At 61.7% G+C, this 127,752-nt stretch overlaps 7 protein-coding genes, 3 long non-coding RNA genes and 1 pseudogene across 25 annotated transcripts; 5 read left to right on the top strand and 6 right to left on the bottom strand.

The window, feature by feature from the left end:
* The first annotated feature begins 7,274 nt into the window (after nt 1-7,274).
* LOC139604821 (forkhead box protein J1-like) lies at nt 7,275-19,041 on the top strand. The gene is made up of 4 exons (XM_071456117.1): nt 7,275-7,778; nt 12,117-12,615; nt 15,799-15,941; nt 18,444-19,041. The coding sequence occupies exons 2-4, from the start codon at nt 12,139-12,141 to the stop codon at nt 19,006-19,008; spliced, it is 1,185 nt and encodes a 394-aa protein (XP_071312218.1). The 5' UTR covers nt 7,275-7,778; nt 12,117-12,138; the 3' UTR covers nt 19,009-19,041.
* Nucleotides 19,042-21,184: 2,143 nt separating this feature from the next.
* On the bottom strand, nt 21,185-44,240 carry LETMD1 (LETM1 domain containing 1). 9 transcript variants are annotated; one of them, XM_071456125.1, is made up of 11 exons: nt 43,904-44,240; nt 42,739-42,902; nt 41,449-41,564; nt 39,461-39,543; nt 34,958-35,144; nt 33,873-33,974; nt 30,020-30,172; nt 27,135-27,231; nt 24,417-24,953; nt 23,954-24,372; nt 21,185-23,886 (listed from the first exon to the last, which is right to left on the bottom strand). In XM_071456125.1, exons 1-9 carry the CDS (start codon nt 44,011-44,013, stop codon nt 24,856-24,858), a joined length of 1,110 nt encoding a protein of 369 aa, XP_071312226.1. In that variant the 5' UTR covers nt 44,014-44,240; the 3' UTR covers nt 21,185-23,886; nt 23,954-24,372; nt 24,417-24,855. The 9 variants fall into 9 exon arrangements, with proteins under 9 accessions (XP_071312226.1, XP_071312229.1, XP_071312228.1 ...); XM_071456128.1 differs by having other exon boundaries at nt 21,185-23,776; XM_071456127.1 differs by having other exon boundaries at nt 23,976-24,372.
* On the top strand, nt 28,799-29,445 carry LOC139604853 (uncharacterized). The gene is made up of 3 exons (XR_011684121.1): nt 28,799-28,909; nt 28,955-29,087; nt 29,163-29,445. It is a non-coding gene; the product is annotated as an uncharacterized lncRNA (long non-coding RNA).
* Nucleotides 44,241-44,915: 675 nt separating the features above from the next.
* B4GALNT1 (beta-1,4-N-acetyl-galactosaminyltransferase 1) lies at nt 44,916-63,578 on the bottom strand. 4 transcript variants are annotated; one of them, XR_011684092.1, is made up of 13 exons: nt 62,942-63,578; nt 62,434-62,498; nt 59,354-59,561; nt 58,395-58,577; nt 57,131-57,237; nt 56,318-56,355; nt 55,906-56,086; nt 53,651-53,788; nt 51,581-51,768; nt 50,567-50,707; nt 48,687-48,924; nt 46,766-47,158; nt 44,916-46,734 (listed from the first exon to the last, which is right to left on the bottom strand). XR_011684092.1 is itself a non-coding variant. In XM_071456066.1 (13 exons), exons 3-12 carry the CDS (start codon nt 59,554-59,556, stop codon nt 46,944-46,946), a joined length of 1,632 nt encoding a protein of 543 aa, XP_071312167.1. In that variant the 5' UTR covers nt 59,557-59,561; nt 62,434-62,498; nt 62,942-63,578; the 3' UTR covers nt 44,916-46,552; nt 46,915-46,943. The 4 variants fall into 4 exon arrangements, 2 of the variants coding, with proteins under 2 accessions (XP_071312167.1, XP_071312166.1); XR_011684093.1 differs by having other exon boundaries at nt 44,916-46,552; XM_071456066.1 differs by having other exon boundaries at nt 44,916-46,552; nt 46,915-47,158.
* On the bottom strand, nt 50,769-51,092 carry LOC139604845 (uncharacterized). Its single transcript, XR_011684110.1, has 3 exons — nt 51,000-51,092; nt 50,883-50,951; nt 50,769-50,847 (listed from the first exon to the last, which is right to left on the bottom strand). It is a non-coding gene; the product is annotated as an uncharacterized lncRNA (long non-coding RNA).
* Nucleotides 63,579-64,029: 451 nt separating the features above from the next.
* OS9 (OS9 endoplasmic reticulum lectin) lies at nt 64,030-78,018 on the top strand. 4 transcript variants are annotated; one of them, XM_071456050.1, is made up of 14 exons: nt 64,030-64,225; nt 67,673-67,843; nt 69,262-69,325; nt 69,416-69,492; nt 69,595-69,693; nt 70,395-70,596; nt 72,480-72,599; nt 72,716-72,801; nt 72,887-72,923; nt 74,038-74,123; nt 74,200-74,487; nt 75,754-76,183; nt 76,262-76,377; nt 77,867-78,018. In XM_071456050.1, the coding sequence occupies exons 1-14, from the start codon at nt 64,061-64,063 to the stop codon at nt 77,993-77,995; spliced, it is 2,070 nt and encodes a 689-aa protein (XP_071312151.1). In that variant the 5' UTR covers nt 64,030-64,060; the 3' UTR covers nt 77,996-78,018. The 4 variants fall into 4 exon arrangements, with proteins under 4 accessions (XP_071312151.1, XP_071312152.1, XP_071312154.1 ...); XM_071456051.1 differs by lacking the exon at nt 67,673-67,843; XM_071456053.1 differs by lacking the exons at nt 64,030-64,225; nt 67,673-67,843 and adding an exon at nt 68,621-68,639.
* Nucleotides 78,019-78,519: 501 nt separating this feature from the next.
* LOC139604730 (glycoprotein-N-acetylgalactosamine 3-beta-galactosyltransferase 1-B-like) lies at nt 78,520-82,325 on the top strand (annotated as a pseudogene).
* A 3,753-nt stretch (nt 82,326-86,078) lies between these two features.
* On the bottom strand, nt 86,079-105,185 carry AGAP2 (ArfGAP with GTPase domain, ankyrin repeat and PH domain 2). The gene is given in 20 exon segments (XM_071456027.1): nt 86,079-87,335; nt 88,867-89,122; nt 91,840-92,062; nt 94,217-94,307; nt 94,384-94,535; nt 94,738-94,797; nt 95,070-95,216; nt 96,555-96,665; nt 96,737-96,881; nt 96,952-97,056; nt 97,134-97,220; nt 97,988-98,140; nt 98,214-98,335; nt 99,143-99,277; nt 99,358-99,499; nt 99,573-99,658; nt 100,249-100,336; nt 100,872-100,930; nt 103,677-103,870; nt 103,872-105,185. Coding segments are annotated over 20 exon segments (3,576 nt in total). The 5' UTR covers nt 104,834-105,185; the 3' UTR covers nt 86,079-87,077.
* Nucleotides 98,491-99,133, bottom strand: LOC139604852 (uncharacterized). Its single transcript, XR_011684120.1, has 3 exons — nt 98,810-99,133; nt 98,727-98,760; nt 98,491-98,610 (listed from the first exon to the last, which is right to left on the bottom strand). It is a non-coding gene; the product is annotated as an uncharacterized lncRNA (long non-coding RNA).
* A 7,090-nt stretch (nt 105,186-112,275) lies between the features above and the next one.
* Nucleotides 112,276-119,115, bottom strand: LOC139604729 (uridylate-specific endoribonuclease C-like). The gene is made up of 6 exons (XM_071455949.1): nt 118,862-119,115; nt 117,733-117,932; nt 116,623-116,739; nt 116,271-116,377; nt 113,581-113,723; nt 112,276-112,414 (listed from the first exon to the last, which is right to left on the bottom strand). Exons 1-6 carry the CDS (start codon nt 119,113-119,115, stop codon nt 112,315-112,317), a joined length of 921 nt encoding a protein of 306 aa, XP_071312050.1. The 3' UTR covers nt 112,276-112,314.
* TSPAN31 (tetraspanin 31) lies at nt 117,824-126,650 on the top strand. Of its 2 annotated transcripts, XM_071456056.1 has the most exons (7): nt 117,824-117,956; nt 120,610-120,680; nt 121,634-121,801; nt 123,068-123,148; nt 124,336-124,485; nt 125,787-125,909; nt 126,020-126,650. In XM_071456056.1, the coding sequence occupies exons 2-7, from the start codon at nt 120,618-120,620 to the stop codon at nt 126,092-126,094; spliced, it is 660 nt and encodes a 219-aa protein (XP_071312157.1). In that variant the 5' UTR covers nt 117,824-117,956; nt 120,610-120,617; the 3' UTR covers nt 126,095-126,650. The 2 variants fall into 2 exon arrangements, with proteins under 2 accessions (XP_071312157.1, XP_071312158.1); XM_071456057.1 differs by lacking the exon at nt 117,824-117,956 and having other exon boundaries at nt 120,193-120,680.
* Nucleotides 126,651-127,752: the final 1,102 nt, after the last annotated feature.

Here is a 127,752-nt window from a genome sequence, read left to right as displayed (position 1 = left end):
TGCACCTGACTTTCTAGCCAGGTGAATTGGCTGAGCAGGTAATTCTGGGAATTCCGGGAATTGGCTGAGCAGGTAATTCTGGGAATTCCGGGAATTGGCTGAGCAGATCATTCTGCTTGTGAAATACAAAGCTGTGTTTCGTGTCAGGTACACACAGACAACGTGTGGATTTGTGATTGTGATATACCTGGACAACAACAATGGGACAGTTGTGAATTCTAATAATTCCTGAGGAAAGTAAAGCATGGAAGAAACCCTTTGAGCCTATCTTTGTTTGCAATTGGTTGATTTAGGAACATTTGAATTAAAGGATGTTGCTCTTTGCTTATAGTTAATCCTTAAAGAGCTCTGCAATAATGACCTTTTGAAGTGTAATTTTAGAATATTGCTTGTATCCTTGAAACTACAGCTTTGGAATATATATAAAGGAAACTTGCTTATCTCAGGCCTTAACAAAAGCAGCTTGAGAAAGGAAGATGAACATCAACTCAAGGATTTATAGTTTCAACCAACATCACTGTTATGAGATTTATAGTCCTTGCAATTAAAAGGTGGACCCACATCTGGGGAGCTGGACCTCACCAGATGGGATTTGTCTTTCTTCTTTTGGAAACTGGACCATCACCATCTGGGGATGCTCCTTTTGGGATACATCCTGAGAAAAACTAAATCACAATAGTGTATAGAATTGTGAAGTAAAAATTGGGAACAGAAACTGCTGAGAAAGCTGATGAGTGCCCCTATAAATACCTGTAAACCTCAATTATCGGTGTGCAGTTGGAGGGAAAACTTCCCCCACTTTACACAGAGTGTATTGCTCACACTCTACCATGTTAATTAATAAATTGATTGCTGCTTGAATATTGGCCTGGTCAAGCTTCTTATTTATAACAAACTGGACTTCACCAGTTGGGATTCATCTTTCCTCTTTTGGAAACTGGACCATCACCATCTGGGGATGCTCCTTTTGGGATACATCCTGAGAAAAACTAAATTACAATAGTGTATAGAATTGTGATGTAAAAATTGGGAATATAAACTGCTGATGAGTAAAAATTGGGAACAGAAACTGCTGAGAAAGCTGATGAGCACCCCTATAAATACCTGTAACCCTCAATTATCGGTGTGCAGTTGGAGGGAAAACTTCCCCCACTGTACCCAGCGTGTATTGCTCACACTTTACCATGTTAATTAATAAATTGATTGCTGCTTGAATATTGGCCTGGTCATTTCTAACATGCTCCAGTCAAGGGCTTGGACATCTGAAATGTACTCGTGCATTCAACAAACTCTGTGATTTCCCCTTGAAGCTGCCTTGGAGTTTCCATCCCTCCTGCCCCCCTGGGAATGAATTCCAAAGCTCTCAGCCCAAGACTGGCAAAAATTGTTTTTCCTAAATTCCACATGAAGCCTGACTGTTCTCTTCAGCTTTAAAGGGGTTTTTTTTGTTGTTGTTTTGTGTTGAGGGAGGTTTTTATGTGTTTCCTGAAGTTCAAGGGCCAGCTGGACTCTGAGAGGGCATTCCCAGTCCCTGGATCTGCTGTTTTCTTGCCAAAAAGGCAGGAATTTGGTGCCAAGGCAAATCGTGGGAGAGGGCAGAGGGCACTTTGCTACACACATGAAAATATGTGAAATATATGAAAAATATGGATCAGAGGAAGGATTCCAGCTGTTCCCTCCATGCTGGGAAGCACAAGCTGGGAATCCTGGGGCTGAATATAAAGATTCTGGTGCTCAATATGAAGACCCTGGTGCTGAATATAAAGACCCTGGTGCTGAATATAAAAATGCTGGTGCTGAATATAAAAATGCTGGTGTGCTCAGTATAAATATTCTGGTGCTGAATATGAATATTCTGGCACTGAATATGAAGATTCTGGTGCTGAATATGAAGATTCTAGTGCTGAATATGAATATTCTGGTGCTGAATATAAAAATTCTGGTGCTCAATATGAATATTCTGGAACTGAATATGAAGATTCTGGTGCTGAATATAAAAATGCTGGTGCTGAATATGAAGATCCTGATGCTGAATATAAATATATTAGTGCTGAATATAAAGATACTGGGGCTGAATAAGAATATTCTGGCAGTGAATATGAAGATCCTGGTGCTGAATATGAATGTTCTGGCACTGAATATAAAGGCCCTGGTGCTAAATATAAAGACACTGGTGCTGAATATAAAGATTCTAGTGCTGAATATGAATATTCTGATGCTGAATATAAAAATGCTGGTGCTGAATATGAAGATCTTGGTGCTGAATATAAAGATTTTGGTGCTGAATATAAATACCCTGATGCTGAATATAAATATACTAGTGCTGAATATAAAGATTCTGGTGCTGAATATGAATATTCTGGCACTGAATTTGAGGACCCTGGTGCTGAATATAAAAATGCTGGTGCTGAATATGAATATTCTGGTACTGAATATAAATATACTAGTGCTGAATTTAAAGACACTGGCACTGAATATGAAGGTCCTGGTGCTGAATATGAAGATTCTGGTGCTGAATATAAAAATGCTGGTGCTGAATATAAAGATTCTGGTGCTAAATATGAAGATCTTGGTGCTGAATATAAAGATACTGGGGCTGAATAAGAATATTCTGGTACTGAATATGAATATTCTGGCGCTGAATGTAAATATACTAGTGCTGAATATAAAAATGCTGGTGCTAAATATGAATATTCTGGCACTGAATATGAAGATACTGGTGTTGAATATGAAGATCCTGGTGCTGTATATAAAAATGCTGGTGCTGTATATAAAAATGTTGGTGCTGAATATAAAAATGCTGGTGCTGAATATGAAGATTCTGGCACTGAATATGAATATTCTGGTGCTGAATATAAATATACTAATGTTGAATATAAAGACCCTGGTGCTGAATATGAATATTCTGGCATTGAATATGAAGGTCCTGGTGCTGAATATGAAGATACTGGTGATGAAAATAAAAATGCTGGTGCTGAATATAAATATTATGGTGCTGAATATAAAAACTCTGGTGCTGAATATAAATATACTAGTGCTGAATATAAAAATGCTGGTGCTGAATATGAATATTCTGGCACTGAATATGAAGATACTGGTGTTGAACATGAAGATCCTGGTGCTGTATATAAAAATGCTGGTGCTGAATATGAAAATGCTGGTGCTAAATATGAATATTCTGGCGCTGAATATGAATATTCTGGTGCTGAATATAAATATACTAATGCTCAATATAAAGACCCTGGTGCTGAAGATGAATATTCTGGCACTGAATATGAAGGTCCTGGTACTGAATATGAAGATACTGGTGATGAAAATAAAAATGCTGGTGCTGAATATAAATATACTAGTGCTGAATATAAAGATTCTGGTGCTGAATATGAATATTCTGGCACTGAATATGAACATACTGGTGTTGAACATGAAGATCCTGGTGCTGAATATGAAAACTCTGGTGCTGAATATAAATATACTAGTGCTGAATATAAAAATGCTGGTGCTAAATATAAATATTCTGGCACTGAATATGAAGATACTGGTGTTGAACATGAAGACCCTGGTGCTGTATATAAAAATGCTGGTGCTGAATATAAATATACTAAGGCTGAATACAAAGACCCTGGTGCTGAATATGAATATTCTGGCACTGAATATGAAGATACTGGTGTTGAACATGAAGATCCTGGTGCTGTATATAAAAATGCTGGTGCTGTATATAAAAATGTTGGTGCTGAATATGAAAATGCTGGTGCTAAATATGAAGATTCTGGCACTGAATATGAATATTCTGGTGCTGAATATAAATATACTAATGCTGAATATAAAGACCCTGGTGCTGAAGATGAATATTCAGGCACTGAATATGAAGGTCCTGGTGCTGGAGGTGCAGATCTTGGTGCTGAAGGTGCAGATCCTGATGAGGATGCCAATGCTGAAGAGCAGAGTCCTGATGCTGAATGTGCAGATGCCAGGCACAGCGCGGTCACCGCGGCCTCACCCTGCTGTGACACCTCCTGGCAGCCTCATGCTCTGCCTTACCTCAGGGAGCAGCTTTAGGGCTTAAGGAGTCACCCTGGCAGCCATGTGCCGTAATCTGCAGCTTGGAAAAGTCAGGAGGCTCTGAGGCCCTTATGTAAAGACAGGGCTGGGTGCTGGCGTGGGTGCCCAGGTGCTGGTGGCAGCACAGAAGGGTTTTGCTGGTTGTTACACACAACAGGCAGCCCCAAATCTGCACCTGAAACACTGGGGCTAAATGATTTCATTATGTGGAAAGGATCAGTAATTCTTCTGCAGGAGCTCGTGGCAGAAATTTAAATGTCGGCTCCAAAATTCAATAGCTCAAGGATTGCTGCAAGAAAAAGCTGCCAGGACAAACAGGACCCAAATCCCCTAAAAATAATACCTTAGCCCTAAAGCCCTAACCTTGACCTAACCCAACACTAACCTATAAGCAGAAACTAAACGAAAACCATAATTATAAAGCTAAAAAAACCCCTAATGCAAAAAACCACTTAATCTAAAAAAACTGTCTTACCCAAAATCTAACCCTAAAGACAATGGTAACAATAATCCTAAAAAATTACTAAACCTGAATCCTAACCCAAACCCAAAGCAATAACACTAAAGGTAAAACAAAAGCCCAAATCAAGAGCAAACCCAGTCTCAAACCATGACCATGACCAAACATTGAACCCTAACTTTGACCCTAACTCTAACCCTAACCCAACAATAACCTATAAACAGAAACCAAACAAAAAGCATGACTCTAAAGCTAAAAAATCCCCTCATTTAAAAACCCCTAAGTCTCCCCCAAAATCTAACCCCAAACACAATGCTAACAATAATCCTAACAAAATCCCTAAACCTGAATCCTATTCCAAACCCAAATAACACTTAAGCAAAAACAAAAGCCCAGATCAAAAGCAAACCCAATCCCTCACCATAACCCTGACCAAACACTGAACCTGACCCCAACCCCAACCCCAACCCCTAATCCTAACCCAAACCCTAACTCAACACTAACCCATAAGCAGAAACCAAACCAAAAAACATAACTCTAAAGCTAAAAAATTATAATAAAAAAACCCTCCCAAGTCTGATCCAAAATCTAACCCTAAAGACAATGCTAACAATAACCCTAACAAAATCCCTAAACCTGAATACGAAACCAAACACAAATAACCAAACACAATAAAGGTAAAAGAAAAACCAAAAGCAAACCCAATCCCTAAACCCTAACCCTGACCTAACCCTAATCATAACACCAACCCCAACCCCTGATCCTAGCCCAACACTCACCTATAAGCAAAAACCAAACCCAAAACAGAACTCTAAAGCTAAAAAAAACCCTAATCCAAAAATCCTTAAGTTTTACCTAAAATCAAACCCTAAATACAATGCTAACAATAATGCTAACAAAATCCCTAAACGTGAATCCTATTCCAAACCCAAATAACACTAAAGCAAAAACAAAAGCCCAAATCAAAAGCGAACCCCATCCCTCACCATAACCCTGACCAAACAATCAACCCTGATCCTAACTGTGACCCTAACCCCAACCCAACACTAACCTAGAAGCAAAAACCAAACCCAAACCATAACCCTAAAGCTAAAAAAAACGTAATCCAAAAAACCCCCAAGTCTTACCCAAAATCTAACCCTAAGTACAATGCTAACAATAACCCCAACAAAATCCCTAAACCTGAATACTGAGCCAAACCCAAATAACACTAAAACAAAAACAAAAGCTCAAATCAAAAGCAAAACCAATCCCTCACCATAACCTTGACCAATCAACCCTGATCCTAACTGTGACCCTAACCCCAACCCAACACTAACCTATAAGCAGAAACCAAATCCAAAAAACATAACTCTAAAGCTAAAAAAAACCTAATTCGAAAAAGACCCCAAGTCTTACCCAAAATCTAACCCTAAAGACAATGCTAACAATAATGCTGACAAAATCCCTAAACCTGAATACTGAGCCAAACCCAAATAACACTTAAGCAAAAACAAAAGCTCAAATCAAAAGCAAAACCAATCCCTCAGCATAACCCTGACCAAACACTGAACCCAACCCCAACCCCTAATCCTAACCCAAACCCTAACCCAACACTAACCCATAAGCAGAAACCAATGCCAAACCATACCTTTAAAGCTAAAAAACCCTAATCCAAGAAATCCCTATGTTTTACCCAAATTTTAATCCTAAAGACAATGCTAACAATAATCCCAACAAAATCCCTAAACCTGAATAACAACCCAAATAACCCTAAAGGTAAAACAAAAGCCCAAACCAAGAGCAAACCCAATCCCTCACCATAACCTAACCCTGACCAAACATCGAACCCCAACCCCAACCCCAACCCTAACCCGACACCTTGGCCGCACTCTTTGGGTGATTCAGAGACGAGCGAGGGGCGTTCGCCTCCTCTGCAAAGGCGCAGCGGCCCCGTGTGGCTGCTCCTTTCCTTTCCTTTCCTTTCCTTTCCTTTCCTTTCCTTTCCTTTCCTTTCCTTTCCTTTCCTTTCCTTTCCTTTCCTTTCCTTTCCTTTCCTTTCCTTTCCTTTCCTTTCCTTTCCTTCCCTTCCCTTCCCTTCCCTTCCCTTCCCTTCCCTTCCCTTCCCTTCCCTTCCCTTCCCTTCCCTTCCCTTCCCTTCCCTTCCCTTCCCTTCCCTTCCCTTTCTTTTTGTGCTTTTTTACATCAGGTGTTTTCCTATTCTGTTTTTCTACTCTTCTCAAGGACTGTTTGTGAAAAGATGTTTTTGTTAGTCAGCCAATCAAGTAGAATGTGTCGAATCTGTCCATAAACGAGAGGATTTTTAGTATTAAACATTTCTCCTGCAAACCTTCGAGTGAATTCCAGACTCGCAGGTGACCCAGGGGTCAGCGGGGGATTTCTCTTACAAACCCCTGGCTGTGATATCCCCCCAGCTTTACCCTCAGGCCTGTGGGTGGTGCTTGAGGAGCCAGAATCGGGGTGGGGGCACGGGGAGCAGCCAAAGGGCTGAGGGTGCTCCTGGGGGGCAGGACAGGGGGCAGGACAGAGGGCAGAACAGACACAGGGCAGGACACAGGGCAGGACAGAGGGCAGGACACAGGGCAGGACAGAGGGCAGGACAGAGGGCAGGACACAGGGCAGGACAGAGGGCAGGACAGAGGGCAGGACACAGGGCTGGACATCGCCTTCGGGGCCGCTGCCGCTGCCCCGCTCTGGGCACCGCGGGTCCCCCGGCACCCCCGGGCACCATTCCCGGTCTCGCTGCTCTTTCTCCTCCTCCTTTCCCCGCACCGGTTTCCGTCTCTCCTGCGCTCCTGCCCTTCCACGCTCCGCGCTCTCCCTCCCGGCCGGGCTCGCTCGCCTCTCCCGGGGCTGCAGGAACGGGCGAGGAGGGAGCGCTCCGGGGATGCCGCGGCTCCCCCGCTACCGGGGCTCGGTGCCGCCGCTCCGCTGAGCCTGGCAAGTATCCAAAGAGCCCGTTTGGCCACGGGGCGAGTGAATGCCCGTTCCCGGGAGCCGCCCGCGAGCCGCCCGCCCCAAACGGCGGCGTCCCCCGCGCGCCCCGGGTTCCGCCCCGGTTCCGCCGGGCCAGCGGCCGCTGCTGCCCTCCGGCCGCTCCCTCTCCCTCCCTCCCCGTCTCTCTGCTGGCCCAAAGGCCACGGCAACATCCCGGATTTGCAGCCCGGAGCCGGAACCAGCGCAGCATCCCCGCTCCCCGCAGGCTGAAGCTGCCGCTCGCTCGGAGGGACGCTGGGCTTGGGGTCGCTCCCTGCTACGGGTTGGTTTTGGGGACCAGGGGATGGGAGAGATGGCAAACAAATGGCAGCAAAGGGGAGGAAATTGGTGGCAGGGACGGGATAGGGGGATGGATGAGGTTTTTAGGTTGGAGGTGTTGGACCCTGCGATGTGTTGGGGTGTTGGAGCTTTCTGCTACCTGTGAGGAACAGCCTCGCTTGGTGGGATGCAGGACTGGGTTTGTGTTGTTTAAGGGCGGGGAGGGGATGCTGGTTTCTTTCCTGCCAAAACCTCGCTGGGCAGTGCCAGCCTGGTGGGTTTAGGGGGCTTAGAGGGAATTTCCCGAGGCTCGGGGCTGTGAAACCCCCCAGGGCAGGCAGCTCCGTGTCCAACACCCAGAGGTGTCACCCAGCCAGGCCCCAGGTGTTCCAGGAACTCCTGTTTGGGTGTCAGGCAGCGGCTGCAGCTCGCAGAACCTCAACCCTCTTGAAGCGATATACAGAATAAATAGACTCCACTGATTTATTAAAAAATATGGATATTGATCTAGTGCCGATATCCAACTGTGACAGACGAAAACTCTCTAACAGTTCAGAGTTAGAAAGTGGATGTTTATTGTGGGATAACTCCCAAATACACACTGCAATTTACAGGTGATTGCAGAATCCTTTTATCTATACAAATATTGAACACCCAAAATAAAAATGTATATTCATAACTTTGGTACATCCCATTCCCAATATGGATATTGATCTATGGATTTTGATATCCAAAATCTATGGATTTTGAGATCCATTGATATCAATTCAATACAAGTATTGAATACCCAAAATACAAACACTTATTAATAACTTTGGTACATCCCATTCCCAATATCGATATTGATCTAGTACCAATATCCAAAAACTCTCTAACAGTTTAGAGTGAGAAAGTGGATGTTTATTGCAGGATAATTCCCAAATACCACTGCAATTTACAGGTGATCACAGAGTCCTTTTAACTATACAAATATTGAATACCCAAAATACAAATCCATATTCATAACTTTGGTACATCCCATTCCCCGCCCCATATGGTAATTAGTTCAAAAGCCATTAAGCATGGTAATTAGTTCAAAAGCCATTAAGCATGTGCAGTTTGTTCCTTGAAATGGGGTCCCTTTCATGGGGAGGGGTCCCAAAATGAGGAAGTAAATGAAGTCTTCCTCATTCTGACCTTTCTACCCTTTCAGTGCAAATCTGACAAATGAACCCTTGGTAGAACTCCCATTCCCCGTCTTCAATTGGTTTCAGAACAGAGGAGCCCTACAATTGTCTGATGTTCCTAAAAGCCATTTATCAGTTTCTATATTCTCCATTAGAAACCCAGCTAACCAAACATTGTGCTGACAAGCAATCAATTATTAATTAACTACTAACTCTTAACTTCATCAAGGCCTACCCATTTATTTCAATTAACTCAAACAAAGTTTATCTCTAACTAAAAGCTTAGCTTCTGTAAAATCTCCAAATTCCTTAAAGTTTATGTCTCAGCTGCCCCAGCCACCCCCAGCTGGTGCTGGAGTTTTGGCACCACAGCTCCAAAGCCAGGAGGGGCTTGGACCCAGCCGTGTCAGCCAAAACCCAGCAGCAACCCAGTCTTGGTTTGAAAATCAGGTGTGTGCTGAGGAAGGCAGGAACCTCCCCTGAAATGGAAAATGGAAACCTCCTCCTCCTGAATTATTTTGATTTTGAAATTAAGGGGCTCTCAGGCAAAGATATGGGAGCAGGAATAACAGTTCTTTATTGGGGAAGAAAATAAAAATAAAATAAACAATGCAGTAATAGAAAATAACCCTGCCAGAGTCAGAGCAGGCCCTGCCCCCCTGTGTGTCAGGGGGTGGCACAGCCCCATCCCATGGGGGCTCAGCCCTCCTGCAGTGCCAGCTGTGGTTCTGCTGGAGCAGGGATCCTGCACAAGGGGGGAGTTTTCCTCTGCAGCTCCAGGGCTGCTGGAGATGGGCCTGGGCTCCCTCTGGCAATGCAGGGCAGCAGAAGCTGCTCCTCTGGGAATGCAGTGGGCAAAGTTTGTTGGGGGTGTCCCAAACCTCAGATTGTATCTGGGTAGGAATGTTTGAAACCTCAGATTGTATCCAGGTAGGAATGTTTGAAACCTCAGATTGTATCCAGGTGGGAATGTTTGAAATCTCAGATTCTATCCAGGCAGAAATGTTTGAAATCTCTGAGGCTGGAGATTGTGGTCTTCCTCATGATTGAACTTCTGAACTTTTCTCCTTTGTGTTTTTGGTCCCTTGGTGCTGATCTGGGTACGTCTGTTGGTCTTGATGAGCCCGGAGACAGAGGCACCCCTTTATCAGCCCCTTTATCTGGGTTCCTTGCATCCCTTGGTTGTGGTGGTGTTTGCAGGTCCCCAGGACGAGGGAAGAGATGAGAATCTTGACTCCATGTTTCAGAAGGCTGATTTATTATTTTATTATATATATTATATTAAAAATGCTATTATTATATATTATAATATTATATTTAAAATGCTATAGAATGCTATTAAAACTATACTAAAGAAAGACAAAGGAGACATCAGAAGGCTAGAAAGGAATGAATAATAAAATCTTGTGACTGACCAGAGTCTGATACAGCTGGACCTGTGATTGGTCATTAATTAAAAACAATCACATGAGACCAATCAAAGATGGTAAACCATCTCCAGACCACATTCCACAGCCATCAGATAATTATTGTTTACATTTCATTTCTGAGGCTTCCCAGCTTCTCAGGAGAAAAATCCTAGCAAAAGGATTTTCATAAAATATGTCAGTGACACTTGGTCTTCTCCCCGTGTTGCTCTTTATGCAAGAAGCTTCAGAAATTTGCATTTTCCTATGCCCTTAGTACTTAAGCAAAACGGTTAAAACTCAACACATAATTCTACAAGCTAAAAATTAAAACACTTAATTCACATTGCTAACTCAAGTGTGTCAAAAGCATCTTTTATGAAAAATCCTTTCCTTAGGATTTTTCCTCCTGAGAAGCTGAGAAGCCTCAGGAACAAAATGTAAACAATGATTATCTGCTGCTGTGGAATGCAACAGGTGCATCTGTGATTGGTCCATGTTGGATGTTTGTAATTAATGGCCAATCACAGCCCAGCTGGCTCGGACAGAGTCTGAGACAGAGCCTTTGTTATAATTTCTTTATTATTCTATTCTTAGCTGGCCTTCTGATGAAATCCTTTCTTCTATTCTTTTAGTATGGTTTTAATGTAACATATATCATAAAATAATAAATCAAGCCTTCTGAAACATGGAGTCAGATCCTCATCTCTTCCCTCATCCTAAGACTCCTGTGAACACAGTCACACAAGTGAACTCCAAAAATCTCTTATTCCACTGTGCCCCTTCCTCCTGCAGCATCCACCCAGCAGTGTGAGCCATGAAAAATTGTGACCGTGTTCACAGGGGTTCTTGGATTGGGGAAGAGATGAGGATCTGACTCCATGTTTCAGAAAATTTGATTTATTATTTTATGATATATATTACATTAAAACCATACTAAATGAATAGAAGAAAAGGTTTGATCAGAAGGCTGGCTAAGAATAGAATAGCAAAGAATGAATAACAAGGGCTTGTGGTTTGGCTCTCTGTCCGAGCCAGCTGGGCTGTGATTGGCCATTAATTACAAACATCTAAGATGGGCCAATCAAAGATCAACCTGTTGCATTCCACAACAGCAGATAATTATTGTTTTCATTTTGTTCCTGAGGCTTCTCAGCTTCTCAGGAGGAAAAATCCTAAAGAAAGGATTTTTCATAAAAGATGTCTGCGACAAAAAATCTCTTAATCCACTGTGCCCTTTACCTCCTGCAGCATCCACCCAGTGGTGTGAGCCATGAAAAATCTCTTATTTCACTGTGCCCTGTCGCAGATAACTTTTATAAAAAAATCCTTTCCTTAGGATTTTTTCTTCCTGAGAAGCTGAGAGGCCTCAGGAACAAAATGTAAACATTGATTATCTGCTGCTGTGGAATGCAACAGGTGCATCTATGATTGGTCTCATGTGCTTGTTTGTAATTAATGGCCAATCACAGCCCAGCTGGCTCGGAGAGAGTCCAAGACAGAGCCTTTGTTATCATTCTTTGCTATTCTATTCTTAGCCAGCCTTCTGATGAGATCCTTTCTTCTATTCTTTTAGTATAGTTTTAATGTAATATGCATCATAAAATAATAAATCAAGCCTTCTGTAATATGAAGTCAGATCCTCATCTCTTCCCTCACCATAAGACCCCTGTGAACACGGTCACAGTGCCCCTTCCCCCTGCAGCATCCACCCAGCACTGTGAGCCATGAAAAAATCTCTTATTTCACTCTGCCCTTTGTCTCCTGCAGCATCCACCCAGCGCTGTGAGCCATGGTGTGCTCCAGCCCCGTGCCCAGAGCTCAGGGCTCCGGCCAGGAGGAGCGGCGCGGTGCCCAGCCCGACCTGCTGTGGCTGGCCGACCTCACGGGCGCCCACCTCGGCTTGGCCCCCATCTCCCAGGACCCCGAGGACCGCTGCAGCATCTGGGAGAACCTGGTGAGCCTGGTGGACTTCCAGAGCCCGGGTTTTCCCCTGACCTCCGAGGAGCTCTGCCACTACATCGACATCCCGCGCTCGCCTGCGTCCTCCCTGGTCACCACGAGCCTGCCCCGGGCTGTGACCCCGCCTGGACCCCCAGGGGACATCGACTACAGGACAAACAGCCACGTCAAGCCACCCTACTCCTATGCCACCCTGATCTGCATGGCCATGGAAGCCAGCCAGCAGCCCAAGCTCACCCTGGCTGCCATCTGCAAGTGGATCAGCGATAATTTCTGCTATTTCCGCCGTGCCCACCCCAGCTGGCAGGTAGGAGGAGGTGTCTGGGTTTGGAAATGCCTGCTGAGGAAGGCAGGAGCCTCCCCTGAAATGGAGAATGTAAACCCTCCCCTCAGCCGAATTGCTATAAATTTTTTATTAAAAATATGGGAGCAGGAATAACAGTTTGTCTTGGTTTGGAAAGCCAAGTGTGTGCTAAGGAAGGAAGGCAGGACCCTCGCCTGAAATGGAGAATTTAAATCTCCCCCCCTCCAAATTACTATAAATTTTAAGTTAAGGGCTCTCAGGCAAAAAATATGTGAGTAGGAAATAACAGTTTCTCTTGGTTTAGAAAGACAGGTTTCTGCTAAGGAAGGCAGGACCCACCCCTGAAATGGAAAATGTGAACCCCCCCTACTCCTCTGAATTGTTATAAAATTTAAATTAAGGGTCTTTCAGGCAAAAATATGGGAGCAGGAAATAACAGTTCTTTAATAGGGAAGAAAATAAAAGGATAAAATAAACAATGCAGTGAACTAAAACAACACTGCCAGAGTCAGAACCCAGCCTGACACCCTGTGGGTCAGGGTGTTGGTGTCAGTCCCGTTGGAATTGTGGCTCAGCCCTCCTGCAGTGTCAGGGGTGGTTCTGCTGGAGCAGGGATCCTGTAGGAAAGGGTGGAATCTTCCTCTGAGGATCCAGTGGAAGAGGCAGCTGCTGCTCCTCTGGGAATCCAGTGGAGAAGCTGTGCTGGTGTTCCAGAATCTCCAGATTATATCTGGGTAGGAATGTTTGAAATCTCAGATTGTATCCAGGTAGGAATGTTTGAAACCTCAGATTGTATCCAGGCAGGAATGTTTGAAATCTCAGATTGTATCCAGGTAGGAATTCTTGGCTCCTCCCTCTGGGTGGAGCATCTCCCAATGGGATGCTGTAGTTTGTGGTGTTTGTGAGGTCCCCAGGACAAGGTGAGAGATGAGGATCTGACTCCTTGTTCTCAGAAGGCTGATTTATAATGATAATATATTATGATATTATATTGTTATATTTCATAATATCATGGTATTTTATTATATAGAATTTATGCTATTATATTATATAAATTATATTTATGATATCATTGATAATATATTATATTATATTATATTATATTATATTATATTACATTACATTACATTACATTACATTACACAATGCTATATTAAAACTATACTAAAGAAATAGAGAAAGGATACATCAGAAGGCTTAACAAGAATGAATAATAAAAACTCCTGACTCAGAGAGTCTGACACAGCTGGCTGTGATTGGTCATTAAATTAAAACAATTCACATGGAACCAATCAAACATGCACCTGTTGGTAAACGATCTCCAGATCTCCAAAGCAATCAGATAATTGTTGTTTTCATTATTTTCTGAGGCTTCTCAGCTTTTCAGGAGAAAAATCCTGGGCAAAGAGGATTTTTCAGAAAATATCATAATAAACAATAATTCTTATCAGACACGCAGTGACATTCAATGGCCCCTTATCAGCAGATGTCCCCCCTGGAGGGAGGAGTGGGTGTGAAAGAGATAAGGAAATCTGCCCATTGAGGAGGAGACAACTGCCATACAGATGAAAAACAGAATCCAATTTGCTTTATAACCTGGGACAGGATGTTGGAGCCCTCGATGGCCACCCAGGGCTCTGCACAGCCCCCGGTCCTGGATGCTGCTTGTGAAAAATGTGCATTTTATGACTGGCTTTCCACAGATATTGAAATTAATATTTTATGTGTTATGTTAGAAAGTTGTGTTGTATTAATTTTCTTAAGTAGTGTGTTAAGTATTGTGAAAAATGCGTATTTTGTAATTGGCTTTCCACAAATATTAAAATGAATATTGTATGTGTTGTGTTAGAAAGTTGTGCTGTAATAATTTTCTTAAGTGGTGGGTTAAATATTGTGGAAAATGTGCATTTTATGATTGGCTTGTTCCAAATATTCAAATGAATATTATATGTGTTATGTTAGAAAGTTGATGTTGTTGTTTTCTTAAGTAGTGTGTTAAATGTAGTTTTATGTTATAGCATAATATTAAAATAGAAACGATGCTATGTAGGATTCTTTTTTTGGGAAGGACTCCCACCGAGATAGCAGCCACAGGACACCTGAATCTTTCAGAGAAAGAGAATTTATTGCTTTTCTATCGAGTTCTTCCCACCTTGGCCATCAGGATTAAGAGGAAGACGCTGACACTGCCCAGCCAGAATCCTGTGTTTGAATGGAATTTATGAATCATTCATGAGGTGTATGAATATGCAACAGGCTGTTGCTTTTAAGGGTTAATCCTCTATTAATGTGTGTCATTTTACAGGCTTATTTTGCCCAGAAAAAGGTACCTGAACCATCCATTTTATTGTCTCATATTGTCCTAAATCCTAATTGTCCAAATTTTTATTACTTTGATTATATTACTATTTTTACAACCATTTCATTACTATGAAACTTTTAAGATTTTAATAAGAATTGATTGGCATTTTTCACATTCCTGCCTTGCTCAGCGCTGAAGACACCTCAGGATTCAGAGGAAGAAGCTGACACTGCCCAGCCAGAATCCTGTGTTTGAATGGAATTTATGCATCATGCATGAGGTGTATGAATATGCAACAGGCTGTTGCTTTTAAGGGTTAATCCTCTGTTAACGTGGGTCCTTTTTCGGGATTATTTTGCCCAGAAAAAGGTCCCCAGACCATCTGTAACTCTTTGTTTTTATTGTCTCATATTGTCCTAATCATAATTTTCCAAATTTTTATGACTCTAATTATATTGCTATTTTTATAACTATCTTATTACTATTAAACTTCTAAAATTTTAAAAACAAGTGATTGGTATTTTTCACATTCCCGCCTTGCTCAGCCCTGAAGATACCTCAGGATTCAGAGGAAGAAGCTGACACTGCCCAATCCTGAGTTTGAATGGAATTTATGCATCATTCATGAGGTGTATGAATATGCAACAGGCTGTTGCTTTTAAGGGTTAATCCTCTGTTTTCTGGGCTTATTTTGCCCAGCAAAAGGTACTGAGACCATCCATAACTCTTTGTTTTTATTGTCTCATCTTGTCCTAAATCCTAATTGTCCAAGTTTTTCTTACTCTAATTATATTACTATTTTATATACAACCATTATACAACCATTTTATTACTATTAAAATGTTGAAATTTGAAAAGTTTGTTCCTTTTTTTTTTGCCTCCAGAGCTCCATCAGGCACAACCTGTGCATCAACAAGCGCTTTGTCAAGGTGCCCCGTGAGAAGGGGGAGCCGGGCAGAGGAGCCTTCTGGAAGCTTCACCCCCAATATGCCCAGTGGCTCAAGAGCAGCACCCTCAAAGGACACAGGTGATTTGCAGAAAAAAAAACCAAATCCACTGATATATGGGTTTCTTCGAGCTGGATTTTATAAGATTTTGGTGATTTGTATCATGTTTGAGATAGCTTAGCTATTTCAGATGGATAAAATCAGCAGGATGGCTTTTGTGGTGGTGTTGGAAACAGAAAAATTTTAATGAAAGCAAAATAACAAAACTCTATAGAGTACACCAAACTAGGTGCAAGAGGGAGAAATACCAAATCCAGTGATATATGGGTTTCTTTGAGCTGGATTTTATAAGATTTTGGTGATTTGTATCATGTTTGAGATAGCTCAGCTACTTCAGATGGATAAAATCAGCAGGATGGCTTCTGTGGAAGTGTTGGAAACAGAAAAGTTGTAATAAAATTTTTAATAAAAGACAAAATAACAGAACTCTATAGAGTAAACCAAGCTAGGTGCAAGAGGGAGAAATACCAAATCCAGTGATATATGGGTTTCTTTGAGCTGGATTTCATAAGATTTTGGTGATTTGTATCATGTTTGAGATAGCTTAGCTATTTCAGATGGATAAAATCAGCAAGATGGCTTCTGTGGTGGTGTTGGAAACAAAAAAGTTTTAATAAAGAGCAAAATAACAAAACTCTATGGAGTAAACTGAGCTAGATGCAAGAGGGGAAAAAAACCAAACTCCACTGATGTATGGGTTTCTTTGAGCCAGGCCATATAAGATTTTGGTGATTTATATCATGTTCAAGATAGCTCAGCTATTTCAGATGGATAAAATCAGCAGGATGGCTTTTGTGGCAGTGTTGGAAACAGAAAATTTTAATAAAGAGCAAAATAACAAAATTCTTTATAGACTATACTGAGCTAGGTGCAAGAGGGAAAAAACCAAACTCCACTGATATTTGGGTCTCTTCAAGCTGGATTTTATAAGATTTTGGTGATGTTTGAGATAGCTCAGCTACTTCAGATGGATAAAATCAGCAGGATGGCTTCTGTGGTGGTGTTGGAAACAGAAAAGTTGTAATAAAAAGTTTTAATAAAAGACAAAATAACAAAACTCTATAGAGTACACCAAACTAGGTGCAAGAGGGAGAAATACCAAATCCAGTGATATATGGGTTTCTTTGAGCTGGATTTTATAAGATTTTGGTGATTTGTATCATGTTCAAGGTAGCTTAGCTATTTCAGATGGTTAAAATCAGCAGGATGGCTTTTGTGACAGTGTTGGAAACAGAAAAGTTTTAATAAAAGCAAAATAAGAAAACTCTATAGAGTAAACTGAGCTAGGTGCAAGAGGGAAAAAACCCAAATCCACTGATATATGGGTCTCTTCGAGCTAGATTTTATAAGATTTTGGTGATGTTTGAGATAGCTTAGCTATTTCAGATGGAAAAAATCAGCAGGATGGCTTTTGTGGCAGTGTTGGAAACAGAAAAGTTTTAATAAAGGGCAAAATAACAAAACTCTTTACAGAGAAAAAAATTAGTTAGGGCAAGAGGTCCTTGCTCCTGGTAAAACACCCCTCAGTGGGGCTCTGGAGCTGAGCCAAGGAAAGAAAACAACGTCATTATTAGGAATGAAAGTCATTATTAGGAATGAAAGTCATTAATAGGTGTGGTATTTTCTGGGGTCCCCCATGGCAGGAAGGAATGAATCTGACTCCATGTACTTAGAAGGCTCATTGTTATGTTGTTATATATAATTTTATATTATATATATTATAATATATATATTTTTTTTTTATCCCCCCTTGGTTGTACATATGCATAAGGTCTCATAATAGGTTCATGCATATTCATTTTACTGGTTTAACAACTTGCAGCTAATCCTTGTACAGAGACAACTCTCAGGTCACCCTCTAAGTTTCTAAGTTCAAGGGAAATTTTGGAGTGTAGGAATGTGCCCTGCTGTTGACAGAGTGACAAAATTATCCTTTGTCTTCTAAAAAAGGGAAAAAAGCCCAGAAGTTTCTCTCCTCAATTATATATATATGTAATTTTATGTTATATAGAATTTTATGTTTTATATAATTTTATGTTATATGTAATTTTATGTTATATACAATTTTATGTTATATATAATTTTATATTATATATAATTTCATATTATATAAAGGAATGCTATATTAAACTCCACTAAATAACAGAGAAAGGATACAGACAGAAGGTTTAACAAGATAATAATGAAATCTCGTGACTCCTTCCAGAGTCCGACACATCTTGGCCCCAGTTGGCGCCATTAATTCATTAATTCCAAACAATTCACAGCAGAAACCAATGAAACAATCACCTGCAAACAGTGTCCAATGTCCGCAGCAGAAACCAATGAAACAATCACCTGTTTGCAGATGTAGTTGGAGGAACAATCTCCAACCACATTCCAAAGCAGCAAAACACAGGAGAAGCAAATGAGACCCGAATTGTTTTCCTTTTTCCCTGAGCCTTCCTGGCTTCCCAGGAGAAGCACCCTGGGCAAAGAGGATTTTTCACCAAACACGACGGTGACACAGCTCTGTCCCACAGGGCCCTTCCAGATCCTGTCCCAGCCTCCAGGAGAGCCCAGCAGGGCCCCCGGCGTGTCCCCAGCCCCGCCGGCACCGCCACCGCCTCCGTCCCCCGCGGCGGCCTCGAGGTGGGCGCGGAGCTGCAGCGGCTGCTGTGCGAGTTCGAGGAGTTTGAGAGCTGCCAGCGAGGGGCCCAGCAGAGCCAGCAGCCCTGGGCAGAGGCACCCTGGGCGCCCAGCGGTGCCCAGGGGTGCCAGGAGGGGCCGGGCGAGCTGACGGAGCTGAAGAGCAGCACGGAGTGGGAAGCGCTGCTGGATGCCCCCGCGGAGCAGGGGGAATTCTGTGCTCTGGGGCAGCCTGGAACCTTCCCCCTGCACCCCAGCAGGGCACGGGGCTGGCCCCAGGCCCTCGCTGAGCCCAGCCCTGCTAAACCAGGCCTGGATGAAACCCTGATGGCCACGGCGTTCCTGGAGGCTGCGTGGCACGAGGAGATGAGAGGGAACCTGCCCAGCTGCATCCCCGGCGAGCAGGAGGCCGGAAACTTCATGGATTGGGACTCTCTGGCCCCTTTACGGCTCTATTAGAGATGGGAGATTAAATTAGATTAGATTAGATTAGATTAAATTAGATTAGAATAAATTAGATTAGATTAAATTAGATTAGATTTGATTAATTATACTAGAAACAGTCTAGATTAGATTGCTTAGATAGATTAGACTAGGCTAGACTAGATTAGATTATATTTGTTAGATTAGATTAGACTAGACTAGACTAGGTTAGATTAGATTTTAGATTAGATTCCATTCCATTCCATTCATTAGATTAGATTAATATTAGATTACATTAGATTATATTAGATTAGATTAATATTAGATTAGATTAGATTAATATTAGATTAAATTACATTAGATTACATTAGATTCAATTCAATTCAATTCATTTCAATTCAATTCAATTCAATTCAATTCAATTCAATTCAATCCAATTCAATTTGATTGATTTAGGAGGGGCTTTAGGGGTGGGTGTAGATGGTTTTGTGGATGAGGGAATTTTTTTGTATCTGTTCGTTTTTTTTCTTTTTATTCTGGTTTTTACTTTTTTGCTTGGGGAATGATGCTGAAGATGTTTGGGGGCTTTAATTTTTAAAATTTTATTGTCAGTTTTTAAGAGATAGAATAAAGAAAGCAAAGCAGAGAAAGAAAAGAATTCCGGTTTTACTTTCTGGTTTCCCTCCAGCAGCTTTGGCTCTGCCCTGGAGGCCGGGGACTGTCCCTGTGCCACCACCCAGAGCTGGCACTGTCCCTGTGCCACCCCCCAGAGCTGGCACTGTCCCTGTGCCACCACCCAGGGCTGGCACTGTCCCTGTGCCACCACCCAAGGCTGGCACTGTCCCTGTGCCATCCCTCAGAGTTGGCACTGTCCCTGTGCCACCACTCAGGGCTGGCACTGTCCCTGTGCCACCACCCATGGCTGGCACTGTCCCTGTGCCACCACCCAGGGCTGGCACTGTCCCTGTGCCACCACCCAGAGTTGGCACTGTCCCTTTGTCACCCCCGATGGCTGGCACTGTCCCTGTGCCATCACCCAGAGCTGGCACTGTCCCTGTGCCACCACCCAGGATGTGGTGACAGGGCTGAGGTGACACAGGGGTGCCACGGGGGTGAAGGGTGACAGAACTGAGACAGGTGACGCAGGGCACAGAGGTGACAAACAGGTGATACAGAACTGAGGGGTGACACAGGGCTGGGAAGTGACATGGGGTGACAAATGGGTGACACAGAACGGAGGGGTGACAAAGAGCTGGGGCTCAGGGGTGACAAAGCGGTGACACAGGACTGAGGGGTGACCAGGACTGAGAGGTGAAAGGGCTGGGAGGTGACACAGGGCACAGAGGTGACACAGGGCTGAGGGGTGACAAAGAGCTCAGAGGTGACACAGGGGTGACACAAGGCTGGGAGGTGACAGAAGTGAGAGTGACACAGGGCACAGAGGTGACACAGAACTGAGAGGTGACACAGGGCTGAGGGGTGACAGAACTGAGGGGTGACACGGGGCTGAGAGGTGACAAACAGGTGACACAGGGCACAGAGGTGGCACAGAACTGAGAGGTGACACAGGGCACAGAGGTGACAAACAGCTCAGAGGTGACACAGGACTGAGGGGTGACACAACTGAGGGGTGACACAGGTGACACGGGGTGAGGGGTGACAGGACTGAGAGGGGACACGGGGCTGAGAGGTGACACAGAACTGAGGGGTGACAAAGAGCTGAGGGGTGACACAGGGCTGGGAGGTGACACAGGGCACAGAGGTGGCACAGAACTGAAGGGTGACACAGGGCACGGAGGTGACACAGAACTGAAGGGTGACACGGGGCTGGGAGGTGACACAGGGCACGGAGGTGACAGAGGGCACAGACGTGACACAGAACTGAGGGGTGACAAAGAGCTCACAGGTGACACAGGGGTGACACAAGGCTGGGAGGTGACAGAAGTGAGAGTGACACAGGGCACAGAGGTGACACAGGGCACAGAGGTGACAAACAGCTCAGAGGTGACAGGACTGAGGGGTGACAGGACTGAGGGTCACAATCCCCATTTTCCGTATTTTTGATCCCCACAGATCCCCTGCTCCCCCACCCTGGCCTGGGGGTGACCCCAGATGTGACCCCAGATGTGACCCCAGATGTGACCCCAGCTGTGACCCCCCAGAACTCCCAGATTTTATTCACTTTTACCAAATCTCAGTCATTTCAAGGGCGTTTTCCCATTTTTTAAGTAATTTTTATTTGACTTCATCCACCAGATCCTGGTCCTTGAGTCCCCCTAAATCCAGAGGTCCCCTCAAATTCCTCCAAGCCCCCCCAATGGATTTTTCATTTCTATTTTCCCAAATTTTGTGAATACAAAGCTTCTCTTCAATATTGCAATTTTATTTTTTTCCCAACCATGCCCCAAAATAATGGGCAATTTAACAATGGGCTCATTTTTCCTAAAAAAATGCTGAATTTAAGGGGAATATTTAAGTGGAAAAAGAAAAAAAATTGGTAAAATTAGATGTGAATTGTGGCTGAAGAGTGAATTCCTCGAGGGAGGGGCTCGGAAATTCACAAAATTGTGGAATTTAAGGGGAATATTTAAGTGGAAAAATTTTTTTTAAAAGGTAAAATTAGATGTGAATTGTGGCTGAAAAGTGAATTTCTCAATTCACAAAAATGCAGAATTTAAGGAGAATATTGAGGCGGAAATATAAAAATAAAAGATTCAATTTGATTGAATTGTGGCTGAAAAGTGAATTCCTCGAGGGAGGGGCTCTGAAATTCACAAAAATGTGGAATTTAAGGGGAATATTTAAGTGGAAAAATTTAAAAAAAGGTAAAATGAGACGTGAATTGTGGCTGAAAAGTGAATTTCTCAAAGGGGCTTTGAAATTCACAAAAAATGCAGAATTTAAGGAGAATATTGAGGTGGAAAAATAAAAATAAAAGATTAAATTCGATTGAATTGTGGCTGAAAAGTGAATTCCTCGAGGAGGGGCTCTGAAATTCACAAAAATGTGGAATTTAAGGGGAATATTTAAGTGGAAAATTTTAAAAAAAGGTAAAATGAGATGTGAATTGTGGGTGAAAATGGGGCTTTGAAATTCACAAAAATGCAGAATTTAAGGAGAATATTGAGGTGGAAAAATAAAAATAAAAGATTCAATTCGATTGAATTGTGGCTGAAAAGTGAATTTCTCAAGGGGGGGCTCTGAAAATCCCAAAACCCAGCAGGAGGGTGAGGAAGGGGGTGGCTCCCACCCCTTTAAATCCCAAAAATGCTTTAAAAAGGGAATTTTTGGGGTGTCCCCATGGCCGTGTCCTCTTGGGGGGGGGTCACCCCCAAAGCCATTGGAGCCCCCAGTTCCCCCAGTTTGGGGTCAATTCCCAGGAATTCTCAGGCCCCAAAGCTGAACCCTAAAGTTGCTGGAGTGGGAAATGAAGGGGGGAAAGGACAAAGGGGCTTCAAGGGGGATGAATTTGGGGGCGCAGTCCTGGGAACCCCAAAAAGGCCCTGCCCAGCCCTGGGGGGAGCAGAGGCAGCTCCAGCCACCCCAGAACCCCAAAAGGATCCCAGGAAACCCCAAAAGGATCCCAGGAAACACCAAAAAGTTCTCAGGAGACCTCAAAAGGATCTCAGGAAACACCAAAAGGATCCCAGGAAACCTCAAAGTGCTCTTAGGGAACCCTAAAAGGTTCTCAGGAAAGCCCAAAAAGTTCTCAGGAGACCCCAAAAGGATCTCAGGAGACCCAAAAGGTTCTAAAGAAACCCCAAAAGGTTCTCAGGAAATCCCAAAAGGCTCTCGGGAAACCCCAAATTCTCTCAGGATACCCCAAAAGGCTCCCAGGAGACCCCAAAAGGTTCTCAAGAGATCCCAAAAGGCTCTCAGGAGATTCCAAAAGGTTCTCAGGAGACCTCAAAAAGTTCTCAGGAAACCCCAAAAGGACCTCAGGAAACCCAAATTCTCCCAGGAAACCCCAAAAGGTTCTCAGGAAATGGCAAAAGGTTCTCAGGGAACCCAAAAAGGATCTCAGGAAACCCCAAATTCTCTCAGGATACCCCAAAAGGCTCTCAAGAGATCCCAAAAGGCTCTCGGGAGACCTCAAAAAGTTCTCAAGAAACCCCAAAAGGTTCTCAGGAAACCCCAAAAGGATCTCAGGAAAGCCCAAAAGGCTCTCAGGAGATCCCAAAGGGCTCCCAGGAGATCCCACAGGGGCCTGGGAGGTCGGTGGGAATTCCAGGGTGCTGCTCAACCCCCAAGGGAGGGCGGGGACATTTAAGACAGTTCAGTGGAGAAAAGAAACGGGAAAAGTGTCCAGGAGGGAGCCAGGGCCAGCAGATCCCACAGGAACATCCAGGAGATCCCACAGGAACATCCTAAAGATCCCACAGGAAGCATCCACCGAATTCCACGGGAACATCCAGCAGATCCCACAGGAACCTCCAGCAGATCCCACAAGAACATCCCAAAGATCTCATGGGAACATCCCAAAGATCTCATGGGAATCATCCACAAAATTCCACGGAAACATCCAGAAGATCTCACAGGAACACCCACCAGATCCCACAGGAGCATCCAGCAGATGCCACAGGAGCATCCAGCAGATCCCATGGGAATCCACCAAATTGCACGGGAACATCCAGAAGATCCCACAGGAACATCCTAAGATCCCAAAGGAAGCATCCACCAAATCCCACAGGAACACCCAGAAGATCCCATGGGAACATCCCGAAGATCTCAGAGGAACATCCAAGAGATCCCACAGGAACCTCCAGCAGATCCAACAAGAACATCCAGCAGATCCCACAGGAACCTCCAGCAGATCCCACAGGAACATCCCAAAGATCCCACAGGAACATCCAGAAGATCCCATGGGAACATCCCGAAGATCTCAGAGGAATATCCAACATATCCCACAGGCATCTCCAGCAGATCCCACAGGAACGTCCAGGAGATCCCATGAGAAGCATCCACCAGATTCCATGGGAACATCCAGGAGATCCCACAGGAACCTCCAGGAGATCCCACAGGAACATCCAGGAGATCCCATGAGAACATTCACCAGATCCCACAGGAACCTCCAGCAGATCCCACACAAACATCCAGGAGATTCCACACAAACATCCAGGAGATCCCATGAGAACATTCACCAGATCCCACACAAACATCCAGGAGATCCCACAGGAACATCCAGGAGATCCCATGAGAATGTTCACCAGATCCCACAGGAACCTCCAGGAGATTCCACACAAACATCCAGGAGATCCCATGAGAACATTCACCAGATCCCACACAAACATCCAGGAGATCCCACAGGAACATTCAGAAGGTCCCACAGGAACCTCCCAAAAACCCCATGGGAAGCATCCACAAAATCCCATGGGAACACCCAAAAGGTCCCACAGGAACCTCCAGAAGACCCAACAAGAACCTCCAGCAGATCCCACAGGAACCTCCAGCAGATCCCACAGGAACAGCCCCAGCTCCGGGAGCCGCTCTCTCCCCCCACAATTAACAAGACACAGTTAATTACTGACCAGCAAAGCCACCACCTCTGCCAGCTGTGCCAGGGGCTGCACAAGGGGGCACAGCCCGAGCTGGGGGGGGACACACGCAGGTGCCACCTGTCACCCCCTGAGAGTCACTGAGTCACTGTGGCAGTGCCAGCTGGGGGGGACACACAGGTGCCACCCTGTCACATCCTGGGTCACTCAGGGCACTGTCACTGCACCAGCTGGGGTGGGACACACGCAGGTGCCACCTGTCACCCCCAGGGTCACTGTGGCAGTACCAGCTGGGGTGGGGGGACACACAGGTGCCACCTGTCACCCCCCCGGTCACTGAGTCACTGTGGCAGTACCAGCTGAGGGGGGGACACACAGGTGCCACCTGTCACCCCCCGGGGTGTCCCTCGGGGATGTCCCTCGGGGGCTGGCGGGGGTCCAGGGCCAGCAGGACCATGCTGTGCGCCAGCAGAGAGGCTTCCGAGGCTGCGGGGACACAGGGACACCGTCAGAGACTGGCACTGGGGACACTGGGGCACCGTCAGAGACTGGCACTGGGGACACTGTGAGAGACTGGCACTGGGGACACAGGGGCACCGTGAGAGACTGGCACTGGGGACACTGGGACACTGGGGGCACAGGGGCACCATCAGAGACTGGCACTGGGGGCACTGGGGACACCGTGAGAGACTGGCACTGGGGGCACTGGGGACACTGGGGACACCCTGAGAGACTGGCACTGGGGACACTGTGAGAGACTGGCACTGGGGACACTGGGGGCACTGGGGGCACAGGGACACTGTCAGAGACTGGCACTGGGGACACAGGGGCACCGTGAGAGACTGGCACTGGGGACACTGGGACACCGTCAGAGACTGGCACTGGGGGCACTGGGGACACCGTGAGAGACTGGCACGGGGGGCACTGGGGACACTGGGGACACCCTGAGAGACTGGCACTGGGGACACAGTGAGAGACTGGCACTGGGGACACTGGGGGCACTGGGGACACAGGGACACTGTGAGAGACTGCTACTGGGGGCACTGGGGGCACTGGGACACCGTGAGAGACTGGCACTGGGGACACTGGGACACCGTCAGAGACTGGCACTGGGGGCACTGGGGACACCGTGAGAGACTGGCACGGGGGGCACTGGGGACACTGGGGACACCCTGAGAGACTGGCACTGGGGACACAGTGAGAGACTGGCACTGGGGACACTGGGGGCACTGGGGACACAGGGACACTGTGAGAGACTGCTACTGGGGGCACTGGGGGCACTGGGACACCCTGAGAGACTGGCACTGGGGGCACTGGGGACACTGGGGACACCCTGAGAGACTGGCACTGGGGGCACCGGGGGCACTGGGGACACTGGGGACACTGGGACACCGTCAGAGACTGGCACTGGGGGCACTGGGGGAGCTGGGATTAGGAGGGGAGTGGCACTGGGGGGCACCATGAGAGACTGGCACAGGCACTGGGGGCACTGGAGGGGCCGGGGTGGGCATGGATGGGGTTCTGGGTGGACTGGGCAGCACTGGGGGCACTGGGAGAGCTGGGACTGGCAGGGGAGTGGCACTGGGGGACACTGGGGTGGGCACAGGTTGTTCTGGGTGGACTGGGAGCCCTGTGGGGGGCACTGGGGGGTTCTGGGGGGACTGGGCAGCACTGAAATAGGAACCTGGCAGACTGGGAGCACTGGGATGGGCACTGGGGCAGCACTGGGATGGGCACTGGGATGGGATAGGAATGGGGAGCACTAGGATGGGTACTGGGGCAGGACTGGGATGGGCACAGGGGGAATACTGGGATGGGAATGGGGAGCACTGGGATGGAAATGGGGGAGAACTGGGATGGGCACTGGGGGAGCACTCAGAGGGGCACTGAGATGGGCACTGGGGGCACTGGGCTGGGCATGGAAGGAGCAATGGGATGGGCATGGCCAGCACTGGGATAGGCACAAGGGGGAGCACTGGGATGGGCACTGGGAGCACTGGGATGGGCATGGGGGGAGAACTGGGCACAGGGGGAGCACTGGGATGGGGACTGGGATGGGCACAGGGGGTCACTGGGGAGCACTGGGATGGGCACTGGGATGGGCACAGAGGGGGCACTGGGATGGGCACAGGGGGTCACTGGGGAGCACTGGGATGGGCACTGGGAGCACTGGGATGGGCATTGGGGGGCACTGGGATGGGCACAAAGGGAGCACTGGAATGGGGACTGGGATGGGCACTGGGGGTCACTGGGGAGCACTGGGATGGGCACTGGGATGGGCACTGGGATGGGCACAGGGGATCACTGGGGAGCACTGGGATGAGCACAGAGGGGGCACTGGGATAGGCACAGGGGGTCACTGGGGAGCACTGGGATGGGCACTGGGATGGGCACTGGGATGGGCACTGGGGAGCACTGGGATGGGCACTGGGAGCACTGGGATGGGCACTGGGATGGGCACTGGGATGGGCACTGGGGAGCACTGGGATGGGCACTGGGAGCACTGGGATGGGCACTGGGGTGGGCACTGGGATGGGCACTGGGATGGGCACGGGCACAGACTCTGCACAGGTGAGGGAGGTGAGCCCAGATGGTGAGGAATCAGCCCAGCAGTGCCACTCCTGTGCCCAGGGAAGGTTTTTGGGGTGCTCCCCCTCCCAGAGGTACCTTGGAGCTCACAGGAGAGCCTGAGCCACTGCTCCAGCCACGCCTGGCACTCGGCCCTGCCCAGGTGAGTGGAGTTCAGCCCACGCAGGTAACAGGCCTGGGGACACACAGACACGGTCAGGGACGGACACACAGACACCAGCACCCCCTGAGGGAGGGGGAGATGTGGAAACAGGCCTGGGGACACACAGACATGGTCAGGGACGGACACACAGACACCAGCACCCCCTCAGGGAGGGGGAGATGTGGAAACAGGCCTGGGGACACACAGACACGGTCAGGGACGGACACACAGACACCAGCACCCCTGAGGGAGGGGGAGATGTGGAAACAGGCCTGGGGACACACAGACACGGTCAGGGACGGACACACAGACACCAGCACCCCCTCAGGGAGGGGGAGACATGGAAACAGGCCTGGGGACACACAGACACGGTCAGGGACGGACACACAGACACCAGGTACCCACCAGGACCCCCTGAGGGAGGGGGAGATGTGGAAACAGGCCTGGGGACACACAGACACAGTCAGGGACGGACACACAGACACCAGCACCCCTGAGGGAGGGGGAGATGTGGAAACAGGCCTGGGGACACACAGACACGGTCAGGGACAGACACACAGACACCAGCACCCACCAGCACCCCCTCAGGGAGGGGGAGATGTGGAAACAGGCCTGGGGACACACAGACACGGTCAGGGACGGACACACAGACACCAGCATCCCTGAGGGAGGGGGAGATGTGGAAACATGGAAACAGGCCTGGGGACACACAGACACGGTCAGGGACGGACACACAGACACCAGGTACCCACCAGGACCCCCTGAGGGAGGGGGAGATGTGGAAACAGGCCTGGGGACACACAGACACGGTCAGGGACGGACACACAGACACCAGCACCCCCTCAGGGAGGGGGAGATGTGGAAACCCTCTGGGAATATTCCTCTGTCTGCTCTGGGCTGCCCTGACTTTGACCCTCACTCATGGAGAGTTTCCTAAACTTCAAGCTAGACTGGAACCCATAAAAATGTGAAATAAATTCTAGAGAGCGGTGTAGGTGAGAAATTGAGGTTTGGGGGTTTTTAGTGGGCAAGATGGAGGGCACAGGGTGGCATCCTGGGCTGCTTCTTCATGGGTTTGGGTGGGATTTTGTAATTGGGCAGAAAAATCTGCATTGGGGGCTCTTTGGGATCAGTTATTGGGTTAAAAATGAAAATAATCCAGGTGCCAAAAGGGGATCAGTTATTGAATTAAAAGGGAAAATAATCCGGGTGTCAAAAGGGAATCAGTTCTTGGGTTAAAAGGGGAAATAATCTGGGTATCAAAAGTGGATCAGTTCTTTGGGATGAGTTCTTGGCTTAAAAGGGAAAATAATCCAGGTGTCAGCTCTTAATTGGATCATTTAGCCTTAAAAGACCTTGTAACAAAATATTGTTGGCCATTTTGTGCCTTGCTGCTGAACTCACAGTAGTGAGGCTGTTTTACTGAAAAAATAAAGAAATAATAATTTAAGAAATAATAAAGAAGAAATAAGAAAGAAATATTAATTTAAGGAATAATAAAGAAGAAATAATAGAGAAATAATAATTTAAGAAATAATAAAGAAGAAATAATAAATAAATCATAATTTAAGAAATAATAAAGAAGAAATTATAAAGAAATAATAATTTAAGGAATAATAAAGAAGAAATAATAAAGAAATAATAATTTAAGAAAAAATAAAAAAGAAATAATTAAGAAATAATTTAAGAAATAATAAACAATAAGTAATACGTAAATAAACAATAAATAATACGTAAATAAACAATAAATAATAAGTATAATAAATAATAACCTGAGCCCAAACATGAACTACCATGTCAAGTGCACAGGAAGAGAAGTGAGGAACCCTTCCCCACCCCAGGTGTGACCCCAGCACCAAAAACCCTTCCCCAGACTGGATCAACTTTGTGTCCCAAGGATCAGTTCTTTGGGATCAGTTATTGGGTAAAAAAGGGAAATAATCAAGGTATCAAAAGGGGATCAGTTCTTTGGGATCAGTTCTTGGGTTAAAAGGGAAAATAATCCAGGAGTCAGCTCTTAATTGGATCATTTAGTCTTAAAAGACCTTGTAACAAAACATTGGTGGCCATTTTGTGCCTTTCTGCTGAACTCACAGTAGTGAGACTGTTTTACTGAAATAATAAAGAAGAAATCATAGAGAAATAATAATTTAAGAAATAATAAAGAAATAATTAAAAAATTAAGAAATAATAAAGAAATAATAATTTAAGAAATAATAAAGAATAATAATAAATATAACAAATAATAACTTGAGCCCAAACATGAACTACCATGTCAAGTGCACAGGAAGAGAAGTGAGGAACCCTTCCCCACCCCAGGTGTGAACTGGATCAACCTTGTGGCCTGAGGATCAGTTCTTTGGGATCAGTTCTTGGGTAAAAAAGGGAAATAATTAAGGTATCAAAAGGGGATCAGTTCTTGGGTTAAAAGGGAAAATAATCCAGGAGTCAGCTCTTAATTGGATCATTTAGCCTTAAAACACCTTGCAACAAAACATTGTTGGCAATTTTGTGCCTTGCTGCTGAACTCACGGTAGTGAGGCTGTTTTACTGAAATAATAAAGAAGAAATCATAGAGAAATAATAATTTAAGAAATAATAAAGAAGAATAATAAATATAATAAATAATAACTTGAGCCCAAACATGAACTACCATGTCAAGGGGCCAGAGAAACCAACAGGAAGAGAAGTGAGGACCCTTCCCCACCCCAGGTGTGCACCAAAAACCCTTGCCCAGACTGGATCAGCCTCGTGCCCCAGGCCCTGCAGGTGCCACCTGGGGTGCCCCAAGGCTGGCACGGGTGTGCTGAGGCGCGCTCACCGCTCGGAGCTCCTCCTCAGAGAGCTGTGCCAGCCCCAGGTGCAGCAGGGCGTGGTCCAGGTGCTGGATCTCCAGGACGTGGCTGCGCAGGCGGCGCCGCAGGAGGAAGGCGGGCAGGTGAGGGGTCAGGAACAGCACCTGGCTCAGGGCTCTCTGTGCACGACAAGGAGGGCACCTGTGGGTGCCTGCAGCTCTCCTCACTCACCTTCCCACCCAGCACGGTGTCCTTCCCCAGGTGGATGGGGGAATTTGAAATAAAATCAATGCCCAAGGTCTCTGCCACCCTCCCTTTAAAGGATGGACAGCACAGGGCTACAGCAAGCTCAGATCTGAAATTTTAGAAACTTGAGTGCCACAATGGTGGCTCAGCCCTGCTGCAGGGCCAGCTGTGGTTCTGCTGGAGCAGGGATCCTGCACAAGGGAGGAGTTTCCCTCTGCAGCTCCAGGGGTCCTGGAGATGGATGCTCCAGGTAATACCTGGCTCTGTGCAGGACAAGGAGGGCACCTGTGGGTGCCTGCAGCTCTCCTCACTCACCTTCCCACCCAGCACGGTGTCCTTCCCCAGGTGGATGGGGGAATTTGAAATAAAATTTCTGCCACCCTCCCTTTAAAGGATGGACAGCACAGGGATTGCTTTTGATACAGCAAGCTCAGATGCGAAATTTTAGAAACTTGAGTGCCACAGTGGTGGCTCAGCCCTGCTGCAGTGCCAGCTGTGGTTCTGCTGAGGCAGGGATCCTGCTCTGAAGCTCTGAAGCTCCAGGGCTGCTGGAGATGGATGCTCCAGGTAGTACCTGGCTCTGTGCAGGACAAGGAGGGCACCTGTGGGTGCCTGCAGCTCTCCTCACTCACCTTCCCACCCAGCACGGTGTCCTTCCCCAGGTGCAGGAGTGAATTTGAAATAAAATCAATGCCCAAGGTCTCTGCCATCCTCCCTTTAAAGGATGGACAGCACAGGGATTGCTTTTGATACAGCAAGCTCAGATCTGAAATTTTAGAAACTTGAGTGTCAGCAAGGTGTCCTTCCCCAGGTGGATGGGGGAATTTGAAATAAAATTTCTGCCACCCTCCCTTTAAAGGATGGACAGCACAGGGATTGTTTTTGATACAGCAAGCTCAGATCTGAAATTTTAGAAACTTGAGTGCCACAATGGTGGCTCAGCCCTGCTGCAGTGCCAGCTGTGGTTCTGCTGGAGCAGGGATCCTGCACAAGGCTCTGAAGCGCCAGGGCTGCTGGAGATGGATGCTCTAGGTAATACCAACCTCAGCCCTTCAGGTGTTTCAGGCAAAAAAAAAAAACAAACCAGGAAAAAAGACAATAAAAGCCAAGGATTTGATTTAAATAACACCAGGGTGGGATCCAGGTGTGGCAGGTCCTGGCTCAGGTGACACCTGTGACAGTCTGGCCAGTGCAGGGGGGCAGCACCACCCCAGAACTTCCCAGAACATTCTGGGAATGCAATGGAGGAGAAAGCTGCTCCTCTGGGAATGCAGGGGGAAAGGCTGCTGGGGTGTCCCAAACCTCAGATTGTATCCAGGCAGGAATGTTTGAAACCTCAGATTGTATCCAGGCAGGAATGTTTGAAATCTCAGATTCTGTCTAGGTAGGAATGTTTGGCTCCTCCCCTGGGTGGAGCATCTCCCAATGGGATGCTGTAATTCTTATCAGCCATGCAGGGACCCTCCCTGGCCCATGAACAGAAGGTAATTAATAATTAATGGCCCATGAACAGAAGATATCTGTTAGAGCTAGGAGACTTCTCTTCTGTTCATTGGGCAGTTTTCTTTATGTCTTCCACAACCAATCCTCCCTCCGGGGAGATATCTCCTGTTCACGGGCCATTAATTATTAATTACCTTCTGTTCATGGGCCAGGGAGGGTCCCTGCATGGCTGATAAAATTCCATCATCCCACTGGGAGATGCTCCACCCAGGGGAGGAGCCAAACATCCCTACCTGGATACAATCTGAGGTTTCAAACATTCCTACCTGGACAGAATCTGAGATTTCAAACATTCCCGCCTGGATCTAATCTGAGATTTCAAACATTCCTACCTGGATACAATCTGATATTTCAAACATTCCTACCTGGATACAATCTGAGATTTCAAACATTCCTACCTGGATACAATCTGAGGTTTGGGACACCCCAGCAGCCTTTTCCCCCTGCATTCCCAGAGGAGCAGATTTCTCCTCCACTGCATTCCCAGAATGTTCTGGGAAGTTCTGGGGTGGTGCTGCCCCCCTGCATTGGCCAGACTGTCCCAGGTGTCACCTGAGCCAGGACCTGCCACACCTGGATCCCACCCTGGTGTTATTTAAATCAAATTTTTTTTGTCTTTTCTCCTGTTTTTTTTGCCTGAAACACCTGAAGGGCTGAGGTTGGTATTACCTGGAGCATCCATCTCCAGCAGCCCTGGAGCTGCAGAGGAAAACTCCCCCCTTGTGCAGGATCCCTGCTCCAGCAGAACCACAGCTGGCACTGCAGGAGGGCTGAGCCCCCATGGGATGGGGCTGTGCCACCACCCTGACACACAGGGGGACAGGGCCTGCTCTCACTCTGGCAGGGTTGGTTTCTATCACTGCACTGTTTATTTTATTTTATTTTATTTTATTTTATTTTATTTTATTTTATTTTTTTTTTTTTTTTTTTTTATTTTTATTTTATTTTTATTTTAATTTTGGTTTTATTTTATTTTTATTTCATTTTTAATTGTTTTTTTTAATTTTAATTTTCTTCCCTAATAAAGAACTGTTATTCCTGCTCCCCTCTCTTTGCCTGGGAGCCCCTTAATTTCAAAATTATAACAATTCAGAGTGAGAGGGTTTCCATTTTCCATTCCAGGAGAGGTTCCTGCCTTCCTCAGCAGACACCTGGCTTTTCAAACCACGACAACTGCCATGAAGTTGTGAGCTTCTGATATCACTCAATTTTTTGCTGGTTTTTGGTACCTTTACCACACTGCAGTGAATCTCTGCAGAAAGTGTGAAATATTCTTTTTAAACCTGCTGCTTGCAGCACGTCTTTCAAAAAACCCAAACAAAGCACCCTGTGCTTTTCTGACCATTTTGGTTCATCTTGGGTTCATTTTGTGACCATTTTGGGTTCATTTTGTGACCATTTTAGCTCATCTTGGGTTCATTTTTTGAGCATTTCAGCTCATCTTGGGTTCACTTTGTGACCATTTTGGTTCATCTCGAGTTCATTTTGTGACCATTTTGGTTCATCTTGGGCTCATTTTGTGACCATTTTGGCTCATCTCAGGTTCATTTTGTGACCATTTTGGTTCATTTTGGGTTCACTTTGTGACCATTTTGGGTTCATCTCGGGTTCATTTTGTGACCATTTTTGCTCATCTCATGTTCATTTTTTGATCATTTTAGTTCATCTCGGGTTCATTTTGTGACCATTTTTTGGACCATGCTGTTCTATTGTTAGATGGAAGCTTCTGGAAGCTGACTGACCACCAGAAGCCCATTCAGATGATCCCATTACCCCCTGAATGCCCATTCAGCCTCTTCCACCTGCCCACCTGGCTCCAACCCATCCCAGAACACTTCCATGGGTGGGGAAATCCCTCCCAGTGCCTTCCCACCTCCACAGGGAGAAATTCCTTCCCCAAATCCCCCTCTGGATTCATTCCCAGCAGCTCCACATCCTCCTAATGCCGGGGGCACCCCCAGCTGCAGGTGGGGTCTCACCTGAGCCCCCCTCACCTGCTGCCACAGTGCCCAGGACCCCAGATACCCCCAGGCATGGAGATCCCACCCAGCCCAGGGCACCTCTGCAGCTTTCCCTCTGCCCCTGGGCTGGTTTTGGGGCACACCTGAGCAGGTGAACACCTGAACTCACCACGTGATCCACCTGGAGCCTGTTGAGCACCAGCAGAGAGCCCGAGAACAAACTCCTCACAGCCAGGAGCTGGGCCAGGTGGGGCCGGGCACCTCCCTGCACCTGAAAGAGCCCCAGGAGAGCACAGGTGACACTCAGACAGGTCAAAGCCTCAGGTTTGAGGCATTTTTCACATTCTGTGCTGCTTTAGTGGATGGGTCTGAGCTTCATATTATGGGATGGGGAGCTCTGTTCGCCAGAGCAGGGAGACAAAACTGCTCTAGCTGGGGACCAAGGACAAATAATCCAAATCTCAGGCCCAAGAGCATAAATAAAGGTGAATTGAGGAGAAAAAACCAAGAAGAATGGGAATATAAATTTATGGGAGCATAAATAAAGGTGAATTGAGGAGAAAAAACCAAGAAGAATAGGACCTCATAAGCTAAAGCTGTAATTGAACAATTAACTCCAATATGCAAACAGAGCAAAACTTATAAAAGTGAGAGACCCCGTGACTGGGCATTCACTTTGTGACCATTTTGGTTCATCTTGGGTTCATTTTTGACCATTTTGGTTCATTTTGTGACCATTTTGGGTTCATTTTGTGACCATTTTGGTTCATCTTGGGTTTAAGTAACTCTGTCAATGGTTTTTCTTTTGTGACCATTTTGGGCTCATTTTGTGACCATTTTGGGTTAATTTTTTGACCATTTTTGGGTTCATCTTGGGCTCATTTTTTGACCATTTTGGGTTCATCTTGGGTTCATTTTGTGACCATTTTGGGTTCATCCTGGGTGTAACTAACTCTGTCAGCAGTTTTTCTTTTGTGACCATTTTGGGCTCATTTTGTGACCATTTTGGGTTAATTTTTTGACCATTTTTGGGTTCATCTTGGGCTCATTTTTTGACCATTTTGGGTTCATCTTGTGACCATTTTGGGTTCATCCTGGGTGTAACTAACCCTGTCAGCGGTTCTTCTTTTGCATTATCGCACCTACTTTGTGTTTTTTCCCCTTTTCCTAATAAATCCTATTTCTGACCAGGAGTCTCTCCGTGGTTTTCCTTTAAACCAGAACACGCAGTGTGGCAGTGGTGGGGGCACAGACCTGGTCACAGAGCTGCAGGAGGAGCTGCTGGGGCTGTGCCTGGGGCAGGGAGCGCGCTGCCCGCGCCAGCGCCCGCAGCACGGCCGGGTGCGAGGCCCTGCGGCGGCAGTCGTAGGCATCCAGGAACTCCAGCTGCTGCCTGGGCGTCCAGAAGTGCCTGATCAGGAGCTGCCGAGGGAAGAAATACCTGGGGAGAGGCAGGAGAGGAGATTCAGGGAGGAAAAGGCAGAGCAGGGGGTTCCAGGGGGCTCCAGGGGGTTCACTCTTTCTAATCTGGAGATATTTCTGCCCTCCTCGAATTTGCATTAATCCAGGAGAAGTTTCCCTCATGAAATGAGGCTGGATGTGAGCTGGGAGTGGCAGTGAGTGGAGCTGCCACAGGAATTTGAGTGTCCTTGATTTTCTTGGAGTTTTTAGATCCTCCTGAATCTCCTCCTCAGGCACCCAGGAACTCCACCTGGGCATCCAGAAGTGCCTGATCAGGAGCTGCTGAGGGAAGAAAATATCTGGGAAAAGGCAGGAGAGGGGATTCAGGGAGGAAAAGGCAGAGCAGGGGGTTCCAGGGAGCTCCAGAGGCTTCCAGGGGGTTCGCTCTTTCTTTTCTGGAGATATTTCTGCCCTCCTCAAATTTGCATTAATCCAGAAATTTTCTTCATGAAATGAATCTGGATGTGAGCTGGGAGTGGCAGTGAGTGGAGCTGCCACAGGAATTTGAGTGTCCTTGATTTTCTTGGAGTTCCTAAACCCTCCTGAATCTCCTCCTCAGGCATCCAGAAGTGCCTGATCAGGAGCTGCTGAGGGAAGAAAATATCTGGGAAAAGGCAGGAGAGGGGATTCAGGGAGGAAAAGGCAGAGCAGGGGGTTCCAAGGGATTCTGGGGGGTTCGCTCTTTCTAATCTGGAGATATTTCTGCCCTCCCTGAATTTGCATTAATCCAGAAATTTTCCTCATGAAATGAGGCTGGATGTGAGCTGGGAGTGGCAGTGAGTGGAGCTGCCACAGGAATTTGAGTGTCCTTGATTTCCTTGGAGTTTTTAGACCCCCCTGAATCTCCTCCTCAGGCACCCAGGAACTCCACCTGGGCATCCAGAAGTGCCTGATCAGGAGCTGCTGAGGGAAGAAATACCTGGGAGAGGAGAGGAGAGGGGATTCAGTGAGGAAAAGGCAGAGCAGGGGGTTCCAGGGGATTCTGGGGGATTCACTCTTTCTAATCTGGAGATATTTCTGCCCTCCCTGAATTTGCATTAATCCAGAAATTTTCCTCATGAAATGAGGCTGGATGTGAGCTGGGAGTGGCAGTGAGTGGAGCTGCCACAGGAATTGGAGTGTCCTTGATTTTCTTGGAGTTCCTAGACCCTCCTGAATCTCCTCCTCAGGCATCCAGAAGTGCCTGATCAGGAGCTGCCGAGGGAAGAAATACCTGGGGAGAGGCAGGAGAGGGGATTCAGGGAGGAAAAGGCAGAGCAGGGGGTTCCAGGGGATTCTGGGGGATTCACTCTTTCTAATCTGGAGATATTTCTGCCCTCCTCGAATTTGCATTAATCCAGGAGAAGTTTCCCTCATGAAATGAGGCTGGATGTGGGCTGGGAGTGGCAGTGAGTGGAGCTGCCACAGGAATTCGAGTGTCCTTGATTTCCTTGGAGTTTTTAGACCCTCCTGAATCTCCTCCTCAGGCACCCAGGAACTCCACCTGGGCATCCAGAAGTGCCTGATCAGGAGCTGCTGAGGGAAGAAAATATCTGGGAAAAGGCAGGAGAGGGGATTCAGGGAGGAAAAGGCAGAGCAGGGGGTTCCAGGGGGGCTCCAGGGACTTCCAGGGGGTTCGCTCTTTCTTTTCTGGAGATATTTCTGCCCTCCTCGAATTTGCATTAATCCAGAAATTTTCCTCATGAAATGAGGCTGGATGTGGGCTGGGAGTGGCAGTGAGTGGAGCTGCCACAGGAATTAGAGTGTCCTTGATTTTCTTGGAGTTTTTAGACCCTCCTGAATCTCCTCCTCAGGCATCCAGAAGTGCCTGATCAGGAGCTGCTGAGGGAAGAAAATATCTGGGAAAAGGCAGAAGAGGAGATTCAGGGAGGAAAAGGCAGAGCAGGGGGTTCCAGGGGATTCTGGGGGATTCACTCTTTCTAATCTGGAGATATTTCTGCCCTCCTCGAATTTGCATTAATCCAGGAGAAGTTTCCCTCATGAAATGAGGCTGGATGTGGGCTGGGAGTGGCAGTGAGTGGAGCTGCCACAGGAATTCGAGTGTCCTTGATTTCCTTGGAGTTTTTAGACCCTCCTGAATCTCCTCCTCAGGCACCCAGGAGCTCCTCCTGGGCATCCAGAAGTGCCTGATCAGGAGCTGCTGAGGGAAGAAAATATCTGGGAAAAGGCAGGAGAGGGGATTCAGGGAGAGAAAGGCAGAGCAGGGGGTTCCAAGGGATTCTGGGGGGTTCGCTCTTTCTAATCTGGAAATATTTCTGCCCTCCCTGAATTTGCATTAATCCAGAAATTTTCCTCATGAAATGAGGCTGGATGTGGGCTGGGAGTGGCAGTGAGTGGAGCTGCCACAGGAATTCGAGTGTCCTTGATTTTCTTGGTGTTCTTACACCCTCCTGAATCCAGCACTCAGCTCCCAGAGCTGGCATTGCCAATCCAGCACTCAGCTCATCAAGGCCATTGGAACATAATTTGTGTTTTAATTTTTTTAATTTGTGCTAAATTATGAAAGAAGAGGCTGAGAAACTGAATACCAGGACAGCAAGAACTGGATAGCAGAGATATTAAGATATTAAGAACATTGATTATGCTAAATTAAAAAGAAGAGGCTGAGAAACTGAATACCAGGACAGCAAGAACTGGATAACAGAAATATTAAAATATTAAGATATTAAAATATTAAGAACATAAATTATGGTAAATCAAGAAAGAAGAGCCTGAGAAACTGAATACCAAGTCTGCAAGGACTGGATAATGGAGATATTAAATATTAAGAACACAAATGGTGCTACATTAAAAAGAAGAGGCTGAGAAACTGAATACCAGGACAGCAAGAACTGGATAACAGAGATTGTAAGATCTGTGTCTCTAGATATTAAGATATTAAGAACATAAATTGTGCTAAATCATGAAAGAAGATGCTGAGAAACAGAATCCCAGGACCACAAGAACTGGATAACAGAGGGCTGTGAAACACTTGGACTGTAACCAATCACTTCAATCTGAGAAATGCAGGCAGAAAATGAGGGAACAAGACAAAGGCAGCAATCCAGAAGTGTAATTGTGTGTAATGTAAGCAATAAATGGTTTCTGCTTGATCATATTGGTTACTTGCTAAGGAGTCCTGGATTTCCCACAATATTTGTTCTTACAGTGAGAGATTCCTGCCTCTAAAAACCCCAACTGCAGGGAATTTGGGGCTCAGTGAGCCCAGGGAAGGTTGGGTATTCACATCAGGACAATTCCTGCACCTAAAAACCCCAACTGCAGGGAATTTGGGATTTGTTCTTACAGTGAGAGATTCCTGCCTTTAAAAACCCCAGCTTTGGGGTTTGGGACACAAAATCTGGGAGTCATGGAGCCCAGGGCTGGGTACTCACACCAAGACAATTCCTGCACCTAAAAACCCCAACTGCAGGGAATGTGGAGCTCAGGGCACCCTGGTGTTCACATCAGGACAATTCCTGCCTCTAAAAACCCTAACTGCACAAAATTTGGGGCTCAGCAAGCCCAGGAAGGGCTGGGTACTCACATCAGGACAATTCTTGCCCCTAAAAACCCCAAACTGCAGGGAATTTGGGGCTCAGGGAGCCCAAGAAACACCCCAATACTCACACCAAGACAATTCCTGCCCCTAAAATCCCCAACTGCAGGGAATTTGGGATTTGTTCTTACAGTGAGAGATTCCTGCCTTTAAAAACACCAGCTTTGGGGTTTGGGACACAAAATCTGGGAGTCATGGAGCCCAGGGCTGGGTACTCACACCAAGACAATTCCTGCACCTAAAAACCCCAACTGCAGGGAATTTGGGATTTGTTCTTACAGTGAGAGATTCCTGCCTTTAAAAACCCCAACTGCACAAAATTTGGGGCTCAGGGAGCCCAGGGAAGGTTGGGTATTCACATCAGGACAATTTCTGCCCCTAAAAACCCCAACTGCAGGGAATTTGGGATTTGTTCTTACAGTGAGAGATTCCTGCCCCTAAAAACCCCAACTGCAGGGAATTTGGGATTTGTTCTTACAGTGAGAGATTCCTGCCTTTCAAAACGCCAGCTTTGGGGATTGGGACACAAAATTTGGGGTTCGGGGAGCCCAGGGCTGGGTACTCATATCAGGACAATTTCTGCCCCTAAAAACCCCAACTGCAGGGAATTTGGGATTTGTTCTTACAGTGAGAGATTCCTGCCCCTAAAAACCCCAACTGCAGGGAATTTGGGATTTGTTCTTACAGTGAGAGATTCCTGCCTTTCAAAACGCCAGCTTTGGGGTTTGGGACACAAAATTTGGGGCTCGGGTACTCACATGAGCAGCAGCACCAGGAAGTTGGCGAAGGGGGGGATGGCGATGATCCCGATGGGAATGGCCTTGAGCACGTCCCTGCGGAACTGCCCCGGGGGCAGGGGGACAGCGTCAGCACCCGCCTCCAAAAAACCCCAAAAAAACCAAATTCCCCCTCCCCGGGGGCTGGGTGCAGCTCCCAGTGCCTGGGTTTGGGCAGGGAAGGGGACCCAGAGGGGCTGGAGCCGCTGCCTGCAGGCAGAGGGGGCAGGGATGGGGCAGAGATGGGGCAGGGATGGGGCAGAAAGGGGGGGCAGAAAGATGGGGGGCAGAAAGATGGGGGGCAGAAAGATGGGGCTGAGGGGAAGCTGAGATGAGGCTGAGGGGAGATGGGGCAGACATGGGACAGAGAGGAGGCAAAAAGGGAGGCAAAAAGGGAGGCAGAGATGACGCTGAGGGGAGGGCTGAGGGGAGCGAGGCTGACATGAGGCAGAGATGAGGCTGAGATGGGGCAGGGATGGGGCAGGGATGGGGCTGAGGGGTGAGAGAGGGGAGCCAGAGGTGAGGGGAGGCAGAAGTGAGGCAGAGATGAGGCCGAGGGGAGATGAGGCAGAGATGAGGCAGAAAGGGGGCAGATATGGGGCAGAGAGAGATGGGGCAGAGGGAAGGCTGAGGTGAGATGAGGCAAAGATGGGGCACAGGGGAGGCAGAGATGAAGCAGAGATGGGGCACAGGGGAGGCAGGGATGAGGCTGAGGGGAGATAAGGCAGAGATGGGGCTGAGATGGGGCTGAGGTGACACTGAGATGGGGCAGGGATGGGGCAGGAGGGAGGGCTGAGGGCTGAGACAGGGGAGCCAGAGGTGAGGGGAGATGAGGCAGAGGTGAGGCAGGGATGGGGCTGAGGGGAGGGCAGAGGGAAGATGGGGCAGAGATGAAGCAGAGAGGAGGCAAAAAGAGGGCAGAGATGGGCAGAGGGGAGCCAGAGATAAAGCAGAAATGAGGCTGAGGTGGAGCAGAGGGAAGATGGGGCAGAGATGAAGCAGAGATGAGGCAGAGGGGAGGCAGAAAGGGGGCAGAGGGGAGGCTGAGGTGACACAGAGATGAGGCAGAGGGGAGGCAGGGGTGAGGCAGAGATGGGGCAGAGGGGAGGGCTGAGACAGAGGAGCCAAAGGTGAGGGGAGGCTGAGGGGAGGCTGATGAGGCTGAGGTGGGGCAGAGAGAAGGCAGAGGGGAGGTGAGGCTGAGGAGGCAGAAGGGAGATGAGGGAGAGATGAGGCAGAAGGGAAGCAGAGGGGAGGTGAGGCAGAGATGGGGCAGAGGGGATGCAGGGATGGGGCAGGGATGGGGCAGGGATGGGGCAGGGATGGGGCAGGGATGGGGCAGGGATGGGGCAGGGATGGGGCAGGGATGGGGCAGGGATGGGGCAGGGATGGGGCAGGGATGGGGCAGAAGGGAGAGGAGGCAGAGGTGAGGCAGAAAGGGGGCAGAGATGAGGCTGAGGGGAGGCAGAGATGAGACAGAGGAGAGGCAAGAGGAAGCTGAGGCAGGGATGAGGCTGAGGGGAGATGAGGCAGAGATGAAGCAGGGATGAGGCTGAGGGGAGGCAGAGATGAAGCAGGGATGAGGCTGAGGGGAGATGAGGCTGAGATGATGCAGAGATGAGGCTGAGGGGAGGCAGAGATGAGGCTGAGGGGAGGCAGGGATGAGGCAGGGATGAGGCTGAGGGGAGATGAGGCAGAGATGAAGCAGAGATGAAGCAGAGATGAGGCTGAGATGAGGCTGAGCTGAGGCTGAGATGAGGCAGGGATGAGGCAGGGATGAGGCAGAGGGCAGATGAAGCAGAGATGAAGCAGGGATGAAGCAGGGATGAAGCAGAGATGAAGCAGAGATGAAGCAGAGATGAAGCAGAGATGAAGCAGAGATGAAGCAGAGATGAAGCAGGGATGAAGCAGGGATGAAGCAGGGATGAAGCAGAGATGAAGCAGAGATGGTGCAGGGGGTCCCAGCTGACCTGGCGCAGGCGCTCCATGTCCCTGTACGGGAGCTGCTGCGGGCTCAGCTGCAGCTGGGCCATCCTAGCCCTGATCCTCCTGATCTCCTGCACCTCCAGGAACAGCGCCTGCACCCCTGCAGGGACAGGGCTCCCTCAGGAGCACAGCCCCCAGGCAGGGATGGCTGCTGCAGCCACTGCCCCACTCCAAAACTCCTCCTTCTGACAGCTGGGACCTCTTTGGGGACCCAGACATTCACACTCCCCCACCAGCAACCCTTTTCCTTGGGACACCTCTTTTTGGAGCTTTCAAACCCCCTTTTTTGGACCCACATGTTTGAACTCCCCACCTCTTGGGACACCTCTTTTTAGAACACCCCCAAAATAGTGGGTTTTTCACACCCCCTTTTCCTGACCCACTCCCTGGGACCCCTTTTTGGAAAAGATACCCCTTTTTGGAACATCCCACCCCCTTTCAGACCCATTCATTGTTTTGGACCCATCCCCTAGGACCCCATTTGGGACCCAGATGTTTGTGCTCCCCTTTTTCAGCACTCATCCCTTGGGACACCCCTTTTTAGAACACCCCAAAAAAAAAGTGGTGTTTTCACACCCCCTTTTCTTGACCCACCCCCTCGGACCCCCCATTTGGGACCCAAAAATCAGCACCCCTCTTTCTTGGGATACCCCTTTTTGGAACACCCCACCCTCTTTCAGCCCCGCCCCCCCCCCATTTTTGGGACCCCCCTTTCAGTTCCTCCTTTTTTAGACCCCCCCCTTTTTCAGCCCCCCTCTTTCAGGACCCTCATTTCTGGGACTCCCCTTTGAGCCCCTCTCCTTTTTAGGACCCCCTTTTGGGACCCTGCCTTTTTGGGACCACCCCCTTTTTTGGGGGGGCCTTCCTTTGAGCACCCCCTTTTCAGATCCCCTTTTTTGGGGCCCCTCTTTCTGCTCCCCCTTTTCAGACTCCCTTTTGAGCCCTCCATTTTTGGGACTCCCCCTTTCAGTCCCCCCTTTTCGGGACCCCCTTTGAGTCCCCTATTTTTAGGACCCCAATTTGAGCACTCCCTTTTTGGGACCCCCTTTTTTTGGACCCCTCCTTTGAGCCCCCCCTTTTTTGGACCCCCATTTTCGGTCCCCTCCTTTTTGAAACCTCCCCTTTCAGGACCCCCTTTGAGCCCCCCATTTTTGGGACCCCCCTTTCAGTTCCCCAATTTTTTAGACCCCCTTTGAGCCTCCCCTTTTTTAGACCCCCCCCTTTCTGCCCCCTCTTTTTGGGTCCCCATTTTGGGTCCCCCTTTGGGCACTGACCGTTTTTGAAGGTGCTGTGCAGGAGGTAGAAGCGGGGCCAGCTCCTCTCCAGGTACCGCTCGTAGCGGGCGCTCACCCGCCGGGCAGCGGCGGCCACGGCGGCCACGAGGGCGCGGGAGGCGGCGCGGGAGGAGAGCGAGCGCACCGGGGAACGCAGCGGGGACCTGCGGCGGCAGCGCCGGGTCAGCGCCGGGCACACCGGGCACCGGCAGCACCGAACACACCGGGAACCGGCAGCGCCGGACACACCGGGGACCTGCGGCGGCAGCCCCGGGTCAGCGCCGGGCACACCGGGCACCGGCAGCGCCGGACACACCGGGAACCGGCAACGCCGGACACACGGGGAACCAGGAGCCCCGCACGCACCGGGAACCGGCAGCGCCGGACACACCGGGAACCGGCAGCCCCAGCTCCGAACGCACCGGGCACCGGCAGCCCCGCGTCACCTCCGCACACACCGGGGACCGGCGGCTGCAGCTCCGAACACACCAGGGACCGGCGGCCCCGAGTCAGCCCCAGGTCAGCACCGGACACACCGGGCACCGACAGCCCCGAACACACCGGGGACCTGCGGCGGCAGCCCCGGGTCAGCACCGGACACACCGGGCACCGTCAGCCCCACGTCAGCACTGAACCCACCGAGAACCGGTGCCCGCAGCTCTGAACCCACTGGGCACCGGCAGCCTCGCGTCAGCCCGGAACTCACCGGGCACCGTCAGCCCCGCGTCAACCCCGAACTCACCGGCTCCCCCAGCCCCGCGTCAGCCCCGGCCGCGTTCGGGGCTCCCGGAGAGGGGAACGGGCAGCTGGGAGCGCCCCGGGGCAGGGCTGGGGTGGGAATCGCGGCCCAGGGGGATTGAGGAGCCCCGGGTGGTTCCGGGATTCCCGGGCCGTGCTCGGCAGAGCGGTACCGGGCGGTACCGGCAGGGAACAGCGGCGCGGTAACGGAGAGGGGGTGCGGTAACGGGGGGCACAGAGGGCTCGGAAACAGCGCGGGGGAACACGGGGGGAACCGGAGAGGACGAGGGGGGTGAAGGGGAGCGGTGTTTGGCGGGGGATCAGGACAGCGCTCGGTTTCGGTCGGTGTTTAACGGGGGGGCCGCGGGTGTTTGGGGCTCCCTGAGGGCAGCGGGTCCCGGCCGGCCCCGCGGGGGTCCCCGCTCACCTGGGCACGGCCGGAGCGAGCGGCGGCGGAATCCGGCCCCGAGGGGGGCTCAGGGCAGCGGGGCCGAGGCGCCAGAGCGGCCCCCGGGCCGCGGCCACGGGCAGCGCCATCTTGGGCCGGCGGTCACGTGAGGCGCTGAGCGCTGATTGGCTGCCGCGCCGGAAGTGCCGCGGACCGCACCCATTGACCTCAGCCCACCGCACCCACTGACCACGCCCACTGACCACACCCAGACCACACCCATTCGTCACTCCCACTGATCACGCCAACTGACCACACCCAGACAACACCCATTGATCACTCCCGCTGACCACGCCCACTGACCACACCCAGACCACACCCATTTGACCACTCCCGCCGACCACGCCCACTAACCACACCCACTTCTCCCTGTAGACCCATAGCCCCGCCCATCCCCAAAGCCCCTCCTACCCCATAATCCCACCCACATCATAACCCTGCCCACCCCAAAGCCCCTCCCATCCAAAAGCCACTCCCACTCCCATAACTCCTCCCACCCCAAGCCCCTCCCACCTCTGTAGTCCCTCCCACCCCCACAGCCCCTCCCAACCCAGGACCCTTCCATTCCCAAAGCCCCTCCCACCCTCACGGCCCCTCCCATTGTCATAGCCCCTCCTACCCCCATAGCTCCTCCCACACCATACTCCTCCTACCTTCAAAGTCCCTCCCATCCCCAAAGCTCCTCCCATTCTCAAAGCCCCTCCCACCCCCGAAGTCCCTCCCACTTCTATAGCCCCTCCCATCCCTAAGGCCCCTCCCATCCCCAGTGCCCCACCCACCCCATAATCCCACCCATCCCATAACCCCACACACCCCTCAAGCCCCTCCCAACCCAATGCCCCTCCCACCTCCATAGCCCCTCCCACCTCCATAGCTCCTCCTATCCCCATAGCCCCTCCCACCTCCATAGCCCCTCCCATCCTCAAAGCCCCTCCCACCCCCATAGCCCCTCCCCGAAGCCCCTCCCCCCGCTCCGGAAGCACGAGGCCGATTTCGGGCTGGTTAAAATCTCACCATCCATTGGGTAGAAAAGGGCGGGGGGGGGCAGCCCCTCCCCCAGCCCCTCCCCCACCCACCCCGGGGGGGTCCCGAGGGGTGGGGGGAGGGGCCGAGACTTGGCACAAAAATCCTGGCGGCAGCGGGGGGAGGGGCGGGCGGTAGAAAACGGAGTGGGGACAACGGGGGGGGGAGGGAGAGGGGAGGGGACCCGGTGCGACCCCGCCACCACCACCCCCCCCCCCCCCCCCAAAGTACAAAAGAGCTAAAAACACCGCGGGGGGGGCGGGGGGACAATGGGGACCCGGTCTGGTGGCACTGGGTGGTGGCCCATGGCAGTGGCCCTGGGGGTGGCCCTGGGGGGTGGCACTCAGTGGTGGCCCTGGGGGTGACCCCGGGGGTGGCCTTGGGGGTGACTTTGGGGGTGACCCTGGGGATGACCCCGGGCGTGGCCACAGGGCGGGGGGAGGTCCTGGGGGTGTCCCACAGATGGTGGCGCATGGGGGCGGTGACTCTTGAGGTGGCCCATGGTGGCAGTGGCCCTGGAGCTGCCACCCCTGTGTCACCCAGAGGCCCTGTGGCCACCCCGGGGGTGGGGGTTGCCCGTGGGGTGGCCCAAAGGGGGCAGAGCCACCCCAGGGTTGCCCCGGGGTTGGTGCCCTGGAATGGTGGCCCTGGGGGTGGCCCATGGAGTAGCCACGGTTGTGGCTCTGGGGACATCACAGGGTGGCCCACAGGAGGTGGCCCATCAGGGTTGGTGGCCCTGGGGGTGACCCAAATGTGGCCAGTGGCCCCTGGTTGTGGTCTGGGGACACTGCAGGGCTGGCCCATTGGGCTCAGTGGCCCTGGGGGTGGCCCCTTGGGACACCGCAGGGGTGGCCCATAGGGGTCGGTGGCCCTGGGGGTGGCTCTGGGGACACCGCAGGGGTGGCCCATAGGGGTCGGTGACCCTGGGGGTGGCTCTGGGGACACCGCAGGGGTGGCCCATAGGGGTCGGTGACCCTGGGTGTGGCTCTGGGGACACCGCAGGGGTGGCCCATTGGGCTTGGTGGCCCTGGGGGTGGCTCTGGGGACACCGCAGGGGTGGCCATCAGCAGTGACCCTTGATGTGGCCGGGGGGATCAGCAGCCCCGGGCTCAGCGATGTCCTTGGCGCGTCCTGTGACCTCCCTGTGGGTGGTGACCCGGTGCCACCTCTGTGTCACCCCCCTGGGGGTGGCACCACCGCAGCTCCAGCAGCCCGGTGGCACCCAGGGCTGGCCAGCAGTGGCCGGGGCTCAGCGATGTCCTTGGCGTGTCCCACATGGGGGTGGTGGCCTGGTGTCACCAGGCATGGTCACCACCGCTGGGGGTGGCAGCGCCGGTGGCCCCGCGGTGCCCAGGGCTGGCCAGGACTGGTGACCACGCCCGGTGGCCCTGGGGTGTCCCGGCGTGGTGTCCCCAGTGGCCCTGCCTGGTGTCCCCAGTGTCCTTGGGGTGTCTCCGCTCGGTGTCCCTGGGGTGACGCCACCCGGTGGCCCCGATGGCTCCGGTGTCCCTGCCTGGCGACCATGCCCAGTGTCCCCGAGGTATCTTCGCTCGATGGCTCCAGGGTGACGCCGCCTGGTGGCCCCGGTAGCTCCGGTGTCCCTGCCTGGCGACCATGCCCGGTGTCCCCAAAGTGTCTTCACTTGATGGCTCCAGGGTGACCCTGCCCGGTGACCGTGGTGGCTCTGGTGTCCCTGCCTGGTGACCATGCCCGGTGTCCCCGGGGTGTCCCCAATGGCTCCGGTGTCCCCGAGGTGTCCCCGCTCGGTGGCTCCAGGGTGACCCCGCCTGGTGACCGTGGCGTCTCCGATGTCCCTGCCTGGTGGCCCCAGTAGCTCCGGTGTCCCTGCCTGGTGACCATGCCCGGTGTCCCCGGGGTGTCTGCGCCTGCTGGCCCGGCCCAGGGTAGCCCCGGTGTCCCCGCCTGGAGTTCCCGGTGTCGCCGGTGTCCCCGCCCGGTGTCCCCACCCGGTGTCCCCGGTGTCCCGGTGTCCCCGCTAGTCGCCGGCCATGCACTTGAAGCGGTTCTTGTAGAAGAAGAGGCGCTGCTTGAGGCGCACGCTGTCGTCGCGGGCGGCCGGGTACCGGTAGCGGTTGTACTGGCGCTCCCCCTCCGAGCGCCGCCACGGCAGCGCCAGCTTGGACGCGTGGTCCACGACCACGTCCTCGCACGAGCCCACGTGCAGCACCCCCAGGCCGTCGATGAAGAATTCTGGGGGAGGGAGGCACAGGGGGTACCCCCAAAAATGGGCTCAGAGGTGGCCTGGGGTGCCTGGGCCTGACCCTGATCCCGTGGGGCCATGGGGGGGGGGATCCCAGTGTCCCCCCTTAGCTCTGACCCCCTGATCCCATTGTGGGGGACCCCAGCACCCCCTAATCCCTGATCCCATTGTGGGGGACCCCAGCACCCCCTAATCCCTGATCCCATTGTGGGGGACCCCAGCACCCCCCTAATCCCTGATCCCATTGTGGGAGACCCCAGCACCCTCCTAATCCCTGATCCCATTGTGGGGGACCCCAGTACCCCCCTAATCCCTGATCCCATTGTGGGGGACCCCAGCACCCCCCTAATCCCTGATCCCATTGTGGGGGACCCCAGCACCCCCCTTATCTCTGACCCCCCAAATTGTGGGGGTCTATGACCTTATCTATGACCCCCTGAATTGGGGGGTACCCCAGGATCCTCCCTCATCTCTGACGTTTTGAATTATGGGGGACCCCAGCACCCCCCTTATCTCTGGCACCCCTCAGACTGAGCCCCCAGACCCCTCGGGACCCCCAGACCCCTCAGGCACCCCCAGGACCCCTCTGGCACCCCTTAGACTGACCCCAGACCCCCTGAGCACCCCCAGGACTGACCCCAGACCCCACAGACCTCTCCGGGACCCCTCAGACTGATCCCCCAGACCCCTCGGGCATCCCCAGGACCCCTCTGGGATCCCTCTGGGACCCCCTTAGACTGACCCCCAAACCCCTCGGGACCACCTTACACTGATCCCCCAAGGCCACATCAAACCCTCGGGCACCCCCAGCCCCCCCCAGGCACCCCCTGGGACCCCCTTAGAGTGACCCCCAGCCCCCCCAAACCCCTCACGCACCCCCAGCCTCTCCATACCCCCCAGCTCCCTCAGACACCCACAGACCCCTTGGGGACCCCTCTGGGACCCCCTTAGACTGACCCCCAGACCCCCCAAACCCCCCAGACCCCCCAAACCTCTCAGGCACCCCCAGCCCCCTCAGGCACCCCCAGCTCCCCCAGATCCCCCAAACCCCTCAGGCGCCCCCAGACCCCTCGGGCACCCCTCTGGGACCCCCTTAGACCGACCCCCAGCCCCCTCAGGCACCCCCAGATCCCCCAAACCCCTTAGGCACCCCCAGCCCCCTCAGGCCCCCCCAGCTCCCTCGGGCACCCCCAGACCCCTCAGCCCCCCCAAACCCCCCAGACCACCCAAACCCCCCAGACCCCTCAGCCCCCCCAAACCCCCCAGACGCCCCAGACCCCCCAAACCCCCCAGACCCCCCAGACCCCTCAGGCACCCCCAGCCCCCTCGGGCACCCCCAAACCCCTCAGGCCCCCCCAGCCCCCTCAGACGCCCCCAGCCCCCTCGGGCACCCCCAAACCCCCCAGACCCCCCAAACCCCTCAGGCCCCCCCAGCCCCCTCAGGCGCCCTCAGCCCCCTCAGACGCCCCCAGCCCCCTCGGGCCCCCCCAGCCCCGTTCCCGTTTCCCCGGCGCTCACCGAGGTGCGCCACGCGGCGCAGGCGGGGGTCGAAGCCCACCTGGCGCACTTTGTCGGTGCGGGCCAGGAAGAAGTTGACGACGCCGTCGGTGACCACGCAGGCGGGGAATCCGGCGAGGCGGTGGTGGAAGCCGGGCCGGGTCCGCAGGCAATCCCCGCCCGCGCCGCCCCCGCGCACGCTCAGCCGCTGCCGGTACGTGGTGGTGTAACCGGTGATCTCCCGCACCGCGCCGCCCACCTGCGGGCACAGCGCCGCCGTGGGGAGGGGGCACCGGCACCGCCGGGACTGCCCGGGACTGCCCGGGACACACGGGACCGCCGGGAGCGGCCGGGACTGCCCGGGATAGCCCGGGACCCACGGGAGCACCGGGAGCGGCCGGGACCACCGGGAGCACTGGGATAGGCCGGGACAGCCCGGAACCACCAGGGGCTATGGGGTCGACCGGGGACAGGTCGGGATCCATGGGAGCACCGGGGACCGCCCGGAATCGGCCGGGACTGCACGGGACCACCGGGATCGACCGGGATCGGCTGGGACCGCCTGGATCGCCCAGGACAGCCCAGGACAGCCCGGGACCCCCAGGGACGCCCGGGACCCACGGGAGCACTGAGATCGCCCGGGACAGCCCGGGACTGACAGGGACCCCCCAGAGACGCCTGGGGGGACACCCGGGACCCCCCAGGGACCCCTGGGACCGCCCGGGACCCCTCAGAGACCCCCGGGACCGCCCAGGAGCACCCGGGAGCGCCCAGGACTCCCAGGAGCGCCTGGCATTGCCCAGATCGGATGGGATGGGATGGGATGGGATGGGATGGGGTGGGATGGGATGGGATCCATGGGATGGGATGGGATGGGATGGGATGGGATGGGATCCATGGGATGGGATGGGATGGGATGGGATGGGATGGGATGGGATGGGATGGGATGGGATGGGATGGGGTGGGATGGGGTGGGATGGGATCCATGGGATGGGATGGGATGGGATGGGATGGGATGGGATCCATGGGATGGGATGGGGTGGGATGGGATCCATGGGATGGGATGGGATGGGATGGGATGGGATGGGATGGGGTGGGATGGGATCCATGGGATGGGATGGGATGGGATGGGATGGGATGGGATGGGGTGGGATGGGATCCATGGGATGGGGTGGGATGGGATCCATGGGATGGGATGGGATGGGATGGGATGGGATGGGATCCATGGGATGGGATGGGATGGGATGGGATGGGATGGGATGGGATGGGATGGGGTGGGATGGGATCCATGGGATGGGATGGGATGGGATGGGATGGGATGGGATGGGATGGGATGGGGTGGGATGGGATCCATGGGATGGGATGGGATGGGATCCATGGGATGGGATGGGATGGGATGGGATGGGATGGGATGGGGCTGTGCCAGCACCTGGGCACCGGGACCCCCCCGAGCCCCCACCTGGGCATTGGGACTGGGCACAGGAACCCCAGGGCCCTGCCTGTGGCACCCCCTTCCTCCGTGCCCCCTGCAGCCCCCGGTGCCCCCTGTACCCCCCATACCCCCCGTGCTCCTCGGTGCCCCTGCAGCCCTCTACCCTCCACCCTCCATGCCCCCCGTGCAGCCCCCCATACCCGCTGCTCCCCGTGCCCCCCGGTGCCCCCTGCAGCCCCCGGTACCCCCTGTACCCACCCGTGCCCCCCCGTGCCCCCCCATGCCCCTGAAGCCCCCCCTTCCCCATGCCCCCCATTACCCCTGGAGCCCCCCCGGTGCCCCTCACCCCCGGTGCCCCCTGTACCCCCTGTACCCCCCATGTCCCCATGCCCCCTGCAGCCCCCCATGCCCCCTGTACCCTCCACCCCCCGTGCCCCTCGGTGCCCCTCGGTGCCCGCCGTGCCCGCACCAGGTCCAGGCTGGTTCTCTCCAGCACATCCACCAGCTTCTCCAGCCGCGTGCGGGCCGTGAAGATGAAATCATCGTCCACCCACAGCACGTACTTGGTGGTCACCTGCGACACCGCCAGGTTCCTCCCGGCGAACCAGCCCTGCCAGGGGGGCAGCGCGGAGCCTCGGGCACGGCCCCGCACCCGCAGTGCCCGCGGTGCCACCCTGAGCCCTGGCAGACCCCGTGTGCCCTTCCCTGGGTACCACAGACCCCGTGTGCCCATCCTGGGACCCCACAGCCCTGACAGACCCCAGGATCCCCCAGCCCTGACTGACCCCGTGTGCCCATCCCTGGGTACCACAGCCCTGACAGACCCCGTGTGCCCATCCCTGGGTACCACAGCCCTGGCAGACCCCGTGTGCCCACCCTGGGACCCCACAGCCCTGACTGACCCCGTGTGCCCATCCTGGGACCCCACAGCCCTGGCAGACCCCGTGTGCCCATCCCTGGGTACCACAGCCCTGACTGACCCCGTGTGCCCATCCTGGGACCTCACAGCCCTGACTGACCCCGTGTGCCCATCCCTGGGTACCACAGACCCCGTGTGCCCATCCCTGGGACCCCACAGCCCTGACAGGCCCCGTGTGCCCATCCCTGGGTACCACAGCCCTGACAGACCCCGTGTGCCCATCCCTGGGTACCAGAGCCCTGACAGACCCCGTGTGCCCATCCCGGGATCCCCTCGTGTCCCCCTTCTCCAAGGTCCCCCTGTGTCCCCCATCCCCGGGGACCCCAGCCCTGATGGACCCCATGTTCCCTTCCCCAGGATCCCCCAGCCCTGCCACCCTCCTGTGTCCCCTGTCTGGGTCCCTGCCCCTCCCCTGTCCCCTGTGGGGGTCCCTGCTCATCCAATGTCCCCTGTCTGTGTCCCTGCCCATCTTGTGTCCCCTGTCTGTGTCCCTGCCACCCTCCCAAGTCCCCTGCGGGTGTCCCTGCCCTTCCCGTGTCCCCTGCCCTGTCCCCGAGGTGCCACCTTGCCGAAGGGCATGAGGTAGTGCTCCAGGTGTGGCCCTGCCAGGGGCTCGGGTCTCTGGCTGTCATCGGCCACCACGATGGTGACGGAGGGGTAGAAGCGGCGGATGCTGGCGATGAGGCCCCGCAGTTTGTCATAGCGCAGGAACGTCTTGGTGGCCACGGTCACCAGCGCCGAGATGTTGTACCCTGGGGGAGATGGGCTGGGAGCACTGGGAGCACAAACTGGGAGCACTGGGAGCCCAAACTGGGAGCACTGGGAGCACTGGGAGCCCAAACTGGGAGCACTGGGAGCCCGAACTGGGAGTGCTGGGAGCACTGGGAGCCCAAACTGGGAGTGCTGGGAATGCTAGGAGTCTGAACTGGGGGGCTGGGAGTACTGGGAACTGAACTGGGGACACTGGGAGCTGAAATGGGGGGGGGGGGGGGGGGGGGGGTGGAAGTGCTGAGAACCTGAACTGGGAGTGCTGGGAGTGCTGGGAGCTGAACTGGGAGCACTGGGAGCCTGAGCTGGGAGCACTCGGAGCACTGGGAGCTGAACTGGGGGGGCTGGGAGTGCTGGGAGTCCAAACTGGGGGGGCTGAGAGCTGAACTGGGAATGCTGGGAGCACTGGGAGTGCTGGGAGCTGAACTGGGGGGACTGGGAGTGCTGGGAACCTGAACTGGGAGTGCTGGGAGCACTGGGAGCTGAACTGGGAGTGCTGGAAATGCTGGGAGTCTGAACTGGGGGGCTGGGAGTACTGGGAACTGAACTGGGGGGGCTGGGAGTACTGGAAATGCTGGGAATATGAACTGGGGGGGGGCTGGGAATTGAACTGGGAGTGCTGGGAGCACTGGGAGCTGAACTGGGAGCACTGGGAGCCCAAACTGGGAGTGCTGGAAATGCAGGGAGTCTGAACTGCGGGGGCTGGGAGCTGAACTGGGAATGCTGGGAGCACTGGGAGCTGAAGTGGGGGGGCTGGGAGTGCTGGGAACCTGAACTGGGAGTGCTGGGAGCACTGGGAGCTGAACTGGGAGCACTGGGAGCCCGAACTGGGAGTGCTGGAAATGCTGGGATTCTGAACCGGGGAGGGCTGGGAGCTGAACTGGGAATGCTGGGAGCACTGGGAGCTGAACTGGGGGGGCTGGGGGGGCTGGGAACCTGAACTGGGAGTGCTGGGAGCACTGGGAGCCCAAACTGGGAGTGCTGGAAATGCTGTGAGTCTGAACTGGGGGGGAGCTGGGAGCTGAATTGAGAGCTCTGGGAGCACTGGGGGCACTGGGAGCTGAACTGGGGGGGCTGGGAGTGCTGGGAGCACTGGGAGCTGAACTGGGAGCACTGGGAGCCCAAACTGGGAGTGCTGGAAATGCTGGGAGTCTGAACGGGGGGGACTGGGAGCTGAACTGGGAATGCTGGGAGTGCTGGGAGCTGAACTGGGAGCACTGGGAGCACTGGGAGCTGAATTGGGGAGGCTGGGAGTGCTGGGAACCTGAACTGGGAGTGCTGGAAATGCTGGGAGTGTGAACTGGGGGGAGCTGGGAGCACTGGGAGCCTGAACTGGCAGCATTGGGAGCCCGAACTGGGGGGGCAGGGAGTGCTGGGAGCGCTGGGAGCAATGGGATTCTGGCACTGGGAGCACTGGGGACACTGGGAGCAATGGGATTCTGGCACTGGGGGTACTGGGAGAACTGGGACTGGGGGCACTGGGAACACTGGGATCAGGGCACTGGGGGCACTGGGAGCACTGGGACTCTGGCACTGGGGGAACTGGGAGCACTGGGGACACCGGGAGCACTGGCACTGGGGGCACTGGGAGGGAGCCCCGCGAGCACTGGGAGCCTGCACTGCACTGGGAGCACTGGGAGCACTGGGAGCCCTGTGAGCACTGGGGGCACTGGGAGCACTGGGAGCACTGGGAGCCCTGTGAGCACTGGGGGCACTGGGAGCACTGGGGGCACTGGGGGCACTGGGAGCACTGGGGGCACTGGGAGCCTGCACTGCACTGGAAGCATGGGAGCACTGGGAGCACTGGGAGCACTGGGAGCACTGGGAGCGGGGCAGGCCGGTCTCGGGGCGCAGCCCGGTGCTCACCCCCGTCCCCGCTGTCGCTGTCGCTGTCCCCGTCCCCGTCGCTGTCGCCGTCGCCGCCCGGGCCGTACAGGCGGGGCGTGGGCGGGTGCCGGATGCGGATGGCGAAGGCGGCGGAGTGACCGTCGGTGGAGAACTGCACTGCAGGGCGAGCGGGGGCTGGGCACGGGGCACGGGGGGCATCGGGGGGCATCGGGGGTACCGGGGGACGAGGGGGCATTTGGGAGCATCGCGGGTATTGGAGAGCATCGGGGGTACCGGGGCTACGGGGGGCACGGGAGGCGAGGAGGGCAGGGGGGGAGAGGGGGGCATTGGGGGGCACGGGGAGCACTGGGGGCACGGCAAGCATTGGAGACCACGGGGAGCATTGGGGGGCACGGGGAGCGGGGGGGAGCGGGGGCACGGGGGGCATGGGGGCATCGGGGGCAGAGGGAGCCATTGAGGGCATCGGGGGAACGGGGGGCACCGGGGGGCGAGAGGGGCACGGGGCGAGGGGGCGAGGAGGGCACCAGGGGGCACCGGGGGCACAGGGGGCACCGGGGAGAGAGGGGGCACTGGGGGTATAGGGGGCATGGGGGGCACGGGGGGCACGGGGAGCATTGGGGGCATGGGGGGGCATTGGGGGCATGGGGGGCATTGGGGGCATTGGAGGCATGGGGGGGCATTGGGGGCACGGGGGGCACGGGGGCATTGGGGGCATGGGGGGCACGGGGGGAGGCGGGGATTGCCAGAGGCGGGGGTCACCGGGAGACACCGGGAACGACGGGGGCACCAGGGGTACCCCGAGTGTCCCAGAAATACCCCGAGTGTCCCTGTGGATGTTGGGGGTACCCCAAGTGTCCCAGAGATACCCCGAGTGTCCCTGTGGGCATTGGGGGTCCTACGAATGTCCCTGTGGGTGTTGGGGGTACCCCGAGTGTCCCAGAGATACCCTGAGGGTCCCTACTGGCATCGGGGATGCCCTGAGTGTCCCTGTGGGTATTGGGGGTACCCCGAGTGTCTCAGAGATCCCCCAAGTGTCCCTGAGGGCATTGGGGATCCGGGGGTGTCCCTGTGGGTCTCAGGGGTACCCCGAGTGTCCCTGTGGGTATCATGGATCCCATGAGTGTCCCTGCGGGCATTGTGGGTACCCCAAATGTCCCTGAGGGCGCTGGGGATCCCAGTGAGTGTCCCAGGGATACCCCGAGTGTCCCTGTGGGCATTGGGGGTCTGGGGGTGTTGGGGGGAACTGGGCATCCAGGGCAGCCAGGGGGGCTCGGGGGGGTCCAGGGGGTCCCAGAAGTGCTGGAGTTCCCACGAGTCAGCCACGTCCTGGGGGGGCCAGGAATGAGGGGCTCTGGGGGTCCGGGGCTCTGGGGGTGCCAGGAGCACAGAGATCTGGGGGTGCTGGGGGTGCCAGGAGCACAGAGATCTGGGGGTGCTGGGGAGTCTGGGGGTGCCAGGGGCTGGGAGTGCCGGGGGTCCGAGACTCTGGGGGTGCCGGGGGTGCCAAAGCTCTGGGGGTCCCAGGAGAGCGGGGGTCTGGGGCTGCCGAGGGAGCCAGGGCTCTGGGGGTGCCAGGGGTCCCAAGAGCTTGGGGGTCCAGGGTTCTGGGGCTCTGGGGGTGCCGGGGGTCCGGGGCTCTGGGGCTGCCGTGGGTACCAGGGCTCTGGGGGTGCCGGGGATTCCCAGGGGTCCGGGGCTGCCGGGGGTGCCAGGGCTCTGGGGATGCCAGGGGTCCCAAGAGCTCGGGGGTCCAGAGTTCTGGGGGTCTGGGGGTTCCGGGGGTGCCAGGGCTCTGGGGATGCCAGGGGTCCCAAGAGTTCGGGGGTCCAGAGTTCTGGGGGTCTGGGGGTTCCGGGGGTGCCAGGGCTCTGGGGGTGCCGGGGATTCCCAGGGCTCTGGGGGTGCTGGGGATTCCCAGGGCTCTGGGGGTGCCAGGGATTCCCAGGGGTCTGGGGGTTCCGGGGGTCCAGGGCTCTGGGGGTGCCAGGAGCGCGGGGGTCTGGGGGTTCCGGGGGTCGGGGGCTCTGGGGGTGCCAGGAGCGCGGGGCTCTGTGACTCTGGGGGTGCCAGGGCTCTGGGGGTTCCGGGGGTCCGGGGCTCTGGGGGTGCCAGGAGCACGGGGCTCTGTGACTCTGGGGGTGCCAGGGCTCTGGGGGTGCCAGGGCTCTGGGGCTCTGGGGGTTCCGGGGGTCGGGGGCTCTGAGGGTGCCAGGAGCGCGGGGCTCTGTGGCTCTGGGGGTGCCAGGGCCCCGGGCCGAGCCCCCCGTACGCACCGATGTCGGCGGTGTCGGGGTGGAACTGGGTGTTGGTGTAGGTCACGAACTGCAGCTGCCGGTTCAGGTGGTCCAGGTGGGCGGCGGCCAAGGACAGGTGCGGCTGCCCCTCCCCCCGCAGCGCCACGCCCTCCACCTCGGCCGCCACCGCCAGCGTCCCCAGCGAGGCCGTCAGGTTCACCTGGGGGCGGCACGTCACGGGGGGGGCACGGCAGGGACCCCCAAAACGGGGAGGGGGCGCACGGGGGGGGGGGGGGGTGCGCGACAAACCCGGCGCGGTCACTCCACGGCCCCGCCCACCCCCGTTCTCAGTGGCCACGCCCACAGAGCGGACAGGCCCCGCCCATTCCCATCAGGCCCCGCCTATTCCCGTCAAGCCACGCCCCCTCGCCGTGCCCCCCCTCGCCCTCACCTGGTACCTGTTCCTGGGCGGCGCCTGCAGGCTGAGCCCTGAGGGGGGGGGCGCGACACGGGGGTGAGGCCCGGAGACCGCCGCGGGGACCCCCTGACCGTGCCCCGCCCTCAGAGCCACCCGGGGGACCCCCCTGCCCAGGGAGACCCCCCCAACCCTGGGCTGTTCTACTGGGGGACACCAGGGGACACTGGGGACACTGGGAGGAGCTCCCACACCCCCCAGTTTCCCCTGTTCTGTGCCCTCCCCATGCCCCCCTCCCTGACCCGGTGCCCCCCAGCCCCGTGCCCCGCCCTCAGAGCCACCTGGGGGTCCCCCCCGCCCAGGGACACCCCCCCCCGACCCTGGGCTGTTCTACTGGGGGACACCAAGGGGCACTGGGGGCACTGGGGACACTGGGAGGAGCTCCCACACCCCGCGTTTCCCCCATCCTGTGCCTTCCCCGTGCCCCCCTCCCTGACCCGGTGCCCCCCAGCCCCGTGCCCCCCCCTCGACCCTGTGCTGTTCTACTGGGGGGCACTGGGGGAACTGGGGGGCACTGGGGGCACTGGGGGGCACTGGGAGGAGCTCCCACACCCCCCGTTTCCCCCGTTCTGTGCCCTCGCCCCCCCGTGCCCCCGTCCTTGACCCGGTGCCCCCCAACCCCGTGCCCCCCCCCCGACCCTGTGCTGTTCTACTGGGGGAACTGGGGGGCACTGGGGGCACTGGGAGGAGCTCCCACACCCCCCGTTTCTCCCATCCTGTGCCCTCCCCATGCCCCCCTCCCTGAGCCGGTGCCCCCCCAGCCCCGTGCCCGTCCCCACGCCCCCTCACCGGGCACCAGCACCGTCTGCAGCGGCCGCACCTCCACCCCCTGCGCCGGGTACTCCAGCGGGGAGTTGGCCGGGACGATCAGCAGCCGGTCCGCGGGGGTCTGCACCCTGCGGGGGTTGGTGGGGGGCACCGGGGCTTCAGCCGGGGCTCCCGGGGGGTCCCACACCCGCCCAGGGGGTCCCGGCCTCCCCTCCCCGTGCTGGGCGCGGGGTCCTGCGGTGCCCCGGGGGTCGCTCCCGCTCTGAGTCCCGGGGGTCGCTCCCGGGGATCTCTCGCGCTCTGAGCCCCGGGGGTCGCTCCCAGGCTGATTCCCGGGAGTCGCTCCCGCTTTCAGTCCCGGGGGTCCCTCCCGTGCTGATACCTGGGGTCCCTCCCGCTCTGAGCCCCGGGGGTCGCTCCCGCTCTCACTCCCGGGAGTCTCTCCCGCTCTGATTCCCGGGGGTCGCTCCCGCTCTGAGTCCCGGGGGTCCCTCCCGCTCTGATTCCCGGGAGTCGCTCCCGGGGGTCGCTCCCGCTTTCAGTCCCGGGGACTCCCGTTCTGAGCCCCGGGGGTCGCTCCTGGGCTGAATCCCGGGGATCCCTCCCGCTCTGAGCCCCGGGGGTCTCTCCCAGGCTGATACCGGGGGTCGCTCCCGTTTTGAGCCCCGGGATCGCTCCTGCTTTCAGTCCCGGGGGTCGCTCCCGTGCTGATACCGGGGGTCCCTCCCGCTCTGAGCCCCGGGGTCGCTCCTGGGCTGATTCCCGGGGGTCGCTCCCGCTCTCACTCCCGGGAGTCCCTCCCGCTCTGATTCCCGGGGGTCGCTCCCGGGGGTCGCTCCCGCTTTCAGTCCCGGGGGTCGCTCCCGTTCTGAGCCCCGGGGGTCGCTCCTGGGCTGAATCCCGGGGGTCGCTCCCGCTCTGAGTCCCGGGATCGCTCCCGGGGGTCGCTCCCGTTTTGAGTCCCGGGGTCCCTCCTGTTCTGAGCCCCGGGATCGCTCCCGTTTTGAGCCCCGGGGGTCGCTCGGCTGAATCCCGGGGGTCCCTCCCGCTCTGAGCCCCGGGGGTCGCTCCCGCTCTGAGCCCCGGGGTCCCTCCTGCTCTGAGCCCCGGGGGTCGCTCCCTCTCTGAGCCCCGGGGTCGCTCCCGTTTTGAGTCCCTGGGTCCCTCCTGTTCTGAGTCCCGGGGTCGCTCCCGTTTTGAGTCCCGGGGTCCCTGCCGCTCTGAGCCCCGGGGTCGCTCCCGCTCTGATTCCCGGGGTCGCTGCCGGGGCTCGCTCCGCGCTCACCGGTTCCGGTAGTTGCGGTACTCGCGCTCCCGCTCCCGCAGCTGCCGCGGCCGCTCCCCGGGGGCGAAGGCGCTGGCGAAGTCCAACCCCGCCGGGCCGGGCCCGAAGAGGCGCCGGTGCAGCGGCAGCGCCAGCCCCGCCTCCGCCTCCGCCTCGCACGAGCAGCCGTTCCTGGGCAGCAGCCTGTCGCGACAGGGCCGCTGTCACCGACAGCAGCGAGGCTACAGCCGCGCCACGGGGAGAGGCACCGCCCTGGCACCGCCCTGGCACCTCCTGTCCCTGCCTGGCACCGCCCTGGCACCTCCTGTCTCCGCCCTGGCACCTCCTGTTCCCGCCTGGCACCGCCCTGGCGCCGCCCTGGCGCCGCCCTGGCACCTCCTGTCTCCGCCTGGCACCGCCCTGGCACCTCCTGGCACCGCCCTGGCACCTCCTGTCCCCGTCTGGCACCGCCCTGGCACCTCCTGTCCCCGCTGGCACCGCCCTGGCACCGCTCTGGCACCTCCTGGCACCGCCCTGGCACCCCCCTGGCACCTCCCGTCCCTGCCTGGCACCACCCCGACCCCTCCCGTCCCTCGCTGTCCCCACGTGTCACCCCCCTGGCAGCTGCTGCCACCTTCCAGCCCCCCTGCCGCCCCCCCCAGCCCTGACCCACCCTGGCACCACCTTTGGCACCGCCCATCGCCCCTCCCCCGCTGCCCCCAACACCCCACCCACGGGTGCCCCTTGGGAGCCACAGCCCCGTCCTGGGGTGCCCTCAACCCCGAGTGCCCCCACCCTTGGGTACCCCCACCCTGAAGGTGCCACCCTCCCAGTGCCCCCCGCCCTTGGGTACCCCTTCGGTGCCCCCCACTCTTGGGTACCCCACCCTTGGGTGGCCCCCACACCCCCGGTGCCCCAGCCCCGGGGTTCCCAGGCCCCAAACCATGGGTGCCCCCCACCCCTGGGTGCCCCCTCCTTACTCCATGACCTCCTCCTTGACCCGGAAGGGCACGTGGGGGTAGGCGCGGCCGGGGGGGGCCAGGGGGGGCGGCAGCCGCTCGGGGGGGGGGCGGCGCAGGTCCACGCTGGGGGGGCCCTTGGGGACCCAGAGGTGCAGGAAGAGCGCGGCCAGCGAGGCCGAGGCCACCAGCAGCAGGCACAGAGCCCGCTGCGCCCCCCGCATCCTGCCTGGGGACAGCGACAGGGTCACCGCGGGGACCCACAGTGCCCCCAGTGTCACTGCAGGGACCCCCAGTGCCCCCCAGTGCCCCCCAGTGTCACTGCAGGGACCTCCGCATCCTGCCTGGGGACAGCGACAGGGACAGGGTCACTGCAGGGACCCACAGTGCTCCCAGCGCCCCCCAGTGTCACTGCAGGGACCCCCAGTGCCCCCCAGTGCCCCCCAGTGCCACTGTGGGGACCCCCAATGCCCCCAGTGTCCCCCACTGTCACCGCAGGGACCCCCGCATCCTGCCTGGGGACAGGGACAGGGTCACCGCGGGAACCCCCAATGTCCCCCAATGCCCCCCAGTGTCACTGCAGGGACCCCCAATGTCCCCCAGTGCCCCCCAGTGTCACCGCGGGGACCCCCAGTGCCCCCCAGTGTCACTGCAGGGACCCCCGCATCCTGCCTGGGGACAGCGACAGGGTCACCGCGGGGACCCACAGTGCTCCCAGTGCCCCCCAGTGTCACTGCAGGGACCCCCAGTGCCCCCCAGTGCCCCCCAGTGTCACTGCAGGGACCCCCAGTGTCCCCCAGTGCCCCCCAGTGTCACTGCAGGGACCCCCAATGCCCCCCAGTGTCCCCCAGTGTCACCGCAGGGACCCCCGCATCCTGCCTGGGGACAGGGACAGGGACAGGGTCACTGCAGGGACCCCCGCATCCTGCCTGGGGACAGGGACAGGGTCACCGCCGGGACCCCCAATGCCCCCAGTGCCCCCCAGTGTCACCGCGGGGACCCCCAGTGCCCCCCAGTGTCACCGCAGGGACCCCCAGTGCCCCCCAGTGCCCCCCAGTGTCACCGCGGGGACCCCCAGTACCCCCAGTGTCACTGCAGGGACCCCCAGTGCCCCCCAATGCTCCCCAGTGTCACCGCGGGGACCCCCGCATCCTGCCTGGGGACAGCGACAGGGTCACTGCAGGGACCCTGGGGCGACCCAGCCCCTCCCAGTAACACCCAGTGCCCCCCAGTGTCACCAGTGTCACTGCAGGGCCCCCCCAGTGCCTCCGGGGTAAGCCAGCCCCTCCCAGTGCCCCTGGGACAGGCCAGCTCCTCCCAGTAACACCCAGTACTACCCAGACCCTCCCAGTGCCCCTCAGGGCAGCCCAACCCCTCCCAGTGTCACCAGCGCCCCCAGTGCCCCCTCGGTGCCCCCAGTACAACCCAGCCCCTCCCAGTGACCCCCAGTGCCCCCCCGGTGCCCCCAGGGCGAGCCAACCCTCCCAGCTCCTGCCAGTGACCCCCAGTGTCCCCCAGTGACCCCCAGTACAACTCAGCCCCTCCCAGTGTCCCCAGTACAACTCAGCCCCTCCCAGTGTCCCCAGTGTCACCAGGGCAACCCAGCCCCTCCCAGACCCTCCCAGTGCCCCCCAGTGCCCCCAGTACAACCCAGCCCCTCCCAGTGCCCCCCAGTGCCCCCCAGTGTCACCAGTACAACCCAGCCCCTCCCAGTGCCCCCCAGTGTCACCAGTGCCCCCAGGGCAAGCCAGCTCCTCTCAGCGTCCCCAGTGTCACCAGGGCAACCCAGCCCCTCCCAGCTCCTGCCAGTGATGCCCTGAGCCTCCCAGTGACAGCAGTGTCACCAGTGCCCCCCGTACAACCCAGCCCCTCCCAGTGCCCCCAGTACAACCCAGCCCCTCCCAGTGCCCCCAGTACCCCCCAGTACAACCCAGACCCTCCCAGTGCCCCCCAGTGCCCCCAGTACAACCCAGCCCCTCCCAGTGCCCCCAGTACAACCCAGACCCTCCCAGTGCCCCCAGTACAACCCAGACCCTCCCAGTGCCCCCCAGTGCCCCCAGTACAACCCAGACACTCCCAGTGCCCCCAGTGCCTCCTGCTGCCACCCAGCATCCCCAGTACAAACCAGTGCCCACAGCACCTCCCAGTACAAACCAGTGTCCACAACACCTCCCAGTACAAACCAGTGTCCACAACACCTCCCAGTACAAACCAGTGCCCACAGCACCTCCCAGTACAAACCAGTGTCCACAACACCTCCCAGTACAAACCAGTGCCCGCAGCACTTCCCAGGGACTCCCAGTAACTCCCAGTACAAACCAGTGCCCACAGCACCTCCCAGGACAAACCAGTGTCCACAACACCTCCCAGTACAAACCAGTGCCCGCAGCACTTCCCAGGGACTCCCAGTAACTCCCAGTACAAACCAGTGCCCACAGCACCTCCCAGGACAAACCAGTGTCCACAACACCTCCCAGTACAAACCAGTGCCCGCAGCACTTCCCAGGGACTCCCAGTAACTCCCAGTACAAACCAGTGCCCACAGCACCTCCCAGGACAAACCAGTGCCCACAGCACTCCCCAGGGACTCCCAGTACAAACCAGTGCCGCCAGTGCCGTGCACCGTCCCTCAGTCCCTGCTCTGCCTCCAGCACTCCCATGTCCCAGTTCATCCCAGTTCATCCCAGTTCATCCCAGTACCCCCCCAGTTCCCCCTTTCTGCTGTGCTTGGATCCCTCCATCCCTCCCCAGTGCTCCCAGTGCTCCCAGTGCCCCCAATTCTCCCAGTGTCCCCAATTCTCCCAGTGCAAACCAGTGCCCCCAATTCTCCCAGTGTCCCCAATTCTCCCAGTGCAAACCAGTGCCCCCAATTCTCCCAGTGCCCCCAATTCTCCCAGTGCAAACCAGTGCTCCCAATTCTCCCAGTGCCCCCAATTCTCCCAATATCTTCCAGTTCTCCCACTGGCCCCCAGCACCCCCAGCACCCCCAGTGCTCCCAATACCTCCCAGTCCCCTCAGTTCTCCCAGTGCCCCCAGTTCCCCCCAATTCTCCCAATATCTCCCAGTTCTCCCAGTGCTCCCAGTACCCCCCGTGCCCTCACCTGGGGGTGGGCGCAGCTCCGGGGGGCTCAGCCCTCCCTCATGGCTCTGCCCCCGCAGCACCGGCCTGGGGACACGGGGACAGTGTCGGGGCGGGGGGGCCGCACCCCGGGATCCCCCCCACCCCCCCCGGGGTGTGGCCGCACCGGGGCCGCCCCCGCCCCTCCCGGGGCTCCTCCCGAGGGCTCGGCCAAGGCAGGGCCCGGGGCAGACGTGACGTGGGAGGGGCTGGGGGTACCGGGGGGCCCGGGGGGGGGGGGCAGGGAGGGGCCTGGGGTACCGGGGGGGGGCTCGGGGGATGCGGGGCTCGGGGGGGCTGGGACTGTTCGGGCAGCGGGGCCCGGGGATGCGGGGATGCCGGGGGGGCCCGCGGGATGCGGGGGGTGCCGCGGGATGCGGGGTTTGGGGGTGTCTGGGGCCAGAGGCGGCGATGTCGCAGCCGCGGGGCAGCGGCAGGTGCCATCCATCCCCCATCGCGACACGTCGCGACAGGAGCGGCCCCGGCCCTACCTGGCTCCGCTGGCGGATCCCGGCGCTCCGCGGCCGCAAGCGGCACCGGCACCGGAGCGGGCGGCGAGGGCGCCCCCGGCGGCCCCGGTGTGGAACGGCACCGCCGCAGCCCCGGGAGGGGCGGGGCGAGGGTGCGGGGGGGGGGGGAGAGGCGGCGGAGGGGGGGAGGGGCAGGGGGGGGGTCGGGCCGGGATCAGCCCCCCCGGTGCGGCGGCCTCAGGCAGCGCTTTGTGCCCACGCGCGGGGCGCACAACGGCCCCATTGACCGGGGGGCGCGGGGGGGCCCGGCCCGGGCTCTGCCGGCACCGGGAGGGGGCGGGGGCTCGGAGCTGGGGGGGGTGGGCAGACTCGGGGGGCTGCCAGGGGGGTGAGGGAGCGAGGAGGGGTCTCGAGAGCTCAGGGGTCCTGGGGGCTGAGGAGTGCCGGGGGCTCAGGGGTCTCAGGGGTCCCGGGGGAGCTGAGGGGTCCTGAGGGGGCTCAGGGGCCTGGGGGGGCTCAGGGGTCCCGGGGGGGCTGAGGGGTCCCGGGGAGCTCAGGGATCCTGGGGGGCTCAGGGGCCTGGGGGGCTGAGGCGTCCCGGGGAGCTGAGGGGTCCCGGGGGTCTCAGGGGTCCCGGGGGGCTCGGAGCGGTTTGGGCGGGGTCAGGAGGACGCCGGGTCAGCAGAGGGGGCTCCAGGGCCGGGGAATGGCGCCGGGGCCGGCCCCGCTCGCTCGGGGTCCCCGCCCGTCCCTCCCCGCCGAGCCCCCTCCCGGTTCCGGTAATCACGTGATCCCCCCGGGATGCTCGGTGCTCTCGGCCAATCAGCGCGCGGGGATCGCCTGCATCCCGCTCGGCCAATGGGGAACCGCCAGACCTTACGTCATGGCGGCCGGCCGCGCCCCGCCTCGCCATTGGCTGCCGCCCGCGCGGGCTCCGGCCAATCGCCGCGGGCCGCGGCCTCGCAACCACCTCGCCCCCGCGGCCTCACAAGCGGCGGCGTCATCCCCGCCCGTTGACCAATCAGAGCCGCGCTTGGCTTTGACAGGCAGCCAACCGGACCAATCGTGGCCCGGAGCAGCGGGGCCGGGGCGGGCGCAGGGAGGTGCGGGCGGAAGCGGAAGCGGCGGCGGCGGGGGAAGATGGCGGCGCGGCGGGGCCCGGGGCCGGTGGCGGCGCTGGCGCTGCTGGCGCTGCTCGGCCCGGGGTGGCCCCTCCGCGGGGCCCGGGCCGCGCTCAACCTGCAGGAGCTCAGCGAGCTCAAGTACGGCCTCGAGATCCTGGCCGAGCCCGTGCTGGCCGGGCAGGTGCGCCGCGGTACCGGGGCCAACGGCTGGGGGAGGGGGAGGCGGGCGGCGTCCCGGCGGCGCTACCGGGAGCGGCGGACCGGCCATGGGACTGCCGAGGAGCGGGGCACCGGCTGCGGGTCAGGAGGGCCGCCCGCGGGGGGGGCTACGGGGACCGGGGGCACCTGTCCGGGGGCACCTGTCCGGGGGCGGACAGGGGCGGGGCTCCGGTCTAGGGATGAACCGGGCGCCCCGGTCTGGGGCTCTACTGGTCCCAAGACACCGGTCAGGGGCTGAACCGGGGCCAGGGGAACCGCTCAGCGGCTCAGCGGATGAACCGGCCCCGAGGCACCGGCCGGGGCGTGAACCGGGCCCGTGCCCCCGGCTGAGCTCCTCACCGGGGCTCGTTCCGGGGCCGGCGGCAGCCGCCGGGCAGTGGAACGCTGCCGGGGGTCCCTGCAGGGCCGGGAGCGCCCGTTCGGGGCGGGAACGGGGCCGGGGGCACCGGGCCGGGGCCAGGGGGTCCCGGGCAGGGGCGGGCTCGGGGGCGCTGCCGGGGCTGATCCAGGGCCGGGGGCTCCGGGCAGGGCTCGGGGGGATCCCGGGCACGGGCAGGGGCTGAGCCCGGCCGGGGCTCAGCGGCTCCAGGGGCTCGGGGGGTTCCGGGCAGGGCCGGTCTCGGTGTCCCGGGAAAGGCCCGGGGTCCCGGGCAGGGGACACGGGGGGCCGGGGCTCACCGGCTTCGGGGGCACCGGGCCGGGATCGGGGGCGCTGCCGGGGCTGACTCGGGGCCGGGGGCACCGGGCAGGGCCGGGCTCAGGGGTACGGGCTGGGCTCGGGTGAGTCCCGGGCCAGGCTCGGGGCCCCGGGCAAAGTCTGAACCCAGCCGGGCCTCAGCGGCTCCGTGGCCTCGGGACGGTCCCGGGCTGGGCTCGAGGGCACCGGGCAGGGCTCGGGGGGAAGTCCCGGGCTGGGCTGGGCTCGGAGGGGGTCCCGGGGAGGGGGCACGGGCCGGGGCTCAGCGGCTCCGGGGGCTCGGGAGGGTCCCGGGTAGGGCCGGGCTCGGGGGGGTCCCGGGCAAAGTCTGAGCCCGGCGGGGACTCAGCGACTCCGGGGGCTCGGGACGGTCCCGGGCTGGGCTCGGGGTTCCGGGCAGGGCCGGGGCTCATTGGCCTCGGTGTCCCGGGGGGTTCGTGGGCCAGGCTCGGGGTCCCGGGCCGGGTTCAGGGGGTCCCGGGCAGGGTTCAGGGAGTCCCGGGCAGGGTTCAGGGAGTCCCGCGCAGGGTTCAGGGGTTCCCGGGCAGGGTTCAGGGGGTCCCGGGCAGGGTTCAGGGGTTCCCGGGCAGGGCTCAGGGGGTCCCGGGCAGGGTTCAGGGGGTCCCGGGCCGGGTTCAGGGGTTCCCAGGCAGGGCTCGGGTTCCCGGGCAGGGTTCAGGGAGATCCTGGGCCAGGCTCGGGTTCCCGGGCTGGGCTCGGGTTCCCGAGCAGGGGCTCAGGGGGGTCCCGGGCAGGGTTCAGGGGGTCCCGGGCAGGGTTCAGGGGGTCCCGGGCAGGGTTCAGGGGGATCCCGGGCAGGGTTCAAGGGGTCCCGGGCAGCGGCTCAGGAGGATCCTGGGCAGGGCTCAGGGGGATCCCGGGCCAGGCTCGGGGTCCCGGGCTGGGTTCGGGTTCCCGGGCAGGGTTCAGGGGTTCCCGGGCAGGGTTCAAGGGGTCCCGGGCAGGGGCTCAGCCCGGCCGGGGCTCATCGGCCCCGGTATCCCGGGGTGGTGGGGGGGTCCCGCTCGCTCCGTACCTGTGTCGTGCGGAGCGGCTCCGTGCCTGGGGGGGCCGTGCCAGATGTTCCGGATGTGTGTGGGGTGGCGTGGGGGGGGGAGGGGACGCTTGTTTCACTTTCGGGTTCCCCAATCCGGGGGGGTCACGGCCCCCGCTGCCCCGGGGGCTCCTCCAGAGGATTTGGGGGGGGTCCAGAGGATTTGGGGGGGGTCCAGAGCCCCCCCCGCAGCTGCTGGGGCAGCGCCAGGCCCGTCCTGTGCCCCCCCCCCCCCCCCCCCCCCCGTGTGACAGCGACAGGGACAGGGACAGGGTGGGGGCTGGGCCGGATGCGGTTTGTCTGGGCTGGGAGAGGGGGGGGAGGGTTGGGGGGGTCTGTCCCGTCCCATCCGGGGGGGTTTTGGGGTCACCTGGGGGCACTTTGGGGTCCCTGGGGCATCTGTGGGGTCACCAGGGGGCCTTTGGGGTCGCTGGAAGGGGTTTTGGGGTCACTGAGTCTGTGGGGTCTCTCTGGGGCTATGGGGTCCCAGGGGAGCTTTGGGGTCACTGGGGGAGACTGTGGGGTCACCAGGGGGCTTTGGGGTCACTGGAAGGGGTCACTGGGGTCTGCAGGGTCTCTCGGGTGTCTGTGGGGTCACCAGGGGGGCTTTGGGGTCACTGGAAGGGGTTTTGGGGTCACTGATTGAGTCTGTGGGGTCTCTCTGGGGCTATGGGATCACTGGGGGAGTCTCTCGGGGGCTTTGGGGTCCCAGGGGTGTCTGTGGGGTCCCTGTGGAGTCTGTGGAGTCCTCAGAGGGCTCTTCCCAAGGGGTGCAGAGTGCCGGGGAGTGTTTGGGGGTGCCAGGGGGGCTCTTTAGGGGTGCCAGGGTGGGCTTTGGGTGGCGACTCTTTAGGGGTGTCAGAGGGTGTTTGGGGGTGCCAGGGTGGGTTCTTTAAGGGTGCTGGGGGGCTCTGGGCTGGCAGGGGGTGCCAGGGACTCTTTATGGGTGCCAGGGGGGCTCTTTAGGGGTGCCAGGGGCTCTTTAGGGTTGCCAGGGGGGCTGTTTTGGGGTGCCAGGGGGGCTGTTTTGGGGTGCCAGGGACTCTTTATGGGTGCCAGGGTGGCTCTTTAAGGGTGCCAGGGGGGGCTTTGGGCTGGCAGGGGGTGCCAGGGGCTCTTTAGGGGTGCCGGGGGGCTGTTTAGGGGTGCCAGGGACTCTTTAGGGGTGCCAGGAGGGCTCTTTAGGGGTGCCAGGGGGGCTGTTTTGGGGTGCCAGGGGCTCTTTAGGGGTGCCAGGGGCTCTTTAGGGGTGCCAGGGGTTGTTTGGGGGGCTGTTTTGGGGTGCCAGGGGCTCTTTAGGGGGTGCCAGTGGGTGTTTATGGGGGGCTCTTTATGGGTTCCAGGGACTCTTTAGGGGTACCAGGGTGGGCTCTGGGGTTCCAGGGGGGCTCTTTAGGGGTTCCAGGGGCTCTTTAGGGGTGCCAGGGGTTGTTTGGGGGTGCCAGTGGGTGTTTATGGGGGGCTCTTTATGGGTGCCAGGGACTCTTTAGGGGTGCCAGGGTGGGCTCTGGGGTTCCAGGGGGTTCCTTAGGGGTGCCAGGGGTTGTTTGGGGGTGCCAGGGGTTGTTTGGGGGTGCCAGTGGGTGTTTATGGGGGGCTCTTTATGGGTGCCAGGGGCTCTTTAGGGGTGCCACAGTGCCCTGACCCCGTGCCCACAGCGCCAGGACGTGGTGACGGTGGCGTCCCGCTTCAAGCAGCTCTACGAGTGCCACCTGCCCCCCGCGGCCGTGGGACCCCCCCCGGGACCCCCCCGGGACCCCCGCGCCTACAACGGCTCCGGCGTGGCCGAGCTGCTGCGGCCCATGGGCACAGCACCCTGCCTGGTCAAGGTGGGCACCAAAGGGGGCATGGGGGGCACAGGGAGGGCACAGGGGGGGCACAGCATCCTGCCTGGTCAAGGTGGGCACCTGAGGGGGCACAGGGGGCACAGAGGGGGCACAGCACCCTGCCTGGTCAAGGTGGGCATGGGGAGGGCACAGGGGGGCACCGCACCCTGCCTGGTCAAGGTGGGCATGGGGGGCACAGGGGGGCATTGGGGAGGGCACAGGGGGGCACCACACCCTGCCTGGGCAAGGTGGGCATTGGGGAGGCCACAGGGGGGCACCACACCCTGCCTGGGCAAGGTGGGCACTTGGGGGGGCATTGGGGGGCACAGAGGGGGCACAGCACCCTGCCTGGGCAAGGTGGGCATGGAGGGCACAGCACCCTGCCTGGGCAAGGTGGGCACCTGAGGGGGCACAGGGGGGCACCGTGCCATGCCTGGTCAAGGTGGGCACCTGAGGGGGCACAGGGGGCACAGCACCCTGCCTGGTCAAGGTGGGCACCTGAGGGGGCACAGGGGGGCACAGAGGGGGCACAGCACCCTGCCTGGTCAAGGTGGGCATTGGGGAGGCCACAGGGGGGCACCACACCCTGCCTGGGCAAGGTGGGCACTTGAGGGGGCATTGGGGGGCACAGAGGGGGCACAGCACCCTGCCTGGGCAAGGTGGGCATGGAGGGCACAGCACCCTGCCTGGTCAAGGTGGGCATGGGGAGAGCACAGGGGGGCACAGCACCCTGCCTGGTCAAGGTGGGCACAGGGGCATTGGGGGGCACAGGGGGGGCGCCATGCCCTGCCTGGTCAAGGTGGGCATGGGGGGACATGGGGGGCACCACCTCCTGCCTGATCAAGGTGGGCATGGGGGTGCCAGGGGGCACGGGGAGTGATGGGGGCACACGGGGGCACCACCTCCTGCCTGATCAAGGTGGGCATCAGGAGGGCACGGGGGACATAGGGGGGTGTCAGGGGGGCACAGCGCCCTGCCTGCTCAAGGTGGGCACTGGGCACCAAGGGGGCATGGGGAGTGATGGGGGCACGGGGGGCACTGTGCCCTGCCTGCTCAAGGTGGGCACAGGGGAGCAAGGGAGGTGCCAGGGGGCACAGGGAGTTCCAAGTGGGCACCACGCCCTTCCTGCTCAAGGTGGGGCCAGGGGGCACAGGGTAGGAGCATGGGGGGTGATCAAGGTGGGCACGGGGGGTGCCAGGGGGTATGGGTGGCACGTGGGGCACAGCGCCCTGCCTGCTCAAGGTGGGCACAGGGGCATGGGGGGGCACAGGGAGTGATGGGGGGCATGGAGGGCACCACGCCCTGCCTGCTCAAGCTGGGCACGGGGGATGCCAGGGGACACGGGGGGGTGCCAGGGGGGCACAGAGGGTGCCAAGGGGGCACTGCCATGCCCCACCCTCAGCCCCTTCCCCTCTCCCCAGACCAAGGACTGGTGGACGTACGAGTTCTGCTACGGGCGGCACATCCAGCAGTACCACCTGGAAGGTGACGCTGGGCACAGGGCGGGCACAGGGCGGCCCTGAGGACCCCTCCCCCCCTCAGTCTGTGCCCACCGTGTGCCCACCCCTCCCTCAGAGTCTGAGATCAAGGGCGATGTCCTGGTGCTGGGCTATTACCAGTCTGCCTTCGACTGGGACGACGAGACTGCCAAGGTGGGTGTGCCCCGCCCTGGGCACAGCAGGGCTGTCCCGTGCCCACCCCGTGCCCACCCCATGCCCACCCCGTGCCCACCCTGTGCCCACCCACCCCTGCAGGCCTCCAAGCAGCACCAGCTGAGGCGCTACCACAGCCAGAGCTACGTCAACGGCTCCCGCTGCGACCTGACCGGGAGAGCCCGCGAGGCCGAGGTCCGGGTAAGGATGGGGGGCACGGGGGGCACAGCACCAGGAGTGGGCAAGGTGGGCATGAGGGGCACAGGGGGGCATGGGGGGCACAGCACCAGGACTGAGCAAGGTGGGCACGGGGGGCACAGGGGGCACAGCACCAGGCCTGATCAAGGTGGGCATGGGGGGCATGGGGGGCACAGCACCAGGACTGAGCAAGGGGGCATGGGGGATGCCAAGGGGGCACAGCACCAGGACTGAGCAAGGCGGGCATGGAGGGCATGGAGAGCACAGCACCAGGACTGATCAAGGTGGGCATGGGGGGCACAAGGGGGCACGGGGGGCACAGCACCAGGAGTGGGCAAGGTGGGCATGGGGGGCACAGCACCAGGAGTGGGCAAGGTGGGCATGGGGGGCACAGGGGGCACAGCACCAGGACTGAGCAAGGGGGGCTTGGAGGGCACAGGGGGCACAGTACCCTGCATGATCAAGGTGGGCATGGAGGGCACAGGGGACACAGCACCCTGCATGATCAAGGTGGGCACCAAGGGGTGCCAAGGGGCATGGGGGGCATGGAGGGTTCCAGGGGGGCACTGCCCCATGCCTCATCAAGGTGGGCATAGGGGGCACAGGCGGGGGCACCACATCCTGCCTGATCAAGGTGGGCACTGGGGGGGCACTGAGGGGCACCCTGGGCACGGCAGGGCCTCACCCCGGGGCCGTGCCCGCAGTTCCTGTGCGAGGAGGGCACGGGTGATTACATCGCCCGCGTGGACGAGCCGCAGTCGTGCCAGTACGTGCTGACCGTGCACACCACGCGCATCTGCCACCACCCCTTCCTGCGCCCGGCCCCGGGGCTGGCACCGCAGCCCATCCGCTGCCAGCCCGCCCTCTCGCCCGCCCAGTACGTCCAGTACGTGCGTGCCCAAGTCTGTGAGTACCAGGGAGCCCTGGGGGGGTGCTGGGTACGGGGCTGTGAGCTGGGGCTGGCACTGAGCCCTGGTGCGGGGCTGGCACTGTCACCCCAGCCTGGCACTGGCCCCTCCATCCTTGGGTTGGCACTGTCACCCCAGCCTGGCACTGGCCCCTCCATCCTTGGGTTGGCACTGTCACCCCAGCCTGGCACTGGCACCGAGCCCTGGTGCGGGGCTGGCACTGTCACCCCAGCCTGGCACTGGCACCGAGCCCTGGTGCGGGGCTGGCACTGTCACCCCAGCCTGGCGCTGGCGCTGGTCTCTCCATCCTTGGGCTGGCACTGTCACCCCAGCCTGGCGCTGGCCTCTCCATCCTTGGGCTGGCACTGTCACCCCAGCCTGGCACTGGCGCTGGCCCCTCCATCCTTGGGCTGGCACTGTCCCTTCCAGCCTAGAGCTGGCACTGTTCTTTCCAGTCTACAGCTGGCACTGGCCCCTCCTTCCCAGAACTGGCTCTGTCCCCTCCAGCCTGGCCCTGTCCCTTCCATCCCAAGGCTGGCACTGGCCCCTCCATCCCAGGATTGGCACTGTCCCCTCCAGCCTGGCCCTGTCCCTTCCATCCCAAGGCTGGCACTGTCCCTTCCATCCCAGGATTGGCACTGTCCCCTCCAGCCTGGCCCTGTCCCATCCGTCCTGGTGCTGTCTCCTCCATCCTAGAGATGGCACTGTCCCCTCCATCACTGGGCTGGCACTGTCACCTTCCTGACCCCGTCCCCTGGGGCTGGCACTGGGACTGGCACTGTTCCCTCTGTGCCAGGGCTGGCCGTGTCCCCTCGGATACAGGACTGCCATGGTGCCCTGCAGCGTGGAGCTGGGGCTGTCCCCCAGCTGTGCTGTCCCTGTGTCCCCAGCTGTCCCTGTCCCCAGCTGTCCCTGTGTCCCCAGCCGTGCTGTCCCTGTCCCCAGCTGTCCCTGTGTCTCCAGCTGTCCCCGTCCCCAGCTGTCCCTGTGTCCCCATCCCCAGCTGTCCCCGTCCCCAGCTGTCCCTGTCCCCAGCTGTCCCTGTGTCCCCAGCTGTCCCTGTCCCTGTGTCCCTGTCCCCAGCTGTCCCTGTGTCCCCAGCTGTCCCTGTGTCCCCAGCTGTCCCTGTCCCCAGCTGTCCCTGTGTCCCTGTCCCCAGCTGTCCCTGTCCCCAGCTGTCCCTGTGTCCCTGTCCCCAGCTGTCCCTGTGTCCCCAGCTGTCCCTGTGTCCCCAGCTGTCCCTGTGTCCCCAGCCATGCTGTCCCTGTCCCTGTGTCCCCAGCTGTCCCCGTCCCCAGCTGTCCCCGTCCCCAGCTGTCCCTGTGTCCCCAGCTGTCCCTGTGTCCCCAGCTGTCCCCGTCCCCAGCTGTCCCTGTGTCCCCAGCTGTCCCTGTGTCCCCAGCTGTCCCTGTCCCCAGCTGTCCCTGTGTCCCCAGCTGTCCCTGTGTCCCCAGCTGTCCCTGTCCCCAGCTGTCCCTGTGTCCCTGTCCCCAGCTGTCCCTGTGTCCCCAGCTGTCCCTGTCCCCAGCTGTCCCTGTGTCCCTGTCCCCAGCTGTCCCTGTGTCCCCAGCTGTCCCTGTGTCCCCAGCCATGCTGTCCCTGTCCCTGTGTCCCCAGCTGTCCCCGTCCCCAGCTGTCCCCATCCCCAGCTGTCCCTGTGTCCCCAGCTGTCCCTGTGTCCCCAGCTGTCCCCGTCCCCAGCTGTCCCTGTGTCCCCAGCTGTCCCTGTGTCCCCAGCTGTCCCTGTCCCCAGCTGTCCCTGTGTCCCCAGCTGTCCCTGTGTCCCCAGCTGTCCCTGTCCCCAGCTGTCCCTGTGTCCCTGTCCCCAGCTGTCCCTGTGTCCCCAGCTGTCCCTGTCCCCAGCTGTCCCTGTGTCCCCAGCTGACACCAAGAGGAAGGTGGAGGAGATCTCGGAGGAGCTGCGCACGTTGGACACGCGGCTCTGGAGTGACAGGGACAGCTCTGAGCCGCCCTCGCAGAGCCCCAGGGGCACCCAGGAGGGTATGGCCCTGTCCCCTCCTCGCTGTGACAGCGCTGCCACTGTCCCCTCTCCCTCTGGGACCCCCCCAGTGGCAGCTGTGTCCCCCCTGTGGCAGCTGTGTCCCCTCCTGTGGCAGGGAACCAGCCAGAGCCAGCGCAGGATGTGACAGCTGGGGAGCAGGAGGTGACAGCCGCAGCCAGTGCCCAGCGGGACAGCACCAGGGTGAGTCCCAGTGGCCCTGGGGACATTCTGGGGTCACTTTTGGGGGGGTTTGAGTCCTGCTCCATCCCCTGTGTCCTCCCTGCAGGAGCCGTCCCCGAGGGCAGCTGGCGGTCGGGCAGCCGGTGAGTCCTGGGGTGTCCTCCCCGTGCCACCTCCGTGCCCACCCTGTGTCCCCCATGTTCCCCGTGCCACCTCCGTGCCCACCCTGTGTCCCCCATGCCACCTCCGTGCCCACCCTGTGTTCCCCATGTTCCCCATGTCACCTCCGTGCCCACCCTGTGTTCCCTGTGCCACCTCTGTGCCCACCCTGTGTCCCCCATGTCACCTTCACCCCGTGTCCCCCATGCCCCCCCTGTGTCCCCCATGTCACCTTCATGCCCCCCATGCCCCCCATCGCCCCCATGTCACCCCTGTGTCCCCCATGCCCCCATGTCACCTCCACCCTGTGTCCCCCATGCTCCCCCTGTGTCCCCCATGCCCCCATGTCACCCCCATGCACCCCTTGTGTCCCCGTGTCACCCCCATGCCCACCCCGTGTCCCTCATGCCCCCATGTCACCTCCACCCTGTGTCCCCAATGTCACCTCAGTGCCCACCCCATGTCCCCTGTGTCACTCCCATGCCCCCTGTGTCCCCCATGTCACCCCCATGTCACCTCCATGCCCCTCTGTGTCCCCCATGTCACCTCCATGCCCCTCTGTGTCCCCCATGTCACCTCCACCCTGTGTCCCCCATGTCACCTCGGTGCCCACCCTGCATCCCCCATGCCCCCATGTCACCTCCATCCTGTGTCCCCCATGTCACCCCCATGCCCCCTGTGTCCCCCATGTCACTTCCGTGCCCACCCCGTGTCCCCCATGTCACCTCCACCCTGTGTCCCCCATGCCCCCATGTCACCTCCACCCTGTGTCCCCCATGTTCCCCATGTCACCTCCATGCCCCCCATGTGTCCCCCATGTCACCCCCATATCCACCCTGTGTCCCCCATGTCACCCCCATGCTCACCCTGTGTCCCCCATGTCACCCCCATGCCCCCTGTGTCCCCCATGTCACCCCCATATCCACCCCCATGTCACCCCCATGCCCACCTTGTGTCCCCCATGTCACCCCCATATCCACCCCCATGTCACCCCCATGCTCACCCTGTGTCCCCCATGTCACCCCCATGCTCACCCCGTGTCCCCCATGTCACCCCCCTGTGCCCCCCGTGCCCCCTGGCACTGCCACCCCCCTGCAGACCCACGCAAGATCCACTTCAAGGTGATCCGGAGCCCCGGGGACCTGCTGCAGTTCATCGAGGAGCTCAAGGAGACCACCAGGAAGGTGGGCACCCCCCCATGCCCCCCCTCGGGCCCCCCCGTGCCTCAGTTTCCCCCTGAGCCCCCTCCCTCTGCCTCAGGCCAAGGAGAAGGCGAGCGAGGAGGAGGAGGAGGAGGAGGAAGCAGCCAAAGCTGCCCCAGCCCCACCTGGCCCTGCAGAGCCCCCCAGCCCCGAGGCCCTGCCTGGCCCCGAGGCCCCTCCCACGGGGGGGGAGGAGGAGGAGGATGAGGATGAAGATGAGGATGAGGAGGAGGAGGCAGGGCCGCTGCTGGCGGGGCTGGAGCTGCTGCCGCGGGAGCAGGTGGCGAGGCTGAAGGAGGAGGTGAAGAACCAGATGGAGCAGGAGTTCGACAGCATCATCAGCGAGGTGGGGACCCCCTGGGACCCCCATTGGCTGGGCTGGGACCCCCAGAGGGACTGGGACCCCCATTGGGGACCCCCCTGGCTGGGCTGGGACCCCCTGAGGGACACTGGGACCCCCCCTGACCATGCTGGGATTCCCAGAGGAGCACTGGGACCCCCTGATGGGGCTGGGACCCCCAAAGGGGCACTGGGACCCCCTGGCTGTGCTGGGACCCCCACAGGGACCATGCTGGGACCCCCCTGGCTGTGCTGGGGGCCCTCTGGTTTGGCTGGGGACCCTGTGAGAGGGTTGAGACCCCCTGGCTGGGCTGGGACCCCCACAGAAGCACTGGGACCCCCCTGCTTAGGCTGGGACCCTTTGATGAAGCCAGGACCCCCACAGTGGCACTGGGATCCCCCTGGGGACACTGGGATCCCCCTGACCATGCTGGGACCCCCCTGGAGACACTGGGACCCCCCTGACCATGCTGGGACCCCCTGGCTGGTCTGGGACCCCGACAGAAGCACTGGGACCCCCCTGCTTGGGCTGGGACCCTCTGATGAAGCCAGGACCCCCACAGTGGCACTGGGACCCCCACAGGGACACTGGGACCCCCCTGACCATGCTGGGACCCCCACAGGGGCACTGGGACCCCCCCTGGCTGTGCTGGGGAGCCCCTGGGAGGGTTGGGGCTCCCCTGGCTGGGCTGGGGACCCTGTGGGATGGCCAGGGCTGCCCCGCAGAGGCGGGGACGGCCTGGGGACCCCTTTCTGGCCCCACTGCTCGGGTCCGTGCTGGCCAGGCTGGCGAACCCACCCCAAACCCGGCCTGGACCTGCCCTGAGCCCGGCCCGAACCCGCCCCAAGCCTGGCCCGAACCCGGCCCGAATCTGCCCCGAACCCAGCCCGAACCTGCCCCCGAGCCCGGCCCGAACCTGCCCCAAGCCCGGCCCAAACCAGCCCCGAACCCGGCCTGAACCTGCCCCAAGCCCGGCCCAAGACCAGCCCGAACCTGCCCCAAACTCGGCCCGAGCCCGGCTTGAACCCGGCCCGAACCCCTGCCCCGAACCCGCCCTGAGCCCGGCCCAAACCTGCCCCGAACCTGCCCCAAGCCCGGCCCAAACCTGCCCCGAACCTGCCCCAAACTCGGCCCGAACCCGGCCCGAATCTGCCCCGAGCCCGGCCCGAACCTGCCCCGAACCCGCCCCGAACTCGGCCCGAACCTGCCCCGAACCCGCCCCGAGCCTGCCCTGAACCCGCCCCGAACCCGGCCCGACCCCTCCCGGTGCAGGTGGAGGAGGAGCTGGAGACCGAGGGGCTCAAGGGCGAGTTCGACCGGAGCCGCGCCACGCGGACCCTGGCGAGCACCCTGAGCCGCCTGATGGAGCGGCTGGACCGGGCCGAGCCCCGCCGCGACCCCCCCGAGCCCCGGCGCGACCCCTCCGGGGGCCGCAGAGAGGAGGAGGAGGAGGAGGAAGAGGAAGAGGAGGAGGAGGGAGCCGCGAGGAAGGGCAGCAGCCCCCGGGTGCCCAAGGACGGGCGGGTGCGGGTGCGGATGGGCAGGGTCGGGAGCCGCGCCGCCCCTCAGGAGCGGGAGCCCCCCCGGGGCAAGCAGGAGCCCCCCCGGGAGGATCGGGAGCCCCCCCGGGAGAAGCAGAGCCCCCCGCAGGTGGAGAACGAGGTGCGGGAGCTGCTGGCCAAGGAGGGGCTGCGCGCCGAAGGTATGAGGGGGGGTCCTGAGGGGATGGGGGGTGAGCGCCCCCCGCCCCAAATCAACCCCCCCCGGGCCCCCTCCGCAGGGAAAATCGAGATCAAGATCGTGACGGCGTCGTCGGGGGGCGAGGAGGAGGAGGGGGCGCAGTGGCTGTCGGAGGAGGATTCGCGGAGCCTGAAGGAGATTTTCCTCAGCATCCTGGTGAGGGGGCGGGGGGGGATGCGAGGGGATGGGGAGGGGCTTCCAGGGGAGGGGGAGGGGCTCCGAGGGGAGGGGGGCACAGCTGAGGCTCGGCCGGAGGGGAATTTGTGGTGTTGGGGGAAACTGAGGCACGGCAGGGCTGGGGAGTGTGGGGGGGCTGAGAGATGGGGGGAAACTGAGGCACGGGGGGGAAACTGAGGCACGGGGGGGACACACTGGGGAGGAGAGAGTGGGGGCAGGACACAGGCAGGGAGGATGAGGAGGGAAAAGTGGGGACGGAGGGGCAGTGAGGTCAGGGGGGCACCAGGGTGAGAGGGCACAGAGGTGAAGGGCGGGCACAGAGGTCAGGTGGGCACTGAGGGGAGGGGGCACAGAGGCCGGGGTGGGGGGGGGACTGAGGTAAGGTGGGCACCGAAGTCAGGGGGGCACAGAGGTCAGGGGGGCACTGAGGTGGAGGGGGATACTCAGATGAGGGGGGGCACTGAGGTCAGGGGGTGCTGAGGGGATGGGGGGCACAGATGTCAGGTGGGCACAGATGTCAGGTGGGCACTGAAAGCAGGGTGGGCACAGATGTCAGGTGGGCACTGATTTCCCCCCCTTCCCAGGTGTGCAGGGCATGGAGGTCAGGGGGCCACAGAGGTGAGGTGGGCACTGAGGTTGAAGGGGCACGGAGGTTGGGGTGGGCACAGATGTCAGGTGGGCACTGAAAGCAGGGTGGGCACAGATGTCAGGTGGGCACTGATTTCCCCCCCTTCCCAGGTGCGGGGCACAGAGGTGAGGGGGGCACAGAGGTAAAAGGGGGGCACAGAGGTCAGGTTGGCACTGAGATCAGGGTGGGCACTGAGGTGGGGTGGGCGCTGAGATCAGGTGGGCACTGATTTCCCCCCCCCCCCAGGTGCAGGGCACAGAGGTAAAGGGGGGGGCACAGATCTCAGGTTGGGCACAGATGTCAGGGTGGGCACTGAGACCAGGTGGGCACAGATCTCAGGGTGGGCACAGATGTCAGGTAGGCACTGATGTCAGGTGGGCACAGATGTCAGGTGGGCACAGCTCTCAGGTGGGCACCGATTTCCCCCTCGGCAGGTGCAGGGCACAGATATCAGGTGGGCACTGATCTCAGGGTGGGCACAAATCTCAGGGTGGGCACAGATGTCAGGTGTGCACTGAGATCAGGTGGGCACTGATTTTCCCCCCCGCCAGTTGCAGGGCACAGATGTCAGGGTGGTCACAGATGTCAGGGTGGGCACAGATGTCAGGTGGGCACAGCTCTCAGGTGGGCACAGCTCTCACGGTGGGCACAGATCTCAGGTGGGCACAGAACTCAGGTGGTCACAGCTCTCAGGTGGGCACAGCTCTCAGGTGGGCACTGATCTCAGGGTGGGCACAGCTCTCAGGTGGTCACAGCTCTCAGGGTGGGCACAGCTCTCAGGTGGGCACAGATCTCAGGGTGGGCACAGCTCTCAGGTGGGCACCGGTTCCCCCTGGGCAGGTGCAGGGCACGGAGGAGGCGCAGAAGGAGCGGCGGCGGCTGCAGGCCCTGCAGGACAATTACAGCTTCGTCTGGGGGGGCCACCAGGAGCCCCCCCCGCCCGCCGACTCCGAGGACCAAGACTTCTGACACCCCAAATCTGAGCCCTTAAATCCTGAACGGCCCCCCCAGAATTGTGGCTTCATCCCTGCCCTGCCCTGGCACCGGGCACGGGGCACCCCAAGGACCCCGGGGTCCCCCCTCAGGGGGGAGGAGGTCACTTTGCCCCCCCCCCCCCTCAGAACTTGCCCTGTTTGGGGACATCACTGTGCCCCCCCCAGGGGACCCTGCCCTGCTGGGGGATGTCACTGTGCCCCCCCCAGGGGACCCTGCCCTGTTTGGGGACATCACTGTACCCCCCCCAGGGGACCCTGTCCTGTTTTGGGAGGTCACTGTGTCCCCCTCAGGGGGCCCTGTCCTGTTTGGGGATGTCACTGTGCCCCCCCAGGGGACCCTGCCCTGTCACCGGGTGCATTTGTGACACGGATGAACTGGGGGGGGGGGGGGCAGGGGGGGAGGAATGGCCGTGATTTTTTGGGGGGGGGTGTAATTGGGTGGGGGGGGTCCTGGAGCCGTCGGTGCCGCCCCTGGCCCGGGGGGGTCTCTCTCTCATAATGAGATATCGCGTTCGCCCCCCCCCCCCCCTTTTATCAATAAACCGAGGTCGCCCCGGGGCTGTGTCTGTGTCCCCCCCCCGTCCCGGGGTCTCCGCTCCCAAAATTGCGGGGAGGGGCGGGGCCGTTGGCGCGGCAGCCAATCAGAATTAGGGCGGGGCCAGGGGCTCCCCGGCCTCGGCCAATGGGAACGCGGGGAACGCGGAGCGACCGGGACCGCCCCAGCCCTCGGGGACAGCGGTGCCACCGGGGTCCCGAAGGAACCGGGACCGCCCCAGCCCTCGGGGACAGCGGTGTCACCGGGGTCCCGAAGGAACCGGGATCGCCCCAGCCCTTGGGGACAGCGGTGCCACCGGGGTCCCGAACAGACCGGGACCACCGGGACCGCCCCAGCCCTTGGGGACAGCGGTGCCACCGGGACCGCCAGAGCCCTCGGTGCTACCCGGACGGACCGGGACCACCGGGGCCGCCCCAGCCCTCGGGGACAGCGGCGTCCCCAGCACCGCCGGAACCCCCAGGAGCCCCCGGATCCGCCGGTAGCCCCGGGACCCAGCTGGGCCCCCAAACCAGCCCGGACCCAGGAACCGACAGAGACCGTGGGACCCCCGGGCTGGGCCGGGACCCCCGACCCGGGGCACCAGGTGAGGCCACAGCCGGCGCCCCCCGTTCCCCCCCCCCCCCGCCTCGGCCCCACTGTCCCCCCTCAATTGAAAACAGAGATTCAGTGTCACCCCCCCGTGCCCCCCTGGATTTGGGGTGCGGGGCGCGGAGTGGTGCCGTTACCGTCCCGTGGGTGTCACCCTGCCCGTGGGTGTCACCCCCTCTGTCCCTTCCGTGGCTCCTGTGCCCTGTCCCCCCCCTCCCACGGGCTCCACCCGGGGCTGCCCCACCGGGCAGATGAAGTTGCAGCGCTGGGGGGTGACAGGGGCGTCCCCACTGACCCCCAGACCCACAAGCCAGGTGTCCCCACGCTGACAGGGGGTCCCCATGACCCCCCCCCCAGGTGTCCCCACGCTGACAGGTGTCCTCACTGACCCCCCCAGGTGTCCCCACGCTGACAGGGGGTCCCCACTGATCCCCCCCACACAAGCCAGGTGTCCCAATGACCCCCCCCCCCCCCAGGTGTCCCCATGCTGCTCCTGGGCCTGCAGAGCCCCCGCCTGTCCTTCCACGGGGGTGTCCTGGTGGGCTTCATCACCACCTTCCTCCTCCTCCGCGGCCTCCTGCTGCCCCAGCCGGTGCCCGCCCCCAGCCGGGACCCCCGGGTGCCCGATGGCCCCCCCGGGACCCCCCCGTCCCCCGCGCTCTACGGCGTGGCCCCCTCGGACGCTGCAGGTGGGCGCTGCTGCCAGGGGCGGGGGGCACCGGGAGGGGACACGGGGGGCGGATGGGGCTGGCAGGGGGACATGGGGGGGCTTCAGCCCCTGTGCTCCGCGGGCTGGGGACGGTGACAATGCCCTGAGAGTGGCAGCAGAGGGATGGGGGCACAGCTGAGGCTCGGCCGGAGGGGAATGGATGGTGTTGGGGGAAAGCAGGGACACGGCTGAGGTGGGGGAAACTGAGGCACGGCAGGGCTGGGGAATGTGGGGGGGCTGAGAGATGGGGGGAAACTGAGGCACGGCAGGGCTGGGGAGTGTGGGGGGCGTCACTGAGGAAACTGAGGCACGGGGGGACACACTGCGGTGCAGAGGGGGGGGCCTGAGGAGGGAAAAGTGGGGTACGGGGGGGCAGTGAGGTGAGGGGGGCAGTGAGGTGAGGGGGGCACAGAGGGAAGGGGGGCACGGACGGAAGGGGGCATTGAGGGGATGAGGGGCACTGAGATGAGGGGGGGCGCTGCAGGTGGGGACAGGGGGGTCTCTGGTGGGATGGGGCTGGCAGGAGGACGCGGGGGGACCTCACCCCCTCTGCTCCGCGGGTCGGGGACGGTGCCCACGCCCCGACAGCGCCAGCGCGGGGACATCGCGGTCTCCGCTGCGCGGTCCCGCAGGCGAGGACGCGGCGGTGGCGCGGGGGCTGTTCCAGCGGGTGCGGGTGCTGTGCTGGGTGATGACGGCGCCCCAAAACCTGGAGAGCAGAGCCCGGCACGTGCGGGACACCTGGGCGCGACACTGCAACGTGGCGCTGTTCGTCAGCTCCGAGCCCGCCCCGCACTTCCCCGCGCTGGGGCTGGGGGTGCCCGAGGGCCGGGGGCAGCTCTACCGCAAAACCGTGCGGGCGCTGCTGTTCGTGCACCGGCACCTCCGCGCCAGCGCCGAGTGGTTCCTCAAGGCCGACGACGACACCTTCGTGCTGCTGGACAACCTGCGCTGGCTGCTGGCCGCGCACCCGCCCCAGCGGCCGCTCTACCTCGGCAAACGCTTCCGCCCCTTCGCCCGCCAGGGCTACATGAGCGGCGGGGCCGGGTACGTGCTCAGCCGGGGGGCCCTGAGCCGCCTGGCCCCCGCCCTGGCCCGCGGCACCTGCGGCCACAGCGGCCCCGAGGAGGACGTGGCGCTGGGCCAGTGCCTGGAGCGGCTCGGGGTGGCCGTGGGGGACTCGCGGGACACGCGGGGACGCGAGACCTTCCACCCCTTCCCGCCCGAGATCCACCTCACGCACCGCTTCGCCCGCGGCTTCTGGTACCGCCGCTACTGCTGGTACCCCGTGGTGGAGGTGGGTCACAGCCCGGCCGGGGTCACTGTCACACACCCTGGGCAGCTGGGGGGGTGGCCGTGCCCCCCCCAAGCACGGCCAGAACCCCCTGTGTGTGCCCTCAGCAGCCGCTGTCACCCTGAGAGTGGCACAGCTCTCCTCGGGTGGCATCTTCACCCACCGTGCCCGGCTGGCACAGCCACAGACCCCTTGCATGGCTCTGCTGTCCCCACCGTGCGTGGCCACCACCCCCGCATGTCCCTGGCCACCTCCCGTGGCTGTGACACCCTCGAGGTGCAGCCAGAGCCACCCCCGTGCCCGGCTGCCAACATGGGGGGGCCGTGGCATCGTCCCCCAAATCCCTGCCGGGTCCCTGGCCATGCCAGGATGTCCCTGCACTGTGGCTCTGTGTGACCAACGTGTGCCCCACGTGTGACCAATGTGTCCCCCACGTGTGACCAACGTGTCCCCCACGTGTGACCAGCGTGTCCCCCACGTGTGACCAGCGTGTCCCCCCCACATGTGGCCACCGTGTCCCCCCTCACACATGGCCAGCTTGTCCCCCCCAGTGTGACCCTGGTGGCCTCGGTGTTCCCTGCCCATCCACGATCCCCCTGCCATGGCTGTGGCCCCCAGCGTGTCCCCCCACCCCCGTGGGGCCCAACCTCCATCCGCGGTGTCCCCTCTGTCATCAGTGTCCCCTCCATGCTCCTGTGTCCCCTCCATGCTCCTGTGGCCCCTGTGTCCCCTCTGTGCTCCTGTGTCCCCTCTGTGCTGGCGCTGTCCCCGCCCCGCTCAGTTCTGCTGACCAGAGCAGCCCCCAGCGCCCCTTCCCCACCCTGCCCCGTGCCACCAAGGTGGGTGGGGGGCTCTGGGTGCCCGGTGCCACCCCCAGACCCCCCCTGTGTCCCCCCCAGGGCCCGCAGTGCTGCTCGGACCTGGCCGTGTCCTTCCACTACGTGTCCGGGGAGGAGATGTACGAGCTGGAGTACCTGAGCCAGCGGCTGCGCCCCTACGGCTACAGACCCCGCTACCGACCCCCCCTGAGCCCCCCCGCGACCCCCGGGACCCCCGCGACTCCCAACGCCACCCGGAGCCACCCGGCCCCCAAAGCCCCCAAAGCCCCCAAAGCCCCCGAGCCCTGCCCGTCCCCTTCCCGGCCCCACCCGGGGTGAAGGTGGCCCCAAATTTGGGGGTTCCTCCCCTCCCCATGGCCCCATTCCTGCCCCAGGACCCCAAATGCCCCGAGCACCCCCCTCCATGTCCTGCGCCCACCCCAGTCCCCCTTCCCCGGCGGACCCGCGTGGCCCTAACGAGGCCCTAATTAGCGGCTGTTAATGAGCTTTGAGGGGATTGGGTGGCCCCGAGCCGGGGGTGCCGGGAGCGGGGACACCGCGGGACGGGGCCTGGGGGATTTGGGGGCACCGGGGAGGGTCCGGAGGTGCCTGAGCAGGACACGGAGCTGGGGGGGGGGAAGGGTCCCAAGGGGGGGTTTGGGTGATGGGACCCCCACAGGACCCAAGGGGGGGGGGACAGTGCCAGGCCCCTCTGTGGGCACCGTCCCTCCCTGTCCCCTCCTGTCCCCTCTCGTCGCGGTCCCACCTCTGCGGCTGAGGTGGCCGTGCCCCCCCTCAGGGTGTCCCTCCATGGTGACAGTGACCCCCCCCGAGTCCGTGTTGTCCCCGTGATCCCCCCGTGTTGTTCCCCCGTCCCCCACGGACCCCCCGGGTCCCTGAACCCCTCCTGGGTCCCTGGACCCCCCCAAGTGACCCCCCCAGCTCCTGGGGGCGGCCAGAGGGGGAATTTGGGGGCGTCGGGAGAGGGGACGGTGCCCCCCGAGCTGGGGGTGAAGGAGGCTCCGTGTTTGGGGGGGCCGCCCCTCATTCCTGCCCTGGGGACCCCAAATACCCTGAGATTCCCCCCCCCCATCTTCCGCGCCCCCCAGGCACACCCTCGTGGCCCTAATTAGTGGCTATTAATGAGCTTTGCGGGGATGCGGTGGCCTTGATCCGGAGGGGTGGGGGCAAAGCGGGGCTGAGGGATTGGGGAGGGCCGGGGGGGCCTGGGGGTCTCAGCAGGACACAGAGCGGGGGGGGGGGGAGGGTCCCACTGTGAGGCTGGGGGGGTCTGTGGGGACAGAGGGACAGGGGGACAGACAGGGGGACAGACAGGGGGACAGGGGACACGGCCGGAGCTGGGGACAAGGACAGACCCTGCAGCTGTGGGGGACAGCGGGGCTGGGGGATGGCAGGGGACACCTCGGGGACACCTCAGGGACACCTCGGGGACCGTCCGGAGGGTGACCGGAGCAGGGGCTGGGGACGAGGAGGGGACAGTGGGGGTCGGGGTTGCTCAAGGCTGGGGGGCGGCACAGGGCGGGGTGGCCGATTTTGGTGTCCCCGTGTCCCATTTTGGTGTCCCCGTGTCCGATTTTGGTGTCCCCATGTCCAGTTTTGGTGTCCCCATGTCCAATTTTGGTGTCCCCGTGTCCCATTTTGGTGTCCCCGTGTCCCATTTTTGTGTCCCCGTGTCCCATTTTGGTGTCCCCGTATCCGATTTTGATGTCCCTGTGTCCAGTTTTGGTGTCCCCGTGTCCAGTTTTGGTGTCCCCGTATCCGATTTTGGTGTCCCCGTGTCCCATTTTGGTGTCCCCATGTCCGATTTTGGTGTCCCCGTATCCAGTTTTGATGTCCCCGTGTCCGATTTTGGTGTCCCCGTGTCCGATTTTGGTGTCCCCGTGTCCAGTTTTGGTGTCCCCGTGTCCAGTTTTGATGTCCCCGTGCCCGATTTTGGTGTCCCCGTGTCCGATTTTGGTGTCCCCGTGTCCAGTTTTGGTGTCCCCGTATCCGATTTTGGTGTTCCCGTGTCCAGTTTTGGTGTCCCCGTATCCGATTTTGGTGTCCCCATGTTCAATTTTGGTGTCCCCGTGTCCAATTTTGATGTCCCCGTATCCAATTTAGGTGTCCCTGTGTCCGAGTTTTGTTGTCCCCGTGTCCCATTTTGGTGTCCCCGTGTCCCTTTGTCCCCGCACAGCCCCCCCGGCCCCCCCCGTGTCCCCTCCCCATCTCCGCTGTCCAGCGGCTGCAGCCGGGCGGGGTTGGCTCCACCCAGTCCCATAGGCCACGCCCACATATGACCACACCCATCTAAGCCCCACCCACATGGCGGGCAGAGCCCACTACCCTCGCCGGTTTAGCCACACCCACCTTATTTGCATAACACTTTTGCCTACCTATCAAGCCCCGCCCTTTTGAACCATAATACCTTGTTTGCCACGCCCCCTCATTTACATATAGGCGGTCTTACATATTTCATCGCTTTCTCTCAGACCCCGCCCACCTCATTACAATGTAAGCCCCGCCCCAGATCAGATGACCACGCCCACTGGGGGCGCCGGTGACCGGCGTGGCACGGACGGGGGCCGCGACCCCTCCCCAGTGTCCCCCGGTGTCCCCACCCCGTGTGTCCCAGTGCCCTCAGTGTTCCCAGTGCCCCGGGCACTCCCCAGTGCCCCCCAGTGCCCTCCAGTGCCCCCAGTGCCCCCCAGTGCCTTCCCAGTGCCCTCCCAGTGCCCCCCAGTGCCCTCAGTGCCCCCCAGTGCCCTCAGTGCCCCTCGGTGTCCCCTCCCCGTGTCCCTCAATGCCCCCAGTGGCCTCAGTCCCCCCCCAGTGCCCCCCCAGTGCCCCCCCAGTGCCCTCAGCGCCCCCCAGTGCCCTCCAGTGCTCCCCAGTGCCCCTCGGTGTCCCCTCCCCGTGCCCCCCAGTGCCCCCCCAGCCGTGCACAGAGGCCGGACCCCCCCGCCCTGTCACAACCCCGCTTGTCCCTCACTGTCACCCACCCCCTGTCACTGTGTGCCACCCCCCCGTGATGCCCCAACCTCGGGTCATTCCCCCCCCCAAGTGCCACCTGTGTCACCCACCCCGTGTCCCCACCGTCCTGTCCCGCATCCCCGCTGTGACCGTGTCACTCACCCGCCGCGTGCTCAGCCCCCCCCCGTGCCACCCACTCTCCGTGCCACCAACGCCCCGCACGGTGTCCCCTGTGCCCCCCCGTGTCCCCCGTGTCCCCTGTGCCCCCTGCGTGTCCCCTGTGCCCCCTCCATGTCCCCTGTGCCCCCCGCGTTCCTGCCACGCCTGTGCCCCCCGTGTCCCCTGTGTCCCCCTGTGTCCTCCATGTCCCCTGTGCCCCATCGTGTCCCCTGTACCTCCTCGTGTCCCCTGTGCCCCCCCGTGTCCCCTGTGCCCTCCATGTCCCCTATGACCCACCGTGTCCCCCGCATGCTGTGCCCCCTGTGCCCCCACGTTTCTGCCACCCCCGTGTCCCCTGTGCTCTCCATGTCCCCTGTGTCCCATCTTACCCCTCGTGTCCCCTGTGCCCCCCAGTGTCCCCTGTGCTCTCCATGTCCCCCATGTCCCCTATGCCCCTCCCGTGTCCCCCGCATGCTGTGCCCCCTGTGTCCCCACGTTCCTGCCACCCTCGTGTCCCCTGTGTCCCCCCGTGTCCCCCATGTCCTCAGTGTTCCCTGTGCTCTCCATGTCCCCTATGCCCCCTTGTGTCCCCTGTGCTCCCCCGCGTTCCTGCCATCCCCGTGTCCCCCGTGCCCTCCGTGTCCCCTGTGCCCTCATTGTCCCCCGTGTCCCCTGTGTCCCCTATGCCCCCCGGTGTCCCCCGTGCCCTCCATGTCCCCTGTGCCCCTCACACGCAGTGTCCCCTGGGCTCTCCGTCTCCCCTGTGTCCCCCTCGTGTCCCCTGTGTCCCCCCATGTCCCCTGTGTCCTCCATGTCCCCTGCGCCCCCTCGTGTCCCCTGTGCCCCCCCGCGTTCCTGCCATCCCCATGTCCCCCATGCCCCCCGTGTCCTCCATGTCCCCTGTGCCCCCCGTGTCCCCCCCGTGCCCCCCGGGAAGGACGAGCCGTGTCACAGCACCAGTGTCCGACATTGTCACGTACTTACAGTCACACCCGAGAGATGAAGTCTCTGTACACGGCCCGGCTCCCCGGGCCCCCCCGGACCCCCCGGGCCCCCCCCGGGCCTGGGCCCCCTCCCACCGACCCCTCCCACCCCCCCGACCCCCCCCGGGCTCCCCGGCTCGGCCCCGCCGGCCCCGCGGGGGCGTCTCGGGGGCGTCACAGCTGGGGCGCCCCTACATTCATGGGGGGGTCCCGGGAGGGGGGCGCGGCGGCCCCCCCAGGCCGGCGGGAGGGGCTCGGGGGTCCCGCCGGCGGTGCCCCCCCGCGGGGGGAGGGGCTGGCTCTATCCTATCGCTGAACAAAGCAATAAATTAACGGGGATCCCCAGGGGACGCCGAGAAACGGGGGGCGGGGGGGGGGGGGTCGGGCCACGGGGGGGTGGCAGGGCACGGAAAGGGGGAGGGGGCGTACAAAAGGTTGTTGTAGAAAAGGAGGGGGGGTCGGGGTCTGCTCTGCTCCTGCCACCGAGCGGGGCTGTGCCAGGGCCGGGGGGGCACGGGGACAGGGGGACAGAGGGGGTGGCCAGGGTGACTTGGGGAGGTGACAAGGGCAGGGGGACACAGTACGCGGGAACGGGGCCAGGGGGATGTGAGCAGGGGACAACGGCGGGGTGAGGGTGACAGGGACAGGGGATGGCACGGGCAAGGAGCGACCCCGCCCTCAGTGCCCCCAGCCCAGCTGTGCCCACCCCACGCTGGGGCACAATACCCCGGGCAGGGGACAGGAAGGTGGCAGTGGCATCACTGTGACCCCAGGCGTGGGGGTCCCTGGCACGGAGAGAGGGGGACAGGACCAGCGGAGACCCCGACATGGAGAGGATAATAAAGGATAATAAATAGAGCATCAAAAGTACAAACCGTGGGCACGGGGCGAGCCCGGCGGCGGCACCGGGATGGGCCCGGGCCGCGGGCACGCCCAGCCGGGGGTGGCACCGGGGGGGGCTCCGGGCCCCTCGGGGCTATACCAGGGCAGAGCGGGGCTCGCAGGGCCCCACGCTGGCGCAGCTGCTGCGGCGGCGGGGCCCGGGGGTCGGGGGCCCGCCGGGGGTCGGGGGGCCGGGGGTCGGGGGGCTGCCGGGGGTCGGGGGGCTGCCGGGCCCCTCGCCGGGACAGCCGTGCTGCAGGAGGATGTCGGAGCACTCGCGGCTGCCGGCGCGGCGGGCGTAGAACAGCGCGGTGCGGCCGTGACCGTCCCGGGCCCGCACATCGGCCCCGTACTGCGGGCACGGCCGGGTGTCACCCGCGGGGCCACCGCGTGTCACCCTGGCACAGCCCCAGAGGCCGTGCGGGGTGCCCCAGGGGTGGGGCACGGCCCCCGCGTCCCCCCAGGGTGTGGTGGCACATCCCAGGATGGCCACGGACACTTCACACCCCCCATGGTCACGCCATTGTCCCCAGGACCGCACCGAGTCCCCCATGACCACACCAGATCCCCAGTGACCACTGCACGTCCCCATGACCACCCCATGGTCCCCATGACCACCCCATGGTCCCCGTGACCACACCACATCCTCCAAAGCTACCCCACGGTCCTCGTGGCCACATCACTCACCTCCTGGCCATGCCACAGTTCCCAAGACCACCCCATGGTCCCCATGACCACCCCATGGTCCCCATGACCACACCACATCCCTGATGACCACACCACAAACCCCATGACCACCCCATGTCCCCATGACCACCCTCCATCCCTCAAGACCCCACCACATCCCCAGTGACCACCCCATGGTCCCTAAGACCACACCACCTTCCCAATGACCACCCATGACTACCCCCCATCCCTCAAGACCATACCATGGCCCTGATGACCACCATGTCCCCATGTCCACCCCACATTCCTCAAGACCACACCACATCCCCGATGACCACACCACAACCCCCATGACCACCCCATGGTCCCCATGACCACCCCACATCCCTCAGGACCACCCCACAGTCCCCATGACCACCCCATATCCCCAGTAACCACCCCATGGTCCCCATGACCACCCTCCATCCCTCAAGGCCCCACCACATCCCCAGTGACCACCCCATGGTCCCTAAGACCACACCACGTTCCCAATGACCACCCCATGTTCCCCATGACCACACCACATCCGTGATGACCACCCTACAGTCCCCAATGACCACACCACGTCCCCAGCGACCACCCTATGTCCCCAGTGACCACCCCATGGTCCCCATGACCATCCCACGGTCCCCAAGACCACACCACATCCCCAATGACCACCCCATGGTCCCCATGACCACACCACATCCCCAATGACCAACCCCCATCCCTCAAGACCACACCACATCCCTGATGACCACCCCACATCCCCCATGACCACCCCACAGTCCCCATGACCACCCCACATCCCTCAGGACCACCCCACAACCCCCATGACCACCCCTTGGTCCCCATGACCACTCCACAAACCCCATGACCACCCCACGCTCCCCATGACCACCCCAGGGTCCCCATGACCACCCCACAACCCCCATGACCACCCCACAACCCCCATGACCACCCCAGGGTCCCCATGACCACCCCACAACCCCCATGACCACCCCAGGGTCCCCATGACCACCCCACAACCCCCATGACCACCCCATGTCCCCCACACCCACCCCACAGTCCCCACAACCATGCCACCCCTCTCATGGCCCCTGTGGTCACCCATGGTGACCCCACATCCCCCACAGCCCCCCCCAAGACCCCGCTACCCCTCTGCCCACCTCCGTGCCCACCGAGCCGTGCCCACGTACCCACACCAGCAGCTGGGTGACCACCACCTGGGCGGTGTCGCAGGCCAGGTGCAGCGCCGTGCGCCGCTCGGCGTCGGCCGTGGGCACGTTCAGCTGCTCCTTGTGGCTGTGGGCCAGCAGCAGCAGCACCGCGGGCAGGTCCTGCTGGCCCACGGCCACCAGCAGCCGCTCGGCCAACGGCGCCTCGGCCGCGGGCAGCGGGGCCAGGAACAGGCGCTGCTCGTACTTGGCACGGATCCACGACTCCCGCTCCTCCCTGGGACAGAGCAGGGGGACACAGGGGACACAGGGGACACGGGGTGTCAGGGACAAACCCACAATTCCCCCTCCTCGCTGGGCACACGGGCATGGGGACACAGGGGACACAGGGGACACAGGGGACACAGGGGACATGGGGAGTTAGGGACACATCCATGACTCCCACTCCTCCCTGGGCGCAGAGGGGACACGGGGACATGAGGGACATGGGGGACACGGGGAGCTAGGTACACATCCACAGCTCCCTCTCCTTGCTGGGCACTGGGGCACAGGGACACAGGGGACATGGGGAGCTGGGGACAAGTCCATGATTCTTGCTCCTCCCTGGGCACGGGGGCATGGGGACACAGGGGACACAGGGGGACACAGGGGGACGTGGGGACACATCCACGACTCCTGCTCCTCCCTGGGCATGGGGACACAGGGACATGGGGGGCATGGGGAGTTAGAGATGGATCCACAACTCCTGCTCCTCCCTGGGCACAGAGGGAGAATGGGGACACAGTGGGACATGGGGGACACAGGGGACACGGGGAGTTAGGGACAGATCCACAACTCCCTCTCCTTGCTGGGTACAGAGGGGCCATGGGGACATGGGGACGTGGGGATACAGGGAGTTAAGGACACATCTGCAACTCCCACTCCTCCCTGGGCATGGTTACACGGGGGACATGGGGGACACAGGGAGTTGGGGACAAATCCACAACTCCCACTCCTCCCTGGGCATGGGGACACGGGGGGACACAGGGTGTTGGGGATGGCAGGGTGGCACCATGGGGAAGCAGAGCTGCAGTCCCTGCTGCTCCCTGGGCACTGGGCACTGGGCATGGGGACACAGGGGGACACAGGGTGTTGGGGACAACAGAGTGGCACCACGGGGACACAGAGCTGCAGTTCCTGCTTCTTCCTGCGCACAGAGAGGGCATGAGGACGCAGGGGTGTGGCAGTGGGGACACAAAGGTGGCAGGGGCGCACAGTGGCACCGCAGGGACAGGGAGAGTGAAAACAGGGGGGACACCTGAGGGCCAGGGACAGGGGGTGGCAGCAGGGTGGCACAGGAGGTGCCACACAGGGGCATCAGGAAGGGCAGGGGTGTCAGTGTGGCATTGCTGGGTCGTGGGGTCACAAGGGACAGCGGGGTGGGGACACGGGGGCATTGGGTACGTGGGGTGGCACCGCATTGACGTGAGGAGAAGGGGCATCAGAGTCCGTGGGGTGGCACAGCGGTGACACACGGGGTGGGGACATAGGGCATCAGGGAGGGAAGGGTGGCATCGTGGTGGCAGAGGGGACAGGAACTTGAGGTGGCATCAGGGATGGCAGGGCAGCATCACAGTGACATAGGGGACATAAGGGACATGTGGTGAGATCAGGGATGGCAGGGTGACATCACGGTGGCATAGGGGACAAGGACATGCAGTGGCATCAGGAATGGCAGGGTGGCATCATGGTGGCATAGGGGACACAAGGGACATGTAGTGCCACCAGGAATGACAGGGTGGCATAATGGCAGCACAGAGCACAGGGCCATGCGGTGTCACCGGCACAAGGGGTGACACTGGGGGCACACATGGATAGGGGGTGACACTGGGGACACACAGTGACAAAGGGTGACGCTGGGGGCACACAGGGACAAGAGGTGACACTGGGGGCACACAGTGACAAGGGGGTGACACTGGGGACACACAGTGACAAGGGTGACACTGGGGCACACAGGGACAAGGGGGTGACGCTGGGGGCACACGGGGCAGGGGTGACACTGGGTCACACAGTGACAAGGGGGTGACACTGAGGGCACACAGTGACAAGAGGTGACACTGGGGGCACACAGTGACAAGGGTGACACTGGGGCACACGGTGACAAGGGTGACACTGGGTCACACAGTGACAAGGGGGTGACACTGGGTCACACAGAAGGGTGACACTGGGGGCACATGGTGACAAGGGGGTGACACTGGGAGCACACAGGGACAAGGGGGTGACGCTGGGGCACACGGGGCAGGGGTGACACTGGGGGCACACAAGGACAGGGGGTGACACTGGGGCACACAGTGACAAGGGTGACACTGGGGCACACAGGACAGGGTGACACTGGGTCACACGGTGACAAGGGGGTGACACTGGGTCACACAGTGACAGGGGGTGACACTGAGGCACACGGGGCAGGGGTGACACTGAGGGCACACAGTGACAAGGGGGTGACACTGGGGCACACAGGGACAGGAGGTGACACTGGAAGCACACAGTGACAAGAGGGTGACACTGGGTCACACAAGGACAAAGGGGTGACGCTGGGGCACACGGGGCAGGGGGTGACACTGGGGGCACACAGGGACAAGGGGGTGACACTGAGGGCACACAGGGACAAGGGTGACACTGGGTCACACAAGGACAAAGGGGTGACGCTGGGGCACACGGTGACAAGGGGGTGACGCTGGGGCACACGGGGCAGGGGGTGACACTGGGGGCACACAAGGACAGGGGGTGACACTGGGGACACACAAGGACAGGGGGTGACACTGGGGCACACAGTGACAAGGGTGACACTGGGGCACACGGGGCAGGGGTGACACTGGGGTCACACAGTGACAAGAGGTGACACTGGGGGCACACAGTGACAGGGGGTGACACTGAGGCACACGGGGCAGGGGTGACACTGAGGGCACACAGTGACAAGGGGGTGACACTGGGGCACACGGGGCAGGGCGCACCCACCGGGAGGACTCGTGCGTGGGCTTGCAGCGCCCGCGGGGGTTCTGCTCCCAGATGCTGTTGGCGGTGGCGTTGCCGATGGCCGAGAGCACCAGGGTCAGCTCGCGGGGCCAATCGTCCAGGTCCAGCGAGCGCACGCGCGACACGTGCGTGCCCAGGTTGCGGTGGATGCCCGAGCACTCGATGCAGATCAGGGCACCCAGGTTCAGGCTGGCCCACGTGGGGTCTGCGGGGTGAGCAGGGGGTGCTGGGTGAGATGTGGCACCCCTGGGGTCCCCGCGGTGGGACACGGTGTGACACACGGTGTGGCACGTGGTGGCGGTGAGCCACGGCACGGTGTGGCATGGTGTCACCCATGGCATCACGTGTCCCATGGCATCACATGTCCCATGGCATTGTGTGACCCTGGCATGGTGTGACCTGTGCCATCCATCGTGTGGTTCATGGCACTGTGTGTCCTCTGCCATCCATCGTGTGGCCCATGGCATCACAGGTCCCATGGCATTGTGTGACCCTGGCATGGTGTGACCCATGGCACTGTGTGGCATTGTGTCACCCATGGCATTATGTCCCCACAGCATTGTGTGGCTTATGGTGTTCTGTGACCCTGGCATGGTGTGGCCCATGGAACTGAGTGGCATCGTGTCACCCATGGCATCACGTGTCCCATGGCATTGTGTGACCTGACCCTGGCATGGTGTGACCTGTGCTATCCATCGTGTGGCCCATGGCACCATGTGGCATCGTGTCACCCGTGGCATCATGTCCCCATGGCATTATGTGGCTTATGGCATTGTGTGACCCTAGCACAGTGTGGCCCATGGCACTGTGTGGACCATGACATCCATTGTGTGACCCATGGCACCACGTGGCATCGTGTCACCCATGGCATCATGTGTCCCATGGCATTGCGTGACCCTGGCATGGTGTGACCCATGGCACCGTGTGGCCTGTGCCACCCATTGTGTGACCCATGGCACCATGTGGTCCATGCCAACACCCAACCCAGGACATCATGTGACCCACGGCACCATGTCACACGTGTCACACATGCCATCATGTGGCCCAAGTCCTCCCTCGCCCCAGCTGCCAGGTGGCCCATGGCCCGTGGCACAATCTCACCTCGTGGCACCACACCTGGGGTCAGGGCTCTGCAGGGCACCTCTGTCCCATGAACTGATGTCCCCCCATGTCCCATGAACTGATGTCCCCTCATGCCCATGAATGGATGTACCCCCATGTCCCACGTCCCGTGCCCCCTGTTGTCCCCCACTGTCCCCCACTGTCCCCCAGACTCACTGGGTGCCCCGCAGTCCACGCAGAGCAAGTTCCCACGGGCACTGCTGTCCTATGACCTGATGTCCCCTCATGTCCCATGAACTGATGTCCCCTCATGCCCATGAATGGATGTACCCCCATGTCCCACGGCTTCCCATGCCCCCTGCTGTCCCCCATTGTCCCCCCAGACTCACTGGGTGCCCCACAGTCCACGCAGAGCGAGTGGGCACTGATGTCCCATGACCTGATGTCCCCCCATGTCCCATGAACTGATATCCCCTCATGTCCCACACCCCGCCCCGTGCCCCCTGTTGTCCCCCACTGTCCCCAGACTCACTGGGTGCCCTGCAGTCCATGCAGAGCGAGTTCCCACGGGCACTGCTGTCCCATGAATGGATGTCCCCTCATGTCCCCTCATATCCCCTCATGTCCCCTCCATTGTCCCCAGACTCACTGGGTGCCCCGCAGTCCACGTAGAGCAAGTTCCCATGGGCACTGCTGTCCAATGACCTGATGTCCCCTCATGTCCCATGAACTGATGTCCCCTCATGTCCCACGGCCCCCTGTGCCTCCCGTTGTCCCCCATTGTCCCCCAGACTCACTGGGTGCCCTGCAGTCCATGCAGAGTGAATTCCCATGGGCACTGCTGTCCCATGAATGGATGTCCCCTCATGTCCCATGACCTGATGTCCCCTCATGTCCCCTCATGTCCCCCCCACTGTCCCCCATTGTCCCCAGACTCACTGGGTGCCCTGCAGTCCACGCAGAGCGAGTTCCCATGGGCACTGCTGTCCCATGAATGGATGTCCCCTCATGTCCCCTGTTGTCCCCCACTGTCCCCCATTGTCCCCAGACTCACTGGGTGCCCCGCAGTCCATGCAGAGCGAGTGGGCACTGATGTCCCATGACCTGATGTCCCCTCATGTCCCCTCATGTCCCCTCATGTCCCCCCCATTGTCCCCAGACTCACTGGGTGCCCCGCAGTCCACACAGAGCGAGTTCCCATGGGCACTGCTGTCCCATGAATGGATGTCCCTTCATGTCCCATGAATGGATGTCCCCTCATGTTCCCCCCACTGTCCCCCATTGTCCCCAGACTCACTGGGTGCCCCGCAGTCCACGCAGAGCGAGTTCCCTCGGGCGTTGCGGATGGCCTGGATGGCCACGGCCTCGCTCTGGCTGTCCATGCGCGCCTGGAGGGGGCACAGGGGGTGAGAGGGGCAGGGGGGTGGCACGGGGGCCCTGCCAGCCCCGCCGCCGAGGTCCCACCTTGTTCTTGCTGCTCTCGCAGCACTGCAGGCTGGCCAGGATCTGGCTCTCGATGGCCTGCACCCATGCATCGCGCTCCTCGAAGCTGCCGGCCTCGAAGTGCCACGTCTGCCCCGTGCTCGACACGATCAGGAACTCAAAGTTCTCCTCCTCTGCGGGACCAGAGACCCCCGGGGGGGCGCTGGGATGGGGGGGTCCGGCACCCACTGCTGTCCCAGCCCCCCAAACCCACCCCTGGCACCCAAATCCTGCCCACCCCGCTCCCCAGAGGTCCCCACCCCTGCTGGGGTGTGCTGGCAGCAGGCAAGGGGGGCACAGCCACATGCACGGGAGGCACCGCTCACGCCACGTTACCTGTTTTATAAATATTTCTTAAACTACCAAAACTTTTTAATTTCCACATTTTGCGCTTGGCTGCGGAGGGTCCGGGCAGCAGGAGTAGAGAGAGGAAACGGGGACAGAGTCAGGGGGGCCCACGAAGCCCTGGGGACGGTGCAGAAGGTGGCAGGCAGTGGCAGAGCGAGGGGGGTGCGTGGACAGCGTGGCTGAGCGTGGCCGGGGGGTGAGGGGCAGCATCAGCCCAGATCCCCCCGAATTCCGGGGCGTCGTTGCCGTGGAGGACGGTGGCCTTGTCCCCACAGTGCCGTGGGGGACTGGGGCTGGGGACACATGGCTGTGGCACCCACCTTCTGCCTGCCCACCCGAGCCCTCGGTCTTGGACGGCGTCATCAGCTTCTTCCTCCGGTGCTTCTTCCTGTCCACCAGGGGCGAGGGTGGAGGGTCCCTGCCAGCGCTGCCAGGGCTGGACACGGCCTCGAAGGACAGCGGGGACTCTGCCAAGACACCACACGTGGGACACTGGGGACACCATGGACACCGGGGTCACCGGGGCCACCACACTCCCGAGGAGCAGGGAGCTCATCAGGAGCACTGAGGCCACCAGGGTCACCAAGCCCATCAGAAGCACCCAGGGCTACCAGGGTCACCAAGTCCACTTGGGACACCCAGGTCAGGGCTATCAGGGTCACCAAGTCCATCAGAACCACTCAAGGCTATCAGGGTCACCAAGTCCATCAGAACCACCCAGGTCAGGGCTATCAGGGTCACCAAGTCCATCAGAACCACCCAGGTCAGGGCTATCAGGGTCACCAAGTCCATCAGAATCACCCAGGTCAGGGCTATCAGGGTCACCAAGTCCATTTGGGCCACCAGGACCACTGGACTCACTGGGGTCACCAGGGTTACAAGTCCCCCAGAGCTGCTGGGCATACTGGGGCCATCAGAGCTCACCAGGGTCACTGATCTCACTGCCACCCCAAGGCCACCAAGTTCATTGGTCTTACCAAACACCTGGGGCCACCAGGGCCACAAGAGCCTCTTGGCTCACCAGAGTCATGGGGGTTACCAGGGCCACTGGGCTCACCAGGCTCACCAGGTTTGTTGTGGCTTCTGGAACTCCCAGATGCATGTGCCACCAGGGCCAGCAGTTTCACTGTGGCCACCGGCACCACCAAAGGGCCACCAGGTCCCTGGGCTCACCAGGACCACCAGGGTTATTGTGGCCTCTGGAGCCAGCAAAACCACCAGGGCCACCAAGGGCCACCTGGTCCCTGAGCTGCTCAGGAGTCACTGGGGTCAGCAAGGGCCACCTGGTCCCTGGGCTCACCAAGTCCACCAGGGTTATTGTGGTCACTGGGGTCACCAAGGGCCACCAGGTCCCTGGGCTCACCAAGTCCACCAGGGTTACTGTGGCCTCCAGAACCACCAGAAACACCAGGGCTACCAAAGGCCACCATGTCCCTCAGCTCCCGTGGTCACCAGGGCCACCAAAGGCCACCTGGTCCCTGGGCTCACCAAGTCCACCAGGGTTACTGTGGCCTCCAGAACCACCAGAAACACCAGGGCCACCAAGGGCCACCTGGTCCCTGGGCTCACCAAGTCCACCAGGGTTACTGTGGCCTCCAGAACCACCAGAAACACCAGGGCCACCAAGGGCCACCTGGTCCCTGGGCTCACCAGGACCACCAGGTTTACCGTGGCCTCCAAGGCCGCCAGGGCCACCAAGGGCCACCAAGGGCCACCAGCTGCTCAGGAGTCACCGTGCTCAGTGGGGCCACCATGGGGATGTCCCTGTGGGTGGCAGTGTCCCTGCCCGTGCCGGTGTCACTCACCTGAGGCCAGCTTGGCGCCGGAGGCGGAGGCGCAGCGCTGCAGGGACCCCTTGCCCACCACCTTCAGCCCCGGCTCTGGGGGCAGGCTCAGCCCCACCGAGGGGACGGCGGCTGCAAGGGCGAGGGACGGTGTCACCGGTGTGCCCGGGGTGTCCCCCCACCCGCGGTGCCCCGGGGCTCACCGGCAGGCTCGGGGTCTCTCAGCAGCCCATTGATGCTGGCCGAGGGGCCGCAGGCAGAGATGGCGCGGGGCGGGCGCTTCCCCGGCACCTTGACCGTGGTGCGCAGCAGGTCCATCTCCTTGCCGTGCGTGCTGTGGATGTAGTCCTGGGGGGACAGCGAGGGTGACACCGGGCTCTGCCACCCTTTGGGGACACGGGGGGACGGGGATGCTCACGTTGATGCTGGGGTGGTAGAAGAGGAGGCCGTTGCTGGACAGGGTCACGTATTTCTTCTTCCACTCCTTGTTCAGGGAGTTGCCGCTGCGCTTCAGCAGGAAGCTCTGAGGACAGGGAGCAGTGAGGGGACACAGGGGACACTGGGACACAGCCACAGCCTCCTGCCACCGCCACCACCCACCTGCTTGATGGGGATGGCACGGCCACTGCCGGCGCCCTCGCCTCGGCTGTCCAGGCTGCGCTTCTCGGAGTCGCTGCCACGGCGCGTCTGTGGGCACGGGGACGGGACACGGGGTGGCACTCGGGGCACAGCTGGGGACACTGGCGTGCCCACATGTCCCCCACTGCTGGAGGCTGGTGGTGGGGACACTGGGGTGCCACAGACCCCAGCACCGCGGCCCCATGGTGGGAACACCCTGGGTGCCCACGCGTCCCTCAGTGCCACCACCACCGTGTCACAGGGGTGCTATGGATGCCATGTGTCCCCACCATCCTGCTGGAGGACACATCAGAAGCCCCACACTGGGGACATCCTGGGTGCCCATGTGTCCCTCAGTGCCACCACCACCGTGTCACAGGGGTGCCATGGATGCCATGTGTCCCCACCATCCTGCTGGAGGACACATCAGAAGCCCATCCTGTGTGCCCTGTGTGCCCCCCACTCCCACACTGGATTCCCACGTGTCCCTCAGTGCCACCACCATGTCCCAGAGGGGCACTATGGATGCCATGTGTCACCACTACCCTACTAGAGGACACATCAGAAGCCCCACACTGGGGACATCCTGGGTGCCCATGTGTCCCTCAGTGCCACCACCACCATGCCAAGGGGACAACTGAGATGCCCCGTGCCCCTCAATGTCACCACCCTTCCAGGGGACACCTGGGCTGCCACACGTCCCTTGCTGCCACCACCCTGTCAGGATGACATTCTGGGTTACGCCGCCAAGGGGACACCCAGCATGTCACACCCCCCGTGTCACCGCCACCATGCCAGGGTGCCCCTGGTGCCCCCGGTGCCCGCGGTGCACTCACGGCGAAGAGGCTGGTGCGGCGCTTGGCCCCGCGGTGCAGCGAGCTGGGGGTGCCCAGCGGGGCCGGGGTCTCGCTGCGCAGCTCCCGGTGGCTCACGTTGGGTGTGGAGGGCAGCGAGGATGAGTAGTCGCTGGTGTGGCCACCATTGCTGGTCTGGGGGGACACAGGGTCAGCCTTGGGCTGTGCCCGGGGCTGGGGAGGGGGCTGGGGGTTACCTGGGGGTTACCTGGCTGGGGTGGACCCCCCCCACCGGGGTGGAGGCGGCCGAGTGGCTCGGGGAGCTGGGCAGGGACTTGCAGGACGCCATCAGCTGCTGCTGCTTCTTCAGCGCCACGGCCTTCTGGGCCACTGCAGGGAGCCTGAGTCAGGAGGGCCAGGCCCCAGCCTGCCCTGGCACCGGCCAGGGTACCCACACCTGGATACCCACACCTGGATACCCACACCTGGATACCCACACCTGGACATGGGCCCCATCCCCATCCCACCTGGACATGGCCCCCATCCCACCTGAGCATGGGCCCCATCCCAGCTGGACATTGTCCCCATCCCACCTGGACATGGTCCCCATCCTTATCCCACCTGGACATGGTCCTCATCCCACCTGGGCAGGAGCCCCATCCCAGCTGGACATGGCCCCCATCTCACTTGGACATGGGCCCCATCCCACCTGGACATGGCTCCCATCTTACCTGGGCATGGTCCCCATCCTCATCCCACCTGGACACTGTCTTCATCCCACCTGGACATGGTCCTCATCCTCATCCCATTTGGCACTGTCCCCAACCCACCTGGACACTGTCCCATCCCACCCAGCTGCTGGACACTGTCCCCATCCCACCTGGACACTGCCCCCATCCCACAGGGGTGGACATGGTCCCTGACCTACCCAGCCATGGGTCTGCCCCACCTGGACACTGTCCCCTGCACTGTCCTGTCCACTGTCCCCATCCCACCTGGACACGGTCCCTGTCCCACCTGGACAATGCCCTGAAGCCACCACTCCCCTTGTGGGGACCCAGCTGTGATCCCACGCTGGCCACCATCCCCATCTGACCAGGTCACTGCGCCCATCCCACCTGGACACGGTCCCCATCACACTCTGGTCGCTGTCCCCCCTCACTAAGTCACCAGCCCCCCCAGAGGACAGTCACCCACCCTCGGTGAAGACCCTGTCCACGTTGAGGCCGTAGGTGGCGCAGGTCTCGTAGTAGAGGCAGCGCCGCGCGTCCCCGCAGAGCGCCCGGGCGCGCGCGTCCTCCACCGCCCGCGGGCTGGACGAGCTGATCTTGTCTGGGGAGCCAGGGGGGTCACCCGGGGGTGCCCCGTGCTGCTCCCACCCCCACAGAGCCCCCCGTGTCCCCCTGGCTCACCCTGGGTGCCCACCAGCGCCAGGGCCACGTCGCTGGTGCCGCGCAGGTCGCTGAGCAGCGCGTGCAGCTGCGTCACCTCCTCGAAGCTGCTCTCGCTCTCCAGGCTGAAGACGAAGATGACGGCGTCCGCCCAGCTGGCAAACTGGGGGGCCACGGGGGGGGTCAGGGCTCGGCTCTGGCCAGCATGGCCCCCCCGGGCCCCGGTCCCCTCGTACCTGGGCGTCCGGGGCGCCGGCCTCCTCCCGGATGAGCAGGAGGTGGCTCTGGCCATCAACGGTCACCTCACGCTTGAACTGGCCACCTGCAGTGGGGGAGGGGAGGGGAAGGGGGGGACCCTGCAGGTTTGCTCTGCCCACATGGATGGAACCTCCCATGGCCATGCCCAGCACCAGGTGTGACCAGCACTTTGACCCCAAAAGTTCCCATGTCCATCCCCTTCACCATCTCCACACCTGTCCATGCCCAGCATCGTGACCTTGTCCATTCCATGACCGTGTCCATCCCGTGGTCATGCCTAGCCCCACCACATGTCCATCCCATGCCCAGCTCCATGGATATGTCCACTCCTCCATCTCCATCCCCATGGCCACTCCATCACTGAATCCACCCCCGTGATATGTCCATGGTCACATTCATGCCATGTGCATGGTCATGTCCATTCCATGCCTGTGGTCACGTCCATCCCATGGTCATGTCCATCCCCTGCCCATGGTCACGTCCATCCCATGGTCACATCCATCCCCTGCCCATGGCTGTGTCCATCCCATGCCCATGGTCACGTCCATCCCCTGCCCATGGTCGTGTCCATCCCATGGTCGTGTCCATCCCATGGTCGTGTCTATCCCATGGTCACATCCATCCCCTGCCCACATCCTCCCCGTGACCACTCACTCTCGGTGGGCTCCAAGCCCACATAGGAGCCGGTGAGGAACCGATGGACGAGCGCCGACTTCCCACTCTTGCTGCTGCCCAGGACACCCTGGGTGGGCAGAGGGGACGTCAGGATGGCTGGGGACACGGTCCTTAGGGGACACGGGGACACAGGGACACAGGGACATGGGGACATGGGGACACGGGGACACAGGGACACAGGGACACAGGGACATGGGGACATGGGGACACAGGGACATGGGGACATGGGGACATGGTCCTCAGGGGACACAGGGACACAGGGACACAGGGACATGGGGACATGGGAACATGGGGACACAGGGACATGGGGACACAAGGACACAGGGACATGGGGACATAGTCCTCAGGGGACACAGGGGGGACATGGGGACACGGGGACATGGGCACATGAGGACACGGGGACAAGGAGACATGAGGACACAAGGACATGGGAGGACATAGGGACATGGGGACACGGGGGCATGGGGATATCATGGTCCTCAAGGGACATGGGGACACGGGAACATGGGGACACAAGGACACGAGGACACGGGGACACGAGGACATGTGGCCCCGGGTCACGGGGACATGGGGACATGGGGATATAAGGACACAGAACCCACCAGGCGGATCTCGGGGATAGAACGGCCCAGGGTCCATTCCTGGCTGTTCACCAAGGCCTCTGCGGAGGGAGATGGGTGAGACACAGCCTAGGAACCCCTGGCACCTCCCCAGGAACCCCTGGCACACCCCCAGGAACCCCGGGCACCCCCAGGAAACCTGGGCACCCCCAGGAAACCCGGGCACCCCCAGCAGCCCCTGGCACCCCCAGGAGCCCCAATCCCGGGGGTGCCCCCACCCCGCAGCACAGCAGCAGCTCCTGCGGGGGCGGCCACCAGCTGTCACCCAGCAACGGCGCCGGGCCCGCGGGGGCGGCGGGAGGACGTGGAGATGCCACGTGGCACGGACGGGGACGTGGCAGCACGAGGCGTCGTGTGCCAAGGCACGAGGAGGCAGAGGGCAGGGGGACGTGGTGGGCACGGGGATGGAGAGCACGGCGTGGTGTGGGGACACGATGGGAGCCGCGATGGGCACCGGGTGGCACAGGGATGTGGTGTGGCATGGGGACACAACGGGTTCCAGGATGTGACAGCTGTGAGGGCACGGCGTGGCATCAGGACGTGGTGTGGAATGGGGACACAACAGACTCCAGGATGTGACAGCCTTGAGGGCACGGTGTGGCATCAGGACGTGGTGTGGCATGGGGACAGTGGGGGCCACCAGGCCATGACAGGCACTGGGACACGGGTAGCACAGGGATGTGGTGTGGCATGGGGACACAATGGACTCCAGGATGTGACAGCCTTGAGGGCACGGTGTGGCATCATGGTGTGGTGTGGCATGGGGACACAATGGGAGCCACCAGGCCGTGACAGGCACCAGGACACAGCGTGGCACAGGGATGTGGCTTGAGGACACCACGGGCACCAGGACACAGCACGGCAGGGGGATATGGGGTGGCACAAGGACACCCTGGATCCCAGCACACGATGGGCACGGGGACACGATGGACACCAGGAAACGGCGTGGCAGCATGGCACTGGGATATGGTGTGGCACGAGGACAGGACATGGCATGGGGACACAGCATGGCACAAAGATGTGGCTTGAGGACACCACGGGCACCAGGACACAGCACGGCAGGGGATGTGGGGTGGCACAAGGACAGCCTGGATTCCAGCACACGATGGGCATGGGGACACGATGCCAGCGGTGCACGACAGCCTCAGGCCCGGGGATGCAGCGTGGTGTGAGCACAAGGTGTGGCACAGGGACACGATGGATGCCAGGACACGGCGTGGCAGCGTGGCACAGGGACATGGCGTGGCACTGGGGCAGGACATGGCACAAGGACACAGCATGGCACTGGGACACGGTGTGGCACAAGGACATGGTGTGGCACTGGGACATGGCGGCGTGAGGACAGGACATGGCACTGGGACATGGCATGGCACAAGGACAAGGCACGGGGACACGGAGTGGCACTGGGACATGGTGTGGCACGAGGACAGGACATGGCACGGGGACACAGCACAAGGCTGCGGTGGCACCAGAGCACAGCGTGCATGGCACAAGGACACGGCGTGGCACAAGCACCTGGTGTGGCACTGGGATATGGTGTGGCACAAGGACATGGTGTGGCACTGGGACATGGTGTGGCATGAGGACAGGGCATGGCATGAGGACAGGACATGGCACAAGGACAGGACATGGCACAAGGACGAGGCATGGCACAAGGACACGGCGTGGCACAAGCACCTGGCGTGGCACAAGGACGTGCCCTGTGCCCCCCACATCTCCCACCTGGCATCCCCAGCCCCTCTGGGCAGCGGTGGCACCACCAAGGGGGAACTGAGGCAGGACACGGTCAGGGGTGCCCCCCTCTCCTTTCTGTGCCTCAGTTTGTGCCCCCAGCGCGGAGCTGGGTCCGTGCCAGCCGGGAAAGGGTTAAGGCTGCCGCCTGTCACCCCTCGCATTGTCACCGAGTGCCACCCCCGGCCCTGCAGGTGCTGCCCACGCACCCCGCGGTGCCAAGGTGCGTGAGGCAGACAGGGGATGCCGGGGGGGGGGGACAGAAGGACGCGGGGGGGCCGGACAGATGGGGGGACAGGATGCACGGGTGTGACGCACGGATGGAGGCGAGGACAGACGGACGGATGGATGGCGGGACAGAACGACGGAGGTGGGGGTCGCGTCTGACCCCCGTGGAGTTCCCCCAGGGGGGAAACTGAGGCACGGGATCCCCACCATGGGGATCCCCCCACGGCCAACACCGGACCCCGCCAAAGTGGGGAGGTCACATCAGCCCAGGGCACAAACACGGCACAGCCCGGGGGTCACAGCCCCCCTAAAACCCCACAGTCCCTCCCCACAGCCCCCCTAAAACCCCACAGCCCCCTCCCCACAGACCCCCTGAACCCCACAGCCCAGCGCGGGGGTCACAGCTCCCCCTGAACCCCACAGACTCCACCCCACAGCCCAGCCTGGGGGTCACAGCCCCCTATACCCCACAGACTCCCTAAAACCCCACAGCCCCTCTTGTACCTCACAGCCCCCCTGAACCCCACAGCCCAGCCCGGGGGTCACAGCCCCCCTGTACCCCACAGCTCCCCTAAAACCCCACAGCCCCCCTGAACTCACAGCCCCCCTGTACCCCACAGCCCCCTCTCCACAGCTCCCCGTACCCCACAGCCACAGACGGGTCCTGCTGCCCCCCACGGGCCCCGGGGGTCCGGGCGCTTCCTCCGCCCGCCAGGGAAACTGAGGCACAGCCCCGCGGCCTCAGCGGGCACCGCCACCCCTGCCCCGGCTCCCCGAGGGCCGCGGGGACACCGAGCACGGCCGGGGCTGCCCCGGGCCGGTACTCACTGTGCGGGGTGCCCCCGGCCGGCTCGGCGCCGGGGGGAGACCAGGGGGGCGCGGGGTGGGTGGGGGTCGCCGCAGGGCTCTTGGTGAAGATGCCGCTGATGAACTTGAGCATCTTTCGGTCGCGGGTGGAGGCGCGACCCCCCTCGCGTCCCCGCTTGAGCCCGGTCTCGGGGGCGGGGGGCGGGCACCAGGACCCCCGGCTGGAGGTCGCTGTAGTCCAGGGTCTTGCTCTTGCCCTTGCTGGGGGACAGCCGGGCCCGGGGGGGCCCCTCGCTCTTGCCCCCCGCCTTGGGGCGCCCTTTCCCCTCTCCCTCGGGCCACGAGAGGCGGCTGCCGGCGCCTTTGCCGGGGGCTTTGCCCGCCCGGGGCTCGGGGGTCCCGCGGCTCCCCCCGCCGCCCGCCGCCGCTTTGGGGGGCTTGGGGCCGGCCAGGCGGAGGCGGCGAGCGCCGGCCGAGGGGTGCGGGGAGCCCGTGGGGGGGTCCAGGGGCGGCGGGGGGGCCCTGGCTCCCTCCGGGGGACCCTCGGGGCCCCCCCAGGTGGCCTGGCTGAGCAGGGGGCGCCGGGGGGTCCCGGCGGGCTGGGGGATGTCCAGGGCGGCCAGAGCGCGGTGCCCCGGCCCCTCCAAGGTGCCCTTGGCCCCCCGGGGGTCGGGTTTGGGGGGCACGGCCGGCAGAGGGGGGGGCAGCAGCGAAGGGTCGGGTTTGGGGGGCACGGCGGGGGGCGCGGGGGGCGGCAACAGCGCCGGGTCGGGTTTGGGGGGCACGGCCGGGGGCGGGGGGGGGCGGCAACAGCGCCGGGTCGGGTTTGGGGGGCACGGCGGGGGGCGGGGGGGGCAGCATGGCCGAGTCGGGTTTGGGGGGCACGGCCGGGGGCGAGGCGGGCGAGCGGGGGGCGGGGGGCGTCGGGGCCGGGGGGGCCGGGACCGGCCGTACTTATCCGGAGCGCGTCCTGCCGCTGGAAGAGCCGCTCGGGCCGCCGGGCTCGGCCGGGCTCGGGGGTGCGGGGGGCGGCCGCGGCCCCCCCGGGGCCAGGGGCTCCATCGCCACCCCCCCCCCGCCTCCTCCGCCTCCCCCGCGGCGCCCACCGACTCGAGCTTGACCAGCGTGAGCGAGATGAGGTAGGTGGTCCTGCGCTGGAGGCCGGTGCTCCTGCTCATGGGTGCGGGCAGGGCCCCCCCGGGCCGCCCCCCCCCGGCCCCCCCTGGATCCCCGCGCGGCGCCGCGGCCGCCGGTGCCGCCGATGCTCCGGTCCCACCCCCGGCCCTGCCTCCCCGAAGCCTTCGCCGCTCGCCCGCCCCCGGAGGGGTTGGAACCGCCGCCGCCCCCCCCGCCGAGCACCGGCGCCCCCCCGGGATCGGGGCCACCCCCCCGCCGCGCCCCCCAGCCCGGGTCAGCGGCCGGGGGGCATCGCGGGGGAACCCCCCGGGCTGGGGGCGGGCAGGGGAGGGCTCGGGGGCTTTTGGGGGCGGGGGGGCAGCGGACGGGAGTCAGGGCGGGGGGGGGGGGGGGGGGGTGTGGGGACCCGGGGGTCGGGGGGGCAGGGAAGGGGGGGGTTACAGGTGCGGGGGGGGGATGGGAGAGGAGATGGGGCGTGAGGGACACGGGATGGGGGGGGCAAAGGGGCGGTGGTGGGGAGGGGGCGCGGGGGCTGCGGGGAAGGGGGAAGCGGAGGGAGGGGGGGTTACGGGCCGGGGGGGGTCATGCCCGGGCCCCCCCCGGGAGCGGCGCTCACGGCAGCGCCCGACGGGCTCGTCCTTGGCGGCGGCGGCGGCGGCGGAGCGGGCGGGGGCCGGGGCCCGGCGAGGGGGGCCCTGAGCGGCCGGGGGGGGGGCCGGGGCCCGGCGGGGGGGGCCCTGAGCGGCCGGGGGGGGCCGGGGCCGCCGCTCTCCGCCATGCGCCGCTCCCAGGGCCGGGCTGGGGCGGGGGCGGGCGGCGGCCCCGCCGCTACCGGGCAGGCGCGAGCGCTCCCGGGCGCCTCCCCCGAGCCCCCGGCACCGGCTCCGGCACCTGCTGGGATGCCGGGACCCCCCCCCCGCCCCGACAGCCCCCTGCACCGCCGATCCATCCATCCATCCATCCATCCATCCATCCATCCATCCATCCATCCATCCATCCATCCATCCATCCATCCATCCATCCATCCGTCCATCCCGCTCTCCCCGCGCTCCTAAATCCCCTCCTTCCCCTTCCCGGGGCACCAACGCTGGCACGGGAGGGGTCCCGCGGGCTGGGGGGGCGTGCGGGCGGCTTTGGGGTTTTTTGGGGGGTCTTTCGGTGCTCGGGGAAGGCTCATCCACCCCTTTTCTGGCATTTTTTAGCAGCGGCGCAGCATCCCTGCGCATCCCGTTTCCACGGCAACGGCGGGGATGGCGCTGGGAGCAGCCGTGGACCCCCCCCAGTGTCACTCTCGTCACTCCCGTGTCCCCCTCGCGGAGCCGGGCCGGGGGTCGCGGCCATTGGGGTCCCCCAGGCCAGTGTGACCCCCCCGGCTCTGCGTGTCACAGCCCGGGGGGCACACGGGGCTGGGGGCTCAGCGGGACCCCTCGGCCCCCTGTGCCCCCCGGAGGTCGGGCGGGGGTCCCGGCCCTGCGGGGCTCCGTGTGCCCCCCACGCGCGGGGTCCCCGGGACCTGGCACCGCTCCGGGCAGGGGGGGCACCCCCAGAGGTGCCCATGCTGCCACCCCAGGGCTGTGACCGTGGGGCTGGGGGATCTGCCCTCAGCGCCCCGTGGGGACAGCGCTGTCCCCTCCGGTGCCCCCCGGCGTCCCCAAGCAAGGGCCACCCCTCCCCATCGCTCAGATGTCCCACGCTGTGCGGGGGGGGACGACGACACAGGGTCACGGCGGGTCCGACCCCAGCACCAGAGCAGCCCTGTCCCCATCCCTGTCCCTGTCCCTGTCCCTGTCCCTGTCCCTGTCTATGTCCCCATCCCTGTCCTCATCCCTGTCCCTGTCCCCATCCCTGTCCATGTCCCCATTCCTGTCCTTATCCCATCCTTGTCCCCACCCCCATCACTGTCCCCAATCCCTGTCCCCATCCCTGTTCCTGTACCCTCCCTGTCCCCATCCGTGTCCCCATCTCTATCCCTATCTTTGTCCCCATCCCTGTCCCTGTCCCCATCCCTGTCCCTGTCCCCATCCCTGTCCATGTCCCCATCCCTGTCCCATCCCTGTTCCTGTACCCTCCCTGTCCCCATCCGTGTCCCCATCCCTATCCCTATCTTTGTCCCCATCCCTGTCCGTGTCCCCATCCCTGACCCCGTCCCTTTGGGGTCCCCAAAGCCGCTGCACCCCCATGGTGGGGCTGGGGGGGTTAAACGGGGGCGGGGCAGAGCCCTGGGCCCCCCCGGGGGTGGGAGGGGGCTCGGGGGGAGCTCTGTGCCCCCCCCGGCGCTCTGTGGGTACCACAGCGGGCGCTTGGCAACGCGGCATCCCCCGGCTTCCCGTTGCCATGGCAACCGCGCGGGAGCTGTCAGAGTGGGGGGGGGAGCACAGGGATGTGGGGGCTCGGAACGGGCAGGGGGCGGCAACGGAGCCCCGCCCCGAGTGACGTCACCGGACACCCCCGCGCGGGGGCGGGGCGATCGGGGGGAGGAGACCCCAAACCCCCGCAGCCCCCCCAGCCGGGGACCCCCCCCAGCAACAAGTGCCCCCCCCCCGAGGCCCCCCCAGCATCAGAGCCCCGCCCACACAGCAGCTCCCCCCCTCCCCAGCAGCCCCTCCGACCCTTCCAGCAGGGCCCCCCAATCCCCCCAGAGCTCCCCAGTCCCCTCAGAGCCCACCCAATCACCCCAGAGCTCCCCAGTCCCCCCAGAGCCCCCCCAGTCCCCCCAGAGCCCCCTCAATACCCCCAGAGCCCCCCCAGTCCCCCCAGAGCCCCCTCAATACCCCCAGAGCCCCTCAATCACCCCAGAGCCCCCTCAATACCCCCAGGCCCCCCCCAGTCCCCCCAGAGCCCCCTCAATACTCCCAGAGCCCCCCCAATCCCCCCAGAGCCCCCCAATCCCCCCAGAGCTCCCCAGTCCCTCCAGAGCCCCCCCAATACCCCCAGAGCCCCCCCAATCCCCCCATGGCCCCCCCAGTCCCCCAAGGGCCCCCCCAATCACCCCAGAGCTCCCCCAGTCCCTCCAGAGCCCCCCCAATACCCCCAGAGCCCCCCCAATCCCCCCAGAGCCCCCCCAATCACCCCAGTTCCCCCCTGCCCCCCCCGGCAGACGCAGACAGGAGGAAGTGGCCCCATGGCCCCGTTCCCACAGCGCAGGGCCCGGAAACCGCCCCAGCACGGAAATGGGGGGGCCCCAACCCCCAGCCGGGCCTGCACCCCCCCCCCCCCCCCCGCCCCCCAGCTGGGTCCCCATGGGGGCTGGCACTGCCAAACCCCCCCCGCGGCACTGGGGGGGCACCGGAGCACGGAATGGGGGGGGCTCTGCTGGAAGGGGGGCAGGGACCCCCTGAGCTGGGACGGGACCAGAGACCAGCACAGTGTGGGGCTGGGGGGGACACCAGGGTCACATCTGTCCATGTGTCCATCTGTCCGTCCGTCCATCTGTCCATCCACCCTTCCGTCCATCATCCAACCATCATCCATCCAACCCTCCATCCATCCATCCATCCATCCATCCATCCATCCATCCATCCATCCATGTGTCCATCCATCCATCCATCCATCCATCCATCCATCCATCCATCCATCCATCTGTCTGTCCATGTGTCCGTCCATCCACCCATCCATCCCTGCATCCACCTGTCCATCTGTCCATCCTTCCACCTGTGTATCTGCATCCACCTGTTTGTCCATCCACCAGTCCACTCATTCATTGTCCATCCATCCCTTCCACCTGCCCTTCTGTCTGTCTGTCCATCCATGCCTCCAGCCAACTCTCTGTCTGTCTGTCCATCCATCCGTCCCTCCATCCATCCATAGGATGCCCCTCCACCCCTCTCTCCTCTGTCCATCCATCCGTCTGTCCATGTGTCCGTCCCCTGCTACACCCTCCTATCTGTCAATGCCTTGAGCCACCACCTGTCCATCCATGCATCCACCTGTCCTGTGTCCGTCCGTCCATCCATCCATCCATCCATCCATCCATCCATCCATCCATCCATCCATCCATCCCTTCCACCTGCCCTGCTGTCCATCTGTCCATCCGTGCCTCCAGCCATCTCCCTGTCTGTCTGTCCATCCCTCCATCCCTCCCCTTGCTCCTCCACCCATCTGCCCACGCCTCATCTCTCCACCCACCCACTCCTCCACCCACGGCATGTCCATCCACCCTCCATCCACTCTCCATCCTCCTGTCCATCCATCCTCCACCCACTCTCCATCCTCCTGTCCATCCTCCTGTCCATCCATCCTCCATCCACCCTCCATCCACTCTCCATCCTCCTGTCCATCCACCCTCCATCCACCCTCCATCCACTCTCCATCCTCCTGTCCATCCATCCTCCATCCACCCTCCATCCACTCTCCATCCTCCTGTCCATCCACCTGTCCATCCTCTCTCCATCCACTCCATCCTCTCTCCATCCTCCTGTCCATCCACTCTCCATCCACTGTCCATCCATCTGTCCATCCACCCTCCATCAACTCTCCATCCTCCTGTCCATCCACTCTCCATCCTCCTGTCCATCCATCTGTCCATCCACTCTCCATCCTTTCTCCATCCTTTCTCCATCCATCTGCCCATCCATCTGTCCATCCTCTCTCCATCCATCTGTCCATCCATCTGTCCATCCACTCTCCATCCTCCTGTCCCCCTGCCTGCGCCCCCCCATGTCCCCTCGGTGTTCCCCCAGTGTCCCTCCATGTCCCCCCATGTCCCCAGCCCCGGTGACCCCGGTACCTCAGAGGGCCCTGAGGGCGCTGCTGTCCCCCTGCCTGCGCCCCCCGGTGTCCCCCTGGTGTCCCCCCGGTGTCCCCAGCCCCGGTGTCCCCCCGGTACCTCGGAGGGCCCTGAGGGCGCTGCTCAGGCTGGCGCGCAGCTGGGGCTCGGGCACGCTCTCCACGAGCCGCACCAGCCGGTTCAGGTGGCCCTTGGCCCCCTCGTGCCGGGCCACCTCGGCCCGGATGGCGGCCAGAACCTCGCGCCGCTCTCGGGGGGCCCCCATGGCACCCCCGGGCCCCCGCTCGGCCCCGGTTTGCGCTCCGTGCTCGCTTCCTGCCGGGGCCGCGGCGCCACCCGCGGGGACACGTCACGGGCACGGCCCGCGCGGGGCTGGCACGGCCCGGCCCCGGTGCACCGGGACAGCCGGGACATGCCGGGACACGCTGGGACACGCCGGGACACGGGCACGGCCCGGCACGCCCGACGCCACGCCACGGGCACGGCAGCGACACGCGGGGACACACACACACACACACGGGTGGGAGATCGGGGACACCCCGAGGACACCCTGAGGACACCACAGCGTGTGTGGGGACACCCTGGGACTGCAGGGGGACACCCACGGGGGGCTGTGTGCACACGCTGGGGACACACGGGCGCACTGGGGACACGTGCAGTGACACATGGGCATGCTGGGACATGGGTACGGTGACACAGACACAGCAGACAGGGACACACAGGCATGCTGGGGACACAGCACAGGGGACACGTGGGGACACACACACACACGGGTGGGAGACTGGGGACACCCTGAGGACACCACGGCTGTGCAGGGACACCCTGGGGGCGCAGGGGGACACCCACGGGGAGCTGTGTGCACACGCTGGGGACACACGGGCATGTGGGGACATACATGTGTGGGGTGACACGGATACAGCCGTGACATGCTGGGGACACATGGGCATGCTGGGGACATGTGCAGTGACACATGAGCATGCTGGGACATGGGTGCAGTGACACGGACACAGCAGTGACAGGGACACAGCAGTGAAATGCTGGGGACACACGGGCATGCTGGGACATACATGTGTACATGTGTGTGGTGACACGGATACAGCCATGACACACTGGGGACACATGGGTGCACTGGGGACACGTGCAGTGACACATGGGCATGCTGGGACATGGGTACGGTGACAGGGACACAGCAGTGACACGCTGGGGACATGCATGGCTATATGGACAGGCTGGGGACGTGTGCAGTGACACACGGGCACACTGGGGACACATGTGCGGTAAGAGGGACACAGCAGTGACACACTGGAGACATGTATGGGCACACAGACATGCTATGGACATGTGTGTGCTGGCCTGGACACAGTGGTGACACGCTGGGGACATGCAGGGGTATATGGACAGGCTGGGGACACGTCCAGTGACACATGGGCACACTGGGGACACGTGTGTGGTGACACGGACACAGCAGTGACACACTGGAGACATGTATGGGCACACAGACACACTATGGACACGTGTGCAGTGACACGGACACAGCAGTACATGCTGGGGACACACGGACACACTGGGGACATGTGCATGACACACGGACACACTGGGGACATGTATGGGCACATGGACAGGCTAAGGACACGTGCAGTGACACACAGACATGCTAAGGACATGTGCAGTGACACACAGACACGCTAAGGACACGTGTGCCATCCCATGCACACACAGCCCACCCCCACCCCCCGATGTCCCCCAGGTGTCCCCGTGTCACCCCAGGCACACCCAGGGCCCTTGGGGGTGTCCCCATGTCCCCCCCCCAGCCTTGGGCTCCTGCCCATCCCCCCCAGTGCCCACAGGGGGTCCCAGTGCCCGGGGCAGTGCCACCACCTGTGGAGGGTGACAGGGGCCACTGTGGGGTCCCAGTGGTCACTGTGGGGTCCCAGGGGTCACTGTGGGGGTGACAGCGCTCACTGGGGGATCCCAGTGGTCATTGTGGGGTCCCAGCAGTCCCTGTGGGGTCCCAGTGGTCACTATGGGGGTCCCAGGGGTCACTGTGGGGTCCCAGCGGTCACTGTGGGGTCCCAGTGGTCACTGTGGGGTGACAGCAGTCACTGGGGGATCCCAGTGGTCATTGTGGGGGTCCCAGGGGTCACTGTGGGGGTCCCAGTGGTCACTGTGGGGTGACAGCAGTCACTGGGGGAATCCCAATGGTCATTGTGGGAGTCCCAGTGGTCATTGTGGGGGTCCCAGTGGTCATTGTGGGGTCCCAGCAGTCCCTGTGGGGCCCCAGTGGTCACTGTGGGGTCTCAGCACCCCCATGGGCCCCCAACATCCCCTGCGGGGGTCCCAGCTCTCTTTGGGGGTCCCAGCACCCGGTGTCCCCATCCCCTGCACCCTCCAAGGCAGAGGCGGGAATGGGGGTCAGGGGGGTTTATTGGGGGTCAGAGGGGTCAGGGGGGGTTCATTGAGGGCTCGATGGGGTCCTGGGGGGATCCTGTGGGATTCATTGTGGGGTCAGGGGGGTCAGAGGGGTCAGGGGGGTCCTGGGGGGTTCATTGAGGGCTCGAGGGGGTCCTGGGGGGATCCTGTGGGATTCACTGTGGGGTCAGGGGGGTCAGAGGGGTCAGGGGGGTTCTGGGGGGTTCACTGTGGGGTCAGGGGGGTCCCGTGGGGTTCACTGTGGGGTCAGGGGGTTCTGTGGGGTTCACTGTGGGGTCCTGTGGGGTTCACTGTGGGGTCAGGGGGGTCAGAGGGGTCAGAGGGGTCCCGTGGGGTTCACTGTGGGGTCAGGGGGTTCTGTGGGGTTCACTGTGGGGTCAGGGGGTACGCTGAGGCCACCAGGCGCTGCTTGTCCCAGCTGTAGGTCTGGATGGTGGCAGCCTCGCCCCCCAGGCTGATGTGGCACCTGCAAGGACAGGTGAGGGTGAGCCCGGGGCCGGGACCCCCGGGTGGACACCACAACCACCAGGTGGGTGCCGGGTGTCCCCTGGGGCAGTGCCAGCCCCTGCCCTCGGTGCCAGCCCCCTGGGGCAGTGCCAGCCCCTGGCCTCAGTGCCAGCCCCCTGCCCACAGTGCCAGCCCCCTGCCCATAGTGCCAGCCCCTGCCCACGGTGCCAGCCCCTTCCCCTCGGTGCCAGCCCCCTGGGGCAGTGCCAGCCCCTGGCCTCGGTGCCAGCCCCCTGCCCACAGTGCCAGCCCCTGCCCTCGGTGCCAGCCCCTTCCCCTCGGTGCCAGCCCCCTGGGGCAGTGCCAGCCCCCTGCCCTCAGTGCCAGCCCCTGGCCTCAGTGCCAGCCCCCTGCCCACAGTGCCAGCCCCTCCCCTCAGTTCCAGCCCCCTCCCCTCGGTTCCAGCCCCCTGCCCACGGTTCCAGTCCCCTGGGGCAGTGCCAGCCCCTCCCCACAGTGCCAGCCCCCTCTCCTCGGTGCCAGCCCCCTCCACTCGGTGCCAGCCCCCTGCCCACAATGCCAGCCCCAGCCCACAGTGACAGCCCTTGCCCACAGCTCTCCTCAGTGCCAGCCCCCCTGGGGCAGTGCCAGCCCCTGCCCTCGCTGCCAGCCCCTTCCCCTCGGTGCCAGCTCCCTGGGGCAGTGCCAGCCCCCTGCCCTCGCTGCCAGCTCCCTCCCCACAGTGCCAGCCCCCTGCCCACGGTGCCAGCCCCCTGGGGCAGTGCCAGCCCCCTTCCCTCGGTGCCAGCTCCCTGGGGCAGTGCCAGCCCCTGCCCACAGTGCCAGCCCCCAGCCCACGGTGCCAGCCCCTTCCCCTCGGTGGCAGCCCCCTCCCCACAGTCCCAGCCCCCTTCCCCTCGGTGCCAGCCCCCTCCCCACAGTGCCAGCCCCTGTCCTCGGTTCCAGCCCCCTGCCCACAGTGCCAGCCCCTGCCCTCGGTTCCAGCCCCTTCCCCACAGTGCCAGCCCCTCCCCTCGGTGCCAGCTCCCTGGGGCAGTGCCAGCCCTTGCCCTCGGTTCCAGCCCCTTCCCCACAGTGCCAGCCCCTGCCCTCGGTGCCAGCCCCTTCCCCACAGTGCCAGCCCCTGCCCTCGGTGCCAGCCCCTGCCCAGGTGCCCGCACTCACTGGCTGTCGGGCCGTGCCAGGAAGCAGAGGGTGAACAGAGCCAGGTCGAACTCGGGGCTGGAGCCCACCAGGAGCGACCCCCGGGCTTTGAGGTGCCCGTCCCAGCGGAACCGCAGCGACAGCACGTCCGGGAAGGCCGCCCACTGCCGGGGACAGACAGACAGACAGATACACAGACAGGGGGACACGGCGGGGACAGACAGACAGACACACAGACAGATACACAGACAGATACACAGACAGGGGGACACGGCGGGGACAGACAGACACACACACAGACACACACAGACAGATAGACAGGGGGACACGGCGGGGACAGACAGACACACACACAGACACACACAGACAGATACACAGACAGGGGGACACAGAGGGGACAGACAGACAGACAGACAGGGGGACACATGGCAGGGACAGACAGACACACAGATACACAGACAGATACACAGACAGGGGGACATGGCGGGGACAGACAGACACACACACAGACACACACAGACAGATACACAGACAGGGGGACACAGAGGGGACAGACAGACAGACAGGGGGACACATGGCGGGGACAGACAGACACACAGATACACAGACAGACACACAGACAGACACACAGACAGATACACAGACAGATACACAGACAGATAGACAGGGGGACATGGCAGGGACAGACAGACAGACACACAGACAGACACACAGACAGATACACAGACAGGGAGACACGGCGGGGACAGACAGACAGACACACAGACAGATACACAGACACGGCGCCGTGGGTGCCCATCCCAGCAGAGCCACAGTGACAGCACAGCCAGGGGGGGCTCACGGGGGGCACAGGGAGGGGCACCGGGGTGGGCAGGGGGGTGCCAGGGGGGTGCCCAGGCCATGGGGGGCAGGGACACGTGGGTACAGCCATGGGGAGACCGCAGGTGTGGCCTCAGGGGACAGGGACACCGGGGACGCTGCAGGGGACAATCAGTGGGGACAACCAGTGGGACCCAGGGGACCGCGAGGTTCCGGGGAAATGGGGGGAGTGGGACCTCGGGGCATCGTGGGGGCACAGGGACCCTGGGGACATCCCTGGGGACAGAGAGCTTGGCTGGGGACACTGCAGGGGATGGGGGCAGGAGGGAAGGCCAGGGTGCCCCCTCGGTGTCCCCACGTCCTGCTCAGAGGATCCTCCCTGTGTCCCTTGTCCCCACCCACAGGCCCATCCCAGGTGCAGCCCAGGTACTGCAGTCGCCCCCATGCCCCCCATGTCCCCCCATGTCCCCATGTCCCCAGTCAGGGGCCTGTCCCAGGTGTAGCCCAGGTACTCCAGTCCATGTCCCTGTGTCCCCCATGTCCCCATGACCCATGTCCTTGTGTCCTTGTGTCCTCGTGTCCCCGTGTCCCCCCCTGTTCCTCCTGTGCCCCCCATGTCCCTCATGTCCCCATGTCCCACCCCATCCCCTGTCCCACTCACGGGCCCATCCCAGGTGCAGCCCAGGTACTCCAGCTGTCCCCATGTCCCCCCATGTCCCCATATCCCCGTGTCCCCATGTCCCCCCTGTCTCCCCCTGTCCCCACTCACAGGCCCATCCCAGGTGCAGCCCAGGTACTGCAGCTGTCACCATGTCCCCACGTCCCTCCATGTCCCCATATCCCCATGTCCCTCCATGTCCCCATGTCCCCCCTGTCTCCCCCTGTCCCCACTCCCAGGCCCGTCCCAGGTGCAGCCCAGGTACTCCAGCTGTCCCCATGTCCCCATATTCCCGTATCCCCATGTCCCTCCATGTCCCTCCATGTCCCCATGTCCCTCCATGTCCTCCCATGTCCCCATGTCCCCACTCACAGGCCCGTCCCAGGTGCAGCCCAGGTACTGCAGCTGTCCCCATGTCCCCCATGTCCCCCATGTCCCTCCATGTCCCCCTGTCCCCACTCACAGGCCCGTCCCAGGTGCAGCCCAGGTACTGCAGCTGTCCCCATGTCCCCCATGTCCCTCCATGTCCCCCTGTCCCCACTCACAGGCCCGTCCCAGGTGCAGCCCAGGTACTGCAGCTGTCCCCATGTCCCTCCATGTCCCCCCATGTCCCCCTGTCCCCACTCACAGGCCCGTCCCAGGTGCAGCCCAGGTACTCCAGCTGTCCACATGTCCCCATGTCCCCATATTCCCGTATCCCCATGTCCCTCCATGTCCCTCCATGTCCCTCAATGTCCCCATGTCCCCCGTGTCCCCCACGTCCCCCCATGTCCCCATGTCCCCACTCATGGGCCTGTCCCAGGTGCAGCCCAGGTACTGCAGCCTCTCCCATGTCCCCTCTGTCCCTTTGTCCCTCCCTGTCCCCATGTCCCCACTCCCAGGCCCATCCCAGGTGCAGCCCAGGTACTCCAGCTGTCCCCATGTCCCCATATTCCCATATCCCCATGTCCCTCCATGTCCCCATGTCCCCCGTGTCCCCCCTGTCCCCACTCCCAGGCCCGTCCCAGGTGCAGCCCAGGTACTCCAGCTGTCCCCATGTCCCCATATTCCCGTATCCCCATGTCCCTCCATGTCCCTCTATGTCCCCATGTCCCTCCATGTCCCCCTGTCCCCACTCACAGGCCCATCCCAGGTGCAGCCCAGGTACTCCAGCTGTCCACATGTCCCCATGTCCCCATATTCCCGTATCCCCATGTCCCTCAATGTCCCCATGTCCCCCCATGTCCCCACTCACGGGCCCGTCCCAGGAGCAGCCCAGGTACTGCAGCCTCCCCGCACTCTCCAGCGCCTGCAGCTGCACCCAGTTGTGGCACCCGGACACCGCGTCCTTCTTCACCTCCCCTGGGGACACGGGTGACACAGACAGCAGGTGACCACAGCTGCCCCCCAGGGACCCCCCCAAGCCCCAGCACTGCCCCCCAAACCTCCCCAGCTCCACCCCTTGGTGTCCCCCACATCCCTTTGGTGTCCCCCTGTTCAATCCCTGTCCCCGCTCCCTCCCATCCCCACATATCCCCCCTCCCCAGTGTCCCCCCATGTCCCCACATGTCCCCACATGTCCCCCAGTGTCCCCAGTGTCCCCTCACCCACGAACACGTGCTCGAAGCCACAGGAGTCCAGCACTTTCCCTCCGGAGCGCGAGTAGAGCCCGAACCACATGGAGTGGAGATCGGCCCGGAACGCCTCGGCCGAGGGGTACAGCCCTGGGGACAGTGTGGGGACAGCATGGGGACAGTGTGGGGACACCACAGGGACATGGGGTACAGCCCTGGGGACAGCATGGGGACATGGGGTACAGCCTTGAGGACAGCGTGGGGACAGTGTGAGGACATGGGGTACAGCCTTGGGGACAGCGTGGGGACAGCATGGAGACAGTGTGGGAACAGGGGGTACAGTTCTGTAGACAGCATGGGGACAGCGTGGGGACAGGGGTTACAGCCCTGGGGACAGTGTGGGGACAGTGTGGGGACAGGAGGGTCACCATGGGGACATCATGGGGACATGGTGGGGACAGGGGGGACATCATGAGGACAGCCTGGGGACACTGCAGGGACAGGGGAAACACCATGGGGATACCGTGGGGACAGGGGCAGCACTGTAGGGACATCATGGGGACAGGGGGAAAACTGTGGTGACACCATGGGAACATCATGGGGACACCATGGGGACACTGTGGGCATAGGGGGAACAGCATGGGGACACCACGGGGACAGGGGGGTCACCGTGGGGTTAGGGGGAGACCATGGGGACACTGTGGGGACAGGGGAAACACCATGGGGATACTGTGGGGACACTGTGGGGACAGGGGAAACACTGGAGGGACACAGTGGGGACAGGGGGAACACATGGGGGACACCATGGGGACAAGGGGAACACTGTAGGGACCCCATGGGGACATTGTGGGGACAGGAGGGACACTGGAGGGACACCATGGGGACACTGTGGAGACAGGGGGGACATCGTGGGGACACCAGGAGGACAAGGGGTCACCATGGGGATAGGGGGAACAACAGGGGACACCGTGGGGACACCACGGGGTCACCGTGGGGATAGGGGGAACACCATGGGGACATCGTGGGGACAGGGGGACACTGCAGGGACACCGTGGGGATGCAGTGGGGACAGAGGGGACACTGCAGGGACTGAGGGGACACCGCAGGGACCGAGGGGACACCGCAGGGACATCGCGTCCCCACCTTTGTGGAGCACGAAGCGCTCGAGCAGCGCCAGCACCGGCGTGGCCAGCGCGGCCTCCAGGAACCGCTGCTGCTCCTGCAGCTCCTCCGGCGGCTCCGCCTCCGCCCGGCCCGGGCGCTGCTCGTAATTGTCCAGCAGGGCCAGGAGCGCCGAGACCGTGGGGACAGCCAGGAGGGACGGGGACACCCGCGCAAACAGCCTGGGAAAGGGGACAGAGAGCGGGGTAAAACGGGATTAGCGATGGGATGGGATTGGGGTGGGATTGGGGGTGGGATTGGGATGGGTTTGGAATTGGATTGGGGTGGGATTGGGGTTGGGATTGGAGTGGGATTGGAATTGGATTGGGGTGGGATTGGGGTTGGGATTGGGGTGGGATTGGAATTGGATTGGGGTGGGATTGGGGTTGGGGTTGGGGTGATTGGGATTAGCATTGGGATGGGATTCGGTTTGGGGTGGGATTGGGGTTGGGGTGGGATTGGGATTAACGTTGGGATGGGATTGCCATTGGGATGGGATTGCCATTGGGATTGGGTTCAGGATTGGGGTTGGGATGGGATAGAATTGGGGTTGGGATTGGATTGGGATTGGCAGGAGGGTTGGGATGAGATTGGGATGGAATTGGGGTGGGGTGAGATGAGATTAGGATTGGGAGGTATTGGGACTGGGATGGGATTAGGGTGGGGTTGGGGTGGGATTGGATTGGAGTTGGGGTTGGAATGGGGATCAGGATTGGGTTTGGGATGGGGATTGGGGTGGGATTGGGATTGGATGGGGATCAGCATTGGGGAGATTTGGATGAAATTGGGATGGGATTGGGATGAAGATGGGGATGGGATTGGGACTGGGACTGGGGTAGGATTGGATTGCAGTTGGAATTGGATGAGATTAGGATTGGGGAGGGATTGGGATTGGGATGGGATGGGATGGGATGGGATTGGATTGAGATCGAGATTAGGGTCGGGATGGAATTGGGGTTGGATTGGAGTTGGGGTTGGGATTGGGATGAGATTGGGGTGGGATCAAGCAGGGCTGGGGACAGGTGGGATCAGGGGGTGAGGGGGATGAGGGGGAACACGGAGGGCGCCGAGTGCCCCCCACCCTCCAGCCCTGTCCCCCCCCCATCCCCACCTCCCCGAGCCCTGCAGGTTCAGCTCCAGCTGCCCCGGCCCGGCCCGGTTCGAGTCCGCGGCGAGCAGCTGCTCCGAGAGCTCCCGGAGCTCCGCGTCCGACACCGCCCGGGGCTCCGGTACCGCCCGGGGGGGCTCCGGTACCTCCCGGGGGGGCTCCGGTACCTCCCGGGGAGGCTCCGGAACCGCCCGGGGCTCAAGAGGGACCCCCCCGGTCCCGGTCACCAGCAGCAGCCACAGCAGCCACGGAGCCATCGCTGCCAGCCCCGGGCCCGCTGTCGCTTTTAGCCGCCCCTATCGCTCCTATCGCTGTCGCGATAACGCGCCAAGGTCGCGACGTGACCTCGCCAGACCCCGGGAGGGCCACCCCGACCCCCCCCGGGCCGGCTGCACCCCCGGTTCCCCCCGTTGGTGACCCCGAGGGGAGGTTTGGGGACTCGACCCCCCCCAAAATTTGGGCCGTCGGGGGTGTGGGGACCCCCAAAGCGCCCCCCCCGCCCCCCCCCCGAGCTGATTAATGATTAATTAATTAATCAATGGGGCGTTAATAAGGGACCAAATGTGGCCCCTCAAGGACTTCCCAGGAGGGCGCGGCCTCGGGGGGGCACGGGGGGGTTTGGGGCACACGGCGGGGGGGGGGCAGGAGCTCCCCAGGATCCCCCAGAGCGTCCCAGGACCCCCTCCCCTTGGCCCCCCAGCCCCTTTACTCCCCCGGAGCCCCCCAGGATCCCCCCAGAGCCCCCCAGGATCCCTCCAGGGGCTTATGGGGGGGGTCCTGGGGGGCTCTGGGGGTGTCATGGGGGTTCTGAGGGGGTCCTGGGGGGCTCTGGGGCGGTCCATGGGGGTTCCTGGGGTGCCATGAAGGGTTCCCGGGGGGCTATGGGGGGTCCTGGGAGGCCATTGTGAGCTGTGGGGGGGGGGGGTTCCTGGGGGGTTCTGGGGGATGCTAGGCACAATGGGGGATTCCAGGGGGGCTCTTGGGGATCCTGAGGGGCTCCAGGGGGTTCCTGGGTGCCATTGGGGGCCGTGGGGGGGTCCTGGAGGCCATAGGAGGTTCCTGGGGGGATCTGGGGGTGTCCTGGACGGTCATGGAGGGATCCTGGGGTGCCATGGAGGGTTTCTGGGGGTGTCCTGGGGGCCGTGGGGGGTCCCTGGGGGGCCATGGTGGGTTCCTGGGGGGCTCTGGGGAGATCCTGGGGTGCCGTGGGGGGTGCTGGGAGGCTCTGGGGGTTCCTGGGGGTTCAAGGGGGGCTCTGGGGGTCCCTGGGGTGCAATGGGGGGAGGGGGCTTCCGGGGGGCTCTGGGGTTGGGTGGGGCCGGGATTCGTGCGGCCAGGGGGGGTCAGGGGGATTCGGGGGAGGGGCGAGATTCTGGGGGCGGGGCGATTTGCGATTACCACGCCCCCTCCCGGGGGCCCCGCCCCACCCGGCCGCGCCGTGCGCATGCGCAGTACGGAGAACGCGCGTTGTTCTGTGGGCGTGGTCACACCCATATACGGTGTTCGGGGGCGTGGCCTAAACGCGAGTAGTGGGCGGGGCCTAAGGGCGGGGCTATGGAGACACTGGGCGCGGTGGGCGGGCCGGGCGCCCTGCGCAGGCGCAGTGCGGGCGGGCGCGCCGGGCGCGGGGCCGCGGTTTAAAGGGGCCGCGGCGCGGGGAGCCCGGAACTCCCCGGGACCCCCGGGAACCTCCGGGACCCCGGAGCCCCCCGTGACCCCCGGCACCCCCCGGGACTCCCGGGAACCCCCAGAGCCCGCCATGGTCTGCGGAGGCTTCGCCTGTTCGCGCAACGCGCTCTGCGCCCTCAACGTGGTTTATGTGGTGAGCTGGGGGGCCGTGAGGGGAATGGGGACCTCTCGGGTCTGGGGGAGCCGTGAGGGGTTTGGGGGACCCCTCTGCCCTGAGGGGCCGTGAAGGGATTGGGGATCCCCTCAGGTCTGGGGGGGCGTGAGGGGATTGGGGACCCCTCGGGTCTGGTGTGCTCTGAGGGGATTGGGGACCCCTCAGCTCTGTGGGGGGATTGGGGATCCCTCGGGTCTGGGGTGCTCTGAGAGGACTGGGGACCCCTCTGGGGGGGCTCTGAGGGGATTGGGGACCCCTCGGGTCTGGGGGGGGCCGTGAGGGGATTGGGGACCCCTCAGGTCTTGGTGGGGGGATTGGGGACCCCTCTGCCCTGGGGAGGTCTGCAGGAGGGGGGGGACCCCCTCCCAGTTTGGGGTTCTGGGGTGCTGGGGGGAAGTTGGGGGTCCCTAAAGCTGGGGGGGGCTCCTGGGACCCTCGGTCTGGGGGCGGCTCTGGGGCTGCCCCTGTAGGGGTGGCTGAGCAGGGCTGGGGGGCTCAGTCCCGGTTTGGGGGCTCAGTCTCGGTTTGAGGGCTCAGTCTCGGTTTGGGGGCCACAATCCTGGTTTGGGGGGGGTCACAGTCCCGGTTCAGGGTCACAATCCCGGTTTGGGGGCTCAGTCTCGGTTTGGGGGCTCAGTCCGGGTTGGGGGGGGGCACAGTCCCGGTTTCGGGGGGTTCTGGGGGTGCCGATGCCTCCTGACCCGTGCCCCCCCCCCCCCGTGCCCCCTGACCCATGCACCCCCTCCCCGGTGCCCCCTCCCCGGTGCCCCCTGACCCATGCGCCCCCTCCCCGGTGCCCCCTCCCCGGTGCCCCCTGACCCGTGCCCCCCTCCCCGGTGCCCCCTCCCCGGTGCCCCCTCCCCGGTGCCCCCCTCCCCGGTGCCCCCTCCCCGGTGCCCCCCTGACCCGTGCCCCCCTCCCCGGTGCCCCAGCTGGTGGGGGTGCTGCTGGTGGCCGTGGCGGGCTGGGCGCGGGGCCTGGCCGGGGGCTTCAGCCCCCCCCCTGCTCGGAGGAGCCTTCGCCGTCGGAGTCTTCCTCCTGCTGATCGCGGCGCTGGGCTGCTCGGGGCCCTGCGGCACCACCAGGTCCTGCTCTTCTTCGTATCCTTTTGGGGGGGGGGGAACCTCCGGGGGACCCTCCTGGCACCTCCAGCCCCTCCGGGGACCCTCCTGGCACCCCCAGCCCTCCTGGGGATCCCCCCCGGCACCCCAGCCCCTCCTGAGGACCCTCCCAGCACCCCCAGCCCCATGAGCCCCCTGCCCGCCTGGGCACCGCGTCCTGCCCTACTCTGTCCCCTTGGCCCAAAGTCCCCCTCAGTCCCCAGCACCCCCTGGGTGTCCCTGGCACCCCTGGCAGTGTCCCCAAGCCCCCTGGATGTCCCTGACACATCTGGCAGTGTCCCCGAGCCCCTCTGGATGTCCCTGGCAATGTCCCCAAGACACCTGAATGTCCCTGGCACCCCTGGCAGTGTCCCCAGCACCCACTGGATGCCCCCAGTGCATCCCTGGATGTCCCTGGCACGTCTGGCAGTGTCCCCAAACCCCTCTGGATGTCCCTGGCAGAGTCCCCAAACCCCCCTGGAGGTCCCTGGCACCCCTGGCAATGTCCCCAACATCCCCCAGATGTCCCTGGCACTCCTGGCAATGTCCCCAAGCCCCTCTGGATGTCCCTGGCACCCCTGGCAGTGTCCTCACCACCCCCCTGGATGTCCCCAGTGCCCTCCTGGGTTTACCTGGCACCCCTGGCAGTGTCCCCAAGCCCCCCTGGATGTCTCTGCTCTGTCCCCAGTGTCCCTCTGGATGTCCCTGGCACCCCTGGCACTGTCCCCAACACCCCCTGGATGTCCCTGGCACCCCTGGCAGTGTCCCCAAACCCATCTAGAAGTCCCTGGCAGTGTCCCCAGTGCTCCCCTGGCTGGCCCTGTCACGCCAGCACTGACCCCAAGTCCTTCTTGACATCCCTGGCACTCCTGGCAGTGTCCCCAACACCCCCTGGCTGTCCCTGGCAGTGTCCCCAAGGCCCCCTGGGTGTCCTAAACACCCCCTGGCACTGTCCCCAACACCCCTGGATGTCCCTGGCAGTGTCCCCAAGCCCCTCTGGATGTCCCTGGCACCCCGGCACTGTCCCCAAACACCCCTGGGTGTCCCTGGCCCCCTCCCAGGCTGCCCCCCCTGTGTCCCCAAACGCCCCCCAATGTCCCCACCCCCCTCCCCTGTGGCCCCCCCACCTCCTGCCCCCTTCAGACCCTTCAGGGGGGCTCCAACTCCACCTGGGGACCCCCAAACCTGCAGGGGGTCTGTCTGTGGGGGATCAGGGGGGATTTTGGGGGTCCCTGTGTGTGTGTGTGCCCCCCTTGACCCCCCCAGTACGTGCTGATCCTGGGCCTGGTGTTCCTGTGCCAGCTGGGCGTGTCCTGTGCCTGCCTCGCCCTGGGCCCTGAGGCTCAGGTGGGTGCTGGGACCCCCGGGAGCCCCAAAACCCCTTGGGACACCCGCAGACCCCCCCAAACCCCCCTGGGATCTCCAAATCCCCAAAACCTCCTGGGATCTCCCAAAACCCCTTGGGACGCCCATCCCCGATTTTGGGGTGCACAAAGACCCCCCCGCCCCTCACCCCAAAACCCTTGGGGGGGGGGGGTGGGTGGGATCCTCCCTCCAGCCCTGGGAGAGGCACAAAGGGATTTGGGGGGGCCCCATAGTGTGGGGAGGGATTTGGGGGGGCTCTGGGCAGGGGGGGAGCTCCTGGGGGGCACTGAGGGGTTTGGGGGGTCCATGTGACAGTGGGGGAGCCCTGGCGGTCTCTGACCATTTTTGGGGTGCCCCATGGCAGTGGGGGTTCCCGGGTGTCTCTGACCATTTTTGGGGTGCCCTGTATCAGTGTGGGGGTCTCTGACCGTTTTCGGGGTGCTCTGTATCAGTGGGGGGGTCTCTGACCGTTTTCGGGGTGCCCTGTATCAGTGTAGGGGTCTCTGAGGGGTTTTTGGGGTGCTCTGTATCAGTGTAGGGGTCTCTGACCGTTTTCGGGGTGCCCTGTATCATGTGGGGGTCTCTGACCGTTTTTGGGGTGCCCTGTATCAGTGTAGGGGTCTCTGACCGTTTTTGGGGTGCCCTGTATCATGTGGGGGTCTCTGACCGTTTTGGGGGTGCCCTGTATCAGTGTGGGTGTCTCTGACCGTTTTGGGAGTCCCCTGTATCATGTGGGGGTCTCTGACCGTTTTCGGGGTGCCCTGTATCATGTGGGGGTCTCTGACCGTTTTGGGGGTGCCCTGTATCAGTGGGGGTCTCTGACCATTTTCGGGGTGCCCTGTATCAGTGGGGGGGTCTCTGACCGTTTTCGGGGTGCCCTGTATCATGTGGGGGTCTCTGACCATTTTTGGGGTGCCCTGTATCAGTGGGGGGGTCTCTGACCATTTTCGGGGTGCCCCATGGCAGTGTGGGGGTCTCTGACCATTTTTGGGGTGCCCTGTATCAGTGGGGGGGTCTCTGACCATTTTCGGGGTGCCCTGTATCATGTGGGGGTCTCTGACCATTTTCGGGGTGCCCCATGGCAGTGTGGGTGTCTCTGACCATTTTTGGGGTGCCCTTTATCAGTGGGGGTCTCTGACCGTTTTGGGGGTGCCCCCGTTGCCCCCCAGGAGCGGCTGCTGCGCTCGGCCTGGCCCCTGCTGAGCGCGGGGGCGCGGGGGCAGCTGCAGCTCAGGCTGGGCTGCTGCGGGCTGGGGGCGCCCCCCGGGACCCCCCCCCCGGCCCTGGAGCCCCCCTGGGAACCCCCAAACTGCCCCGCTGTGAGTCTGGGGGGGCTTGGGGGGTTTGGGGGGGATTGGGGAGTCAGAGGGGTTTGGGGGGGTTTAGGGATGATTGGGGAGTTGGGAGAGGTTGGGGATGACTGGGGGGGTTTGGGGGTCACTGGGATGTGGGGGTGACTGGGGATTCAGGGGGTTTTGGGGGGTTTGGGGGTCACTGAGGAGTCGGGAGGGTTTGGGGGGACAGTTGGGGGGGGTTAGGGGTGACTGGGATGTGGGGGTGACTGGGGATTCAGGGGGTTTTGGGGGGTTTTGGGGTCACTGAGGAGTCGGGAGGGTTTGGGGGGACAGTTGGGGGACTTTGGGGGTCACTGGGATGTGGGGGTGAGTGGGAATTCAGGGGGGTTTGGGGGGTTTGGGGGTGACAGGGGGGTTGAGGGGCAGTTGGGTGGGTTTAGGGGTGACTGGGGAGTCAGGGGGATGTGGGGGTGAGTGGGGATTCAGAGGGGTTTGGGGGGTTTGGGGGTCACTGGGGAGTTGGGGGGGTTGGAGGGGAGAAGTTGGGGGGGTTTGGGGGTGACTGGGGAGTCTGGGTGGTTTGGGGGGGGAGCTGGGCGGATTTGGGGGTGATTGGGGAGTTGGGGGGGTTTAGAGGTGGTTGGGGGAGTTTGGGGCAGGGGTTGGGGGGATTGGGCAGTTGGGGCAGTTGGGGGGGTTTAGGGGTCACTGGGGAGTTGGGGGGTTGGAGGGAGGAAGTTGGGGGGGTTTGGGGGTGATTGGGGAGTTGGGGGGGTTTAGAGGTGGTTGGGGCGTTGAGGGGGTTTGGGGGTAACGGGGGAGTCAGGAGGGTTTGGGGGGGCAGTTGGGGGGGTTCAGGGGTGGTTGGGGGAGTTTGGGGCAGGGGTTGTGGGGATTGGGGAGTTGGGGGGGCAGTTGGGGGGGTTTAGGGGTCACTGGGGAGTTGTGGGGGGGGTTTGGGGGTTCAGGGCAGTCAGGGGGTTTAAGGGCCAGTTGGGGGGTTCAGGGGTGACTGGGAGGTTGGGGGGGTTTGGGGGAGTTTGGGGGTGACTGGGGAGTTGTGGTTTGGGGGGACAGTCGGGGGGGTTCAGGGGAGGGGTTTGGGGAGGCTCAGGGGTCATTGGGGAGTTGGGGGGGTTTGGGGGGGTTTGGGGGTCACTGGGGAGTTGGGGGGGTCTGGAGATTCCTCCGGGGGTATCGGGGAGCTCAGGGCACTTTGGGGACATCCCTGAGGGAGGTGACTGGGGGTGGCAGGGGGGTGTGGGGTTGGGTTTTGGGGGGAAGCAGAGTTTGGGGACCCCCCTGAGGCTCCCGTGTGCCCCCAGAGGTGCCGGTTCCCCCCGGGGGGGGCGCCCCCGTGCCCCCCCTGCGCCCCCCAGCTGCTGCAGCACTCGGAGCAGGCGCTCAGGATCCTGGGGGGGGTCGGGCTCTTCTTCAGCTTCACCGAGGTACAGGGGGGCCGGGGGGGGGCGGGGGGGGGGCCGGGGGGGTCCCAGGGGGTCCCAGGGCCCCGGGGGGGGGGGTCCAGCAGCCCCCCCCCACCCCCCGTTTGTTGCAGGTTTTGGGGGTCTGGCTCGCCCTGCGCTTCCGGAACCAGCGCGACCCCCGCGCCAACCCCGGAGCCTTCCTATAGCGGGGGGGGGGGCACAGCCCCTCTGGGGAGGGGTCCCAACCCTGGGGGGGGAGGGTCCAGAACCCCCCAGTGCTGACCAGCTGCCCCCCCCCCCCCAACACCGGCTGCATGAAGCACTGGGGACAAGGACACCCCAACCCCCCCCAAATCATGGGGTGACCCCCCCGGCGGGGCTGTGACCCCCCCAGACCCCCCCCCCCCAAATCCATCTCAGTCTGAGCTCTCCAAACTGGTTTGTACTGGTCATTCCCCCCCCCCCCCCCCACTGCTGGGGGGGTCAGGGACACCCCCAAACTGGGGAGGGGCACACGGGGCAGGACCCCCCCAAAGCGACCCCCGGGGGGTCACAACCTCCCTAAATCCAGCAGGGCCCCCCCATCCCAGCACCCCTAAACTGGTCTGGACTGGTTTACACTGGTGACCCCCCCCAGTGTGTGTGACCCCCCCCCCCCCCCAGACCCAATTTGGGGGGGCAGGGGGACACCTCCCCCCCCCTGCTGTCACCACGGGGGGGTCTCACCGTGTCCCCCCCCCCCAATAAACACACGCCACCCACCTGGGCTCGGGCTCATTCTGGGGGACCCCCCCCAGTGACACAGGACATGGGGAGGGGGGGGCACTGCCCAAACCCCTTCATTGACAGGGATATGGGGAACCCCAAAAAATGCCCCCCCCTCCCCAAATAACCCCACCCCAAATCCAGTCCTGGTGTCCCTGGGGGGGTTCAGGGTGTCTGGGGGGGGGGGGACACCCCTCAGACCCCCCCACAAGTACCATTGGGGGGGTTTTGGGGGGTGTCACCCCACAATTGCAGCACACGGCTCTGGGGGTCCTGGGGGATGGTCGGGGGGGGTATTTTGGGGGGGGGGGTCACCCCTCACGCCCCCCCTGCAGGTACCGGTGCCCCAGGGCGGGGCTGAGGGTCTGCAGGGACAGGGATGGGACAGGGACAGGGACTGGGGACAGGGATCGGGGACAGGGGACAGGGATGGGGACAGGGGACAGGGATGGGGAACAGGGGACAGGGACGGGGAGAGGGGACAAGGACAGGGACAGGGATGGGGACAGGGACAGGGATGGGGACAGGGGACAAGGACAGAGGAGAGGAGACAGGGAGAGAGACGGGGACAGGGACAGTGGATGGGGACATGGACAGGGGCAGGGACAGGGATGGGGACAGGGGACAGGGACAGGGGAGAGAGGACAAGGACAGAGACAGGGACAGGGATGGGGGACAGGGATGGGGGACAGGGATGGGACAGGGGACAGGGGCAGGGGACAGGGAACGTGGACAGGGACAGGGATGGGGACAGGGGACAAGGACAGAGGAGAGGAGACAGGGAGAGAGACGGGGACAGGGACAGTGGATGGGGGACAGGGATGGGACAGGGGACAGGGGCAGGGGACAGGGAACGTGGACAGGGACAGGGATGGGGGACAGGGAATAGGGACAGGCTACAGGAGACAGGGACAGGGGACAGGGACAGGGCAGGACACCCAGGGACACGGGGGGGGCACTGCTGTGACCCCTCCCCAGAACTCGGGGGGCCATGGGGAGGTGCCATCCTGTCCCCCCCTGGTGTCCCCGATGGTCACACTCAGAGCGTCCCTGTGCCCCCCAGGTGTCCCCTGGAATGTCCCCAGTGCCAGCCCGTGTG

The sequence above is a fragment of the Agelaius tricolor genome, unplaced genomic scaffold (assembly GCF_023055355.1).
Source record: "Agelaius tricolor isolate 1412-34295 unplaced genomic scaffold, bAgeTri1.0.p SCAF_55, whole genome shotgun sequence".
In the NCBI taxonomy this organism is placed as follows: domain Eukaryota; kingdom Metazoa; phylum Chordata; class Aves; order Passeriformes; family Icteridae; genus Agelaius; species Agelaius tricolor.
Note: the sequence above shows the minus strand (reverse complement) of the source record. Positions and strands in the feature narration are given on the sequence as shown.

Excerpts from the sequence above, each read along its gene's own strand:
- LOC139604821 (XM_071456117.1), top strand. The coding sequence starts at position 12,139 with ATGGTGTGCTCCAGCCCCGTGCCCAGAGCTCAGGGCTCCGGCCAGGAG. Across the intron at positions 12,616-15,798 it reads GTGCCCACCCCAGCTGGCAG|AGCTCCATCAGGCACAACCT; the intron begins GTAGGAGGAGGT and ends TTTTGCCTCCAG. Across the intron at positions 15,942-18,443 it reads AGCACCCTCAAAGGACACAG|GGCCCTTCCAGATCCTGTCC; the intron begins GTGATTTGCAGA and ends TCTGTCCCACAG.
- LETMD1 (XM_071456119.1), bottom strand. The coding sequence starts at position 44,013 with ATGGCGCTGCCCGTGGCCGCGGCCCGGGGGCCGCTCTGGCGCCTCGGC. Across the intron at positions 41,565-42,738 it reads GCACAGCACCTTCAAAAACG|GGGTGCAGGCGCTGTTCCTG; the intron begins GTCAGTGCCCAA and ends CTGTCCCTGCAG. Across the intron at positions 27,232-30,019 it reads CTGAGGAGGAGCTCCGAGCG|GCCTGTTACCTGCGTGGGCT; the intron begins GTGAGCGCGCCT and ends GTGTGTCCCCAG.
- B4GALNT1 (XM_071456065.1), bottom strand. The coding sequence starts at position 59,556 with ATGCGGGGGGCGCAGCGGGCTCTGTGCCTGCTGCTGGTGGCCTCGGCC. Across the intron at positions 56,087-56,317 it reads CGCCCAGGAACAGGTACCAG|GTGAACCTGACGGCCTCGCT; the intron begins GTGAGGGCGAGG and ends TGCCGCCCCCAG. Across the intron at positions 50,708-51,580 it reads ACCTCATGCCCTTCGGCAAG|GGCTGGTTCGCCGGGAGGAA; the intron begins GTGGCACCTCGG and ends CCCCCCTGGCAG.
- OS9 (XM_071456049.1), top strand. The coding sequence starts at position 71,297 with ATGGCACTGTCCCCTCCATCACTGGGCTGGCACTGTCACCTTCCTGAC. Across the intron at positions 72,600-72,715 it reads CCCCAGGGGCACCCAGGAGG|GGAACCAGCCAGAGCCAGCG; the intron begins GTATGGCCCTGT and ends CTCCTGTGGCAG. Across the intron at positions 76,184-76,261 it reads GGAGGGGCTGCGCGCCGAAG|GGAAAATCGAGATCAAGATC; the intron begins GTATGAGGGGGG and ends CCCCCTCCGCAG.
- LOC139604729 (XM_071455949.1), bottom strand. The coding sequence starts at position 119,115 with ATGGCTCCGTGGCTGCTGTGGCTGCTGCTGGTGACCGGGACCGGGGGG. Across the intron at positions 116,740-117,732 it reads GCGCTTCGTGCTCCACAAAG|GGCTGTACCCCTCGGCCGAG; the intron begins GTGGGGACGCGA and ends CACTGTCCCCAG. Across the intron at positions 113,724-116,270 it reads GCTGCTCCTGGGACGGGCCC|TGGGCGGCCTTCCCGGACGT; the intron begins GTGAGTGGGGAC and ends TGTCCCCGGCAG.
- TSPAN31 (XM_071456057.1), top strand. The coding sequence starts at position 120,303 with ATGCGCAGTACGGAGAACGCGCGTTGTTCTGTGGGCGTGGTCACACCC. Across the intron at positions 124,486-125,786 it reads AACCCCCAAACTGCCCCGCT|AGGTGCCGGTTCCCCCCGGG; the intron begins GTGAGTCTGGGG and ends GTGTGCCCCCAG. Across the intron at positions 125,910-126,019 it reads TCTTCTTCAGCTTCACCGAG|GTTTTGGGGGTCTGGCTCGC; the intron begins GTACAGGGGGGC and ends CGTTTGTTGCAG.